The sequence below is a fragment of the Ochlerotatus camptorhynchus genome, unplaced genomic scaffold (genome assembly GCF_037179485.1).
Source record: "Ochlerotatus camptorhynchus isolate MF236.1 unplaced genomic scaffold, CSIRO-AGI_Acam_v1.1 ptg000043l, whole genome shotgun sequence".
In the NCBI taxonomy this organism is placed as follows: domain Eukaryota; kingdom Metazoa; phylum Arthropoda; class Insecta; order Diptera; family Culicidae; genus Ochlerotatus; species Ochlerotatus camptorhynchus.
The window spans coordinates 24,126-168,304 of NW_027040534.1; the positions used below are offsets into that span (position 1 = coordinate 24,126).

The 144,179-nt window shown below is 38.4% G+C and overlaps 1 protein-coding gene across 3 annotated transcripts; it reads right to left on the reverse strand.

Moving 5' to 3' along the window:
• Positions 1 to 4,277: 4,277 nt before the first annotated feature.
• On the reverse strand, positions 4,278 to 116,114 carry Duox (dual oxidase). 3 transcript variants are annotated; one of them, XM_065237472.1, is made up of 15 exons: positions 116,051 to 116,114; positions 66,738 to 66,935; positions 31,151 to 31,231; positions 13,130 to 13,684; positions 12,652 to 13,055; positions 12,279 to 12,556; positions 12,049 to 12,216; positions 11,023 to 11,992; positions 10,752 to 10,955; positions 10,380 to 10,689; positions 10,183 to 10,306; positions 6,334 to 6,584; positions 5,443 to 6,275; positions 5,247 to 5,375; positions 4,278 to 5,185 (listed from the first exon to the last, which is right to left on the reverse strand). In XM_065237472.1, the coding sequence occupies exons 2-15, from the start codon at positions 66,826 to 66,828 to the stop codon at positions 5,057 to 5,059; spliced, it is 4,527 nt and encodes a 1,508-aa protein (XP_065093544.1). In that variant the 5' UTR covers positions 66,829 to 66,935; positions 116,051 to 116,114; the 3' UTR covers positions 4,278 to 5,056. The 3 variants fall into 3 exon arrangements, with proteins under 3 accessions (XP_065093544.1, XP_065093533.1, XP_065093553.1); XM_065237461.1 differs by having other exon boundaries at positions 115,925 to 116,097; XM_065237481.1 differs by lacking the exon at positions 116,051 to 116,114 and adding an exon at positions 67,164 to 67,327.
• Positions 116,115 to 144,179: the final 28,065 nt, after the last annotated feature.

The window sequence follows — 144,179 nt, forward strand, 5'->3', positions numbered from 1 at the left end:
CGTATGCTGGTGTAGTGGTGGAAGGTGCGTCGTTTGTCATTAGCGATCAGGAAACGGACACGGGGTTGGAGATGTTGAATGAAGATAACGAAATGGACGTGACTACCCCGACGACCGACGAGAGTAGCGGAGAGCATGCAACGGGAAACGATGTTCAGAAACAGCAGCAGCGATCACAATTCGGGTTCAATGAAAATGAGGAACAAATTCGGGAAAGAAAGAAGTTGCGTGCACGGGAGAAGATCGCTTTGTCGCCGCTTCGATCGCCACCCAGAAAAATCATATGATAAAATATATTTGTATATATTTTTTTTTTGTATTTTGAGAACCGTAATTGGTATTCTATGTTACTCGGCTCCGCTGAGTTATTTTTATAACATTTGAGCCTGCGAAATAAACGAAATGAAAAAAAAAAATACCTCGCGTAACTGGTTCCAAACGTATGCAAGCCATTAGAAACCTACAGGGTTTGTTTGCGTTTGGAACCAATTTCATACAAGAATGATCAGTACGTTGATTTGAAAGCACAAGACCCCCCACCCCCCACCGTCCTCAGTTCTGAAGAGGCTGTGCTGCAAAAATCTGGATAAAGAAGGAAGTATGGTCAATCACCTGATGGAATTGGACGAGCTGTTCGATCGTCTCAAAGCTGCTGATCTGGAGTTGACAAAGGAGCGATGATTCTGCGTAGCCTACCGGAATCGTACGATGGCCTAGTGGTTGCTCTAGAGGTTCGACCAGACGACGACATCACAATCTAGCTGGTGAAGTAAAAGTTTTTTTTCCTTTATTTAACGTCGGTCTCTGTTCCGTAATCTAGTGCCAAGCACCGACGGACATCGATTGCCATCCATTGACGGCAATCGAATGTGCAGGAAGGCAGCTTCCACACCTGGGCACCCATTCAACACACATGGGCCGGGACCAACGGCTTTACTTCCCTTCCGAAGGAAGACGTGACCAGAGATTTTTTGTATGCCTCAGAAAAATCCCACCGGCCTCGGCTGGGATTGAACCCAGACCCATCGCGGTGTTAGAAAGCAGTCACGCTTACCACTACACCACCGGCGCCGGTTGAAGTAAAAGTTGACAGATGAGATCCAGAAGCAGAAAGATCAGTGTGGTGCGTCGGGCGAAAATAAGGTGCTGCGTACGTTTTCGTCAAAGAATGCCAAATAGAGGGTATCTTTTTAATGCAAACGACCAGGCAAAGATTGTCGTAAGTTTATGGCCAGCAAGCAAGTGGACGTCAGTGACAAGCATCATCGAGTTTCCCCGATTAAGAAGGAGCAAAAGGCGAATCAAGTTCAACGATCGAGTTCTCCGTTGTGTTTTCTAGCACGAAACAGTGAAGCATCCGGTAGTGTGGGTGGCGTCTTGTTCCGTAGCCGGTGGACAGATCAAGTTATGGTATGTCGACAGTGGAGCTTCATACCACATGACGCACAGCAAAGCATTTTTCACTTCGCTCAACGGAAATGAAAGGGTTCCTGTTACGTTGGCAAATGGTAAAAGGACGAGGGCGGAAGGCTGTGGTAGTGGATTGCTCCGTTGCATTCACGGCAATGGAAGGTCTGTTGAGGTGCAACTGGAGAAAGTCTTATGGGTACCGAAACTTGATAGCAACCTGTTGTCTGTGTGTACCATTGATTCTAAAAAAAAGGTCAGTGTTGTTCGATGGCAAGGGTCACCAGATCCTCGATCGAAGCAGGTGCGTGCTGTTGCCGAACGCTGTGCGGGAATGCATGTTCTGCGTCAGAAGGAGAGAACAATTGTTTCGAGTGTGGTGCAGCACACACTTGGCATCGCCGATTTGTTCATCGCGATTATGATGTTGTGAACCAGATTGTCAACAAAAGCTTGGGGGACGATATGAAAGTTGTCGACTGTGGTGAACGTTTGGTTTGCGAGTGCTGTCTGCAAGGCAACCTTGCTAGGAAATCATTTCCGAAAAAAGGCAGAGAGACGCTCTACTGAGATTCTCGATCTGGTCCATACTGACATCTGTGGTCCATTCGAGCATGTGACACCAGAGGGCAAGCGCTACACAGCAAAACATAAATTTTAATATAACATTCAAGAGGATGCACTTCAATCATGTCGAAAATCTCATGTAATTTTTATGGCCACAAAAATAAACAAATGCAGTAAAAGCAGCGTAATGTCAGTTCATACACTGTATTAATGATAATTTTGTCCTGTTTGGCATGTAATATTACACCATATTTTTGACACTACTAAAGTGCATCCACTTTAATGTGATATTAAAATTTATTTTTTGCTGTGTATTTTATGACTGTAATAGACGACTATAGTCGGTATGCGATGGTTTTGATTCTGGAGAAAAGTCTGAAGCTGGACCTAAAATCAGGGAATATGTGAGAATGATGGAGACGCAGTTCGGGAAGAAAACTCAGGTAATTCACTCCGATAATGGTGGCGAATATGTCAATATTGAAGATCTTTGGCTGCGAGGCGTATGTACAGTTCCCAGTGTCAAGCGGGGAAAGATGGCGGATAAATCTAGAAAGCTGTTATTCGTTCAGTACTGCAGCGAGAGTAAAGCGTATCGTTTTTTTTTTTTTTATACGATCACAAATAAGATCACTGTTAGCCGTGAAGTTTGCGAAGTTTCGACGGACAATTTGTTGGAAGTTGAATTCGGAAAGAAAACGGAGCCTGAAGAAGTTCAGTTTTGATAGCAGTTTCTACTTCGAGAAGAATCAAGAAGCTAACGGACCGTGTAGGTCGTCCAGAGTCAATAAAGGTGTCATACCGTTGCGATATCATGATTACATAGTCGTATTAATTGCGTATTCGAATGAACCAGCGACGTATCATGAAGCATTGGCGTGTTAAGGAGAACGAAACGTGGACGCTGGTGCAGATGCCGAAGGATCTAAAGCCCATATGATGCCGAGGGGTGTTTCGAAAGAAGAACAATGGAAGCTTCAAAGCAGGTCGCGCAGGGATTTGCGCAGCGTTTCGCTGTGGATAATGGTGAGGTGTTTGCTCCTGTTGCGATGCAGGCTACGTTCCGGGTGTTGCTCACGGTAGCAAGCCACAAGCGGATGCTCGTACAACACATAGACGTTAAAACTGCTTACCTCTACGGCCGACTAGATGAGGATATATACATGAGACAGCCGCAAGGTTTCGAAACACATGGAAACGAGGAGCTGATGTGTAAGCTGAAGCAGGCTACGAGATTTTGGGACTATACAATCAATATTAAAATCTCTAAAATAAAAATTTAAAAAAAAACTATACGATCAAGCAAACACTACTCAACGCTGGTTTCAAGCAGTCCAAAGCCGACGTGTGCCTATTTATGAAGGAGTTTTTGGCTGGTCAGTGGATCTACCTGCTGATTTATGTAGACTTCTGTACATCTCGACAAATACAAGCATTACAGCAAGTGTATCCATCCTGAGTCGAAAAATAAAGAATCCGACGAAGGTTGACTGGACGTAATTGAAGCGTATTGTACGCAACTTGTCTGGTTCAGACTGGTATTGGAAGGTTACAGAAACGCTTATTGGGCGAGTGATGCAAACGACAGTAAGTCAAACAGCGGATTCATTTTCAAACCTGGAAATGGCGTAATCAGCTGGGCGAGCCGCAAGCAGTCTTGTGTCTCGACTTCGACGATGGAGGCAGAATACGCCGGCTTAGCTGAAGCAGTCCAAGAAGAGGCGAGACGGAGATTGGTAGAAGATGTGAACGAACAGCAACCAACGAACCATATGGGAGGACAATCGGAGCTGTATGGATTTCACGTGCCTGTAGCGACAAAAAAGCCGCTCTTAACACATTGACACTAAATTTCACTACACCAAGGACCTTGTTGCATCTGGCACGCTGGAACTCAAGTACTGTGCAACGGAATACATGTTGGTTGACATCATGACAAAGCCTTTGGTGGCTAATAAGCTACAAAAGTTTGTCTACATGTTGGGGTTGACTCTGAAGACACAGAAGGAAAAGAATTAGCAGTCATGTTGAACATCAAGGAGGAGTATTGACGACAATACTGTCTACGGATGATGTACACCGTGATGTAATACTGGCAGCACTGCTGCGAAGATCATAATGAAAACAAACCTATCTTTTGTTAATCCAAGTTCAATAAAAAAAAAACGCAGTACAGAAACATAGTTTCTTTCGTGTTCAAATGTGTAAGTCATCATTTTCCAAATCAAAGAAACAAACTAAGCAGAAGGCACGTGATCGACTGGTAATGAAACAAAGTGAGTTTTTAAAATTTTTCGCTAGTATCTTATTTAATTCCGGTAATAAATACAGACTGCTGGCAAAGCTATTTACAACACATACAGTAAATATTATTGATAAGTTACAAAATTCCAAGAAAATAAAATGAACATTTTGGAAGTAGAACAACATTGGGATTATTAGTTACACCATATTCGAAAAATCAGCAGTGTTAAAGTTTCAATGAGTAATAGATAACAGTTCTTAACATATAAGGCTACCTTACAACAAAGTAAGTTCACGGATGGTTTCTTCTTTCGTTCTATGAAATCAGGCAGTTGATAATTACTGAAGGAAAAGCTTAGTGTTTCTACGTTACATATCGCTATGGTAAGTGTCTTATACTAATTCGATGCAGGAGGGTTAACGTTGCCACAACTAATGGGTATGTTTGTTCTTTCAGGCGAATTAACGGTAATATCACTCACGTTTAACTATCAATTAGTTCGATGCACTGGATCATAAATTTTCGCGATGGAAAGAAGCACTTTGCTTTTCGATGAATGTCGTTTCGCTTGAACAACAATATTAACAGACAAATAAATACGCTTCAAGTCATTTGAGGTACATGAAGCTTATAGGTCATATCCACGATGACATAGACATGAACACGAATACCTATCTAAAGCAACAGAAAACTATACAAGTTTATATCTTATCGCTAAGAGATGGACAATTTATACTAAGCTTAATGAATAACAACATAAAAATTGACAAAATAATAAAATCCTAAATGAGCAATCGAAGAGCGGTAGGTTTATTCGAAGAACATGCTCTGCTTGGCTTAGCCAAAGTTTTCGAAGTGGTGAATGAAATATGGCAACTTTCTACCCTTGTTGACTTCGTCGCACGCCGACATGACGCTCTTGGTCAGTGGCCGAGGCCCACATGAGAACACGCCTATTTTCGATACCTGCAGTTAATCAGTGAATTAGATATATTCCATTTAATGGAGTTAGTCTTAGAATACTCACATAGGAATGCTTCTTCTGTACAAATTTGAGAAAACTAGACATATCGGGACGGCCGAAATGGTTCACCGCCTTCAGACCGGTAAACATTGACGTCTTCGATAAACGCTGGAAGTGGTTCTCGCAAATGTACTGAAATTTAAGGAAAGTTACAAGTCAAGACGGCAAAGGCATGATCAAAAATAATCTTCCAACTTACCAACATCGTCGTTCGCAGATCGAACTTGTGGAAGAACTGTGTGATGAAAATGTGAATTTCCAGCACATTGGTAACGTCCTTCTTTTCAACATCCCGCAAGACGTCGATGAACCATTCAAAGTGCTTGTGAGAGGGACAGATCCACAGGAAGTATACCTTCTTGCAAGCTACGCCCGAATATCGATTGGTACTGGTTCCAAACACCAAATCGTTTAGAATCGAAGCATACGGAGTAACTCCGATACCACCTCCAACCATAACGGCGACCTCAAACTTGTACCAGTCCTGATTGCCACCGCCAAATGGTCCTTCGATCCGAATCTTCGGTTGATCGTCCGGGTTGTAGTTACATGGATCGAAGTAATTCCGCAACTTCCAGGTCCACGGACCTTGTGCTTTAATGTGACAGCTGAGGAAATTTTCGTGCGGAGCCGAGGTTAGCGTGAAGCTATGCATTTCTTCTGGCTTGATCTCAGTGCATGAAAGGCGTACCCACTGACCTGAAAGATACTTTAGATTTGGCGGACGGTAGAACTTGATCTTGATCACATCCGACGGAAGCAGATCCGTTTCGATGACGTCCAGCGCCATATACTTCGTACGCAAAGATACGATCTTATCTAAAGTGTAGACGATTCCTGGTCCAATGAAAAAGAGCCAGAACCGGGGAGCTCCTGTGAGACGAGCCAAACCGTGAACAAGGCACAGTGCATAGAGAACCACGTACAGTGAGTGGGCGTTCCAGAAGAACTTGTACGCCTTCTTCCGGATAGTTGAATGAGCGAATGCGAATATAATGCACATTATCACGAACAACATGACTCCGGTGACACCTAGAAGCAAGTTTTTATTAGCAGTGTCCGTGTGGGGAAATTTATTTATCGTACAAACCTGTGATTGTTTGGAACAGCCAGTATGTGATATCAGGTCGGTAGTCCGAGGTGAAGTGGACTTCCTTCGTTAGACATTTGAGATTTTCGATGGATTGTGTGGAAACATGGTAGAAGTTTACGATGTGACCAACGGTATGTAACAGTGAGAAGAACAGTGCCGTACAGGCAGCAATCTTGTGGAATTGAATGTGCGAATCCAGGGGAATGTATTGCTGAATCGGAAACTCCTTCAGTTTTGTGATGAGATTTCTGTAAAGAAATAGGATTCGGAATGATGATAATATTATTTCAGGAAGGGTGAGAATAAGTAGTCGGTAATATCCATGTAAGACATATCAAAAAGTTTTAGTACAAAACTAACCTAAATTTTCAATTTAAAAGTTGATTCATTGTGGAATTTCACTTAATGTGGTCAATCACAAAGTGGCGACCATTAATATATGCAGTTAGTCTAAGCTAAGATAAGGTACTGCCTTAACGACACGATGATGTAAGAAAAAAAATACACGGCAATAGCAATCGTAAGAGTTTATATAATCCTCAATAATTTTCCCCTAAAATTTTAAGAAAATCTAAAATAGCGTGAGTTCATCAGCGATTGTAGAAAATTGATATAGGAGAAATGGATTAATGTCGGCCTAAATGCCCCTAATTTGGGCCCATACAAAAATTCAGCAATCGATTAAATTTTCAATAGCGACCAGAAATATCCATAACTACCGTCCCAATAACGCGTTCATCTAGATAAAATTGATAAATAGCTGATTTTTAGCGATGGGCCCAATCTTAGATCCATAGTTCAACATTAGAGCCATTTCCCCTACATAATTAGGTATATTTACTGATATTGTTTTATTATGTTCTATGATTTATTCATGTATGCTTTTAACTGCCCTGTGCGGCATAACAGTCCCATTAGCATTTTTGGTGAAAATTTTCATAAGGCACCCCTGCGGTTTTCGTTGCATTCCTATTAGTAATAATGTGATTTTATGTGCCATAATACTAGTTTATGTACTGAATTACCAATGCTGTACGATAAATTCACGAATTGATCATGGGAAAACTGTGAAAACCCGCGTAGGGCCACTTTACCCCAGGGGTGCGTTTTGGCCTGTACTACCACTGTACAATGTACACGAAAAGTTGCCTACTTTGTACAGAACATGTCACGAAAAATACAAATGCTATGTTATCCCATCCATAAGAGCCCATTACGGAAAATACATCAACGGCGTTTTTCTCCGATTGCTGTTTTATCGGAAGTAGCCTAAGGATTGTTGTAGTAACTCTACCGGTATTACCGGTAATACCAGGGGATTTTCTGGTACTGAAATACCAGTACTGGCATGAGAAAAAAAAATGATGTTTTTGTTACTGGTCATTTAAAACAATATAATACAAATTTCAACATTCGATACTTAGGGGAACTGGATATAATGTCGGCCTAAATGCCCCTAATTTGGGCCCATACATAAATTCAGCAATCGACTAAATTTTCAATAGGAACCAAAAATAGCCATTAGCAACGCCTTAATGACGCGTTCATCTAGATAAAATTGATAAATAGTGGATTTTTAGCGATGGGCCAAATTTTCGATCCATAGGCCAACATTAGAGCCATTTCAATTGTCAAAAATTAATACATGTTAAAATTAGACCTTTTTAGCTGAATGATGTTTGTTCTACGCATATGTTCGTTTTTAAGGCTATTCTAAGTAAGGATAAATATCATACAATATTTTGATATACTGACCCCCGTTGTCCCACCCATAGGGTTCACCATACTGCAGAAGAATCAGAGAGAGCATTTCTATATGTCTGAAAATCTCTGAATAGGAAGCGAAATGTTGAATGTAAATGCTTCGCATTACGGAATTGAATATTAATAATAATGCTCGAAATAGTAGGGGATTGAATAAATACATTATTTCTTTATTATAGCTACTACAGGTAGGTTATTCGTGACTTGTCTTGCAAAAAATATTTGGAATGGAGGAATGGATGTTAAACACTGCACCAGGCCAATCTCCTCTGAATAAATGTTGCGATATCCATTTATTTTTTTAAAATCTCTTGGTACTGGTATTACTGGTACTGCATTTCTAAGTACCGAAATATCGGTACTCGAAAAAGGGCCCAGTACTGACAATCCAAATCGAAAGGGACAGCTAATATAAGAACTATCGATCCATTCCAAAACATAAGATACAATCCCTTACATCAAAGCAGTTACCACAAATCGTCGATTGAAGTGATTGTTTACAAAATCAGATACGTCGATTTGAATAGTTACGCTTGAAAACTTGATTACTTTTTCGAAGGGACGTATTAGCTTTTGTAAGCAATGCAGTTGATCGTCGATTTGGCGTAACTGGCAGTGGTGTTAGTATGCGTGGGCGAGCAATCGACGATTGTTTCGTCCAGGATAATGTTACCCTACGTTGTCTTTTAATTTGGTCTTCTTTCGGCTCAGGTTGACACACCGGTTACTATGCCCCGAGAGGCAACTTGCCTGCTCGGGGACTCAAAACGAACTATATATTTCACAATATTCTTTGGTTTAAATATACAAACATCACAATAAGGTATTTCATCACATCCAATTACAATCAAAACAATAACAAAAAAAAATGACCAAAACAAAAACATCCACGTCTATAGTGTGAAAATGGATGGCTGTACCATACTGCAATTCGCACTGAACAGATCGTTACCATGGCACGGGGGGGCTGTTATTATTTTCTCATTCTAAATTTAAATATAGTAGAGCCCGGTGCCGATGGTACGATCGAACATACTCCGACCCAAAACGAATGTTTTTAATAACCACGATGATGGCGGATAAGGTGACTCTTCGGTCCGACGGGAGGACGCTTCGGTCCGACGGGAGGACGCTTAGGTCCGACGGGAGGACGCTTCGGTCCGACGGGAGGACGCTTCGGTCTGGCAGTGGACGCAGCGGTCCGGCATTGGACGCAGGGGTCCGGCAGTGGACGCAGGGGTCCGGCAGTGGACGCAGGCGTCCGGCAAAATGACGGAGCGGTCCGATAAAATGACGCAGGTTATACAGCGGGGATGCGGGTGATCCAACAGGGACGTAGACGGTCCGACGTAGACGCTGGGGTTCAACAGACGACTCTAGGCATCCGACATGGACAATGGCAGCCCCGCAGTAATGCTGCTCTCCAAAAAGGGAAAGGATATCTAACGGAAATTATCTGCAATCCGACGGGAACAATGGCACTTTCCAATTAAATGCAAATGGCGCACTACTCCGGTATTCAACATGGAGCAATAACGAATCCTCCATCGGCGGTATCAGCGAGCCGTCTCCGAGCACCAATGTCAATCCTGGTCACGGCACCAATGTTTCGTCCAGGATAATGTTACCCTACGTTGTCTTTTAATTTGGTCTTCTTTCGGCTCAGGTTGACACACCGGTTACTATGCCCCGAGAGGCAACTTGCCTGCTCGGGGACTCAAAACGAACTATATATTTCACAATATTCTTTGGTTTAAATATACAAACATCACAATAAGGTATTTCATCACATCCAATTACAATCAAAACAATAACAACAAAAAATGACCAAAACAAAAACATCCACGTCTATAGTGTGAAAAGTGATGGCTGTACCATACTGCAATTCGCACTGAACAGATCGTTACCATGGCACGGGGGGGCTGTTATTATTTTCTCATTCTAAATTTAAATATAGTAGAGCCCGGTGCCGATGGTACGATCGAACAACGATCAAATGCATTGTTTACAAAAGCAGATACGTCCCTTCGAAAAAGTAATGGAGAAATATTTATGCTTCGTACAACAAAAACTACAACATACCTGGACATGGTGAGCAACAACAGTGAATAGCAGAAAGACAACGACGCAGCAGAGCCTCGAGTGATAGCTATTCCGACTCCCATAATGTGTCTCAAATCAGTATGTTCTGCCATGAATGAATAATCTGGGAATAGTAATAAAGAAACATGTTTCAAAAACTCAATAGTAACACTCTTTCTTAATTGGATTATGCTTACGAATGAATCGTTCAACAAACAGCACAATGGTGATCACATAGAACAGGAACAGATAAAAAATATTCTGGCGGTTCTCTTCCAAAAACGTAGTGTAACTATCCCATTTTTCTTGCATCCAGTTACGTCGCGCATCCGATTGAGGTTCAATGTGAAACGAAGTCATACGAGCCACGTTCGTTGAAGTGTCCAAGAAATTCTGCTTTGCACCTTTACAATCCAAACCTATCGCAACGAAATCTCCTTTGTATTCCTTCATCATTAACTTGAAATCCTGATACGTAAGATGGTTCTTGTGCTCCAACCCAACATCCTAAAATCAAATAAAAATCACCATTATCAACATCATAAACTCAATGACTCCAGCTAGAGTACCTGGAACATTCCATCGATCAGTTCCTTCACTTGTGTATCCGTGACACTAGTAGTTCTGGCAATCTCCACCAAAGAACGCATCATCTCACTCAGTTCTCCCTTATCAATCACTCCGTTCCTATCGTTGTCACACATGTCGAAAATGATTCTCAGCTTATCATCAGTTTTGCCTCGTGAGAACAACACCACAGTTTCCAAGAATTCCTAAAAACCAAACGATCAGCATACATTCGTAGAAAAACAAACTTGCACAATCATGAATCATGCTTGCCTGAAATGAAATCCTCCCATCCTGATCCTTGTCTACAATATTGAACATCTTCCGAACGAACATATCGTCCGGTTTCATTCCCAATGCGGCAGCAAATTCAGGTTTCGACAAGCTGGTTCTCATAACGGTCATCACTTCCCCATCCACGGAGGCATCCGACCTTCGTCGACGTTCGCCTGGTCGCAATCCGAAAGTCAACGCGTACGCCTCCCGGAAGAAGTGTTCCAAGCGTTTTTGACGACGTTCACGTGTTTCCGCCTTAACCAACATTATGTCACGAGGTACCTCAACAAATGTCATGTCTTTCTTGTGTATCAATAGGAAATCTTCCAATTTCTTGACAAATTTCCTTCGTGCGGAGTTCGACTCCAACTCTAGGACAAGATCATGATCATTCGGCACTCGCAGCAAGATGTAGGGTTTCTTCTTTTTGTAATTTTCCTGTGACTGTTCCACTGTAACGACATCTATGTTTTTCAAGCTGAACGTTCTAAGCTTTTCCCCTTTACGGTCAACCGTGTAGATCGATGCTTCAGGCCCAAACTTAACCGTAACCAATCGTTTGTGGTTCGCGTGTAGCCATTCGCGAGCCATCATCTTTTCAACGGAGGCTTTGCTGATACCGGCAGTCTTCAACGCCTCTTGCTTGATCTTCAATTTCCGTCGACGACTGTTTTGCAACTTGACCACACAGTAACCCGCTCCAGCGCAGAGAATGGGCACAAATCCAAGGAACACACAAGAATAGATGTAAGCCAGTTCTGAACCGGAGAAATAATCATAGCCTTCCAGATAGTTGCATGGTTCCAACAGAGTAGCATTCAACTGTTCCGGCTGAGGGCAAGGATCACCTCCGTTCCAATGGAATACATCTTTCTGAATCTCATCCGCCTCGATGTCGGTACTGTTGACAATGATGTCCCACATTGTGATTTTCCGTAGCTCAGAAATTTCCTCTTTAGTGAAAATTCTATAAATGTTTGTTATTAGAAATTTTAATTTTTAAGAAATAGCATGAATAATTACCCATTATCTTCATTTTCAAACCAAAACCGATCGGCATCTCGTATCCTTGTAAACTGATCAATTATGACGGCAGAGAATAACTCCCCGGGTTTTCCATCCGACTCCAACATACCTCCAACGTATACGTCTACGTTGTCCAGCCGGTTATCGTACGTTTCAATGAGCAAACTATAGCAAAATATATAATAGAATCAAAAACTAGAAGCCACAGGTACCGTGCTCACACTTACTCCAACAATTCCGGCTGCCGTTCGAACACATCCGGATTGATTTCGCGCCATGTTTTCTTCTTTGGTAGTTTGTATGCAACTCTAGCTGTATTGTAATCTGGCAAACCGTTATCCCTTCCACGCATGATGTTCAGCGCTCCCAGATCCCGGCGTGAGAACTCCATCGGACCGAACAGCTTATCACGCACATCAGAGCACAGAAGCGGATCTTCACGCTCGGCAATCTGCGATGCCATGCCCATGAGGAACTCTTCGACAGGGGTATCATCCAAAACGTCCTGAAGCGAATTATAAGTAATTGAATACACTCAGCTCTATAGTTAAAAATACATCTTTCATTTTCCCCTAATCTTGTATTAATTTCAGAACTTACGTTCGAATTCCACCATGTTGAACACAACCTTAGCGCCGGGTAGTCCATGTTGGTCTTCCGGAAGTCACACCGCCCATTCCTTCGGAACAAACCGGGAGGAATAAGCGAATGTCCAAATCGGAACGCAGCAGCCTGGAACATATGGCTAACGCCTGGGTGAGTATCAGCTTTGTATCCCATGTAAGGTGACAGTTCAGCATCCAAAAATGCCGGTAGATATTCATAGGTTATCACATTCTGCAGACTAGCAACTACAACCCTTCGAGCACGCTGGAAAATTTCCTCGTCAGTCCAATCTCGGTGCTGTTTTCGGACACGTTTTGCAACCACATTGTGCCACCGCAGAAGTAGAATGGCAAACGTGAGCAAAGCAGGATTTTGATTGGTCCGCGGATCGCCCAAAACTAAAATTGAAAATATGCATTCAATCATACAGAGCATAAATGCTGGTTGCCTACCAAGAGGCGTTTTCACTTACGATACAATCTCTCTGGGCTGAGCATTCGCATAACGTGCGGCACTGGATTGTTGAACAGCGGCACTCGCATCGTATTCTTCACCGGCATCGTTCCATCCTTATCTGTCAGCAGCAAACCGTCCTGAAATGTCCGCATAGCATTCAACCACGCTTCAGACGTACTGTAGATGAAACTACCGTCAATCCAAGCGGTCATCTGATTGATCTGCTCCCTGGGAGCATTAGGACTTTGACCGGTGTTTCTGTCGTAAGCCGCCCGGTGAAACGGAATATAGCGATCACCTCGGCACTCGCGATCGTACATTTCGTCACACTTTTCAATCTCTATTCGATGCATTTCGATTGGGCAGCCCGATTCAGAGGCCATCACAACCTCATTGGTAACGACCTGACCGAAGAAGGCCAGAATGGCAGTGCGATTGTACATTGAAGGCAGCCCATCTTTGCCTCTCATGAACAACCTACTAAGCTTACGTGGAGAAGGTCGGTTAGACCCTGCTAGGACGTACACACCATCAGAGTACGCGGGAAGTGCTTTCCTCGTTAGATGATTATCTGTAACAAAAGAAACAACAATAAATGGTTAAATTAATTCATATCCCAAACAATCCATTCCAAATTGAGGATCCCACAGTGCTACCAATATAATGAATTACACACGTCAGCACATATTTAGTACGAGGTGACCGTACACCTAAAGTTAACATCAAAGAAGACAAGAAAAAACGGAAGCTGCCCAATGTCAGCAGCAAACTCATAAATAATAATTGTCCTCTCCTTACTAACCAGAGCCTAAATAGCCCATTAGTCGAACGACCACAACGCAACCAGCACACTGAGAAACACGTGCATTCGGTAATGCATAAAATCGCAAAACTTATGATTCGCGATAATAACGCAGCAGCTTGACCGCAAGAGGGCGCAAATTATGCGCATATAATTGCTGCTACCGCTGATCTTATATGTAAAGCGGCACGGAGCCAATTTTTCAGCACTCAATGATGAGGCAAATCTGCCAAGCATCACGATTGACATGAGTTTTTTGAGCATTGTGACTGCCGTGCTGCTTCGGTAGCTTATGATCTGACGAGAGGCATTATGCGGTGCAAACACAATCATTGATTGTTATTGCAAATTGATTTCTGAAAACTTTAGACTTTTTAATCGTTTGCATCTTATTGTAGGTCGAGGCGATTTCTGTTTTTGTCCCAATATGTCTAATAAAATTGCATGAGCTTGGACATTCTCTTACCATGACATATGTATGAGAGAAGTTTGATTTACAACGCATGCCTTAACTAAAGTAGGGTTAATGATGGCTTCGGCAATACCTTTCCCTATTTTCGTCTGGTGGTAAATGAAGCCATGAGCGCTAGTTTTCTGCATGAGGATACATCATGTTTCAATAGCACAAATTTGTTTACCCCTATGCCGATAATAGGTAAAGGTAGGGTAGATAACTATTTCGGCATTAGCGTCCATTTCCGTTATGTCGCACATAAACATTTAATATATCAACGATGTCAACGTGAACGAATAATCATACGTCATACGATAATTTAGCTCAAAAGCTATAAAACAATGTCTATAAAAGAAACCGTAATAGGGTAAACTACCCCATTTTCGGCCTATTAAGCACAACCCGCACTTAGTCTTTCTTAATCTAGCGCAGTTTAGCACCAAACGGAATGTTATTATTACTGATGGCTTCCAAATTTATTTACCTTTCCGTACGTACCGTAAGATTTGATAAAGAGAAGCTAATCGTTGAGATATTGTCTAAAGTTTAACACTGCTTCTTGACGCCAAACTCGGCCTACGGATTCTAAACTCGGCCTAACGCATTGAAACGCCAATGAATTCCCTTCGGCCTATCGGATGAAGATAAAAATTGATTCGGTCGGAGCGCTTCTTTTGTTTTTGGGAATAATGGGTGCAAACCTTCATATCACGCGTTCTCATTGACTTATTTCGGTAGCTTATTTACTAAAGTATCGTACCAAACGCATAATTGACTTGTTAACTCTGAAATCATGGATTTATTTGATGTTTTCTGCTCGATAGTCCCAAAATGGGCGATTAGGCCGAAGTAGTTCTCTACCCTATACATAAATTATTAAATTATCAAAGACAAAAGAAGCGCTTCTAAAGAATCCATTTTTATCAGCCTTTATCCGTATGCCGAAGGTAATCCAATGACTGTTCAATGTGTTTGGACGGATTTAAAACTCCTAGGGTAATTTGCGAATTAGGACTTCATAAAGAAATATTCTATTGCGATTGATAAAACATTTCCAGAGCTTATTTGCAAATTATATTCGTTAAAACTTTTCATATAATAAATCTTTTGAATATGCCTTAGAGCCAGAGCTAGCAAATATTCACGGTCGTCATGTGAAAATGAGAAAACAGGGTCTCTCACTATCACGAGACGAAACTACCTATGATGAGCTTTCTTGTCATTTTCCACCGATCAAGCTCTCACGAGAATAATTCTTTTTCGGTTTGGACATCAACATTTCTAAGCCGGCGCCGGTGGTGTAGTGGTAAGTGTGACTGCTTTCTAACACCCCAATGGGTCTAGGTTCAATCCCAGCCGAGGTCGGTGGGATTTTTTTGAGGCATAAAAATCTCTGGTCACGTCTTCCTTCGGAAGGGAAGTAAAGCCGTTGGTCCCGGCCCATGTGTGTTGAATGGGTGCGATATCCTATGCAGGTGTGGAAGCTGCCTTCCTGCACATTCGATTGCGGTCAATGGATGGCAATCGATGTCCGTCGGTGATTGGCACTAGATTGCGGAACAGAGACCGACGTTAAATAAAGGAATGAACAATCAACATTTCTAACTAATTTAGATGAATGTAATCGGTAGAGTGACTATATTTTTAAGATTTCCTCGATACAAGTAACTTTAATAGCAATAACTGAGCTAGTAATCACAATGATCACAACACTGTCACGTTCTGCCATGACAAAACAAAATTAATGAGATTTTGAAAAAAATCTCTTTCATCGTTTTCTTATCCGATGATAGTGACAGAAATATCTCTGTAAATATCACGTGAGATAGAAAATGACATTTGCCAGCCCTGCTTAGAGCCCAATGGTTGCACGTACTATTTGCATTGAAATTGTATTATTGCACACTCTATATCTATTTTTTGCGCACCCATAAAATATGACACAACTAATGCATCTTAGAATGCAATTTTTCAGCAAGCCAAATCCTTCACTCGTTTTGAGAGATGATTGAACGTAACTGTCAGGTATATTGTACGCACGGTATCAGTTATTTGATTTATTTTATTGAACCAGTTATTTTGTTTATTTTAATGAACCGGATATTTTTTTATTTTATTGAACCGGTAAACCATAGAAGGAAAATATACGCAGCAGCTGTTTTATATAAACCGTTGCATTCTTTTATGCGTTATCTCCATAGACAATAACCCAGGACCACGCGTCTTATTACGATCCAATTATTGAACATCAATGTTTTTCCTTTACATTTGACATGGTTGATGGATGTAGTGCAATAGATAATAGAATAATGAACATTTTTCTGTTAAGTTTACTTAAGTTAATTGAATTTTAAGCTAGTAATAGCTTAAAATACAACAACTGTACATTATTAGCAGAAGAATTAAGATTTCATCTGAAATCATGTGTACAATGCCAACAATATTTAAAACAAATTTAATCACACTATTTCTAATACTGAATATCAAAAGAACATTTTTATCATTCAGCAATTGATCAATGATCATCATGTCACCATGATCGGTAAATTTGGGAGTTTTCTCAAACTGATTCATTCTGTTTGTTGTTCAAACCCGTTAAAAAAGAGAGGTTGAAGGCAGGTTATGCTGAATATGACGGAAATTAGATCTTAACCTAATGTTATGTTGGTTTGTTTTATTAAGGGATTCGAAGGACAAGGTGGATAGAGTCCATAAATGGTCGTTGTCATGGCTGATTTTTCATGTAAAATCAGCCATGATAGCGACCATTTAAGGATTCTTAAGCAGGGTTATGATTTATCAGGATTTATCCTGCTATGTTTTCTCCTTTCTAATAAAATGATAAAAGCATTTACTCTGAATTTTATAGTTTTTTTTATAAATCTAATTAAATGTGACTTTAACTAATTAAATGTGATTGACCTTAGCAGCTGAATGGAATTGAAGATGAAGTGAAAGTTAAAAAAGAATTGTAGCAACATTAATTTTAACTCGGAAAATCTAAAAAAAAGGCATCCTCCTAACCGTTTCTGATTCATAATTTATTACTCCTTAAAAAATACAACATCAATATGTGCAATATTCATCCTGATTGAATACACGTATAGAAACGATATTGGCGTAAATTATGCCATTCGATAATGATCCATGTGCACTCAATCAACATGGTTGAATATAAAAAACAGCATGATTTGACACCAAAAAAAAGAACCAAACGTCAAAGAGCGTTCATTACTAATAACCCAACCGCAAAGGATTGCAATCTCAGATTGGTGCTCTTGGTGGCTGAGATTTTAAGTCTCGCATGCGCAGGTAGGTACGTACCAAATAAAGAGAACCATACCACGCGATTACCAGCCTGCCATCGACTCTGCAGTTCAATAGCACTTAAATTTGCCGTAAAAATTTTAATTGGATATAAGCGGTAGTGATTTGATGCCGGTTCCCGTTGAGGGATCGGTCAACGGCATCAGAATTTTCGGAGATTTGTCAGGGTGATAGTTTCGAACAAGGAAGCAAAATATCGCGGGCGTGCCTGAACTGCAAACGCCAAAAGTGTTTGATTGATTTTGAAAAACACGCCATAAAGCCACAAGTTGGCTTTTTTCAGATATCTGGCTGTTGTTGAATGTTGTCAAGCCGAACTAAATCATAGTCATGCTATTTCATAGTTCGTTGTCATTTGATTAATAAGGTGATGGGTAATAAGGCGCCAATGGTGATTTTCAGCTTAATAACGTTCAGTTACCGGGTGAGCCTTCCCATGAGCCATAACTTTGATCTGTCGGTTACGAATTTGTGTGTGTGCTTGCCATACGATATCATGCAAAGGAAGGCTTCCTATTTTTCATCTGTATGACTAATACGTCTCAAATGGAACCCGGAATCTGCCTTCAGCTTAGTGTTTGTTAACTGTTTTGTACAGTTGCTCATTTACAGCATTATGCATAGCCATTAAGCATTAGCCATAAAGATGCTTAACTTGCAAACGGTGTTCTCAGCTGCCAGCTACTGGTTGTAGGCTACGGACTAAGTGGCCAATGTGATGAATCAGGTTATAATGCTTAGTCGCGAATACTTGAATAAGCGAACACAGACGAGCAGCGGAGTTATTTACGATGTGGTGGGATTCAACAGTAGAATTTTTTGAATGTCTTCAAAATTACACAATATCCGAAAGCAGCTTTGTCAATCTAGTTAGTACTGATATAAGCACTAAAGCCTAACACGCCACTTCCTTTCCGACCAAAAAACAAATAAACTCAGGTATTTTTTACATGGGGGATAAAACAAACGTTGGAAAAAAACCAATCAAGATTTTGATTCTTCTTATGCTAAAATATTTAAAAAAATTGGATTTTAATGGCATTCGTAATTACAGCATGCCATGGTCCATATGCATACTTTAAAAATGTATGCTTTTACACCAAAAATTGATTTTATTTAAAATGATTTGTGCCATTCGATTACCTATGGCTTGAAACGGACAATGTTATTCGAATCAAGTCGATATCGTTACCGAGAAATTATTAAAAACGTACCGTGTAAATTGCAACTCAGCGGCACCAACCGTGAAAAAACCATTTTAAAAAACCGTGTAAACAAGACTTGACTGTTCCCAAAAATATAGAGCTACGAAATAGAAGAAATACGGCCATGTAATTGCCTGAGGAACCTGGACCTGGTGCTGAAATCAAAGTGGTCAGCGGATCGGAGTAGATGTGCAAGAGCGGGTTCCCAGTCAGATCAACCAACAAAATCACAACAACGCCTGTTTCCTGCCTCGCCCTCGCCTGCCTCGCATGTTTTGGCAGTCATAAACACTTATGGCTGTAAGCACCATCGAGGGTAATACGCCAATCTAGAATCATCCACGATATCGCTAAGCATCATACCGTATTATCACAGACAAACAGACGTAACTCTTCATTGTGTATCTTCGTTCACGCATTTAACGGTTGATTTGAATATTATCAGTTCCGCGAACTACTCGCCGCAGCGCTGGCATCGGATCACTTTGACGTTTCTATACATTCTATAGAACTTTTATGCAATATTGTTTGCGATAATGTTTCCGTAAATAATGTATATAATATTATACTATTATATAACGTAATAGATAATGTGTAATGTAATGTAAACAATGTTGTTTTCCGCGAGAAGCCTGAAAGATGTCGCTACTGAGGTCCTATGTTTTGAGATACTATGTTTTCAAGAAAAACCTTTTCAAAGAGTTACGTCTGTTTGTCTGTGGTATTATTTTCAATTTTAATCCTGGATTTAACTTTAATACCCCGATTGCGAAGATTTTCGAAAAGCACGCAACCAAAAGAAACTGCTCTCATACACACATTTGCATGAGCAATAAATGTCATGTTTATATTATTTATTAAACAGCGCAGCATTGAAATAGTTGCTAAAAACTGAAACAGATTCGCCTGTGGCTGTTCGGCCAACGGAAAAAAAAAAACAGGCCAAGGAGCGGAACAAGGAAACCAACCAGCTGCAAAAGGCAACTTTGATCTTCCAAGTGTGACAGAAGCTGACCAGTACCTTCATATTAAGCGGACGGTTTCGTCAGAGAAGTTGATCAAGTTTGCCCTCCGGATCAATGCATCGAATTGGGTTGGTCAGATCTGAACGCCAATAGCCACAACCTGCAGAACCAGAACAGTCTGAACAATATGCACCGGAACACGATTGCAGCTGGGATGGTGGTTCATGGACTGGAATAGGAGTGTCAGACAGACTTCGGCTCAGAATCAAACTTGAGAGTTGATTGAGCATCCGTCCGGGGAACTACACCATGTGCAGGTTTGGTTCCACAAGCGGTCAAGGAGGCCTCGCAGAACGACGTATAGGTGATGTCTACAGACAGTTCCAGTTTCAGCGAAGCAGGGGGGAGTTGAATTTTGAATGAATTTTAAATTTTGAAAGAAGATCAGACAGATATTTTGGGTGGACTTCTTAGTAGTTCTAGATGAACTTCAGGTTCCAAGGAGAAATTTGGAAAGCTCCGAGCGGACTTAACATAAGTTCCGGATGGAAATGCTGAAAAATTCTAATAATTTCTGAGAAAACTTCCCTGAAGTTCAGGGAACATCAATGAAGTTTCCTTGAAACTTCCCATAAATTAACTTGAAACTTCCAAAAAATGTTTAAGAGTCCTCTAGAATAAAAAGTTCCTAGAGCTTGTTTCAATTTTAGTGAACTCCCCTGCAGTTCCATGAACTTTTATTCTCATAAATTCTCGGAAGTTTCGTTTGCTTTTCGGCATTTTTGAGAACTTTTTAGAAGTTCCGTGAAATTTTCGGAAGAGGAATAGTTCAGTGAACTTCTATAAAGAAGTTCAGAGAAGTTCAGAGAACACCTGACGAGAAGCTCAAAGGAATTCCGAGCATAACTTCATAGAACTTCTGACGAGCAAGTCAGGAAAGTTCCAAAGAGAAGATTAGAGTACATCCGAAAATAATTTTGAGAACGTTCGACGTGAAATTCAGAAAACTTCTGATAAGAAGTTCTGATAAGTTTTGATTGATCGTTATTACATGTTCCAATTGTTGTTACAGCTATTTTATTATCGCTTTAACTTACAGTATGTCTGCAGAATGTGAGGTTATGTGATTACAGCTTATAAAAATCATTCGCATAGGTACTGCATGACTGCCGGAGTGATTCGTGATTTAGGCGTAATTTTTCCGTTTTAGTAGAACACCCAACGAAAGACACCGAATCGGTGAAGTGCCAAAATACCCAGAAAACTTTATCCTGGTATTTGATCGATAACAGGTCTTTGGAATAATTCCTGATCAACCGACTATCTTGATAGAATATCTTTGATTCATGATGTTATCTATCGAATAATTAGAAATCTGCAGAATAATACCGAATCGACTGGAAGAATTGCCAAACTATCATGAGAACATTATGCTGGTATTTGATCACTTCAAAGTCTTTGGAATAATTCCTAATCATCCTGCTATTTTATCAGAATATCTTAGACGCACGATTTGAGCTATTGAACAATTTGAGATCTTCAGAATAGTTACATACTTATCAACCAGAAGAGTGCTAATATACCCAGAGAACATTATGCTGGTATTTGATGAATTGAAGGTCTTTGGAATAATTACATCTGTGGACTTCAAAACATTCTTGTAAGCTTCAGAAGAGTTCAAAACAATTCACTTTAATTTTGTATATTTCACATTTCACAACGTCAAATACAACAGGGAAAGGTTTTGCAGCTGAGTTATTGATGAAAGAGAGAGTCGATGAAGATAATCGATCAATGCAGATATGACCTTTTGAAATGTTTATCTAGAATTGAGCTTTCACATTAACCTGGTTGCCAAATATGCCATTATTTACAACCCAACAAAATCAGTTCAATGACTGCACGCTAACTTGAAAGTACTCATTAATAAGTAAAAAAAGACCCATTTTGAAGAAAAGTGGCTTAACTCATTAATGATTAAACAATTTTACCCATTAATGAGTATCTGTTACCCATTAATGATTAACAATTACTCATTAATGGGTAACAGATACTCATTAATGGGTAAAAAATTTACTCATTTAATGAGTTAAGCCACTTTTCTTCAAAATGGGTCTTTTTCAACCATTAATGGGTACTTTCAAGTTAGCGTGTGGTACACTCGGCACTGCCAACACAATGAGAAAAAAATTGTCGCATAGTATGTGTGTAGATTGACCACCCCTTAACTTATGCAAGAGCATCGCGAGCTATCAGAATCGAGGGGCGTATAGCACCGATCGCATGATGGCATAATCCACACACTTTTTTTTTCCTCTGTTCGGGACCTAACACTACTGCGACCAGTAAATTGATCTATTGTAGTATATCCCGTGTCCTTAGTTTAGTGCATGTCGTATTACTCCATCACTATTGAGAAATTATGAAGTATTCGATTTTTTTTACAGTTGTCACTCTTGCATTTATCGCAAGGATCCGACTCTAATTGAAAGGTCCCGCTATTTATACCCTTCGGAGTGTTGAAATACCCTCCGGCGCGCCCCTTTGTCAATCAAAATTGGATTCCTTAGCAACAAAATTAAGCTATGACACCGATAATGACCATGCATCAGAACCCTAGTTTTAACCACTTCAAACTAGGGAACAACGAATAGAAGATTAGGAATCACATAGATTAAGACAACTAACTCATTTTTTTCCTTCTTTCGAGATCATCCTCGGTAGACAAAGCCGAGTCTTGTCACTATCAACAAGGCATAAAAAGTAACAAGGACTAAGATGTGTTCCTTGGATTACTGAAAAATCCTGTTCCCCTAGTTTGAAGTAGTCAGGACTAGGAATCGGTGGTAGATCTTACATCCCGTAACGTACCACGAAAAGGTGATCTACCCACATTACGGGGCAATCCACACACTTAGAAAAATTCATGTAAATTTAGGTACTCTGAGACTGACAAATACGAGCGTCTATTTTGACATAAAATTGAGTCATAACAGACGCGAAATTCAACTCAATCAAACGTACTTTCGAACTTTTGAGTGTCGGAGCACTTAATTTTACATGACATGTTTGTTTACGTCTCATCCTTTATGTCAAACATGGATTCCGTCACGTAAGATTAGGTATTTCTAAGTGTGCACTCCTTACTAGTCGTTACCAATAATGCTCGGGAGCCAATGAAGGGCCCATTTGGCACACATTTTCAGCTGATGTGAGTCATTCATCCAGAGCAAAAAGATTTTGTAACGCGTACTATGATTAAAATCGACACTGCAACTTGCATGAATGTTAACTTCCGCACCGTTCGAAAAAGTAGTGTAAATTTCTGTTCAATATGATGCACATAAATGGAGCGTCACATATCATATACGTTTACATTATATATCATGTAAAGTTCTGACACATTTCATGCAATGTAGCAAATATTGTATACAAAAGCCCATCTTTGTAAACAACATTGCACAGTGGTCCAGAATGCAGATTGCAGAATGCATTGTCATAAAAATGAGGGCCTAACTATAAGGAACAACTTTGTAGAAGAGTCTTTTAGTCTAAAGTTTCAATTTCAGGCTCAAAACATATCATTCCACCTAAATCTGCATTCTGTACCACTGTGCATTGTTAGCAAGTTGCTCGGTTGCGTGAAATGAAATACAAGTATACGTGAATGAATGTTTACATCACAATAAAAATTCGGAATTTTTATCTGTGCAATTAATTACACTAAATCTAAAAGAAGTGAATTAACGGCTAAGCTTAACGTTTTACAGCCATGGTATATTAGCACCGACAAACCGACATGACACTTCATTCCCGAAAATCGTAAACGGCCCATTTAAATGTGCAGTGATCCGAACTGTCAATACCACAGGATTTATTGATCTAGATAAAATGATTTGTCCAGAATAGATCAGACACGAACCAATTCATAACTTTAGCATGCGGGTTCATGGCTTAGCTAAATATTTCCCGCGAGCACGAAGCCAGATGTCAGTGGTGTGCTTTGGTCAGATTTTTTATTGTTTTTGCTATGGTCATTCATGTCGGTTTGTCGGTGATATTAGCACAGAGGTAACTCTAAGACCAGAAGGTCCTAAAGAAACGTGCTCAACTTTTTGGCTCAGCTCTGGTACTATCTTCGGTCCCAAGCTAATCGATGCACCCCTCGAAACGTAGGAAAATCCACGAACCCCTCATTTTATCTGTCAAACTTGCATAGCAATTCAAAACAAACTTAATGTAGTACTGGAATTTATACTAGAATAGGGTACGTTAATCGATTTGCTTGGGACCAATAGGCTAGTCAAGTAGTGAGCCAATTTCAAATCGATAGTTTCGTATTGATTGTTGATATTAGCTCGTAAGTTGAAGTTTTTTTTTATTTTTATTTTTTTTTTTTTTATTTTTTTTTTTTTTTTTTTTTTTTAACTCTTTATTTGTTCCAAATTCAAAATAAATTACATTTCATTTTTAACCTAGGTGCTCCAGTTACTACAGTAACTTACCAGCCTTAATTGTTATGATATATATCTAAGTGTTTTTACATTGTTCCTGTCTTGGCAATTCAGTATTTTAAACAGGTTTTTTAAACCTGCATGTCAGTATAACAATTGATAGCTTAAAACTAAATAACTAAAACTAAATCTTATCTAAGTATAAAGGGAATTAATCGTTGCAATTGAGGATTGTAACGATTTTTGCCGGAAATTAATAATTATTTTGTTGGACATTTGTGCTAAAGTCTCAACATTCGAAATTCTATGTACTTCGGTAGTACTGTACCAGGGAGGCAACTTCAAAATCATCTTCAGAATTTTGTTCTGAATCCTTTGAAGTGCTTTTTTCCTGGTAGTGCAACAACTAGACCATATTGGCACAGCGTAAAGCATGGCCGGTCTAAAAACTTGTTTAAATATTAGAAGTTTATTCGTCAGGCAAAGTTTGGATTTCCTGTTTATAAGAGGATACAAACATTTTATATATTTGTTACATTTGGCTTGAATGCCCTCAATGTGATCTTTAAAAGTTAATTTTTGGTCAAGTATTAATCCAAGATATTTCACTTGGTTTGACCAGGAAATTGGAACTCCGTTCATAGTGACTATGTGACTACTACTAGGTTTCAAAAACGAAGCTCTAGGCTTGTGTGGAAATATTATAAGTTGAGTTTTGGAAGCGTTGGGAGAAATCTTCCATTTTTGTAAATAAGAAGAGAAAATATCTAAACTTTTCTGCAGTCTGCTGCAAATAACACGAAGACTTTTTCCTTTAGCGGAAATGCCTGTGTCATCAGCGAACAAAGATTTATGGCAACCCTGAGGCAAATCAGGGAGGTCCGAAGTGAAAATGTTATACAATATAGGCCCAAGAATGCTACCCTGAGGAACTCCGGCTCTAACAGGTAGTCGATTAGATTTGGAATTTTGATAATTTACCTGCAGAGTTCTGTCAGTTAAATAATTTTGAACTAATTTCATAATATAAAGTGGAAAATTAAACTTTTTCAATTTAGCAATCAAACCTTCATGCCAAACACTGTCGAATGCTTTTTCTATGTCTAGAAGAGCAACTCCAGTTGAGTGGCCTTCAGATTTGTTTGAACGAATTAAATTGGTAACTCTCAAGAGTTGATGAGTAGTTGAATGCCCATGGCGAAATCCAAACTGCTCATCTGCAAAAATTGAGTTCGTATTGATGTGAAGCATCATTCTATTCAAAATTATTTTTTCAAAAAGTTTACTTATTGAAGAAAGCAAACTTATTGGACGGTAGCTAGAAGCTTCAGCTGGATTTTTATCCGGCTTCAAAATTGGAACAACTTTTGCATTTTTCCATTTATCAGGAAAGTATGCCAAATGGAAACATCTGTTAAATAATTTTACCAGGAAAGACAAGGTACTCTCTGGGAGTTTTTTGATGAGGATATAGAAAATACCATCATCACCTGGAGCTTTCATATTTTGAAATTTTTTGGTTATAGACCTTACTTCGTCCAAATCAGTCCCCCAGGAATCATCAAAAATATTTTCCCGAGAGAAAATATTCAGATAATCCCGAGCAACCTGATTCTCAATAGGACTAGTAAGACCCAAACTGAAATTATGGGAACTCTCGAATTGCTTAGCAAGTTTCTGAGCTTTTTCCAAATTTGTGATCAAAATTTTACCACCTTCTTTAAGCGCTGGAATTGGCTTTTGAGGTTTTTTCAAAAATTTTGTGAGTTTCCAAAAGGGTTTGGAACTCGGGTCTAATTTAGAAACATTATTTTCAAAAGTTTTGTTCCTCAGGGCAGAGAATCGCTTTTTAATTTGTTTTTGCAAATCCCGCCAGATAACTTTCATGGCAGGATCGCGTGTTCTTTGAAATTGTCTCCTACGGACATTTTTAAGACGGATCAAGAGCTGAAGATCATCGTCTATTATAATTGAATCGAATTTAACCTCGCATTTTGGTACTGAGGCAGCTCTTGCTTCAACTATAGAAGTAGTCAGAGATTCAAGAGCATAATTAATTTCATCTTTGGTTTGCAAAGGAATGTTTGGATCGAAGTTATATTCCATAAATGTTCGATATTGCTCCCAATCAGCCCTATGGTAATTGAAAGTAAAGCTGTTGGGATTAGAAATTATTTCTTGGGATATTTCAAAAGTTACTGGAAGATGATCAGAACCGAAGTCAGCATGGGTAACCAATTGGCTACAAAGATGACATGAATCAGTTAAGACCAAATCAATAGTTGAGGGATTTCTTGCAGAAGAAAAGCATGTTGGGCTGTTTGGATATTGAATAGTGTAATAACCTGCAGAACAATCATCAAACAGAATATTACCATTGGAATTGCTTTGAGCATTATTCCATGAGCGGTGTTTTGCATTAAAATCACCAATAATGAAGAATTTAGACCTATGACGGGTAAGTTTCTGGAGGTCACCCTTGAGAAAATTCTTTTGCTGGCCTACGCATTGGAATGGCAAATAGGCAGCTATAAACGTAAGTTGTCCAAATTTTGTTTCAACAGAAACTCCCAAAGTTTCAAAAACTTTGGTTTCAAATGAAGAAAGAATTTTATGCTTGATTCGTCTATGAATAATGATGGCAACGCCACCACAGGGTCCATCAAGACGATCATTTCTATAAATCAAGTAATTTGCGTCCTTTTTAACCTTATGGTCAGGTTTAAGGAACGTTTCAGTTATAACGGCAATATGCACGTTATGAACTCTCAAAAAATTAAATAGCTCGTCTTCATTATCTTTAAGAGATCGAGCATTCCAATTTAAAATGTTTAATGCTTTAAAATCCATTACTGAATTTTAAAGTCATGACAATATTATTAGCAAATTTTACTCCAGTTTGAATAGCATCAAACATGGAGTTAGATTTAAGCATATCAGAAATCATGTCAATTAATGAATTCTGTAAAAATTCCATTTTAGGGGCAGTAATGCTTCCTAAGTCAAAATTGTCAAAATTTCCGTTAGAACGTTGGTTAGTATTTTGATTTCTACCCGCTGCAATAGCAGCATAGGTAGCTCCATTAACTCGCTGAACATTGTTAGCAGCGAGGGGAGTAGGTACAGATGAAACATTTGAAGCAGGGGTGATATTTGTACCTACGGGTACGAATGTAGAATTTGTTCCTCGCTGACCGTTGTTAACAGCAGAGGAATTTGTACCTGGTCGGAAACGTGGAGCGTTTCCTACCTGTCGGTTAGAACGAGATTGTAGGATCGCTTTGCGAGTCTTACATTCCCAAAAATTGGATTTGTGGTTTTCACCACAATTTGAACATTTAAATTTCTTAGGATCTTCCTTCACAGGACAGCCGTCCTTTGCGTGAGAGGAATCACCACAATTCATGCATTTAGCTGGCATGTAGCAATTTTTAGTTCCGTGACCCCATCCCTGGCACTTACGGCACTGAGTGAGGTTTTGGAAATTTCCTCCAGTCTTCCTGAAGTGTTCCCACTTCACTCGGACATGGAGCATAAGGCTAGCTTTTTCTAAGGCCTTAAGGTTGTTTAGTTCACTAGACTTGAAGTGAACTAAATAAAAATCATTAGAAATCCCGTTGCGCGAATCGCCAGGACGGGATTTCATTTTCATTTTGATTACTTGGAGTGGCACAACTCCAAGTAATTTTACCAGTTCATCTTTGATCTGATCCAGGGATTCACCACTGGGCAGTCCTTTCATGACAACCTTGAACACACGTTCAGTTTTGGTGTCGTAAGTAAAAAATTTGTGCTTCTTCTCAGTAAGATACTTGAGAAGACATTTAAATCCGTCCAAGGTTTCAGCCAATACACGGCATTCACCCCGACGTCCAATTTGTAGTGAAAACTTAACTTTCACGAAATTCAAAAGTTCCATGCGAAGAGCATGGAAATCGGTAGTGGTTATCACAATAGGGGGAATCTTTTCCTTCTTGGCATTAAGCCGGGAAAGTTTACTAGAATTTTTCTTGGATGATGGATCATTTTCATCATCCGTGAGCAAATCAAATTGATTACTCAAATTAATTTCATCAGAAGGGGGGTCAAGAGTTTGCCCCTTTCTTTTGCGTTTAGGCGCCATGGCGGCAGTAAATTTTTTATTCAAATCGACTTCCAAGCAGATTACTATAAGAATCTGAAGGATCGAAGAGGAATTTTCCAAATCGATATCCAAGAAGGATTACCTCGGGTAGGGTCCAAACAAGGATCGAAGAGGAATAAGAGGAGTTGAACAAGGTAGAAAATTTTTACAGGTTGAGCACTGAAAAGTGCGATTATGCGATTATCCAAATCGACTTCCAAGCAGATTACTATAAGAATCTGAAGGATCGAAGAGGAATTTTCCAAATCGATATCCAAGAAGGATTACCTCGGGTAGGGTCCAAACAAGGATCGAAGAGGAATAAGAGGAGTTGAACAAGGTAGAAAATTTTTACAGGTTGAGCACTGAAAAGTGCTGTTTAAATTTGTTGTAGCTTTAGGTAGTAGTAACACTTCCTTAAGCAAAAAGCAAATAGATCCGCACGGCAAGAGAGCACGATGCGGACTGTAAGTTGAAGTTTATAGTTACCTAGCCCATATACCGTGTAAATATGTAAATTTCTGCGATATATAGCGCATGCTGTAAATTTACACGATATTTCATGTAACATTAAACGCTGTCCAGACTGGAGAGTTATAACATGTTATAACGGTTGTCAAATAATTGCAACACAGAAACCACCATCAAGATAGCGCTATAACATGTTATAACTCTGTAGTCTGAACGTACTATTAGGCGCAATATCGAATAAATCAGCCATGTTGTATGCAAGGTTGTAAACAATCTCGGTGTTTATGCGATTAACATTAAAGAAGTGGAGATATTACGCTACAGATATTACGCTACAGATAAAATTCAGATTTTTTTTTCTGTGTAGCAATCAACGTTTTCCTGTAGAAAATGATTTAGCATAGGTTTCCCGCGAAACAAGTGAAAACTTGCATGTATATTTTGGTGCAAGTCAGTTAGCTCATATTTATATAATTTTAATAGATCAATTTAGTAACATACTATTTTCAAAGAATTTACTCTGGAGACCTTGCAGAAGCCATAAAAAATTTGACTGAAATATTTTTTTTAGCTTTTTGGATGAGTTTTTTCCGTTTAATGTTGAATTTGAGTCAAAAAGTCATTTGTGGTAGGGGGATGGGGGCAAGAAGACCATGCGGGGCGAGTTGGGCCACCGTTCGTTTGGGCATAATACCTATTAACTCAATCTATTTTTTTTATAAACTTTATAAATAAAAAAAAATAAACTTTTGAAAATGTTTCTAATATGCATCTCCATGAAAACCGTAGCAAAATTCAATTACATGTCTAAGATAATAATGGAATTGTAACATTAACTTAAAATTTCTAGAATATTATGAGATATGCAGTTAAAAAACAAGCATTGCATTCACTATATTACATTTTACTGAACCGCTGGTTCTACTGCGAGCAATACACGTAACTGTTGCTAAAAGAACTTATGTTTCTATTTCACATGATTCCTGAATGTTACACACTTAGAAACAATCATATAAATTTAGGTCCTCCGAGACTGACATATACGAGCGTCAATTTTGTCATAAATTTGAGTCATAAAAAACGCTCAATTCAACTCAATCAAACGTAGTTTTCGTCGAGTAACGAACTTTTTAGTTTCGGAGCACTTAATTTTACATGAAATAATTGTTTACGTCTGATCCTTTATGTCAAAGATGGATTCCGTCACGTGTAAAATTAGTTATTTCTAAGTGTGTATTTTCTAGTGAAAACCTGTCAAAACGTTAACTTTAGGGTGCTTATATTGCCCGGTATGGTTGTTGATCGGAGTAAAAAACTGAAATTTTTCAAACATAATAATTTATTGAGTCTATCATATTTTATCCATATTTTGAACATTGTATATTATCAAACATATTCCAAAGCATGAGCATGATCACAGCTATCATACATTTATGAATGTTTTTCATGTGTTATGATGTGCTTTTCTTAGGGGACCATATTGCCCCTTTCTACCCTATATAGGAAGTGATATCGCCACAAACAACAGCAGTAACATCTGGTGGAAAATTAATGCAACAGCTTGTCTAAATGGTTAATAATTATTTTGAATAAAATGTTAAACAATAAAAGCATTGAAAATGTACTGCCCATAAAAACATAACTAACCCATATGAATAGAAAATTATGTAGAAATGGAACATTTATGCGTTTATGAGCAGAGTACATCGTTGATATTATATATTATATTTCACTTCAGCACTATTCACACAATTGAAAATTTCTTACATCCAATTCTTAAAATATGGCTCAAAAAGCCTCTACATGCGTCACTACCAAGAGATCGTCAGTTGCAATCACCCCACATGATGAAGTGGGCATACCAAATCTTACAGAGCTAATAAAATGTGACAGGCCTCTTTCGGACGCGCCCCTGAGGCTAAAGGTAAACTTTCCTCTTAGTCCCTCTTTCTCAACTGAGGAATTGTTGAATAAACCGACAAGCGGACATTTCTTAATTTGGACCTCCATTCCTTTTGGAATTGTGACTGCCAGCCAGTCATTATATGTCCAAACGAAAATAAATCACGACTTTTCATTCGACAAATCACCTGACCCCGAGCTTAAACTGACCAACCGGACCATGATCGGTATCATTACAAGACGTGACGGAGCTACTTTTAATGAGTGTTTTACCGCAGTTCTTATTCTATGAAAGCAGGATTTCTCTGGTCACAAAACACGATTCCAAACTTACCGACTGCTCCCCAGTCCGGGTGGGCTAAATTATTGTACCAGCCATCATACCGCTGCTTCTCCACATGACTCATCAGTCGATCTGCGAAAGAAAAAAAATAGACACACATAACGATCGTTAGAAAGATTAGACAAAACTAATGGCATATGGTGACTTGAAATGAGGTGTCGAAAGATGATTTCCATAAGGACACTAGTGGCCTCGCATGCGAGAACAAAAAATTGCTCGTTATTCAGATCGTGTATGAAAGATCGCCCCAAAAACGGTCGAACTTAAAATAGATTGACCCTCCTCGGGTTCAGTTCAGATCGAGTGATAACTGAATGGCAAGGTTGCTGTTAAACAAATTTCGCGATCATTAATCATGGGCGCATAAAAAGCTTTATTTGTTTCACTTGGAGCTACTTCTACTGTTAAAACCACCAACAGGTGGGTACTAATTTTTATTTCAGCTAACCGTCATCCATTACCGTAAGCCCTGAACGTAGTAGCAGACTTTCAGAAAATTAGGATAAATTGATTCAAAGCTAAGATAATTCCCCAAGAGCAATGAATGGATGGCGAAGGCTGTAAAAAAATAAGGAATCAGAATCCGGATTTTACGATTCTACAATGTTGATGGAGTCATAAATAACTGTTCATAACAGCAGTGTCTGGTGCAATATTTTTACGGATATTACTTGAATAATATGTTTGCCAGGAAAAAGTCCTATACTTATTAAGGGGATTTTTTACGCTTTACGAGTTTGCTTTATGACTTTATTATGAGCTGCTAGTAAAAAAACTGAAGCGTCAAAACAGGTAATTGATTCGATGAGCTTTCGTTTTCAACCAGCAAAATGTAAACATCAATAACAAAATTGAATGAATTGAAAGTGAGCTCCTGTTGCAATGAAAAGGTTATTTTTAATTTAGTAACATCAGCTCTAATAGCATCTAAATAAGTGTATTGTCTTCACTACTAAAAGGTATATGCAATCAACTGCCGTTGAATATAGCGTTTCTTGTTTTTCCCCGTAGGGTGTTAGTATCGGTTAAGAGTGTGATTATAAGTGCGGAAGTGCTAATAAAAGAGCATTTTTGCATTAAATTGATAAGATGCCTCATAGCCTAGTCAGTAAAGGCACGGTATTACCAAACCGGAGGCGGGTTCGAATCTCGGTCCGGTCGGGTTGGAAATTTTCTCGACTCGTATCATTGTGCTTGCCACAAATTCATGGCATCAAAAGCACTCAATTAATAACTGTGGAAATGCATTTAGAACACAATAAGCAGCTAGATATGCGAAAAAGAAGAATGATTAGGTGAATGAAATATTTTGAAGTAATGAAATTAGGTTGTAAGCAGAATTCTTAAATAAAACAGCAAAAAGGTTAACTTCCACAAAGCCGGCGCCGGTGGTGTAGTTGTAAGCGTGACTGCTTTCTAACACCCCAATGGGTCTGGGTTCAATCCCAGCCGAGGTCGGTGGGATTTTTCTGAGGCATAAAAATCTCTGGTCACGTCTTCCTTCGGAAGGGAAGTAAAGCCGTTGGTCCCGGCCCATGTGTGTTGAATGGGTGCGATATCCTACGCAGGTGTGGAAGCTGCCTTCCTGCAAATTCGATTGCCGTCAATGGATGGCAAACGATGTCCGTCGGTGATTGGCACTAGATTGCGGAACAGAGACCGACGTTAAATAAAGGAGAGAAGTTAACTTCCATTTAATTCCACTTTATTAATGTTCGTATCCATGACAGATACGTATTTCGACTACAATGTGCAGTCTTCATCAGTGTCATTCCCACTAAATAACTTATCAAAATCTAACCCTATTAAATACTAATTTCACAGGTATACAAATGAAACTACAATGTGTAGAATCGGAACCTACCCAAATAAAAACCAAAAATTTAAGTAAACTAAACGAGAAAAATCTATACAGCTCTCTAATAAGGAATGTGATCTTGAAATTTTAACCTAAGGCATGACACGACTCAAACTTTTGACCCACTATACTACCCATAAATGCATAAAAATCCCATGTGATTGTTTGGCAAAAATGAGTTATCTTTTGGAATCGATTAATAACTACCTGAATTTTAATATGTGCTGTTAATATTTGCTATTTTTACACATGAGACTCTTGTGCAGTAAAGGCAATTGCAGCTTCCTGATGGCATAACAAAAGTGAGAAACTTTGAAAATCATTTTCAAGAAAAACGAAATCATGCCCTGAAATAAAATTACCCCTTCACTATTGTAATTTTTTTATATGCGCTCCCAAATTTGATGCAAATGTTATACTGTATCATCCAAAAACACACGTTTGCCTATCATTCTTCAAAAACACCACCAATATTTGTGATTTTTGGGGTAAATTCTGGCTCTAAAAGACCTTTATAACAAATGCCAAAACAATGAGTTTAATTTTGCAGAGGCGTCGAAAACCTCAAAACGAACTTTTGCCGCGATCCTTACTCTAAACTGATTTGCTACCCTTGATTTGTATGTGGGCATAATCTAAACTACGTCTACGTCACTGTACACTAGACTGTTTCAGCGTTATATGGAAAATGTCAAGTTCTGGAATTTCAAACGCTACCCCCTGGAATGGTAGTTTGGGGGTTCAGGTCAGAAATACTCTGCCAAAATTTGAAGTTATTTTGTTCACGGGAACCTCTCGCTTAAAGGGTTTTATGTTGGTATGGGGAAAATTGACAAAATGTATGGGGGAATAAGCCACTTTCACATTCGCGGTTCTATGTGGCGCTGTTGTGGGTCGATTTTCTTCATGAACAAAATGTAGAACCTTTGGAGCCTATTGGGAACAACTTGGCTCAAGACCATATGTGAATCCGAGTTAACTCCGAGAAGTTATTTGAGTTTCGAATCAACACCACCTGCCTTACTATTGGTGAGGGCCCAACGCAGTTTTTATTTTTACAATCAGGCATACGAATAATAATGTTTGCATCGGTATAACTTTTTTGTTTCACAATGCAATTGGCTGAACTTTTCACAGTAAGTATTTTTTTTTTTTTGAAATTATGGTCTACTGAAAGTTGGAACAGATTGGCTAGGTGGTTCTGGTTTTATTCCGGGTTTCTGAGAGGCCATCGGGGGGATACCAGTCGCCTAGAACAAGGTGATGCTGAAAATCAACAACAACAGACATCTATGGGTATAGCCCAAAACGCAAACCGGTTGGACATGAGTGTTTCCGATTTGAATGAAACATTGCTCATATGTTTGCTGCTACCAATGGCTGCATTTTTCATTTTAATATGATTTTTTCTACTCAGTAACTTTTAATAAGAACTGATTATAAAAATTGATTATATTTTTTCAACAAATCATAACATTACAACTATTGATCTGATTAAAATGACATGAAGTAGGTAGTTGAATTACCATTAAGGAAAAAATACACTTAAATAAAAAAAACTTAGTAAATTAATATAAAAAAGCGTACACAATAAGATTATTTTACCGAAGTCTGTGAATTTTTACCGAAATCTCAACAGCTGAACGTTCGGTAAACAGTTCGGTGATTTTTCACAGTTTTCCTGTAATTTTTCAACGAATATCTGTGAAAAATCACCGAATCAAATGCCCTGAAACCGCACCGAATGCGACCTATGGATCTAAGATTGGGCCCATCGCTAAAAATCTGCAATTTATCAATTTTATCTAGATGAACGCGTCCCCCTTATAACTTTTTCCTAAGTCCAGTCGTTCTCAAGTTAATGCGAATTAATAATAATAGTAATAATAATTTTCAACATATTATACCATTTTCAAATGGTCCACCAACGAGATGTTTTTTTTTCCATGATTTTAAATAAAAAAACAAATAATTCATTCTCAGACATGGTAACTGTCATACTTACCCGTTTTTATTTAGATGCAGCGGAACCATTGATAGCAGCGAATATGTGAGCAATGTTTCATTCAAATCGGAAGGGTGACATGCTCTGCGTGTGGTCATCAGATGATCCGCCGAAAGATTTGGAACATCCGTAAAATTTATTTTTATATAAATATGATCAAAGCAGGCCTTAACTTTTTCTGCAACTATATGGAATGAAGAAAAATTGTGATTTTGGCTCCCAGTGGTCACCAGATGGTCCACCAGAAGATTCAGGTCTGTTCAATCCCAGCCGAGATCGTTCGGATTTTTCACAGACGAAACAATCTCTACCCACGTAAAGGAAGTAAATCAGTTGTTCCCGGGCCATATGTTGATGGGTTCAATAGGTTTCAGGTGTGGTAGTTGCCTCCCTGGCACTTGATTACCATCAATGATTATTTTTATTTAATTATTGTTTTTTTTTTCATTTATTTTTACCGAACTGGACTACCAAATATTCTTTCTGTTTTCGCGTCCAAAAACGATATTTTTGGTAATATGTTCAAATCTCCATACATATTTTTATTTTTAATTCCTTTTTGTCCATAGGAAGGTGGCACCATTCTGTCAGTAGTGGTGAGAATAAAACTGACAACTTACATTAATTCATTGACAATCGACAATCGTCGGTGTCTGGCACTCGATTGCGGTAAAGAGACCGACGATGAATAAAGAGAAAAAAACGAAATGACGTCTGAAACAAAGTCTTAAATACATACAAATGGCTAAGTGCATAAATGTGAAGTAAAAGAGGGCAAGTCACAACTTGTGCTTAATACGTCATCATAAAGAAACATTCTGGTGAAATGTCCAAACATACTTTTTAATTATATTCTATGGGCCACAATTTTAACAACTGTCATCAAGTTAAGTGTCTATGTAGATTGTTCTTATACAGACATGTAAATAGCTCAATATTTCAATAAAATTTAATAGCTTATCATTTGCGAAGCATCAGTTCCGTTTGACCCATAACACAATTTCATGTGGACACCTTATCCATGTGCTGGTGTAATATTGGACTAAAGTCAGAGTTTTATTGATACCTACACCTCACAAGACTAAAGCTCAATTACCAAACGTCCATCTTCTTCTTTGGCTCCCCCTGGAACTTTTCGTCAACTCTCAACTTAGTGTTCTTTGAGCACTTCCACAGTTTTTAATTGCAAACTTTCTAAGCCTGTACTATTTTTGTATTAGTATTGTTGCAATCATACTTTATTGCTCACGGAATTCCTTATTATTTTAACTTGAAAAATGCTTAGACCGGACAGGGAATCGAACCCAGCTGCCTCCAGCATGGTCTTACTTTATAGCTGCGCCTTTACCCTCTGAGCTAAAGGAGGCCCCAACAAACGTCCATGTAGTATCCAATTTGTGGTACGTCATGCGTGCTTGCACTTTTTTCCATGCACGAACTCTGCGGTGTGCCAAAGTTGAGACCTGTAGGCACACCACATGTGACCGAAAATCAAGTTCGACAACACCGATCGTGATCGTGATCATGCTGTCTCAGACGTTGTAAGTTCACTTCACTCCAGTAGTAGTCCACACAAAGTCTGACCGATGTTTACTCCGCAAATTGAAACTGAATAGCAGCGAGCAGGATTTTGCGAATCATGATTTGAATGCGTGTTCTTGTTGCCAAGAGCTGGGACTATTATTTATGCTTCGCGCACAGGTCGCCTGTTCACGCGTGCCTATTAGCCGGCTATGTGCGGTTGGCGAGTTATTCGCTCGGTTAGGCGGTTAATTTAGATTGGAAATTTTGCACTATACCTGGAGGTCACACATTCACTGGAACTGGAGAATTAATCGAAAAATAGGGAGGTACATTCGCAATTCAATAAATTTAATAATTATTTCGATCGAAATTGCTAACAACACAAACTTATAATTCACCATTGGTACTTTTGTATGCTTTGTTGAGTGTTGTGTTGATTTTCATTCAAGATGGTCCACAATTTCATAACGATGATTCAAAACAAAATACGGTGGTACCCCTAGCGTCCACAGTCCAATATACATGCACTATTTGTAACAACCGAGCGTGAGAGTTCAGCTCAACTACATCCATCGGATAGCTAAGGAACGTCCATTTTTTTTGTTCATTCAGTTTTAAAAAGGGCGACCTTGTCGAAATGCTACACTGTCAAGTTTGCCCTCAACGAATGCCTCCTGCATTCACTGCTGCACTCCTTCCATCACCAGCTGTATAGCAGCTACTGAACCGTACTCGAATAGTGCCAACTGATCGGCAAGTGGTGATTCAATTCTACGAAAGGCAATAGCAAAAAACACAAAACTGGGAGCAGCCAATTTTCCACTGAATTTGCATGGAATTTTCTCGCACCTAAAACAGAAGCCCTGACGGATCATTTTGCAGGGTGCCGGTGTGTGTCGGATTCAGCATTGACTCCTAATCTTTTCCATCTCTAGATGGTTGCTGACATTTATTGACGTACATTCTTTTTATGCACTCATTTATGCATTAATGATGCATGAACTAAAAAAGTAAGTCTTCTAACGTATCGAAGTAAATCCTTCGGAAGGTCTCCAGAAATCCCATGGTAATGGCAACCGAAGTCAGCAATTTTGAGAACACCGGATGGTGCTCAGAACATGACTTTGATAGTTGCTAAAACCCGAGATTTACTACCACTGAATGTGTCCACAAAAAATAACAGTATTTTTTCTACAGTGTAGTCACAGTGATGCATGGAATCAACGTGAAAGATTTCCAAACATATCTAGTTATTTGCATTCGCCTTGACCTAACCCCTGATATAAAAAAAAATATCGAATTATTTGATTCATTTGGTGATGCTGCTGCTGATGGCAAGTCCGTCTTATAGTCCCATAATCAGCAAGCCGAGGAAATCCCGTTTTAAGTTTACTTCGTACTATTCCTTCTTATATGATGGGACAACCTGTTTGGTTCTTTTTACATTTTTTTCAGAACAAGGTTGTTACGGGGTTAGAACACTGCAGCGGGTTTAAAAAATGGCTTTTCGAAACCACTGCACATTTCAAAAACTCAAATTCGGGAAAATGTTATTTAAAATATTTTCAATAAAATGCTGAGAACCGCATTCTTTTAAAGTGTTTCTGTTCGCAAAAAAAATGCGGAATTTACCTTTTTTCGTCTTCTACACTGGCCTAACCCCTTAAGTTCATCCAGTATTATGGAAATATGTGCTACCGTTTCCATTAAGTTTTGACAAAAACGCAAGCCGAAGCGACTTGCAATGACTTGGCCCCTCTCAAATTTCGTAATCCAATTGTGAGGCCATAAATGGATTCGAAATTGTGTACATTAGGGTGTCCCAAAATTGCACTATGTCTGGAAATCTGGAGGCTCACCCTACAAATGATAGCTAAGGGTGTTACAAACAAACGTTTGTATGGTGGCAACTCTGGGAAATGTTGTTTAGAGGTCGCCCCGACGAGATTTTTGAAAAAAGTCCATTTTTCATAGCTATTATCCAATAAATATTTTTAGTTCTTTAAATTTCAGTGAAATCTCACCCTTTTATATTTTTCGCAGATTCCCAAGGGTCAAAACTATAAGATAAAAAATTACTCCGGCATGTTTTGTGTCCAATTTGTTAGTTACAATTTTTCAAATTCTCTAAAATGATGTTTTTTGTTGTACATCACTGCATTCAATCATCAAAAGTGGGTATCAAACAAAGCGCTATTATCAATAAAATGCAACAGAAATATAGGAAGTTTTATAATCAAAAACTTTGCCCAAGACATTTTAACCTCATTTTCAACCGTTAAAAAGTTATTCGTGATTTACTGTGGAAAGAAAAGTTCAGAATTTCAATACTTGCAGTATGTCCACCAGCAAATCAAACTATCATTGAAATCAATAAATACAAATCACCTACTTTGTTGCAAATCACTTGATAACATTTGTTTCAAAGTTTTTAGAATTCAATAAGAGGATATATGAGGGGAGAGGGATCACACAATTTATTAGTTTCCATTTGATTGCCGTAGCAAGCAGAACCAAAAAAGAAAATCATGTCACCAAAAACCAACCTCAAGTCGGATCTCATCACCGGTATTGCGAGGAAGCATTTGCCCAGAAACCGTTTGCCGTCAGAGTTGGCCGTCATCAGGTACTTTCGATTCAAGCATGAAACTCAACAACTTTCAATCGGAAAAAGCATTCAAGTTGTGGCTACCGAAGCTGCTTGCATATCAATGGTACACTGCTTGAGAAGCTTTTCGGAAACTCAACCGGAACTTTGTTTGTCACCTGCTGGCTCCCAAATTCTGCACGGACAGTATCGTTTCGTAGCTCTTCATCGATGTGGTTCACGCTTATGTTGAAGAAGTAATTCAACACATCTTCAAAGCTGGCAATAGCTCTGATTTTTCTTCTTGAAGACCTTACTTTGGCGTTGCCATGTCATTACGAGCTTGGCAACCCTCCTAACAACGTTCCGCTTGAGCTGGTGCGAAAGTCCGGCTTGATTCCAAATCTCCACAGCTTCGGGAATGCTTTGTCCGATTGAAAGTTGATGGGTTTCATGCTTGAATCGAAAGTACCTGATGATGTCCAACACCGACGACAAACGGTTTCTGGGCAAATGCTTCCTCGCAATACCGGTGATGAGATCCGACTTGAGGTTGGTTTTTGGCGACATAATTTTTTTTTTTGGTTCTGCTTGCTACGGCAATCAAATGGAAACTAATAAATTGTGTGATCCCTCTCCGCTCATATATCCTCTTATTGAATTCTAAAAACTTCGAAACAAATGTTATCAAATGATTTGCTACAAAGTAGGTGATTTGTATTTATCGATTTCAATGATAGTTTGATTTGCTGGTGGACATACTGCAAGTATTGAAATTCTGAACTTTTCTTTCCACAGTAAATCACGAATAACTTTTTAACGGTTGAAAATGAGGTTAAAGTGTCTTCGGCAAAGTTTTTGATTATAAAACTTCCTATATTTCAGTTGCATTTTATTGATAATAGCGCTATGTTTGATACCCACTTTTGATGATTGAATGCAGTGATGTACAACAAAAAACATCATTTTAGAGAATTTGAAAAATTGTAACTAACAAATTGGACACAGAACATGCCGGAGCAATTTTTTTCTCTTATAGTTTTGACCCTTGGGAATCTGCGAAAAATATAAAAGGGTGAGATTTCACTGAAATTTAAAGAACTAAAAATATTTATTGGATAATAGCTATGAAAAATGGACTTTTTTCAAAAATCTCGTCGGGGCGACCTCTAAACAACATTTCCCAGAGTTGCCGCCATACAAACGTTTGTTTGTAACACTCTTAGCTATCATTTGTAGGGTGAGCCTCCAGATTTCCAGACATAGTGCAATTTTGGGACACCCTAGTGTACATTCAACCTTTTATCCTTTTGAACTTGTATCCGTTCGACCATGTTTCCATCCGTCCTTTCGTCCATTCAAACTTGTGTCTATTCAACCTTTTGTCTCCCTGCTCATCATTCAACTTTTTGTCCATTAGACCATGTATCCGTGCAACTTTTTGTCCTTTCAACCTTTTGTCCATTTGAACTTTTGTGACCCTTCTCATCATTCGACCTTTTGCCTATTTGACCTTTTGTCCATGCGACCTTTTGCCCATTTGACCATTTTTCCCCTTTTCATCATTCGACATTTTTTCCATTCGATCTTTTGTACCTTCAACCTTTTGTTATTTCGATCTTTTGTAATTCGACCTGATGTCTTTCGACCTGTTGTCATAAAACAAAATGAATGCGTGCTCTTTTGCAATCCCATTATACCCATGAAACTAATGGATATGCAATCATCAATAATTTTTGTTCAATGAAAATACAAATTTGGAAGAAAAAAAAATACAGTGTGACATAATTTTGTCAGCATGCCCTCTGCCGACAGCCAGATATAATCAAAGGTCAACTAACGCCATTAACAAAAATATTTAATCTTCTTCTCAAGTATACTGACAAAGCTTTCCAATTAATCTACTATGATCGACTAAGAGATGAACTAGCCTACGGCTAAAAATCTCTATAATAAAGCATTAAAAAAACTATGATCGACTACAAGCTTCAAAATGCAAATCGATCCCGAAATGCACTGTGTCATCATATGGTCGAATATCAATTGGTAAACCGCACGAAATGAATATTCGATGACTTGCTAGAAATCATTTCCTTAAACGATGCTGATTACAATATTTATGAAGCACCACTATGTTAATGGCAAGTACGTGCTCAGAGCACCTGTTGAATTATCCCAGCTTTGGGAACTCATTGAGTAAGCTGAGAATATCGAGCGTTGAAAGTGATTCATTGTTCTAACTTGAGTATAATTCAGTTTCAAAAAAGTGACAAAAAATGATAATGATCTGTTGTATAGTATGCTTGGAATGAATAAGACTTTTCGATTAACTTACCGTCCTGTCTGCCCCCTGTCGTGGGTATGAGATTTTTTTTGCGATTTAGTGATCATTTCCTCTACACTAAAGAGCAATCAATTCTGATTCCCTATTGTACCGAAGCCCACCTACAAACTCGTTGGAACCGGCTCAAGTGGAACCTCTGATCGCTTTTAACAGATTTCGACAGCGATGAACAAGATTGCTGTTTCGTGTTTTTCGGTCAATATTCCTTTTCCATCTCTTTTCGATTCCGCATATCATTCCATGCCACACTTGTGTCAAATGTAAAACCGACAGCCCAAGTGTTGGAAGTTGAGCACTTTTACATTAAAGGCTTGCTTCTCCGGTAGCCTGCCACAAAGGACAAGATTGGCTCTGTCAAGTCATGGAGTATTTTTTTGTTTTCGGTGTCTGTGATTAAAAGCTGTACCTCGCCACCACAGGCATTCAGACCGCACCAGGCATCACGCACGATGGAATGTAGAGGTCAGTCGAGGCCGAAAAAATGATTTTTATTTTATTTGTATTTGGATCGCTCGGACTACATCCGGTTACAGCAGTGCCAGTGGTGCTTGATGAGCTCCGTGTACATCCGAGGCACATTTTATGTTGAGGTAGTTTGATTGAACAATTTTTCAGTCGTGACAGCTCACAAGGCAATTAAGCAACATACCATCATGGGCTTCCTTGGATTTTAGAGAATAATTTGGACAGTAACATATTTCATAAAGTAAGAAAAGCTACGGCGCCAGACCGTTGGTTGACCAGTAAGCGGACTGCTTTCTCACAACACTGGGTCAGAATTCAACCCCAGCCGAGATCGTTGGGATTTGCTGAGGCGAAAAAAACCTGATCAAGTTTTCCTTCGGAAAGGAAGTAAGGCTGTTGGTCCCAGACCATATTTTTAACGATATCTAGACTCCAAATGTGACCTTACAGACCAGAGACTGCCGGAAAATAAACAAGAGTAAAAAAAAGGAAATGCATATTTCAAAGACTATTTGATAGCACTGGTTTCTGAGATTATTCGATTACACTGTGGAATATGACTTTCTAGGACAGGACAATGAAACCATATTTGACTTTCTTATGGTTTCCTAAATAGGGTTGTACCGATACTGGTAATACCGTGTCATATGTCATATGTCACTAGTAACAAATCACTAGTAACAAATCACTAGTAACAAATCACATATAACATGTTACATGTAACAAAATCGGGTTAATTTTAAATTACATTAGTTGGATCAGCACTGGTGCATTGTTTTCGTGCATTTAAAATGCTGTGTCCAAAACATGATAAATACCTGTACGTCTAATTTATGGATCATACCTATTTTTTAATACACAAACGTGATTTTCTATGGATCAATTTCGTAGGTATATTGTTGAACGTTTAATGGATAATTTGCAATGTGTTTACGGGTAATACGTACAATTACAATGCTCATTCTTCAGAAATTAAGCGGTACATTTTTTATAATTGTGTTGATTAATTTGACATAAAATGTGGATCATATTGATGTTTTTTATACAACATTCACAATTGTTTAACAATTTTATCGGGGTTTCATGAATCATTTGGGTGTTTTTAAAGAGCATTTTTTTCTATGTTTTTTATTGATCATTTATAAGTCTGTATATAGGTCATTCCGCGCCAAGTAACCGAGGCACGTTAAATTGACCTCCTCTAATTTGGACCAATTATCTTAGACCAACTTTTATACAACTATATTTTTGTGACAATCCCCTCAGCATAAGGTTTTTTTAAAACTAATGATGATATTTTGTATTCGTAAGTGCAAACAAGAGGTAGTAAGGAATGTGTTGAATACAAAAAACCTGCCAATATTGCTTTCAAAGCGTCACGATCAGCTATTTTTAGATCGCTGTTCGCTTAGTATGAAGAATGAAGAATTGATGAGAGAAAATGATAAAATTGCTTATTGCGACTCTTATAAAGCAAAATTGGCAGGCCTGTAGATTTGAGGACATACAGTGCGGTTCGATATAATAGCAGCTCATGATGAATTTTCATAAAAAAAATATACAACTTTGACTTAATGAAGTAATGAAATCGGGTTGTTAGCGGAATGCTTAAATAAAACAGCAAAAAAGGTTATCTTGCATTTAATTCCATTCCATTTAATTTTGGTATCCATGACAGATACGTATTTCGACTACAATGAGCAGTCTTCATCAGTTTCATTTTTATACCTGTGATCTTGACTTTTTTACCTATGGGATGAGTACTTAAGGGGGTTAGATTTTGATAAGTTCTTTAGTGGGAATGAACTAAAGAACTTATCAAAATCTAACCCCCTTAAGTACTCATCCCATAGGTAAAAAAGTCAAGATCACAGGTATAAAAATGAAACTACAATGTGTTGAATCGGAACCTTCATACGTCTGATGTCTCGCCTCATGTCCAATCACTATTCGTTAAACGCTCACTTGTTCCGTGTTGGGCTGGGAGATAGCAATCTCTGTGAATGTGGACAAGGTTACCAAGACGCCGGTCACATTATTTGGTCTTGTGCTGAGCATCGTGGAGTCAGATCTGAGCTGTACGAATCCCTTCGGACTTGAGGTAGACAACCTAATGTTCCAGTTCGGGATGTTTTGGCTGGGTGTGATCTGGATTGTAAGTTTGATTAACCTTGTGTTTAGTTTGTTTTTTGTACGTGTGGGTTTTTTTTTAATGTTTGTTTTCAAGATGAATAGAAATAAGTTCACGTTTTAGGATTAATTAAATATTGTATCGTAAATCACATTTCAAACCTCCTAGCAATTCCAAATCCCTTTTCCCATCCAAAATATTGTAAATCTCCACTAACCTCGAGATAACCGCGAGTATTCGGTCCAGTTCCTTTAACTTTAAATATAAGACAGTAATAATGTATAACAAAAATGATAACTCGGCTCTGTAAAGTTTGTTCGATTGAGCCCGTACAAATAAAGTAATAAAGATCGACGGAAAACAAATCAAGGAAAAAAAGTTCATATCAGAAGATTCTCTGTTTCATTGCTTGGTGAACAACCGTGAACAATAAACTATTCAACTCCCACCAGAAGTCCCAGATGGTGCCAGGAAAATACAGTGATGTAAAGCGTCTAGTTCGGGAGAAATTTCCAGCTGCCTTGAACATATTCTATCAAGGGAACACAAATATGTGTTTCCTTTGTAAGACGGAGGAGAATCGGATGCATTCCTGTCCCAAGCGGAAGGATCGGAAGCAGCCTGTACAACAATGAACGAAGAAAACCAACTGTTGGAAGAATAGTTGCGGATGTCGACTGAATTAATCGAATTCATTTAAGTTTATTACCGAGGGTAATAGGGAGGTTATAAATTCCTAGAGGGATTATTTACTCAACTTACTTTTAGCAATTAAACTTCTTTTCCACATAATACTCCGAATGCGTCTTGAGCATCCCTAGCTATGCGCAACTTTAGCTGGTATATAAATTAAGCATTATAAGCAAACGGGGGATCCTAGGTTTAATTTTTTTTCTTACCGTTCACTTGTGTAATATGTAGATCTAGTAGTAGTTTGTAGTATTTATAGTATAGCACTAATTTCTCCTTAGTTTCTAGCCGTAGTTGTAACCTATTTGTAAGAACACTAATCTGTAAGCAAATAAGATATTTTTTCAAACACTACACCTCACCTTATGTTGAATTTAGTATTTCGGTAAGGATTTAAGCACTAGATAGGTTAACATAGGTTTTAGCACTAGATTATAAGACAAAGTTAGGTTTTAATAATAGACTAACTTCACTATAGCATGTAACTAGTATCTTATTTTGTCTCATTGGTTCATGTTTCGCATATCATCATCGGGTGAAAGATTGCGATCATGGCGTATCGATCATGACAAGATCGATGACAACGGCCGTTGTTCACTCCCTTCGATCCGCAGACCTACGAGGGGTTCACCGAATCGACGGGCGTGCTAAAACCAACAATGGAATGAGGAAGATACCAGTACGTACGCTGGTTTCGTGACTGGAGGTGCATCGCCAATAGCAATGGGCGATTTAGGATCGAAACACAAAAGTTCGATTCTTTTGGTTCGATTAATCGATTTTTTGAATCGATCTCAAACACGACAAAAATCGACTGGATCGATCCTTTTCATTCGATTTTTGTATCGATCCAAAAAAATTCAGTGCATTTGCATTTGCAATTCAATATTGATTTTTTTGTCTTCACCTTTGCACATCACTTGCTTTGAACATAAATTCTGCAAACAACCAGTGTGACAGTTCAGTAGACAAGAACGAGAATCGTCATAGGGGCATATCGGCAGAATAACAAAATTTTCTTGCATCAGCCTGTTTTCCCACGTTATGTCGATCCTTTTCAAGCATGGGAGAAAATCTATTGTAAATATCCCCATGTATACCCCATTGCTCGAGACTATTTATAAAGTGTTCCGTCAGAGAGGCTATTGTCTTAAACTGGTGAAACCACGCAAAATCTGTATCGGCTCAATGCAAAACGCATGGCTCAATTAGCTTTTTGGGATCCCACTCGAATGAGTTTTGGGATATCTGAATTAAGTACTTTCCGTACTTACCTGCTTTTACACTCCGACCATCTAATCGTTTTGTTTCATATGTTAATTTTTCGTTTTTTAAATAATAAATAATAACCTAATAAATCAAAATCACTCACCTAATCAAGTATGCTGAGCAAAAACTTCCACATTTCAAATGAAATCAAAATAGTAATTTACTACATTCTCATCACGTAGGTATATTAAACTCACAACTTTTACTGCGTACGTACTACACAATTTATTTCTAAATGATATCAACCATCACACTTAATGACTATTATAAGTGAAATTCAATAACAAGATAGCTTATGTAACGAAATATCGACTTTAGATTGAACTTGGCGTTAATCTTCACCAACTTAAAATGAATCGATCCAAAAGATCGATTCAAAAAGATCGATTCAAAATGATTGGTTAAATCGGTGAACCGATTATTTTCAAAACAAATAATCGATTCGCTTAGATGATCGATTCTTGCCTCAAGATCGCCCAATGCTAATCGCCAAACGAGGATGCGGCTTAGGTACTGGAAGAAGAGGTAGTGAGTGGAGAGGAGACCAGTGCTGCTGAGGAATAGCAGCCACCTGTTTTCAAGTGTAAAAATGATGCGTATTACTACTACAAATGACCATGAGAGAGCAGATAAAGGACGAAGAAGAAAAAAAATGGAAGAAGCAAGGGAGTTGAGAGCACGGATGAAAGCGGACGCTAAACTCAAGTCGCCTCCAAGGAAAAGTACGAATAACTCATAAACTATTTTTTTTCCTTTGGTTTGTATTCCGTCGATCTTATTTTCCGTGCTGAGCACCAATGCTACCGACGCCAGGGAGGCAGCTCCCACACCTGGGTCCTACCTATCGACTCATCAACTCATGAACCGGGGACCAACGGCTATACTTCCCTTCCAAAGGACATCTCGGTGGCACCGACTGGGATTGAACCCAGGCCTGCTGAGGTGAGAGGTAATCACGCTTACCACTACACCACCGGCGCCGCTGACTCATAAACTATGTCCCTCTTAATATTTTAATGTAATTCTGAAATTATTAAATAGTTCTTGGCTCCGTGGAGTCCTTTTGTACATTTGAGCCTAAAACAATAAACTATCGGATTTTTTTTATTTATCTTCCATCCACATATTTATGTACATAAAAATAAACGAAACTGGGACATAACGTATCTTTAAGGTATCGAGATATTCGTTCCTGCTCGGGTAAGGAATAGTATCAGTCAAAGAAAATTATTATCACATTCAGCTTTTATATCTTATCAAGATATTGGTATGTTGCCTAAATTAATCAATTTAATGGCATATTCATAGCTTATTCTGCTATCAGATCAAAGTTAGCTCCAGAATTAATGTTAAAAAATATGAAAACAATAGCAATATGGTTTTATATGACCGTTACTCGTAAGAAATCAATACATTCATAAAGCTGTATTTATTATCATTAAATGGGGTTAACTGAACGAAATCTATTCAAATTCGCAGTATATTTTCTAAATTTTAACTGAAATTTAAACTTTTACCGAACAGTTCCGTATCTCAGAAATTACACAGTGCAGGGTTGAATTAGTGTGTAAGCATGTGACATTATTTTTGTGCAAGGACCATTTGTTGTAAATAACTTAAGGAATATTTGTCTAGAACATTTGAAAACTGTATCTCGATGTTTCACGCTTAAACCCGAGCAGGAAAAAATAACTAATTAATACCTAATTCTGACTAAATACCAAAATTTGGTATTGACCAGCATGACATAAGACGACATACGAGACATAATACCAAAGAATAATACCAAAAAATTACATGCAAAATACGTTGTAAATGGTAAGACAATTCTAGATAAGCATTTCAAAAGATCCTTTCTGTATTGACCAATTCTCATTCTCATCACTAACTTTCTCTTTTACTTCACCTAAATGAATTTGTCAATGAAACCATCCCCCTTGCGCTCACAGACGTGTCAGCCTCCATACCTGTAAAAATATAATGCTATAATAGCCAAACATTCCTCAGCAGTCCAAATAATTCAATCAAATCTAGGCTAAAAGCAATCCAGAATTAAAATTGAACCAAAATAGTTTCTGTCGTTTAGTATGATATGCTCCTCCCTTGAGATGGAAATTGATTTCAAACTAATAAGGGTGGCAACCGAAACTATCTAATCAATCGAACTGCCTATAGCTGAAGCGCCCATTATACAGCGAGGCTGTCGGTCATCATCGTGAACTCCGGACACGCGACTAGATCTCCCAAGCAATTAATACTAGGTTCTGCAAATTGATCGATACGGACAACAAAGATAATGAGCTTTTTTCAATCTCTGACATTTTGATGACTTTTATTTCTGAATCTTTAAAACGAAATTGACACAGATACAAAAAAGTTTCAATTGTAAGGCATCATAGATTGAGCCTGGTGGCATGAGGGTAAAAGATGAATCTTAGTCCATCGAATCACTGAAATTGATATGTTATTTAATTTTCTTACTAACAGTTTTTTTTTGTTTTATGGCTTGTCAAACATGTATCAAAATATTTTTAATAGGGCACTGTAGGTTATAATCATGATTTGTTTTTCACAAAACTCAAAATTTCACAAATCAATAAAGTACCTGATTGAAGTAATTGTATTTAAGATGTTGATTACTAAAAAAATCCCATTATTCTCTCCGTGCAACATTACAAGCTGTCATTTGTAGCACAAGTCTACCGTACGATATGTTACAATATATGCCTACAGCAGATTAACCTCAACTAAGGCACTAATGGACAGTTGATCAAGCACGGAGATTGAACGAATCAAATTTTGCCATGCTATGTCGTCCAAAGTCAGAAACTGAATTATGGAATTGAATTTGCAGCGCGCCCTCTCAACCTTTTGAAGCGAAGCCATGGCGCAGTGATGACCAGCGGCTATCTAGCTGGCAAAAAGATACAAGCCGGCAATCGGTGCTTTTATGTTTCAATTAATTAGCGAATCAAAATGTGCGGCCGCCACATCACGTATAAATACAGTGTATCGCAAAATTGAGCGTACACCCTAGTGGAACATTTTTGAAACATTCTGAAGAGATGTATATTTTTTTAATCTTGGCTGGTGGTCAAACAGTTGTTTATTGATTTATCGTTTTAGTTTTGGACTGTTTTTGGAATAACCTGTATACAATTAGATTTATTTTAGTAAAACAGCAAAATTTCTAAAATTTTAGTTCATTATATTTCAAGATATTATGGTTTTTCAAAGAAAAGGCGTTTCTCTCAAATAGCTCTTAATTTTAATAAACGCAACCAAATAAGCCCAACACTGTACAAATGATAAATTTATGATGATTCAGCAGCCAGAAATTCAGAAACGTATCTTTTTAATTGTGCTTTAAAGCTGTTTTTTTTTCTAAAATTTAAGGACATCTGTTAGATAAATTTTGAGATACACTGTATATTTTTTTTTTTGCTGCAGCTATGTAGCAGAGCAAGTTCGATACACTTGGGTTTTATGAGGTTTGGCATGTCAACCGTTTGTGAATGTCAGTGCGCATAGCTATAGGCACAGCAAGTTGCGTTCGTTAAAATAGTTGGGATCTGAATATTTGTCATATTTTTGCGACCGCTCTATGTGGGGGTCAAGCAATATTTGCAGTTAATTAAATTTGATTTTTCTGCTCAATTTAGTTTATCGTACGTACTGGCAAATAATTGTTCGAATTGAGTGAATGGTATACAGTCAGGGCAATTAAAGTTGGTTTGTTAATGTTACAAAATCTTTGCATTCATATACCATTGGAACGTCGAGACCAAGAGTGACGCGAATTAAGAATGCTGACTTCGTAAGTTTTTTTTTGCAATATATGGGCTAAATCAACCAACGCACAAAATTTTCAAATCCAACGTGATGTTTGTACTGTCACTGTCAAACGCTGCAGGTCTTCATTAAACGATGCCAGTGGTATATAATTCATACTTGGTGACCTCACAACTCGATTTCGAGTGTTGAGCAACGTCGTGGCAATGTCATCACAAGCCGATTTTAACATAAACTTAACAATTTTCGGAGACTGTGGATAACCAATTTTCATCAAAATCGATATTGATCCGTTATGGGTAGTGAAGGTGCAGATAAAATTATAACAAAGCTTCCAGCTTACACTTTGCACACCAAAACTTACACAATACACCTGTCGGTCAGAACTAATGAATGAATGTGGACGTTGCAACGGAGATCGGATGCTACTGATTTATGATTAACCTACTTCAGGTGCGAGAATCAGTGGTTGGTGATTCGATCAGCACTATTCGATGTTCTATCAGTCGACAATGTAGTAACCCACTGCAAATACCAGCCACCATCATCTTCGCCTGCCCCAGGCAAACTACTTGCCACTGAATGATTTATAACTGTGTAGTGTGCTTGTAGACTCCCTACCGACCGCTGCAAAAATCTTTGATGGATGACGCATTTAATTGCGATGAGAATCTTTTCGGAATATAAACACGCTGAGCTATTCGATGAATGCGGGGTTTCATTGCATTGCAGTGTGACATAAAAAATGTGCACACATGTATATAAACCTGCACAGTTCGAAAAAGTTGTGTAAATTTATGTTACATTTTATTCACATAAATGGAGCGTACAAGTTTACATTACAGATCATGTGAAGTTCTGAAACATTTCATGAAATAATCCAAATATTGTATACAATCCACATCCATCTTTGTAAGCAAAATTTCTTGTAAGTAGCTAGTTTGCGTGAAAAGAAATACAAATTTACACGCATAGAGATTTACATCATCAATAATATTCATATTTTTTACTGTGATAAGTATGTGAATTGTTTGTAGGTAGCGCAATGTTCCGGTTAGTATTAGTTTAGTACATGACCGTTCAGCAATATGGTGGATTAACTCCAAACGATTTAGTACCTAGGTACTTGTTTGAACCGGATGTGATTGATGGGTCCAAGCCTAGTACACTGTACATTAGATGACTCTGTTTGGTTTCCGATGTAATTATAATGCAGTCTTGAGAGCCATTTATCATGCAGTTTTGAGGTCGATTGGAAGGGCCTTTGAGGTCTAATGATGGTGTTAACAGTGTTTGCATATTTGTGTGGAACAGCTAATGATGAATTTAAGGGACAGCTGATATAAGTGATATACAAAATAACAACTTCGTGAGGTGTCCCATGATCTTGAACATAAACAAGTTTCGGCATATAAATTACAATTTTACGGCAACTTACAATGAAAAATAAATGATCGGTGACGAATACGTAATGTCGCAGAATTTATCAAATAATTCAAGGATTAATGGTTTAAATATTAAATTCAGTAATAAAGTGAAAGTTCTAAAGCACAATCTTAATGGACGATAGATACAAACAGCTACAAAAGGCATAATCGATTTTTTTTTTCACAGAGCAGACAGAATGAAAACCCATTTGGCCAAATTTGGTACTATAGGTGTCCCAGAAAGTATAAGCACACTTTCAACTCGCCGCCATTTCTACCCCGATGAAGGTTATCAGCTGTTCATCGATGTGTGTTGTTGTTTACTTATTGCTCAACAAGTTTGTGTGCGCAAAGTTGATTTTGTTTACAAAATCATCAAAATGCGAGGCATGCCCTGAAAAAGCGCTAACACTACATTATTCCTAACCTATCAGTAAGAAAGAATCGAGGAATTAAGTATCGAAGCAGTCCAAACCGCCATCCGGAAGTTCGATGAAGAAGTTACCTTCGAGGACACATCGAAATCTGACCGTAAACCAAACCGAAAAGTGAACCAGAAGATCACCAAGCTTTAGTAAATAAGAAAACTGCCTCTGTTCGAGATTTGGCCAAAAAAACTGAGAACATCGAAGTGTAACGTCCAACGTGCCAAGACAAAAAAAGGGCTGAAAACGTTCAAGAAGCAGAAGAAGCCAAAACGAAGTCAGAAACAAGTCACATCTGTCAAACCGAGGGCTCGGAAGCTGTATGATAGCCTGCTGTTTGGCTATCTAATCTCAATGACATTTATATAAGGTCTGGGCCAACAGGCAGCTTGCTGGTGTTAGAAGCAAAAATGTTGTAAACATTGCTGAACATCTCCGAACAGATAGAAATACGTCACTGCCAACATACTGAGAACAGATAGAAATACGTCACTGCCAACAGCTGTTTCGTGCAAAAAGATAAACATTGTAATAAAATACGAACACCACTAAACATTTGCACATTTCACTAACACCAATAAGCCCTTTGGCCCAGACCTTATATAAACGTCATTGATCTAATCTAACTAATTGACGTGTGTTCTCGTGGACGATGCAACATACGTTAAATTTGATAACAAGGCGCTTCCGGAAGACAAATACTACACAGTTCATGATGATCAGGAAGTTTACAATGCTGATAAGTCAATTTTTACTGAAAAATTTGTTGAGACAGTCATTTGCATCGAATTCACTACTCGAAAGCAAACAAAGTTCAACGCGTGCCAAAAGAGATGAATCCTCCGAATTGTCCGGAGGCCCGGTCAATGGAAACTTTTTGGACGCTTTCCAAGGGATGCCTACGGAGACACTTTAAGGCACCGAATTCAATCGAAGAATTTGAAAAAGACTGGACAAAAGTGGCCAAAATCATTGCCAAGGAATCTATGCTAAAGCTCATGGGTAGCTTCAGATCAAATGTTCGGAGCTTGGCATACGATTAAAGGAACTGCGGATTATTTTGATCCAATTTAAAGAGAATACTATAGAGAACATATATATGAAATAAAAAAATGAATTCATCTACATAACGTTGATTTATTCCAATAATAAAATGTGTTTATACTCTCTGGGACACCCTACATAACACTAATGAGCTGCATTTTAAAGCAAACGAATTGCAATGAATGGAAGAAATTTGTATTATTTAACAATAATTATAGAATTATAGTAAAATTTTAATTTTAATTTAGTATCTGTCAAAAGATAAGCAATTATAACGGTATTTAAAGGAAATAAACCAACCCACTCAAAGCTCTTCGTAAAATTTCAGTTTTAGGTGCTGTTCTGAAAGAAACCACTCACAGAGAGAATTATTACAAATGTCAACCAATCACATTGACATTCCGTAAAACGGGGTGATGTTGATCATAGAGGTGAAACATTTTCGTTTCACAACAATCATTTTTTTTTTATGATATTGTTATGAGAAAGATTGTTCAGTATTTCATTAAGTACACCCAACCGGGGATGTAAGATTCGCTTCGCGTGGGATTCATCATCGGAGGATGTAAATGGAGACGGCATGAACCGATGATACGATATACCGAGCTACACTCAAAAAATTCCACACGTTTGATCGAAGTGCTTAAACACTTGATTTTTTAAATGCACAATCACATTTACTTTAAGTGTATTTCACTTTGGTTCAATGTGTTTTACACGTTAATTTATAATGTTTCAAATTTTGAAATATTGAAAATCTTTCACTATCTTTTCAAATGTATTTCACACTGAATCACACTACTGTTCAAAACAGATGGATTTAAAGTGTTTTGCTTTTCAATGCGATGTGAATTGCTTGCTCAGAAAGGTAAACATCGAAAACAAGACTTGTGACTTTATCCTATCAACCCACCTCATATATGAGAACAACCGCCGCACAGTGAGATCGAACGAAGACTCCGGCAGCAGCACACCCCAACAGTCCATGATCGAATCCCAAATCAGACCCATTAAAAAGATATGTGAAAGCTATATATTTGTCGATTCATTTTTAGAGTCGGTAAAGTTGAAGTCGATAAAGTAGAATATTGTAGAATATTGAACTATGGTGTGCAAAGCTATTGATATCACCAAATGAGGCACATAGAATCCATGTGTGTCGCAATTCAAATCCATAGTGTTCAGGCATGATTCATAGCATAAGATTCACACATGAAATGGATGTGTTTTACAATAAGTGCAAAATTAGGTGTGAGACACATGATGATGACGTGTGGAATTGTTTGAGTGTAGTGAGTGAAATTAATCATGTCGAATAAAAAAAAAATGTTGTCAACTGGGGGAACACGAACCACGAACGTTGCGATTATCAGACCTGTGCTTTTTCCACTGCTCTCTTCATGCTTTAGGATATGATTAGGCTAAAAGCAAACAAAAAGCGCTCATTTATCGCATACTCGACTTCGTTTGCTTTTTCTGCTGGAGAGAATCGAAGCAAGTGGGTGCATCGTTCGACCATGTTATACATAAAAATCAAGGCAAATGCTTGCTCATGTAGGTGAAAGCATATACAGAACACGGAATAAAAAAGATTAAGATTCATTACATCGTCTGCAAGGTCAACTTCTAACACTAACTGTGATGTTCATGAACAGAGGATGATAGGAAATGGAACCAACAGTTATTGTAATATTTTTTTGGTTTGCGTGTAGTTCTTTTTTAATATTCAATTATTTGTTAGGCTCAAATTTCGTTAAACTTCACGGAACCGAGGTCTATCAAAATACAATAAATCATAGTTCATTTGCAATGTTTTCACTACCGCATGATGCATTGTACCGCTCTAAATGTACAATTTTGTGGAAATGATGATTTTTTTTCCTTGATTTGTTTTCCGTCGATCTTGTTTTCCGTGCTGAGCACCAATGCTACTGAAGCCAGGGAGGCAGCTCCCACACCTGGACCCTACCTATCGACCCATCAACTCATGGACTAGGGACCAACGGCTTTACTTTCTTCCGAAGGAAGGCGTGATCAGAGATATTATGCCTCAGAACATCCCGGCGGCGCCGACTGGAATTGAACCCAGGCCTACTACCAGTTGATTTGTTATATGCAGTTAGAGATCCAGGGCCAAACTGCGGGATGCTCACTATGCCCCACCTGTTCACTATGCCCCTTCTCCCCCTAGGTATAATAAAAATGGTGTTATGTTCAAAATTATATTAAATGTCTACATTTAGGTCTATTTTTCACTATTATGTGACAAAATACACTCAAGTCTTTTCATACACGGTTTTTTTTACGCGTTTGTTTTACACGGTTTTTTTTAACAGGGTTGTTGTCGCTGAGTCGCAATTAACACGGTACGTTTTTAACGATTTCTCGATAACGATACAACCAATCGACTTTACTCGACTCACGTTATCCGTTTCACAATCACAATTTTTGGTGTAAATACAGTTTTTTTTTCATACGGACCATAGCAAGCTGTGATTTCGATTGGTATCAAAATCATTTTTTTTAAATATTGTAGCATGTGCAAATCAAAATGTTGGTAGGATTTTTTTTACACGGTTTGCTTTTTAAAACGGTACATATCTCCCGTGTAAAAAATAAGTCCTGAGTGTATGCAGTTTTCTCGGAAACCACAACTTTTATAGACATTTTCATATTCTTCTTCGGCGAACAGAAATAAAGCAAACATACTTACTTCTGCATCATCAACTTCACCCCAGAATTGAAAATATGCATTGTTAATCTCATTTTAATTCTAAAAACTTAGCTGGATATGCAATTTAAGAACTCAACTCAAAAATTATATATTCTGATCATCGCATTGGCAGGTCTATTCTGATCATCGCATTGGATTCTCGATTGTGATGGAACGAGGTGTGGAAATAATGATAATCCTCCAGCAGCATCATGAATCTAACAAGTTAGAAACCGGTTTGGAGCAAATAGGGTAACATAATCACTACTTAGCGAGCAACGACATTTTTGTGAGAATTAATCTGCACACATCAATGAGTTTTACAAAAGGTCATTCACCGTTTATTGTTTGCGCTGTGTGAATCAATATTTAATTCCGATAAGTGAGTGCATCTTGTTTCATTTCCATTGTGTTAGAATGATACACCGAAACTTTTTTCACCCTTATGAATAAATAGACTCTAAACGTTAAACGGATTTACCTACATCGAGAATGAAAAATCCAATCTACATCCAATGTTTCATGTAAATCGGAATATTTATAGCTTCAATTCAAATCCGATTCAATCAAACATTCTGTCCCATCCTCACGAACTTGCAAATCATTGCTGAATGTTTCATCTCTGCTATCTTCCACAATCGCGGAGAAGCCGTCATGAAACAGTTCCGATTATATAATTGCAACACGTTTATATTTGTTCACATAAAACCTCGATCACGCTCGGATTACCACTGGGGATCAAGTTTGTCCTCTTCCATGCGCTGCCAACTATAGGAAGGATTGCACTCTACTAGCGCGACCTGTTCAGTGACTACTAATTGCTCGAGAGCCTACGAATTCAACACGTGCTTCAGACCGGCTAATTACAATCCAAACCGGATCCGAATTCAAACGATACAAGCTTTGTCCGCTTTCAACGGAGAATGAATCTGTTTGGCACATTTAATGAGATATTTTGTAGCATTTCAATGAAGCATCCTCCAAATCTTCTCCTTAGCAGAGCAATTTAAAATATCTCACATTTATAAATTCATCACCGCTCGATAGCTTCCAAGAGGCTTCGAAGGTCGTCTGCTAAAAATAAACAGAATCATCCAAATGAAACCTCCTAATCCTCCTTCTGTGGGCGAACACCGCAAAACCGCCACTTTATTAATTTATACGAATGATTTTATTATATCTTCGTGTGAACAAAAGCACATCCATTGAATGGCTTGGAGATAGACCGACGGGAAACGGTACTAAGTTTGCTGTTAAACTCTGTTGTCTAATGGGTAATTTAGCGCACACACACACAAAAATACAAATAAATAACATGACCAAACACACACAAAAAAAAACATAATCAACAGAATGAAGTGAACGAATTGACTTGAAAAAGTTCCTTTCGTGGTCAAGTGCACACTCCAATCGTTATTGGATGGTTTATTGTCCTTGAGCAGTTAATTGTTTTATAGACTTGAAGTAGTCGCAATGATTTTGTTGTTGTGTAACAATTATTAGCCGAGGCAATTTGATTTAGGTTGCACAAGGTTGTCAATCTTTTACTAATTTAGATGACGTTTCAATATGTTGCAATATAAATACATTAAATGATGTCTGCTTTAGTTATCCTTAATAGATCTAACAATCGGATCATCCTTTTTTGTCATCTGCCTTGCATAGCATAGTATTTGTTTGACAACATACATTTTTTTGAAATTTTATTGATGTGTATATAGGTATTTTTTTTTTCCTCTGTTCGGGACCTAACACTTCTGCGACCAGTAAATTGATCTATTGGTGTATATCCCGTGTCCTTAGTTTAGTGCATGTCTTATTACTCCATCACTATTGGAAAAAGATGAAATATTCTATTTTTGACGTAGAACTACGTCTTTGTCGACTATACTGGGGTGCAAATCAAAAAATATGTGTGCTGAAGGAGTGTTAGGTTTTGAACGCTTGTAACTTTGTCATTTATAGATGAAATTTAAATCCAAATACGCCAATCGATAGGATATTACATTACGAACCTGTTGAAATAAATGTTTTTCTAATTTTTCTGTAACTAAACTTTTGAAAATGTACAAATGATAATTTTATCACTGTTTTCAAGAAAGAAGCCTTTTTTCCAAACCCAGTCATCATAAACGAATAACACTTGGTTGCACATCATTCTGCTTGAACCTGAAAAGATATAAATCAGCGCTGCTCTCCTGCCTCTGCTCATTACCGCTTCAGACGGCGTGGCACTAGGTCCTGCAACAAGCAGGACTAAGTCAGCGGCTAAAGGTGGATCACGGCGTGTCCACCAAATGAGGAATGAGACTTGAAAAAACATGCATGCAAAATCCCCTCCCCCTTAACAACCTCTCCCCCTCCCCCCTTCACAACAACCTCTCTCCCCCTCAACAACCTCTCCTCCCCCCCCCCCCTCAACAACCTCTCCCCCGCCCCCCAACAATAACCCGAAAAAGACATGGACGATTTTAAACAAACCACAATTATTAGTAATAACAGAAGTTTTTGCCTTAATTTCTTCCCGCACCAAAACTTTCAAATTTGAGAAAAAAAATTGCTTGAAAGACATATTCGATGATATAATGTTGGTGAATTACACACAACTGACTGTAAAACATATCTGGTACCTCTATACATGAAATTATATTAACATCCAAATATGTAAAAAAGGAGGGACTTCGGATGTTAACCTAATACATATATCATGCATCATAGATAGAGATAGATAGATAGGTTCTACGTCATACTGCGGTCGTGCTTAGGACACAACCCTTTAATTTTTTTTACAGTTGCCACTCTTGCATTTATCGCAAGGATCCGACTCTAATTGAAAAGTCCCGCTATTTATACCCTTCGGAGTGTTGAAACACCCTCCAAAGGCGCGCCCCTTTGTCAGTCAAAATTGGATTCCTTAGCAACAAAATTAAGGTATGACACCGATAATGACCATGCATCAGAATCCTAGTTTTAACCACTTCAAACTAGGGAACAACGAATAGAAGATTAGGAATCACATAGATGAAGACAACTAACTCATTTTTTCCTTGTGTCAAGATCATCTGCGGTAGACAAAGCCGAGCCTTGTCACTATTAACAAGGCATAAAAAGTAGCAAGGACTAAGATGTGTTCCTTGGATTACTGAAAAATCCTGTTCCCCTAGTTTGAAGTAGTCAGGACTAGGAATCAGTGGTAGATCTTACATCCCGTAAAGTACCACGAAAAGGTGATAAACCCAAGCTACGGGGCGTATACAGGTATACCTCGATATAATGTAACTGTCACTATTGACTTCCATCGTCGATTTCCCGCAAATTATCATTCAAAAAAGTAATATCACCATTGGACAGGTGAGATAATCCTCCATTTATTGGTAATATTAATTTGTATGATTCAATTGTTATTAGCGAGATATTGACAATGGAAGTCAAGAATGATAGGTACGTTATATTGAGGTATACCTGTATTGGGCTTACGTTTTAGCAGAGGCAAACAAAAGATCGAATCTGTCAACCCACACCTGATTTTAATTCATGTAGGGGAAATGTATGTAATTTCGGTCAAAATGTCCCTAATTTGGGCCCATACATAAAATCAGCAATCGACTAAATGTTCAATAGCGACCAAAAATATCCACTAGCACCGTCTCAATGACAAGTTCATCTAGATAAAATTGAGATTTTTAGCGATGGGCCCAATCTTAGATCCATAGATCAACATTAGAGCCATTTCCCTTATGTAATTGAATTACCACAGCAGTTTCCGTAAGTCCCCATTATGAATAGCTACAGCAAGTTGGTTGTGACAATTGGGCTACAAAGAATATTGTAATTTGAAAGAGGTTGTTTTTAAAATACACATACATCCATCGACCACATTGCAAAAATTAGGTAACTACGGTGGGCTGGGCACGTCGTAAGAATGCTGCACGACGACCTAGTGAAAATGGTTCGAGTAGAATTGAGACGACTTCTTCGGACAGCAGAGGACAACAAGGCATTAGCCTGATTGAACTTGAAAAACCCACTTATAATTATTCTACAGTAAGGCAAGTGTACCAATTTTTACCCTTGTAGTCCTGTAATTTCCCCTATCGTATAGTAACCCTGTAATTTGCCATATATTAAAAACTATTCAGAAAAATTATATCGTACATTGTAAAAACATACAGTGGATCTCAAAATTGATCGTACAGCAGTACTTAAATTTTAGAAAAACGGCTCTAAAAGCGCAAGTTAAAAAGACACGTCACTGAATTTTTGGCAGCATTTATCAATTATTGGCTCAGTATTGGGCATATTTGTTTGAGTTTGCAAAAAGTTAGAGCAATTTAATAAAAGTGCCTTTTTCTTGAAATCTTATATTTTTTTGACATAAAATGAACAAAACTTCTTCAAATTTTTCGCATTTTAAGTCGTAATAAAGATCGTTCATCTGTCACTAATTTTACTAAATTTAGTCCATTAGGTAAAATGTTGAAAATCGACCGTTTTACTAAAATAAATCTAACTTCATACAGGCTCCTCAAAAAAAGACCAAAATTATAGCAATAAATCAATAAACATCTGTTCAATCACCAACCACGATAAAAAAAACGTCTATTCACCACGTTCATAAAAAATTTCTGGGGCGTACGATCAATTTTGAGATACACTGTATCTACTAGGGTGTGTCATCATGATCATCTTTTCAGAACAGTATATTTTTGGTTCCATTTGGAGTCCCAAACAACTGTGCAAAATTTCTGGACGATTGGTTTTAGCCCGGTTTCGCGTGTTTCGTTTGAAATTTGTATGGAAAACAGTATGCGAAAACCTGCTTTTTTTCATTTTCATTCCTAGGGACAACAATTTTACTTGAGCCATGCAACTCATCATGTAAAAATGTAATCCATGGTGCATTAATCTTTACAATTTTTTTTTCCAAAGATGCATATTTCGAAGTTACAAATCAATCTACGGTGGCTCATTAGATTGTAAATATTTTAAATCAAAATGATGCGCCCTATTGGAGCACTAGTGCCAAAACTGCTATACTTTCCCTATAAAAATTCCTAATTTTAATTGTGATGTAAACATTCATTCACGTAGATTTGTATTTAATTTCACGCAGCCGAGCAACTTGTAAACAATGTTGTTTACAACAATGGGCTTTTGCATACAATATTTGCTACATTGCATGAAATGTCTCAGAACTTTACATGATATAGAATATAAACTTATATGATATGTCACGCTCCATTTATGTGCATCATATTGGAAATTTACACTACTTTTTCGAACTGTTATTTATATATATTTACTTGAACAGTCGTAATGACAGAAAAAATATACTCACTGGAAAGTAAATTTATTAACGTGATTTTTAGTCAAAAGCAAGTCCATTATGGTTCACTAGAAAGTGTTTATTGATTACCATTGGGCTAAGAAAACTTTACATACATACACAACACACATTGCTACTCTCACAACTAAATTTAATGCACGCGTGATGAATTATAGCAATTATATTCTGAATATTTCATCACAGGTCCTTCTTTGGAGCATGTCCAAGGTTATTAATTAATAACTTTCTACGCTAAAAAATGCACAAACTGAATATTGTGTGGCAAGCACAATAATACTATATGAACAGGGAACCAAAAAAATTCAAACCATAAAGTTTTACCTGACCAGGAATCGAACCCGTCCCTTCCTGCTTTGTCATGTTCTTTAACTGACTAGGCTACCGGAGGCCTCCTAAGAAATTCTTCCATCCATATAATTAACTATTCAAAACATCTATCATCAAACATTTTTCCATTCTTCACCCTCAATTTAGCCAAAATTCGTTACTAATTTGAAAAGATCCTGCAACAATGAGCATGTGATTCCTTTCTGGGGAATTCTTTTCGCTCGTTCCAATGTAAATATTTCTCCACAAGGCGTCAAAATTATTCACGCCCCTTTCGTCATCACCGGGTCTGGCATAAAACATCCAAACGATCTTTTATCTGCGGTCCTACGTCTGCTTCTATCATGTTAGACATCTCGCAAACTATTGAATTAAATGTTACTGGTGTTATCCCCTGTTATCATCTTTTCATCATTTTCCCAAAGAGATGAATTGCAAAGTGATGTTAATATGACGTAGGCTATTTTTGTTGTATTCGTTTTTCAGAATTAGAACTCATCAGAATTGCCAACGAATGGAGCTGCTTCGTACGATTGTTGGAGGCACGGCATCAGCCGATGAGAATTAGAATCTAAAGATGGAAGTAATTTATCCACCGCAACAGATGAGGCGCGAACGAACAGCATCACGTTCGACACGTTTCAGCAAAGCATTTTGCGCAGGGCTTCGGAGCGTGAATTTATGGTCATGCTAGGGACGGACGACACTGTTGCTGCCTTCTTTGTAAGATTTAATTGACTCATGCTTCCAAGCCAACGCCAAAGCTGCCAGCTCATTACGGAATTCTTGACCGAGGGTTCTACCGTGGCGGTCCGTAAACAATGAACTGTGCCGATGTGGTGTGAGTTGCGGAAGGAAATATGCGTAATTTTAAATTTCATGGATTAAATAATCGGCGTATGTAGATAATGATCAGTTTCTTGAAAATTAAGTTAAAATATGCAAAGTTTAGAGATGTTCAGATTTTCGTAATGTTCTGTCGGTCAAAATTGTTGTAAAAAAAGTACCTTCCCTACCACATTATCAATTTTTTTTCCTCAAATCTCTGCTAGTGCTTTTCATACAGTTTATAATAAAAAAAAACCAATCATTTCTAATCTCCAAATAATGATAGTAAAATCAAAAATGGAATAAAGCATTCGATTTTATTTTTAGATAACGATTAATTTTGAATTAGGCAAAATAAAATGCACTTGTCAGTTTTTTTTCTTTGCCATATCGCTGTTAATGTAGAACGAAATCTTGCTGGGCTCTTTTCGTATTTGGTAGTGGATTGGGCGAAGAAGTTATCAAACATGTATTGAATCTCCTTATCGAAGGATTTGTTTATCAATTGGCTACGTCGTTGATGCTTTCGTAAACATATGTATGACGTGCCATGTGGCTCAAGAAAAAGTCTACCGCTACCGTCCGTATTTTTATTTCAAAATTAAATGGTTGATTATTTTTATTAAGGAGAGTTTCAGCCAAACGTTAAAGCCAAGGTTAAAATCTAATTTAAAAATCGAAGTAAAATAGATCCAATTGACCCAGTTTACTTTATTTATCACTCTTACTCACTTTAAACCCTATTTGGATGTTTAAAGCTTTTTTATTTGATTATAAAACAAAAATACGAACAGTTGCGAAATTACCAGTAAACAACCCTAGTCCCAAGCTTCACAATTGTCCGGAAAGTCTGAGGAAAGTATTAAATAGGGTTTGAACTTATTAATTAAAGCCATTGGAGGCAGGTTATTAAAATCGGGTAAGGGCATCGTTGTGTCAAATTGGTCGTAACACGTTTCGAGTATGAGAGAGTGATTGCAGTTTGCTCAAAAGTGCCTGAGCAAAATGCAAGTACTTTCGATGATTACCCGTTGTTGCAATACCCATGTAGCAATTCTGACTTTGTGAGGGTTGCATACACCAGGTCGTAAACTCGTAGAATGCTCTGAAACCTTCATAAAGTATACAATGCTGTTTGGGTAGTGACGATATGATTTTGAGTTAACGTTAAGATTAAGTCAAAACATTAAGAAATATAACGCATCACTTTGATAAATGCATCACTTCGCAACCGACGAACCATTCTGATAGCCTATGAGTACCCAAATGACCATACAGTCGTAATATAGCTTTATATATACTTAGTTTGCTCGAGTATGGCCAGTTGGGGAATCCGATAAAAATTATCACTTCTTGAAACTAATCCCGGTCGTATTTCTTTCTTTATTTCTTTCTTTCTGTTTGCACTTTCCATATAACACCATCACATACTAATCTTCACATTGATTCAATGATGCACGGAGCAGTGCTGTAAATTCTCAAAATCAATTGAACATTTTTGATGGAAATGGGAAAAGCAGCTATCCGCTATCAAAGGGGACCTCCTTCGAATGGGTGATATCAGTTCCTTAGTCAATTGACGAAGGCATGGATCATTCTCATTTGAAAAACGCTTGAGATCATTCAATTGAGTGTAACCTACACATAAACGGAGCTCTGGTCGACATTCCGGCGAAAAAGCTAAGCCTACCCGACACCAACCTGAGTTCTACCAAACTCCGACCCGACATGTTGATCCGACATTGACCCGACATTGACCCGACATAAACCCAAAATTGACCCGATCTTAAATTTGCCTTACATTGATCCAATATCGGGTCGACTTGTTTGTGCGGGACCATTTTGCTGGGTTTCTTCCATACTCCACTATCGTATATCAAATGATAGTGAGTGACTCAATTGACAGTGACGATGAGCTTCGAATGAGAAAGGGGCTCTTCAAATTATGGTCATGTGAGAATTCGTTTTCACAGAATTGATTGAATGGTTGTATTGGTTCATCTTCAATCGAATGATATGAAAATTAATAGCACTGGCACGGAGTGCACATTCCGAGTGCTCGGTAGTGCTAAAGAAGAGTAACATTGTACACGAGTTTCCTTTTAGAAGATCATGGGAATACAGTAAGGTAAGAAGAAAACAGAAGAGAACGAAGATCCGTGTACGGCGTTCGTTGCGAGTGATGAAGACGAAGTGTTTGGCGGAAGACAACAGACAAAAGCTAAAGGCTAAAGCTACTGGAGAAAATCGCGGAATAGAGAAGTTCGAAAAAGTTGATGATCACAGTGAAACAGACCAGTTTTGGTGAAATCATTCCATTTTTATCTATAAATTAGGAATTTGGGAAACGTTGGAGGCATTTGGTGAGATCCTTCAATTGTACTACATTATTTATACCAATCATTACATCAAATATGATTGTTAAATTAACTCTCACATAACTCGGAGCGTTTGGTACGGTATGTCCACGCATCCTTCCACCCCTGTTGATTCACGAAATGCATCGCTGTTTAAATACCTATATTTATTTAAACTCGTATCAGTTCATTGAATCATCTTTGCGGCAAATGCAACGCAGTAGGCCTGGCCGTTTTGATGTTTGTGTCATATCTCAGATATGCTGCAAACATCAATGTTGATAGGAAAAATGACTAGGCGTTATCTAACTTAATCATTTTCCAGGATATTTTCTCGTACTGGCCGCGTTTGTATTTGATTAGATTAGATTCGATTAGATTAGAGACAGGTTACCAAAAACAGACGCTAACAGTATTGCCATAAATAGGGTATACGTCCCTAACCTCGGTCTAATATGCAGCCATAGATTACGTTTTTAATCATAACTCATCAATTAATTTACCTGCAAACGATATTCTACTGCTAAATGGTATGCTTAGATATGCTTATCATGTCGTTTGCTATCAGGAACCGCAAAAAGTTGAAAAACTTACTTTTTTTAAGACAAAAACTCACCAGGGAAATGTATGTAATATCGGTCTATTGTCCCCAAATTGGGTCTATTTATGGATGCAACTTCGTCCTATCCTGTTTGATTCTCAAAAAAAACGCTCTTGGTAACGTTTTCTTATGTATTTTTTTTATCACTATCACTGTTAACTTAATACTCTTCATTCCTCAAAACATTTCTTAGAGAAAATTTTACGAAAACTACATTAAATCACTCAAGTTAAAAATTAAAAATTAAAAATTTCGCTTATCGTCTTTCGACCGCAGAATATCTAAATCAAAACATTGTGATGTTCATTATACAGATTTGGCAGAAAAAATCTCCCTTCCTGTTCGTTCCTTATCATCCAAATGCAAACCACATTGTTGACGTTACTCTTATTGCTATATGCTGTCAAATGAATTTCATGGGCCAAAGTTAGGAACATAGAAAAGAAATGTGTCCCTAAAGTTGGGTCCATGATTTACTTGTGAAAACGTTGTTAAACAATTAAAATAAACATAAAATATTCAAACAGTAACTGTGAGTTTTACGTCTAGTGTGTATTATCAGGTAATTCCATTCAATAAATGCCATAATCAGGCCATTTGATGATCGTCAGTGCAACCTTCCCATCTTAACCTTAGAAGTCATGGCGGCTAAAAACTCCGAACAGAGTGATATTCTCAACCAGTTTTATTACTTACGAGAGCTGAAAATGTATTGAAATGTTGTGATATAAATTGATTTGTGTGTGGTACACATTTATCAATCATCAGTGATCAATATTTTCCTTATTTTTTGTGTAATATTCCTTAATTAATTATTTATTTGCGTGATAGGCCGAATGAAAGGACTAGACCCACATTACATACCGTAACCCTATATTAATAACGTAGTTGTCTTGTGGACGCCGTGGCGCTCGTTGTAGCTAGATTTCCATGTCGTGCATAATGTTGCATGGCGTGCAACATATTTCATATCATGCAACATGTTTAATGCCACGCATCATTTTCCTTGTCACACAATATTTTCCTCATCGTGCAATATGATTCACACCATTTAGAGTATTTCAAGCTGAACAATGCATTAGGTCCTAAGTAATATTGACAGATTCTCTTCATCGACTTTCTCTTTGTTCCCCCACGGCCATGTAATGACATTCCCAGGTATTTTCAGCACACAGATCAATAAAAGAAGCTTTTATCTAGCATCTAATTCGACAAAAACAACCAGAAACGGTTATTTGCTCTAGTTATTTACGAAAGAGAAAGTTGACGAAGAGAATCGATCGATGTTACTTGGGACCTAATGCAATGTTCAGCTTGATTTCACTTCAACCACACATGAAAAAAAATGAATTTTACTGGTGATGCCGGTAAACTTCTTTTTCACGTGAACTAGTAACTTTCAAAGAAATGTTGCTTACAACATTGGACAGTTGCATACAATATATTGAATATTACACGACATGTCTCATAATGTAAACTTGTATGATATATGACGCTCCATTTGTGTGCATCATAGTACCGAAAAAATAAACTACTTTTTTAACTGAGCACCTCAAGATCTGTGATCTGTGGTCGTTGCGTCTTCTTGCCTTCGTTACACACGGAGATTGGGCTAATGTAATAAACATCAATAATGATTACGATAATTAATTGGTTGACTTTTTCCTACCCTCTGCACAAAACTCGCCAGAAATATAAAACAAGACGGTATCATCCTCCGATTTCATCGCTTAAACAAATTATTAACGACTCATTTCATGGGCACAATATTGATAATAAATGCATAAATATGAATGTTTATAAAAAAAACTCATGTCCATAATAAAAAAAAATCGCAGACTTACCTCCGCCGCCATCATTACTATGAGCCAGCAGCAGGGACGTCACAAGGCACAGTACCAGCACAGCCACGAAGGGCCTATGCAAGACACTCATATTTTCTCCACACAACAATTAATTCTTCACTTGTGTATCATGTAGTTCTCATTTAGATAAAATTATTACCACCTTAACGAACACTTTAAAATAGCACTAGCAGCAACCTATAATAATAAAAGCATCGAAAAAAGCAAACGGTAACATAAATATTTTTCTTTATCGATTTCAACACTTAAAACTTTTTATTTTCATCCTCGATCGCTGGGGTGCTGGGGCAGATTCCTTTCACTTTCTTGCCACGTAATCTACCGAAGCCAGGATCAGTAGTTTAACGTTCAACACCGAATGGCTTTATGACTGCTGTTTCTGTAGTACTACGGCGCAACCGTTACCGGAATTCACAGTCTGCTTCAATATTTGGCACTTTGAAACGGTCACTTAGCACCCGGAATCGACAATAATGTTTTTTTTTTTCTATAAATTTCAACAACAAGTTCTGGTTGATTTGTTATAGGACAAAAAGTAAACCCGGCATGACTTGCTTTGATCGGGACAGAGCAAAGTCACTCACACGAGAGCCACACACACTTGCGCGATTGAAATTTGATCGTTTTACCAGTAAATAGCTAATAATAGAGCCTCCCAGTCGAAGATCACTGCGCGTACCTCTACTAGCTAACAAGCATTGTTGATCGATACTCCAAAATAAAAAACAAAAAACAAAACTTAAAAGTTGTCACTCTGTTTCGCAGCTATCAGAAGGTTACTAAAAAATTGCATATTTATAATGTTGTTTGTCGAGCAATAGTGCAGAAATATCCTCAAAAAGCTTGCTGCTTCTCGTATTGGAATTGCTCCAATACGCTTGATTTTTTCTGTAACCTTTCTGGAAATATTAACTCGTGGGAAGTAAACAGTGTATGTAGGTAGCATTTAACGTGAGTTAAGAGTTTCAAGGCTAAAAGTTGGCAAGGAAAGCACCATTGACTTAAAAATTCACTTGAGGTAAGGAGGGATCTAAATATATTTTTAATAAACCCACAGTACTATACAACGTACATTACAGGTTTCAACATGCTTGAACTGCGTCACGCAAATGCTTCCCCAAACTGTGTAGGTAAATGCTGACAACGCACTTTCGATATCAATGCAACATTATGCAATTTGCTTTTTATTTTACAAGCCGAATCAAACCGGTTACAAAAATAGCTCGTTATCAGTGCAGGTTTTTGTCGGTCAAGAAGAATCTGAAATGAAAAGAGGAAAGAAAAGAAATTAGGTCGAAAATTAAAGTGTCTGATCGTATAAGAGCAGTGAACATCGATGTGTCTGTTTGGTTTGATGATTTGATTTGAAGTAATTGCCCAATCGTTTTGGCGGAATTTTTGTGTCTGATAGGGAAGCAAATCAGTGGAAATTATACGATTACAACTTGATTATATGTAACGCAGTATGGCATTTTTGGCAGATTTCCGTTATAATTTATCCACATACTCCTCAAACTAAATTTGACAGACACATGGTATTCCTCTTGAATCTTTATCAGCTAAAACAGGGTACATTTATGAATGTCGATCTTTTTTTGCCCTTTAGGTCTATTTTTCGGAGGGAACATTCATTAAGTACGTCACGCAAAATTGAGGTAAAATTAACAGCCTTGCTCTCCCCCTAAGTGCGAACAAAGTACACATAATGTGTCTTATGCATTGCTTGTTAATTATTTCTTAACCAAAATCCCCCGTCCTCTTTAGAAAGGGACGTGGGATTCCAAGTAACATTGCAAGATTTATCGAGGTTTTAAAGCATTCTACATGTCTACATAACGATCTACAGAACCCTCATGAAACCAAAATTGTTACTTGGGATGTACTTATTGCCTGCCTTCTACACACTACTAAAAAGTCATGTAAAGTTGAAAGAAACGTGAAAATCAATTCAATCAAACGTTCTCTTCGTCGACTAGCTGATGTTTCGTTTTGAGAACAGTTAATTTTACATGAAATGTTTGTTTACGTTCTATGATTTACGTCCAATATGGATTACGTCTCGTGTAAAAGTAGTTATTTCTAAGTGTGTATGTAAAAACATTCGCTAACGAAACCCAGGATCTTCACGAGGCGAGGAAGATCAAATGACAAACAAATAAATGTATCTTATACTAGCTGACCCGGCAAATGACGTACAACCTAGTTGTTTGATATATATATAGACCACACACTTAGAAAATTCATGTAAACCAGGGTTGCTTCCACTCACTTGCTATAAAAAAATGTTTTCCGGAATTATGAAATCATTAGATGTTATAATGGTTATTAGTACTTGAAGGTTAAAAGAAGGTATGTATTTGACACATAGCTCACTCTGAGTGAACGCTCACAAATCATAAGATCGCTGATTGTGACGCTCTGAAATCGAAATTGACAGGTTTTATGAGTCAAACACACGCTTTTCACTTTCTTCTTGTTACTTGCAAGTACAACATATCATTATATCATCTAATGATTTCATTATTCCGGAAAACAATTTTTTTATAGCAAGTGAGTGGAAGCAACCCTGATGTAAACTTAGGTGCTCTGAGACTGACATATACGAGCGTCAATTTTGACATAAAATTTAGTCATAATAGACGCGACATTCAGCTCAATCAAACGTACTTTCGAACTTTTCAGTCTCGGACCATTTCATTTTACACGACATGTTTGTTTACGTCTCATCCTTTATGTCAAAGATGGATTCTGTCACGTGTAAGATTAGGTATTTCTAAGTGTGCAGTAGGGGCCCAAGAACAACACAATAACACACCTCTTTCTTCCTACATGCCGCACCTGGTTTCCTTCCTGCTCCGTGCTTGTGATCCAATGTCAACCGGTCCTTGAAACTGTTTATTACTCTTGATATGGTTGAATTATTGACATAGAGTATTTTTCCTAAAGCACGATGGGACAGCTCCGGATTTTCCATGTGGACGTACAATTTTTTTTCAATTTTTTTCACTTGACTCACTTCCATCTTAGCCGCATCGAAACAGACCAGGCCAGTGAAAAGGCCTATACCAACAGCAGCGTTTGACAATAGGCAGCATGTCCCGGGCTCAAATCATTTATTTTGCTGTGCTGGGCCCGCTGTCACGGTATAACATGTTGCCTACGCACCTGCCACTGGGCTGAAACAGACAATAACGCAGCTAACAGGATGTAAACAATACACTTCAAAGAGTAGGAATAAAGATACAGCCAGTTGTAAGTGTTGCAATAATTTCGTGTTCGCGCTTTAAGCTCTTATTCAGCTTTCAATGTTTGTTGGGGTATTAGGCCCGCTTGCAAATGCTCATTACAGCTGAAATGCTATTTTTCGGATTTATGAAGCTATGAGATATTTTAATGATAATTCTTAGTTACAATATGCAAGAACAGAAAGTAAAGTGTGTGTATGATACATAAAACATGTCAATTTAGCTTTCAGAGGGTCACAATAGCGATTAGCTGTAACGATGAGCAACGCGATGAGCGAGCAATCAGCGATCATAAAATCGCTAGTTGTGACCTACTGAAAGCAAAATTGACAAATTTTATATGTCAAATACAAGCCTAACCACCTATTCTTGCATCTTACAAATAAAAATAATCATTATAGTATTCCATTGTTTCATAATACCGAAAAATAGCATTTTAGCTGTAATGAGCAATTGCAAGCTTGGTATTAGGATTTCGGTATGCAGGATTATTTTCATCTGCCGGTGGTGATTTTGCTGATGTATCCTTGGACTTGTAATGTTACACATGTTTAAACAGCAGTCGTTTCATCCATCGAAACGAAAAGTAAACTTATAATGCTACTATATTAACAGCATTTTTTTTAAAAAAAACTGTAGGTAGGGTTTTTGATCTTTTTTCCGTCCTACTAAGCACATCCCGCACTTTACCTCTCTTTTTTGAATGGCTTTGAAAAAAAACAACGTTTAATGTTTTCATCAAGGATAACTTCTAAATTTATTCACCTTTCCATTGGATTTAATAAAGAGTCAAACAATGTTGAGATATTATTAAAAATCTATCACTGCTTCTTGATTCTAAATTCGTCCCACGAGTTTCAATTCGGTCCTAACGCATTGAAACGCCATTAAATTTTCTTTGTCCTACGGATGATGGTAGAAAAAGTGGATTCGCTAGGAGCACTGTAATAGGCTTCATGTTGTGGCTTATGAACTAACGGATCGGAACAAACGTATTATTGATTTGTGCACGATTAAATCATTGATATTATTGATAATTTCTGCTCGATAGAACGGAAAATGGGCGATTACGACGAAGTAGCGCTCTTCCCTATCCGATGTGTTTTCATGTAGTTTAAAAAAATCGGTATTTTTTCCACCTCCGTTTCAGTTGAACGTTACGTTAATAACTTTCAAATTCAAATGAATTACCATCAAATGAACAACTCGGTCAAAAATTATATCTGGAAGGGTTTTTACTACGTAAAAAAACTAGGAAAACCTGGAATTCTCAGAAACTTTATTACTTCCCAGGAAATATAAAAATTCTCTAACCAAACAATGTTTTAAGAAAAGAAGCAATCTTCTCAGGAATGTCATAATATTGTATAATGCAATCATCTTTATTTTCTTTGTGTTTTACTCATTGAAATTACAAATTCTGAAAGTGGTTCGGTAGCTAAATGTGAAAAAAAAGACTAAAGATAACCATACTTGAAGATTTTAATAAGAATCTGAAAGGAATGATAACTAAATCAAGATGTTGGATATTGGAAATTTTCTTAGATTTGGAGTCCGGGATCTAGGAAAATTTCCAATGTCCAAATCATAAAAAAATACAAGAGTAAGATCCTTGCAAAATATTCAAGGCTGATGCACTTTGATGAATGTATTGCATGTATTATGAGCATTTCTAAGGAACTCCAGGGATAACTCCAAGAAAGTTCAGAGGATTGCTCTCAAGGTCGTTCGGATGTAACTTGCATTTTACAGGGTCATTCCAAGAAAAAATCATAGAGAATTCTAATTTCATGAAAATTCTGAAGATAATGCACAGGACAAATCAAAGGACAGTTCCAATGGAATGCTGAGAATAAATTCAATTCATTTCTGGAACGAAAATGTCACGTAAATTTTGGAACCCTGAGACCGACACATGCAAGCGGTTCAAATGACATAATACTAATACTGCAAGAAACGAAAAATGCAATTCAATCAAACGCGTTTTTTATCGACTTGTCTTTGTTTTGGTTTCGTTTTTTAAATTAAATGTTTGTTTTCGATCTATGATTCCACGATCAAGAATGTAAAAATAGTTGTAAAAAAGGAATTAAAAGCAAAATTCCATGCGAATATGCTAAAGACGACTACAATTGTGAGACGAATTCTAGAAGAACTTCAAAAGAATTCAGAGGAAAACTTCATACGAGTTGAGACAAGAATTCCAAACTAGTCACTGAGAAAAAATCTAAAGAATTTGTGAGGCGAGCTGCAAAATAATTGAATTTCGAGGAAAGCTCTAGCGAAACTTGTAGGTAAATTCACAGGACATATAAATTCTTAGGAATTCCAAGGCTAGTGAAGAGAATTCAAAACGTATTCTGGAAAGAATTTATAGAATATTATAGAGCAAATAAGATGGGACTACTAGAGAGGGTACTAAGCTGAACAATGAGTAAAATCTGATATTGAGGAATTTAAAAATCTAAAAGCAACCGTGTGAATAATGATTTACATATGGTTTCCAGTTAAAACACACTCATATATATTTTAATAGTCTCAGCTATCCCAGCTTGTTCAAAATCAAGGTTAATGTTCCAATTTTAAATTTTATAAAGATTTTCAAAACTTTAACAAACAGTTTCGCAATTAAAAAAAGAAGAACTAGTGGGTAAAATCTGACATCAAGATAGGCAATATCACTTAATATGGGCTGTGTTGTGAATGGGGTATTGCTCCTACTGGTTTTATTCGTAAATATCATGTTTGGTCAAACATTATTTTGCAGACATTTTCTGAACATTCATATCAAACTTTCTTGGCAGACTTAAAAAAAATCATCAGGCATCTCTGTGATAGGTAGACTAGGCTTCACTCTTGGCGTGACTCTTATACACCGACTCAATTTGATACCATTGCTAACGTAAAACTATTGCAATTATTAAAATATGTTTCCCATTATGGCAATCACATCGCAACTTTATCAAATCACTTTAATTCACACTGTTTAAGAAAACTGTCTGATTTTCACTTTTATCTTCCATTAATCACATAAGCACATCAAATCCGAGATGTATCCACTTTCTTTACAATACCGATGTTTTTGAAATTCGCTGTATGTACTTGCCGCTGTTGGTGTGCTTATCGAAAGCCAATCTGCAATTGAAAAACAATCCACAACCCACTCCATCGACCCGCAGTATGCATCAGGAAGCGCGGGTAAGCCTAAGGCATACTAAATTTTATCGCAATTCGCCCGGAGGCTTTCGATGTGAAATTGTCGGTTCATGCCGCAATCGATTTACAGTTGACTTGAAGAGTCATCTGCGCTCATTGGGATGATTCGGAAATGTGTATTGTATACGCTTTTTGCAGGGGGTGGAACATATGATGAAGCAATGGGGGTTGTATATGAGACTCGCAAGAAACGCGACGATCAACCGACGGCGTTCCATTCAAGGTCGTTTTCTTTTTGTGCCGTCGTCGATGATGAGAGGTTGGTAATGTTTTTTGTATTTTTTTTTTGTCATGTCTTGTTTCGTGCAAGCACTGTAAGATGATGGTAATCAAGAAGAAGACACTGATCGTCTGAACACGGTGGGCTTTATCTGTGCAGTGAATCTGCCTGTTATTAGCGTAAATAATAGCTATATAGTTAGTCCGATCTTGTAATTGCACAGACCGAGCGAGGAATGTTCTTTTCGGACACCTGAAATTATGGACCATATCTTGAAGTGGTAACTGGCGTTCATTTGTTAAAGCGTACTGCTGACAGGTATTGACAGTAGGGGAGAATGGTATACAACGCACCCCCTGGGCAGAACGCACCAACTGACTTTCATTTGTGTTTTTCATGGCTTTTACGTAACTTTTTTGATATCTTATCAAGCAGCACTTCTAGCATAGCATCTGAACTCAAAATCCTGCATGATAAATCCTTGAAGTGGATTAAAAATTCCAAGAAAAACTCAAAATAAAATGAGAAAGTGCGTCTTACCCCGGGGGTGCGTTATGTACTGTCCTCCCCTACATAATATGGTAAACGCTCCGAACCTACCTGTATGAGTTCCGGGTTTGGTTATAATTCAACAAAAAGTATACTTCAATCGATCTCAAAGAACTTGTCATTACATTTAAGGTTAATTAATTAAATGTTCTACATCTACGATGAATAATAAAAATTATCCACAACAGATTTTCAATTCTGCAATAAAAAGTATTATAAACGGCATTAGGTCGCAAATCTCATAAATTAAGGAATTTAATGCCTTGTACAAACCGTGAATTATAGACATACTCGTGCTTTGCAAAAAAATGCTTCGGCTATTCGAGTTTAATCGGTTCCACCTCCTGCTGTTGAATCTCACCCGTTAGGCCTCAAGCAAGAGATATCGATTTCCTCCGAGGGAGCGAAAAAAACGCCTGTCCGCTTGCTGTGACTAGCAGCAAACCCCATTTTGACTCAAAGATATATAGTTTTGAGATCGTCACATTATTCTCCGCACTTAGAAGCTTTGAAAAGCCGAATTCGAGGTCACGGTCATGTCAGACCCACTGCCACCGCCATCACCGCTCCATGTCAGCAGCGATTGGCCACGGTTAAGCTCTCCCACTCACTAGCCATGTCCGTCCTATCGTTCACAGCAACGCAACGGATAGTTGGCTAATTCATAACAACCAGGCGAGACACCGCTTAGACATCGGAGCACCACCGACGGTTGGACGGTGGCTACACAAAGACTAGAGAGTGGCAGTCAATTGACCGCTCAGTGACTGACCCGCGAATGGCAGGTGTTATTAACGATAAAACATCCACTAAAGTGCTTCTATCGAGAGAGAGGTACGCGCCGCCATTGGCATTGCTTAATCAAAGTTCAATAGTGACGATTTACATAATATTGCCATAGAATGTGCGGGTTGCTTGATTTCATTGGCTAATGCCATTGCACTCAAACCAGACATTGATAAAAATTTGAATCCAGTTTACAGGACAGATGGATAAACATTTTAAATCAGCAAATTCTCACCTGAGACTCACAAAACAATTTTTTTTTCCCGCTGTTTTATGATGGCCCGATTAATACAAACGACTATTTTTGGTTGCTATTAGTGAAATTGACTCCAATATAGAGACAGCAAAGCAGATATAAGGGACATCAACTCTATAAAGAAGTAGACAAATTATAAAAATTATCTGAATAAACTGATGTGCTAATATGTCATATGTAGCCCACTAGACTGGCCCACATATATAAAAGTTCAAATTTTCCACGGGCCAACCTTTAAATGTGTATCTTTAGGTGATAATCATGATGGTCCCACCTTTTACCCCAAAGGTTTGAGCTGGACGATTTATCATACTATAATTAAATGTGACATTTTAACCAGGTGAGCAATCAAAATCGAACTGCATACAGTTTCAGATATAAATTCCCTCTAGAGTTTACAGTTGTTTCACAGCGATATAAATGTGGAAAAGCTCAGGCGTCCACCTCTTAGTTCACCTTTTTGTCCACCTAAAATATTCATAAGTATTACAAGCGATCAAAAGTTCATGTAACGGCGCCGGTGGTGTAGTGGTAAGCGTGATTACCTCTCACCCCAGCAGGCCTGGGTTCAATCCCAGTTGGCGCCGCCGGGATGTTCTGAGGCATAACATCTCTGATCACGCCTTCCTTCGGATGGGAAGTAAAGCCGTTGGTCCCCGGTTCATGAGTTGATGGGTCGATAGGTAGGGTCCAGGTGTGGGAGCTGCCTTCCTGGCACGTCGGTAGCATTGGTGCTCAGCACGGAAAACAAGATCGACGGAAAAAACAAACCAAAGGAAAAAAAAAGTTCATGAACAATCAACAAAGCAACCCTGCAATCTGATGCTATCATAATTTTCAGCAATGTCAGGAATGCTCACGAACTCCCGAAATTTGCCAGAAAACTTACTACTAACTCAATCTTCCAAATAAGCTTCAAAATAGCATTTTTTTTTTTATCAAATTTTAAATTTGGTCCTCTTTATCCGTAATACGCGCGTGAGGCTCAAACCTTTGTAGACTACTTTTTTTTTAAATGTACTACTATTAAATCAAATATTAATAATCCATCATCACCATCGTGGCGAACAATAAATAAGAAAAAACAATAAACTTCGTCAAGATACATAATTTGTCAATTCACAAAAAAAAAATAACTGGATAACTGTTCAAAACAGTGTTCACTCGGCGGTCGACAGAAGCAGACCACTCTCGATGTGTCTCACGCGATCGTCTGTTTACTCGACAGCAACCATTGTGTGGTCCTCCTCATTATTCTTCATCAGCAGTTCTTTCAGTCGATGCGTCGTCAACTTTGGAACGTAACCGTTTCGTGATGAATGTGTGAGTGCTGACCACGTTTTGCGTCCATTGCTGCAATAGAAGTGCTCTGACCCCCGTTGACGAATCTGCCATACTATGATACCATTGGAAGCGGCTCCCGTTCTGGTGTAGGAGGCTTATTGGATAGCGGAAGATAAAACGTTTATTGTGTTGTACCTTTTGATTATCTTTAAGATGTATTGTAAGATAGTTAATTCGGTTGAGCCTTATCAAATAAATTAATAAACAAGAAGAAAAAAAATGTTCAAAAGACAGTTTGAACGTGTGAAATGCAGTGTCTTTTAAATTCTGTAAGTGTTGCTGAACGTTTGATATGTCTGGGCATCGAATTGGAAACATTTATTCCGTTAAAATGGTCGGTAAATGCTGGGTAATGCGCAACACAGATCCCATTGAGATCACTAGCCTCTTCCCAGCAACTCCTATCCCTACCTCCCCGTGGTACCGGCCGGGAACTATGAGTAACCTTAGGGAAGATCGGGTAACCAACCCCGGTGGGAGCTTTGGTCATAGGCTGACAGGGAAGAGGTGGTTTTCTTCGGCAAGCCTGAGCGTCTGTTCTCCAGGAGAAGCGGCTCACAACAGCGTCTGTTCTCCATGTTAGGGGCGGCTGATCTATGTCCGAGTGCCAGTGAAGGACTCTAAGCACAACTGTGCACCCTGGTCATCCGGAAAGTTAGGGGGTTGGTGTCAGGCCCTGCGAGCCAGCCGTAAAAAAGCATTGCAACGGAAAATCAGCAACAGAGGAATACGAACCGAGACCAACGGCAACGACCCCAGTGACGAAATAGGACTTGCGGTTGGAAACTCGGCACGTGGAACTGTCGATCTCTCAATTTCATCGGGAGCACCCGAAAACTCGCCAATCTACTGAAGAACCGCGGATTCGGCATCGTAGCGCTGCAGGAGGTGTGTTGGACAGGATCCATGGTGCGAACGTTTAGAGGTAATCATACCATCTACCAGAGTTGCGGCAACACACGCGAGCTGGGCACAGCTTTCATCGTGATGGGTGAAATGCAGAAGCGCGTGATCGGTTGGTGGCCGATCGACGAAAAAAATTTCAGGTTGGTCGGCCCTTTCTTCAACTTTAGCATAATCAACGTGCACAGCCCTCACTCCTGAAGCACTGATGATGACAAGGACGCATTTTACGCGCAGCTCAACGGCGAGTACGATCGCTGCCCAAGCCACGACGTCAAGATCATCATAGGAGACCTAAACGCTCAGGTAGGCCAGGAGGAGGAATTTAGACCGACGATTGGAAAGTTCAGCGCCCACCAGCTGACGAACGGGAACGGCCTACGACTCATCGATTTCGCTGCCTCCAAGAACATGGCCATTCTTAGCACCTTTTTCCAACACAGCCTCCCTTATCGTTACACCTGGAGATCACCACAGCAGACGGAATCGCAAATCGACCACGTTTTGATGGATCGACGGAACTTCTCCGACATAATCGACGTCAGGACCTATCGTGGCGCTAACATCGACTCTGACCACTACCTGGTGATGGTCAAACTGCGCCCAAAACTTTCCGTCATCAACAATGTACGGTACCGACGCCCGCCACGGTACAACCAGGGTGAGCTCGATGTGCCCCCTCTAGAGGACTGCTCGAGTACAGTAAAAGCAACCATCACCGAAGCAGCCGAGAGCACCATCGGGTATGTGGAAAGAAGTTGACGGAATGAATGGTTCGACGTGGAGTGCAGAGCGATTTTGGAGGAGAAGAACGCAGCGCAGGCGGTAATGCTGCAGTATGGAACCCGACAGAACGTGGAACGGTATAAACAGAAGCGGAAACAGCAGACCCGCATCTTTCGGGAGAAAAAATGCCGCCTGGAAGAAGTGGAGTGTGAGGAAATGGAACTGCTGTGCCGTTCCCAAGAAACACGGAAGTTCTACCAGAAGTCCAACGCATCCCGCAACGGCTTCGTGCCGCGAGCCGAAATGTGCAAGGATAAGGAAGCAGCACTTCGATGTGCACCTGAATAGCGAGGAGAACGTAGGCACGGAAGACCAGCGCAATGGAGGAATTGACTACGTCAGTGCAGCAGAGGACGGAACTGACCCAACTCCCACGCTGATAGAAGTTAAGGATGCCATTTAGCAGCTCACAAATAACAAAGCAGCTGGTAAGGATGGTATCGCAGCCGAACTCATCAAGATGGGCCCAGAAAAGTTGGCCACCTGCCTGCAGCGGATGATAGTCAGGATCTGGGAAACAGGAAGCAGGGAAAAAGAGGAGGTAATCTGCCCCATTCACAAGAAAGGAGACAATTTGGAATGTGAGAACTTCAGAGCGATCACCATTTTGAATGCCGCCTACAAAGTGCTATCCCAGATCATCTTCCATCGTCTATCACCTAAAATGACCGAGTTCGTGGGAAGTTATCAAGCCGGCTTCATCGACGGCGGATCGACAGAGGACCAGATCTTCACCGTACGGCAAATCCTCCAGAAATTCTGTGAATACCAGGTCCCAACGCATCATTTGTTCATCGACTTTAAGGCGGCATACGACAGTATCGACCGCACAGCGCTATGGAAAATCATGGACGAGAACGGCTTTCCTGGGAAGCTGATCAGACTGATCCAAGCAACGATGGACGTTGTGCAAAACTGCGTAAGGGTTTCGGGTGAACTATCCAGTTCATTCGAATCTCGCCGGGGACTGCGAAAAGGTGACAGACTCTCATGACTACTCTTCAACATCGCTCTATAAGGTGTAATGCGACGAGCCGGGCTCAACAGCCGGGGTACGATTTTCACGAAATCCGGTCAATTTGTGTGCTTTGCGGACGACATGGACATTACATTATCGCAAGAACATTTGAAACGGTGGCAGAACTATACACCCGCCTGAAACACGAAGCAGCAAAGGTCGGACTGGTGGTGAGTGCGTCAAAAACAAAGTACATGCTAGTAGGCGGAACCGAACATGACATGATTCGTCTAGGAAGTAATGTCACGATAGACGGGGATACTTTCGAGGTAGTGGAGGAATTCGTTTACCTTGCATCCTTACTGACGGCTGACAACAATGAAATACGAAGGCGCATCATCAGTGGAAGTCCAGAAGAAACTACGGGCTCCAGAAGAAACTACGGTCAAAAAAGATTCACCCCCGCACCAAAAGTACCATGTATAGAACGCTAATAAGACCGGTGGTCCTCTATGGACACGAGGCATGTACTATGCTCGAGGAGGACCTGCAAGCACTCGGAGTTTTCGAGCGACGTGTGCTAAGGACGATCTTCGGCGGTGTGCAGGAGAACGGTGAGTGCCGGTGAAGAATGAACCACGAGCTCACTGCACTCTACGGCGAACCCAGCATCCAGAAGGTGGCCATAGTCGGACAACAAAGTTGGTGTTCGCTACTGATCCGGTTGGCACAAGAAGGCGTGGAGCGCAGAGAGCACGATGGGCGGACCAGGTAGAGTGTGATCTAGCGAGCATTGAGCATGACCGAGGATGGAGAGCGGCAGCCGCAAACCGAGTATTGTGGCGTACTATTGTTGATAATGTCTTATCTCAAATGTGATTTTGTACAAATAAATGTTTGTATGTATGTATATATTCCTTTAAAATATAATGAATTTTGTGAAGCATAAGTCAAGAAATGTGGAGTTCTTATTTCAATCGCGCTTCTAGTATTATAGGGGAAATGCAGGTAATGTCGGCCTAAGTGAACCTATGAAAATCACTTCCTCTTTCAATTCGATCACACAAATTTCGAGGCAGCAAACCGTTAACTACTTTAAAAATAAACACCATAGTCAAAACAACAATTCTTTGCTTCACCGACAACCATTGTAAGGCATCTAGCATCAAAGTTGAGGAAGTGAATCTATTACATCTCAAAATTAAACGCATTATTTTAATCTGCAAGCGTTGTAATCTAGATATTTGCGTTTCATTAGCCAGAAATAAAATGGAAGGGCGAAAGTCAAGATGAGAAGAGAAGATTGATTTGTATAGCTGTATTTTACTGGCAATAGTTAAATCGTTTTTCAGTCGATATAGAATTCCATATTCCTTGGTAATTTGCTTTATGACATTGTCAATGTGAGAGTTGAACTTAAGTTTGTCATCAATAATCACGCCAAGATATTTAATCTCCCGAACGCGATCAATAGTCTCATAATCAATTAAAACAGGTGAGAAAACCATTCCCTGAATGTTATAGCTCATTCCTACACTCTATCGATCATAGAACAGTTTCCTTGTTGTAAAACAATTTAAAACTTGTAGTTCAGTTAAGGGCCACGCACATAAGATCCGTTTGCGTTGCGTTGACGTAAATTTAACAGTTAGACAATAGTTGAAGATGCTTATTTCAAATAACAGACTATAGTGGTAATTTTTATACGATAGATGGAGTAGAAGAAAGCATAGAGTTGATAGTTCCGTTAGAGTACGGCAGTGTGAAGATTGCATATAGATATTAGAATAGCGAGCTAGGACAACTTTTAAGGAAGGTACAAATCGGTTTTTTCATCTCTCTTTACCAAACTCCCCCTTTGGAGAGGGATGGTGAGGGGTGTCCCCCCCACCCCCCCCCCCCGCCACCACTGGCACGCAGTTGGTACTTGAACGGTCGGTTTTCATCTCTTTTTGTCTCTGTTATTTGAAATAAGCATCTTCAACTATGTAAATCGTTGACTTCACTAGAAGTAATACTAAAAACATATAGTCAAAGTTAGACAATAGATTTAGCTGTCACTTTGCCGCAATGCGTCCGATCCGGATCTAATGTGCGTGGGCCTTTAATGAGTAACAACTTTGCTGAAGATTGCAACATGAATCCAGTTAGTTTTATTGAGATACGGATATGTTTTAAATGTATATGAGCATTTTGTATATGAAAATTTCAATCAAACCTCCTATATGAACATTAAACCAAAAGCGGCAACCCGTGTAACGTCAAAAAGAGCTGGAACATTTAGAGAGTGGTTATCGCACCTTAAGACATGTTGGTCAATGGAAAATATGAACTTTTATTTTTAGTGCTAATCTAGTTGATACGTTGCATAAGCTGCCTGTATTTTGTCGCAATATACGATCAGAATGCACATAATTAATTAATATATCCATAATACTAACTCGAATCATAATGTTGTACTTAGCAAAGTTGTTCCTTATAGTTTAAGCTACGTGTACTGAAATTCTGAGGTTAATCGAATTTGCTGAACCAGTTCTATGCACGAAAGAGTGAGGGAATGTTATTTCTCCAAACATTTCAACAAATATTCCCAAATTAATTTTGCATCAAAATCGTAATTTTCAGAGAGTACTTTTCTCACCTAATGGCACAAATTTAGGGGTGGCCCGTTGATAAAAATGATAAAAGTTTTCCCCCATATAAATGTGGGCCAGTCTAGTAGCCCACCTCTGTCGTACAAGATAAAAATGGTGAAAATCCTATTAATCATAACTGCGTTAGTCATAATATAGCGAACAGGAGGCATAATATAATATAGGCCGATAGGAATAGAATCTCATGCTATTTTGCGTGATTTTTTTTACAACTAAATATTTACCAAGCAACACAAACAAACCTAGTTTAAAAATAGCAGTCGAGTCTACAACTCAAGTTTAAACAAAAAATGGTCTCCATAATAAAAAAAAACACTGAATACCGCGCAATTTCTCAGCTGTATTTCAACCAATTGAGTTAATTTTATAGTATATGGTTGACACTAATCACACACACACAAAATCAGCTCAATTGGTTGGAGAACGACCGAGAAATAGCGGTGGGTAGACTGCACCACCCACCGCGATATTCGGAGGATTCCTGTATATGCATGTGCAATTAAATATTAATAAATTTCGTGCTTTGACAAGTGACAAATATGATGCTCAGAGCCTTCTGGAACTTGTTTATTACCTTTGTGTTGGCTCCACCGGGATCCAATTCAAACAGGACAAGCCAATGCAGAGTTCTCAGCTTATTGCTGCATTACAGCAGCGGTATGACCTTTAACATTGTGCTGCCATCTGATCAAGATTTATGTTGCATTGGAAAGGATTCTGATGTGAAAGGACCCGTCCAATTAATATCGAGTAAGGCCAATAAATTTTACTAAAAAGAACAGAATGAGGTCATGATTGCACGCGAAAATAAGGGGACCAGAAGCGATCAACTTTGCCGCTGCTGTATTTTTGTTCAGGTCAACGAGTTTCTAGGTGATATGTCAAGTGCTTGGCCAACTCAGTCAACTTGCAGAGCTACATAAGTCAACGAGTTAAATGACGGCACAAAAGCCGCTTTCGTATGTGACTAATAACAATAAAATGTTTTACTATATTGATTCAAGCGTTTGATATGCTTTTCACCTTGACGGTTATGATTAATCGAAAAATGTGTGTACGTACATACACCGTGAACGCAACGCACTGTACACTTACATTCTTGGAAAAGTGGATTTCAGCTTGACTATGGCAAAATTCCTCACTCACCTCAGAGTGTGTCGTAGAAGAGCAAAGTTTAGTAAAACACTTGTCACGGACTGCTTTGATCGTGGGTTGGTGTCAGTCATTGTCAAGCGGTGACTATTTAATACCGTCGGGGTAAGGTGTGTGTAGATTTAAAGCTTACGATTTCTTCTAGCTCATTTCCGTCCTATAATCATGCATCTTTGGCGGCTAAATTACTTTTAGATTTGAAGTGATTACTGGCGAAGATGGAAGCCTATAATTAGTTAGCCCGTTTTTAAATTAAATATAATTGGCAGATAGCCCACATGAAAGGAAGTGTGATGGCGTCATTTTTGATCAGTTTTGAGAAGTCCATCTAACACTTCAGACATCCATAAACAAATTGTTGACACGCTCTGATATCCATTTGCAGGCACTAGTCTAGTTATCAAGAAAATCTGTGTTGTCATAGTCATGATTGAACTACCGTTGTTCTCCTTTAATCTAGTACATTAATCGAAGTAGTAGTAGTTGTGCAAATTAGCAATAATATGTGACCATGGAGGTGTCATTATTCTATTTTAAACTGAATTCTTTTACAACAGCCTGCCAAACCAGAAAAAGGAAACCCTCCTATAGTTGCGGTACGTTAGAAGCGTTAGGTTCCCATAGTTGTACATTGAGACTCAATACACAACTATAGGAACCTAATGCTTCTAACGTACCGCAACCATAGAAGCAACATTCCATGTTTTATTAAATATTTCATCTATTTTGCAACATATCCAGAATCTTGAAAATGTTTCAAAGTTCAAAATTTGTTTATGTCTTGGACAGAGATCCTGAAAGAAAAAATGTATGAGCCCTAGAATGTAGCAGATTGTATCGAAGAACATCGAAGAACATGTATCGAGACAGAAGTCACTTCCTAATTCTCAGGAAGTTTTTATTCTCAACATGTTCAAGAAGTTTCATTCAAGTGCTCCAAGAAGTGTCATCCAACTTCCACAGCAATTGTTTTCCAACCTCCCCTGATTTATGCTGACTTTCTTCAGGAGTTTCTACTAACTACCTACGGAATTTTCTTTTGATTTCGTTTGAAAGATTTTTTAGACATCCCGAGAAGTTTGACCTTAATTCGGTTAAAACTTCGTAAAAACATGCTGGTCGAACTTGAACAGGTGGAGGTTCGTGTTGTGCTCAGCTGCCAGCTACCGGCCGGGACTAATGGCCATTACGGCCATACGGTCAATCTGGTTTTAATGATTAGTCACGAATACTTGAATAAGCGACCCCGGACAAGCAGCGGGATCTGATAGTGGGTCCTGCTAAATGTCTACAACAAAAAACACTTCTTCTTCTTCTTCGCATTTCAAGCTTATTGCATATCGCATATTAGCTTATTGCGTGCTCTCAACTTAGTGTTCTAGATGCACTTCCACAGTTATTAATTGAGAGCTTTCGATGCCTGTACCATTTTTGCATTGATATGATTGTGTGGCAAGTCCAATCATACTTCTATGCCCAGGGAAGTCGAGAAATTTTCCAACCCGAAAAATTCCTAGACCGGACCGGGAATCGAACCCAGCCGCCTCCAGCATAGTCTTGCTTTGTAGCTGCGCCTTTACCGACTGAGCTAAGGGAAGCGCCAAAAAACACTGTTTGGGACATAAAACCACTGTAACCCTCCCCTTGTAGTTAAGTGTATGTCGTATCACTCCATCACTATTGAAAAATGATGAAGTATTCGGTTTTGAAACAGATACCATTGTTACTTTCATTGCAAGGAATCGATTCTAATTGACAGCTACCGCTGTTTATGCCCTTCGAAGAGTGAGAGCACCCTCCAAATGCGCGCCGCTTTTTCAGTCAAAATTGGATTCCTTAGCATCGAAATTTAGTAATAACACCGATAATGACCATGCATCAGAACCCTAGGTTTAACCACTTCAAACAACAACGATTAGAAGATTAGGAATCATGTAGATGAACACTAACTAACTCATTTCACTATTAACAGGACATAACAAGGACTAAGATGTGTTCCTTTGATTACTAAAACAACCTGCTCGCCTAGTTTGAAGTAGTCAGGACTAGGAATCGATTGTAGATCTTACATCACGTAACGTATCACGTAAAGGTGATCTGCCCACGTAACGGGGTATCAAAGAGAGTTAATGTCGCTCTTGAACTCATCACCCGGTAATACTTCTGGCCAAACGGTCAACAACATGAAACTACGAAGTGGAAGAAGTAAGGCCATGCGATTGCCTGAGGAGGGCGCAACTGGAGCTGGTCCTGGAATGGGGTGAAGTGTGAGTGACTGGGATTAGATGTGCAAGAGCGGGCCCCCAGTCAAGATCAACCAGAAGAGCAACCGCAACACAGAGAAAACAGCAATCAAAACCGCCCAAGTAACATTGCAAGTTTTATCGAGGTTTTAAAGCATGCTACAAGTCTAAATCGTGGTCTACAGAACCCTCATAAAACCAAAATTGTTACTTGAGCGTGTAATATATAATTGTTGTGGCTGGTCGCCGCCTTACGTGTACTAAAAGGAGCCGGATGATGCGGACATCGGAAATGAATAGATTCGTTATCCGGGCCTACTATCTCTACATGCCAGTCGAAACGGACGTGAGTGGGCAACCTCGTATCGTCGAGATGTTTTACGAAGCGTATCCACAGTTTGCCGGCAGGGTGGACCAAAATGCAATGAACGCAAGGCGGAGAACAATTTTCCGCAATAATATACTCTCTCAAGCAGAAACCGATGAGGTTCGACCAGAACAGGATTTTAATTTGTCAGAAAAACCACACCGAGATAAGCAGCTTTTACGCGATTCTGTCTACCACATGGACGATGCAGGAGTACATTTCCGCTACACGGACCCATTGTCGTGCCGCAGAATATCGAAGTTGCAGTATTCCCGTTAGTTGATTTTGAATATGAACAATGAACATTCTTCCGCTGCATCTGGAGACGGACCTGCACTTCATAGAATGTTGTGCAGCGATTGCTAGGAGTCTAGGTTACCGTGTTATGCCAATATAAGAGTCATCCACGCAAGTTCCAGAAAGAAGTGAGCCAGCATAGAAAAGAAGGTTGGAGCCGCAGATCCAGACTAAACGAGTCACAATTGATATCATATCACTCACGTTCAAAATTGGCGAAAGATTGTCAAGACAGGTAGTTGTTATCATGGGAGCTACTGAGCTACAGAAGGTTGTTCTGGTTTTATTACGATGATTTTTAAGTCTTCCTCTGGAAGGTTCTTCTGACATCCCTGCAACGTCTTATGGAAATAAAGTACGGTCCCCCAGAAGTGCTTATGGCTTCATGATGTACATATTTTGCACAGCCGAGTGCTCGGCAATCGGTTTTACTGAGATCTCAACAAAAGTGACGTTTGGTTGTTGAGTCTCGGAAAATTCTTGGCTGAATCTTAGCAAATAACGTCATGTTTGCTGAGATCTCACTAAATTTGATTACTGAGCACTTGGCTTTACGAATCTCAGCAAAAAATTGTCGAGATTCAGCGAAAAAACTAAGTGTGTAGTCTCTATCAACTTCATGTGGGTGTTTACTTTAAACTTGCTCTGAAAGTTTTTCTGGCTGACACCGAAAAATTCTTACGATTTCTCCTGGAAGTGTTTTCCATGTTCCCCCGAAGGCCTGCTAACTTTCGCTAAACATTATCTGACAATTTCTTCCGACTTTTCTTGGATGTTTGTTTCCCGACAGAGTTAGTCGGTTAGCTTCCTCTGAAAGTTTCATCAAACTTTCTGCAGAAGATTTTTTGCAACCTCTACAAAAAGTTTCCATCCATTTCTCTTTATTTAATGATAATTCGACACAAGGTAAATTTCCTAGTTGGCGAGGAGAATGAAAATGTTTATGTAGCATGCCTTTTATTAATCTGTTTTCCAGGAAATTGAACAAGTAAAGTAATTGGTAAACGGATATGAATATTTGGCAAAAAAAGTGAATTTATTTTCCAGGATGTCAACAAAAATAGTTTATACGTCAGTAGTTAATGGGAAAATATGTGTTATGTCATCCCACCATGCCGATCATGCTATGTGATCAACCACGTATGTTGCAAACAAACATTCAAACAATTATATATTTTTTGCTTGCCTTCACTAGTCACCCGTTATTAACTCGTACGTGAAATAAAATACGATTTTGTCATGATGAAGACAATTTGGATTCCAAGTTGATTCCAATAGCAACGTACACATTTGCTAAAGTGTAAACTTTCACAGTGAGTTAGGAATACATTCGGATACAGTGAGATAAAATAAGCAAAGTTTCTAATTATAATCATATAATCTGTTGACATAAACCGACAGTTCAAACTCTTCCGGCCTCAAGTTGAACATTTTTTCTGACATTCTGGAGCCTTTATGTCTTGTTAAGCTTTCAAAAATAAACAACTCTTCTGAAGATATCAAAATTTTACAGTGGAAGGCTCCATTTTGATAAAAAAAAAAGAACTGAATTTATAATAGGACACTCTCCAATTCGATTCATAGCCCCAAAATATACAACTATGCAAAAATTGGTAAAGATTAATGGAGGTTTTGAAGTCGTGTCAATGGTTTGAAATATGTATGGGAATTACTATGGAAGAATTTAAAAAATCACTTCTATCGTTCTTCTACACGGTAAGAAAAAAAAATACCCAACGCCAGTTCACTTTTACCCACTTTTGTCTAGTTTGTCTCATTTTCTCCTTCTAATGTTGTCAAAAAAGAAGGAGCAAAACCACCCAACAGGGGTAGTAAAGTGTGGAAACCCAACGTTGGGTATAATAATATTTACCTACTGTTGGGTACAACTAACTTACTTTTGGTTAAAAAGCTAGTGGAAAATTCCATACGAACTGCACACAAGTAAATGAAAATTACTTTGACCCGCTTTACCTACTTTTGGGTTCCTGCACTATAGTGCCGAGATGAGTGAAAAGAACTTAATTTTGGGTACTTTTTTCTAACCGTGTACTTATCCATATGCCAATTAGATCGCAACAACAACCGGCTTGTTGATCATTGTCATGACAACCACATATTCATTTCAACGTTTGATCAACTACAACCAAAGTTAGAGCAATGTAAGTGAAAACCAGAAATTTCCCATACTAATTAATACAAATCATTGGCACGACCTCTAAACCTTCATCAATCTTTACCATTTTTACACAGGCCCATATTTTGGGGTTATGAATCGAACTGTAGGGTGATATATCAGAAATTTATAACTTTTTTTAATGTAGCGCCCTACTCTACAGTCTAATGTTTCCGATTTATTCAGAAAATAAAAAATGAATAATAGAAAAACTTTTTTCTCATTCTGTTTCGATATTTTTATCAATCATGTCAGTTTATATGTTTCCTAGATCAACCATTTTTTCTATAAACACTGAACTTTTGCTAAGGAATAAACTGGCTTTGACCACCTAGTTTGGAAAATGTTAAAAAAAAACATATAAAACAACAGAACAACAGAAAAATCCAATAGATACCTTTGTGAATGTTTTATATGAGTTAGAAGAAATTATATTAGTGACTTTTGAAAGAGATGAACTAGCCTCTGGCTGAAAGTCTCGCTAGATAACCTAACCTAACCTAACCTAGTGACTTTTGACGGCATTTATTTCATTCTGCCCGAACTTTCGTTTTTGAGAGTTAAAATATTGAATATTTTCTATTTTCGATCATTTTTCTGTAAATTAGATAGACATGTGTTATATTTATTAACAATGTTGTATTGAATGTTAAGATTGGGTAAGAATATGTTCTTTGACTATATGTTTAGTATTACTTCTGCGTTTTGCATATAGAGAGTAGACAGCGAGCTAGGACTATTTTTAAGGAAGGTACGAATCGGTTTTAAGATCTCTCTTTACCAAACTCTTTGGACACTGCCGTACTCTAAACGGAACTATCAATTCTATACTTTCATCTCTTACTCATCTATCGTATAAAAATTACCAATAGAATATGTTTTCAGGAACGCCCTAAGGCAGGATTGGGGGTTTTGAAATATGTGACAACCAATTTATAATTAGAACGGCGCTTGTGGGGTAGTGGAAAGCGTGATTCGTTCTCACATCAGCAGGCCTGGGTTCAATTTCAGTTGGCGCCGCCGGGATGTAGCTAGGGTCCAGGTATGGGAGCGGCCTCCCTGGTGTCGGTAGCATTGGTGCTCTGCACGGAAAACAAGATCGACGGAAAACAAATCAAGGAAAAAAAGGCCAACTTTGTTAGAAATGCTTTGTTCAAAAGATACAAAACTGCTTAAACATGAATCCACTGAACTTAAATTCATCCTTTATAAAGTAGGCCTTGGATAGCTGAGCAACTTAGCTGAAGACATCAAATTGCTATAACGTCACCCCGAGGAGTTATTAATTTTGTCCAGCTGAATTACATATCTAGCCCACATTACAGTGTCAAGTAGCACCTAAGATAGGAACTACAATTTTATCGGTTGTTGAATAATGTCTTGACATTGAGCTGAAGTACCTAATGATCGTAGAACCACAAAGATTTACTGTTTGCGACTGACTTTGAATCACTTATCTTGGTCACTTTGCACTTCTCCCAATTAATCAGCCACAGCTAAATCGTCATCAAGTGGTTGTGACGACGGCAGACGCAGAATGTTTCGGTCGTTGATGTTAAAGACCCACGCAGCATTGAAATTAATTGAACATCTAGGTGCTGCCCAATTTTTTCCCCGCTCTTTCAGTTGGTATTCGCAGGCCTCTATGTCAGCCGCTGTGAAGCATTGAAGCACGTCGGTGCCCCACTTGGAAACGTTTTTTGGAGCGAAAGTCGTTTTCGGCGGCCACTTTTCAACTGGAACTATTTCGACCGCCAAAAGGCTTGCCAAAAAATTTATGAGCCACATCCAATAGCAACTCACCGACCAAAAGGCGACAAGCTAATATACAATTGTGTGTGATGTTAGGTTTCCGTAAATAGCTAACCAATACACTAGCAAACACTTCACTGCAGCTTCTATAAATGCAATGCAACTACACTCTCATTGGAGCAACAGATATAAATAATTCAAACACCTTTTTTCAGCTTGTTTGTTATTTGATATGTGAGACTCCGCTCAATACATCCTTACATCATATTTCGTTTCTTGAACTAGCCTTTCTCCGCATGCCAACAACAACCTGAAAGGCCTTGGCCGAGGTTCAAGTGTTTTTATTAGGCTATTGAGCATGAGTGGATCCCGGGCTATGATTGTTCAGTACAACCATGGTTGAAGCTCTCTTGACTCTTTGTGGTGATGGCGTCTCTATTAAAAGGTAGCTTACCGAATTTCCTAATTGATTCCAATTGTCAGTCAATCAATGATTCGAACACGTTTTACTGAAGCAATTAATGATCACTCAATGATCTGCCATGTTCAGTGCCATCGCTGCATTGTGCATCGGTGTCGTCACTGTTTAATTATTTTCTAAATCCGGTATCAATGGCTTGCAGTATCCCTTTCCCAGTTCTACCATGTTATCGATTCTTCATCTTCTTCAGGGCTCCATTCAACAGGCATTTATATATAAAGTTGTTTACCTACACACACGATTTACATGTCAATTGAATAATTAATAAATTTTTCATCGCGTCATCCCTGTCGCCGAAAGGGGTCTCTATCAATTGAATAGCCGGTACCTGGTGCGGTGGAGAATCGTGAAGGATCGGGCGTGTGCTAGTGTGATTTCAATCGATCCCTTCACTCCACACACCACCCAGCACCTCTGTCGTCATTCACACAATGCAGTAATCTGGCAAGACACATAAATTATTGCATATTATTCGCGGCTGCCAAAGCTGATGCCTCAAAGTTGGGCTTACGGACAGAGCTAGCCAAGCGACCAAATGTGAGGTTACAGACGATCACCGGCAAAGAGCCTGATGACCGATCAATGCCTTATGTTCCCTTATGTGGCAAGATCGAGTGATGATAGGAAAGTGTTGCACAATTGATCGTGGATTGAATACGCCTGTAAATCGACGGCTGTCAAGTTCCATGGTGTGAGGAGAAACTGTTGTTGATTATTTGAGGAATGATAAACGTTCAACCGTTATCCGGTTATTTCGTTAATACTGCGAGATTATGTTTCATATATTCTGCGGATATGGATTCAACAGTTTGGTGTGGCTTTTATGTTAGTAACTTACACTATACACTTAATCGCATATTCAATCTTTAACGGATTACACTGGGCAACACTATAAAATTGCAACACATTCCGCTTTTTTCCATGTTTTCCAAGGACGACAAAGTACGAAAAAGTCATGTAAATTTAGGTGCCCTGAGGCCAACACATGCAAACGTCTTTCAAGACATAAGCATCAGGTGCAAGAGACGAGAATTTTAATTCATTCAAACGTACTTTTCGTCGAATTGCATACATTTTGATCTCATTTAGTTTTATATAACATTTTTGTTTACGTTTCATGATTTACGTCGAAGATGAATTACGTTGCACACAAAAATATTAATTTTTAAGTGAGCAGTATTTTAGAGAATCATTTACTGATATCTATTATTTTCATTGCCGTAAAGGTGTATAAACATAAATTCTGTTCTATGGTCAATTATGTCATTATTATTATTTACTGTAAGGTCATCATTTAATAACCGAACGTCTGTTCAAATTAATTGAAAGAACTGTTATATATTATAATGCGTGGAACATCTGTCAAAACATCAAAAGCGTGTTAATTGTTCATGCAAGCGACATTTATCGCCTTTACCCTATGTTTCTGATATAGTTTCTGTTTTTACTAATAGATGTCACAATTCGTTTGAACATGGTATTGTAAATAAATTCATAAGCCGTATAGAATCATCTGCCTCCGCCAAGGCAGGACGGCTAGAAATATCAACATTAAATAATTATATTTTTTTTCCTAGATTTGTTTTCCGTCAATCTTGTTTTCCGTACTGAGTACCAGTGCTACCGACACTAGGGAGGTAGCTCCCACTTCTGGACCCTACCTATCGACCCATCAACTCATGAACCAGGGACTAACGGCTTTACTCAGAAACTCCCGGCGGCGCCAACTGGGATTGAACCCAGGTCTGCTGGGGTGAGAGGTAATCACGGAGCGTTTGGTACGGTATGTCCACGCATCCTTCCAACCTAACGCGTTCATCATTTCATTTTCCAGGATCATTTTGTAATAATTGTTGTATCTTTAGATGAAATGAAAATGTATGAAAATTATTATTTATTAACATTCAACTTGTGAATGTTAGGAAAGAGTACGCGTACCCCAGGATGGAAACGGTAGGTGTACAATATTTAACATTTAATAAATTAGGAGGGGTAACTTTCTTTTACCTTTAACTTGGCTTAAAAATATTGATAAATAGAAAAGAGTAATTGAATACCATCGTATAACTGAACACAAATGGTTGACAGTTATGGGGTGACACCCAAGCCATCCGTCCCGGGTATCCACGCCTCGGTGGAGGACAGTACCTAATCAGAAAATTCCAGTTAAAAAAAAACCTATTTTCAGTAGTTAGACTGAGGCAAATTTAATTCAAATTTTATGACGCCCCTCCTATCTTTAAAAAAGATATAAAATATTGAAGGGGCAAAATAACAAAGTATCAAACTAATCTGAATCTATTTGTTTTATAATTAATTGTCTAGATAGGAGAAATGGATGAAATGTCGGCCTAAATGCCCCTAATTTGGCCCCATACATAAATTCAGCAATCGACTAAATTTTCAATAGCGACCAAAAATATCCATTAGTTCCGTCCCAATGACGCGTTCATCTAGATAAAATTGATAAATAGCAAATTTTTAGCGATGCGCCCAATCTTAGATCCATAGGCCAACATTAGAGCTATTTCCCCTATTCCGAAAGATATTGATTTTTGCCGTTCCTTGTTATTTATTGTATGCCCCCTTATTTGAGTGATGTTGGGCATACAATGAAATTAGTATTATCACCGGCCTTATTAAAAAAAACATTTGGTTGGGTAGACCTCTAATTCACCGTAATCGCCTATTTGCGATCTATCGAGTGTAAAACAACAATAATATCAATGATTTCAACGTGCTCAAATCAATTATACGTTTGCTTCGCTACTACAGTTCAAATGCTACACAGCAAAGCCTATAAAAGCCCAAAGTATGAATATTTACACTTATTCTGTAATGGTTGTTTGACGACTGGGATGATGAATTTACATCGAGTGTTTTCGGCTCTGGCAGGCTCAAAAATAGCAAAACCGGGTATTGCGTCTTTATCCGACGATTTCGACGACATGTTGGAAATAAACTTTTTTTTTATTTAATTTTAGCTTGTTTAATAGCAATTTCAAAAAAAAAGTTAATGACAAAGTCCATGAATAGCTTTTTTAGGTTTTCGCCAACTTTTTTTGACCTGAATATGCATCAAAAGCGTATTAAAAAAAATAAAAAATAGCCTTGACTAAATGGTTTATTCCATAGTTCCCTCAGACGGTTAAGAATTTCCAGGGTTTCGCTTTATTGTTTTGCCATTTTTTCTCTTTAAAACTCCCCAAAATGCTGAAAATATCTAAAAATTGTTTTAAAAATCTTTATATAATTCCAAAAGCTATAGTCGTTTAACGCCACATTTGAAAAGGACGAAATGGTTTTTTTAAACAATGGATTTAGCCGTCGATTTCTCGCGAATGAAAGCTCGCACATTCAAATTAACGATACCAAAAGGTAGATGAATGTTTCCTCAACCAGCATAGTTAATTTGCCGGAATGAGCTTCTTTTTGCGAGAAATCGACGGTTAGAGTAATTGTTTACAAAAATAGCCCTAATGAAATGATACACTGATGCATACTTTTTATACTGAACTATTTTATGTTGGGAATTTTTGTTTCTGACATATGTCATGATCATTTCAAACATTAACGGCTCAAATATATCAACTCCCACATAGGGCCAGATATTCCACATTTGTAGCGAACATGTCCATGAAAAGTCGATGTTGCAATGTTATTTTAGTAGCAGTTTTGAATATTTATTTTTAGATTAGAAGATAAACCAATTGTAAAAAAATCTGGGGAAGACTGGAACATATTAAAAAGATCTAGAAATAAACGTGATCGGTCTTTGTAACTGCCAAGACGATTGAAAATCTGAAAAATCGAAATAAATTTGGAATAATGGCAACGCTGGTTGTCACAATGATCAGTTCCAGTTTCATTATCGAATGTTTTGTGAAAGCTTTTATTTGTGATATTGATATTTTCAAATGACATTTAGATCCATCAGAAATAATGTTTATTCTTCTATAAAAGGGAACGTTTCGGAAATAAAATCCCACCGTAATTTTTTTTATGGTTAAACAACGTCTCCAGCATTATCTATACCAGTTATGGGCATGAGGGTAAACAAAGTCCATGAGCGCTCATTTTTCGCATGACGATAAATCACGTTTCAGAGCATCGTTTCACTGAATTTGAGCACTCCAAGACTTTGTTAACTCCCTACCATTTTTCACATCGCTTCAGGCTTCTGCATTTTACGAGGTGGAAATGTAACCCTAATTAACGTTATTCGAAACTAGCCTGGAAGTTAGAAGTATCTAGACGTCTTTCAAACCAGACATGACTCACTTCATGAGTCGGATTTTAGTTTTAGAAATACCCATACTACCGGAAGTGTTTACAAAACCGTGAATCCATGCGAAGCCAGCAGGAAAAAAATATCCTTCTGCAACCCATGACTAACCTCCGACTCTTCAAAAATTGGAGCCATAACCAGACGGACAAGTCCATGGCCGCAATGACGACTAACTGTCAAGAACAAGTTCAAATTGGCTTACCAAGCTCACAGCCCTTCCCTTTCAGCGGTCTTCCTCATGACTAGATCGAAAACCCCATTTGAATATAATTGTTTTGCTCATAAAGGGATTAAATTTGGCCATCATACATGTTTCGTGTCAGCCGGCCTTGTTACCAATTCGAAATCATTAATTCAATTAAGTCGAATGAACGAACCGATCGAACGAAGGAAACAACGAATCCGTATACCAGATCGTGGTGAGAGGAATGTGAGATCGAACGAGGTAGAGAGCAAAAACGCAAAACTCAAGAATCGTGCCGAGTAGAATGCAAATCAATCATAATTCATCGTCAAATTAGCGGAGTCCCCTCTGAGCCGCTCGAATCGGTTCTAATCAATTTATTACTTTGTTTGAGCGGTGTGATTGAGTGACGTAGAGTGCCAATAGGTATGGGCAATCCGGTAAGGGGCGGTTAATGAAATAAATTAGGGAAAACTCGATGGTCATACACAGAGCCTCTACGCCTTTTGTTTCGCTAATAATGGGCAGAAAGCATGAGTTTCATTTAAACGAGCCGTTTGCGATGATTACTTTCAGGAGATTTCAGCACCTCGAGGGTCACGAAGCGAATTTAGAGTGATTGATATTCACACTCAAAGCTATCTGATAATTGCATACTTAAGCAACGATTTGAAAGTCATGGTGCTTAAATGGATACTCATGGTTGTGATCGAATCGTTAATTTTCATAAAATCGTTTCTTAATGTTTTATTGATTGGTGAACTCTTCACCCATCAATACCGGTAGCACTAATGCAAGGCGTTTCCCATGCCAATATGGTACCGATAGCTGCGGTAGATTTCTCACTCCCAGATAGCCAAATAAGATAATTGTTTAATCAGAAACCTTTTATCATCTCTCCATATCTCTACACACTTAAATTTTTTTGCCGAGATTCCAACAACCGAGTAGTTCTGTAATTTATATTGCTGAGACTCAGTAAAACAATTGCCGAGACTCAGCTAACAAATTACATTTTGCTGAGATATCAGCTAACAAACAGATATTTTTCAGGGATATCAGCAAAAGTAAATGCCGAGGTAATCGGCTGTTGGAGATTTTACCGAGCTAAATTAAGTGTGTATATGGGTAATTCCATCATCGGTGTCCGAACAAATTGCATCGACCATCTTCGATTTGAACCAAACTGATCGGACTACATATTTTTTGCCAAAAACTATTTAAAAAAAGAAAATTTTGTGCTATCACAAGTTGGCAGCACTGTAGTAATAACGCTCATTTATGGATTAGATTGTACTAAAGCCCGATTCAAAGTAAATTTTGACGCATTCAAGTGAGCATAACTCAAGAATTAAACAACATACATGGTTGATCGAACGATATATAACAAGTTATTACATTTCACCGTTTCGAACGAACTGTCGCACTTTACTTGTGATCGATGCCATCATGATCTGCACAGTCGCTGGTGACACTGTACCGGCGAACTTATTCCACTTTAAACGCATTTGTTGTGCATTTGTCACTTCTTTACCGCATCCTCGAAGTTTTCGCTTGACAATTGCCCAATATTTTTCGATCGGTCTGAACTCAGGGCAATTCGGAGGATTAATCTCTTTGGCGACGAATTAACATTGTTTGCAGCATACCATTCTAGTACCTCCTTAGAGTAGTGGCAGCTGGCTAGATCCGGCCAAAACATAACGTTGGTCTTGTGTTGCCGAATGAAGGGTAAAATCCGCTTTTTCAGACACTCTTTAATGTAAACCTTCGACGTCATTGTGTGAGATGTGATGAAAACCTTGGTTTTAAGGCCACAACTGCAGATTCCTGGCCAAATCATTAGTTTTCGAGCAAACTTATCAGAAAAAAAATTTATACCTGGAAGGGACATCCCCACGACCAGTTGTCAGGTACAATTTTCGTCCGGGGATTTGTTTATAATTCATTTTGACATTTGTTTCGTCATCCATTAAAATGCAGCCATCAAATTTCGTCAAAACTCGTTTGTATAGTAATCGTGCTCACTTTTTGCGCACTAAATTTTGTTTCAGGGAGCGATTCGGATGTTTACTGGCACAAAAAGACTTATATCCTTCTCTTGAAACGATGTTACGCACGGTGGAAAAATTGGAACCCTATTTCTTTGCCAAATCACGTATGGAGACACCTGGGTTGCTTTTCACGTACCTTAACACCTTTCTCCTTAGTTCTTTGTCCCTAGTGCCACTTTAATGATAGATGCGCATTGCTCTAACCACACTCAGAGAGAGTATCCTTGTGAGGTTTGATTACAAGACTCACCGTTGACTTTGGAAATTTTAAGACTTTTGCTAGATGTTTGTGCACAATTAATTTTCTTTTCTCAGGTTCCATGATCCGTAATTTCGGGATGCGTCGATCAATCGAGAAAAACTTTTCACTAATTTCTTCGTCAATGAAACATCAACAAATGCCTGTCAAACGTTTTGTGTTCCAACCACCAGGGGCACGGTGGTGTATTAAACCGTGCGTCCAGATTTACTTTGAATCGATCTTTAAAAGATAGAAGGTTCAGGTTTTTACATAAAGAACTTAATTGGTTTTGTACATGTTCTTTATAGTATACTCTTGCAATTGGATGAATTTAATAGTTTTATTTCGATTTCAACCGCTTATATGTAGTGTTTTAAAGACAATCATTGGGCCAGGGCTAAAAAGTCTTTAATAAGCCAGGCCTTCGGACAGCTAGGAAGCTTCATCTAGCTGGGCATTTATGATTTTTGGTGGTTTTCCTCACAAAATTCCATCATATAACTTTCGAGCCTTCAGTTTGTCGGATTCAGCCTGTTTTTGACTCCATTTCAGTTTATTCTGTTTCACGTCGTTAGATAATTCCTTAGTATTCACAGTTTGTAGCCAATCTCAAACATAGGCAATCTTGTACCTATTATAAAAAGTAAGAGTGATCTTTCAGCCCAGCTCTCGGTCCACAGGTTTTTGGCCAGATTTCGGTATGTCCTGCAAGGTAATCTCCTCGTAAGACTTCCGGGGGTTGTTTGGGCTGCATTTATGCTTACTTTTTCCAGTTTCGCCAATACCTGAGTGACAGGTTGAGAATGGAGTACCATTTGTGCAAGATTTGATTTGCGCGCTTTCGGAAAAATGTGGAATTTTAATGATTTCGCAAAAAAAATGACCTTCCACACACCGACTTGTTGAACAATATTTAAACAACAACACACATCGTTGAACAGCTGTTAAAGTGTGTTGTTACTTTCTTGGACACCCTATATTAACACTCTGTTGATGTGACTGCCTACACTACACAAAACAAGTCTGAAACCAACTGACGCGTAACGATGAAAATTATCTTCATACTTCCATAGAAGCTGCTTACGACACAGTTCAGTGAATTATTCATACGAAATTCCGCCTCATTAAAGGGGATTTTTCTATCATCTATTATTGCCTCTTCAACAAGGTAAACCTATTAGAATTGGGAAAGCTCATGAAAATGCAGCGATATGTGCTCAACGTTCTTTGTTTTCATAGTAAGTCTTCCTCAAATTACTTGTATGTATTAAAGGCACAGGTGCTGAATTCATTATTTGACTTCCTTATGGTTGTTCATCGATGGTTGTGAATTTAGATGGGAATATGAGCAATTTAAATAAACGCTGATATCACAAACAAATTGTTGATTTCCAAATGAATTCCACTACACAACATCAAGTTGCCCAATCTACTTCCACCGCACAAGAATCCTCAATGCATACATCATATCGTCGATCGCACGACACGAACCTGACCATCATCGCCAAAACTGGTAACCCATCGATCCCTCTCAAGCCACAACGACGATCGAGCGTATGGAATGCAGCATGTGGCTGTACGAATTCACTTTCAAAACAACATTCACACAGCAATTGCGCTGGCACACATCGAATTGTATCTACACATTCAAGCATAGATATCTACCAACATTGCCACCCCTCATGGGGTAGCTCTGCTGTAAAACACTCACACAATCGTGCAAAAGCTCCAAACCAACCGGTATCATATTTCCATCCTATGCTACCGCCCCATCATCGTCGATCGTACGGTGGAAATGTGGGATAGGTTCGTGCAAAACCGCATACAGTCATCTTACCAGTACAGCAACAAAATCGACCTGATGATTGCACGTCTAGGTGGGTAGGTATGTAGGTAGGCATGTGCAGCTCAATTCAGCAAATGCATGCAGTGAAACGCGAATGAAAATAAAAGTGTGACACATTTTCGCTTTCAAAGAGACTCCGACGATCCGGCTCAGCTGAGACGAGGAGGAAAATATGTATTCCAGTTTTGTTTATTGGACACTCTCCGAGGAGTAGAAAATAACGAAAGAGATTCTCTTTTAAGGTTGAGGGCACTGAGAGATCGTGAGAGATTGAGCGGAAAATTAGCATTCATACCAATACCAACGAAGCACAATGAGAAGACGTATCGGAGCCACGCAACATGCAACAGCAAACGGTCAATTTTATCAACCGGATGTTCCGTTGGCTATGTACTGCTGACCCAGAAAGTGTTATCACCATCAACAGAGCTCGGAAAGAATACTTGTTGCAGGTTCGACCAGAACAAGTCTTGTCGAGACGAACCAGCGTTTAGCTGAGAGTCTCAGAAGTAAAAAAAAAACATGCAAACAACCAGGACAAGTCTGAATGTGTATAACAGATGCTACTTATGTAATCAAAACAAACAGCTTGATTTTCAAATGAACGTTAAGATTTGTAACTGTCAAGCTTAATTTTGTATGTCTCATAAATTTTATTTAAAAGGTGCAAAAAATTGTTAAAATTAATCTAATTGTGGTATATTGAAATGAAAATGTATAATTGTCTTTTAGACAGCCATTTCTATCTATTTTGGGTCAACTTTTTGATAGGTGTGTTTCAAATGTGTATGGCTCGTATATCTTCATAGAATTCAGCAAGAGTACACTTTATACACGGGATTGACTTTTGTGTGACGTTATTGATTGTTGTACTGTGCACGTGTGTAATTGCCTTTGAATGTGTGCCATTTCACATTTCACACCATTAGCTACCGGATACTTATGACGAACAGAAACTTCTCCCAAATTTCCATTCCCTATGTGCATTTCGAACGCATGACGAATGCAAGTGGTTGGGAATTGGAGCTATTAAAAATTCACACGCTTATCGGACCCTGCATCATGCTGCATTGGTTTCCCGAACAACTGCATGTTTCATTAGAGTATCGATAGGAATGTTCCGTTATTGGGAAATATCGTTATTGCACATTTTGCACAAATGTAGACTCCTGTGCTGAAAATGATCCGTCAGATATTTGTTTGCTCAGGCCAGTAATATATTTTTTGTTGTAATGTAGCACTACATTTTACTAAAGAATATAATATAGACTAGCGTTAACCCTTCGTCTGTGTAAAAACAAAAATGATAATGTTGTCTGTACCTTGGGGTCAATTTGACCCCAAATTAAAATTGTCATATATCAGCGAAAGTTCAACAGATTTTTGAAATATAAAATTTTCTGTAAAGTAAATTTAATGTAGTTTGAGTTAAAGTTATCAAAATTTATTTTAGGGGGCGAATGTCTCATAGTGCGGGTTCATTTTAAAAATATACCCTGAAGTGGCATATTTTGATGTTAGAGATGTTTATATCACGAAATCCCAACCTTCTGCAAAAATATTCAGAAATACAAGGTCTTTAAAACTATGGATAGCGTTATTCAGACAAAAACTATATTATGCAATAGAGTTCAGCTCATATTTCACTCACCAGGCGGCGCAAGTGTGACATTCATTTTGAAAAATGTGAAAAAATTAAAATCTTGGCAGGTTTTTCTACACGGTTAATTTTACTTATTTAATTCACTCATAAGGCACCGCTAGTATGACATTCATTTTGAATGCATTGTCCTAACTTAGCATATGAACTGGATAGAATGATTCCGTCTACGGTAAAGTTTTTCAAATGGACAAGACCTATCCTAAGGTAAGGAGTTTGATTCAGAAATCATCCACCAGGCAGCGCTAATGAGGCATTCATTTTAAATTGTTTGCCCTAACTTAGCATATGGACTATAGATAGAAGGTTCCCGTCTTGGGGACCATTCAATAATTACGTAAGCATTTAGGAGGGAAGGGGGGGTTTTCAAATTTCTTACGATCTCTTATGATGGGGGGAGGGGGGGTTCATACAAATCTTACGTAAGAAAAAGATTGTTAGTGCAGCTTTCCAAATAACAATTCTAGTATTTCCTAGAATTGCGTTTAATGTTCAATTTGCTGGTCCGTACTTCTGACAGTAATCACCATTACCCGAGCAGGAGAAAATAACTAATGAATACCTAATTCTGATCTGGTACCAAAATTTGGTATTGACCAGCATGACATAAGTGGAAAAATACCAAAGAATAATACCAACAATGGTGGGGTTGTGTACAAGACACGACCGCAGGGTTGACGTAGACTACGTTAAGCTGTGTAGTGAAATTCTCGTGCATTTTTTCTAGATATTGATTTAAAATACAGTAGAAGTAACCTATGATTTCGGTCCTATGTATATATTTTGGATTTCCTACTCAGTAAAACTTGGTTAAATTCAGGACCTCATAAAAATGCGAATGTATATTCATACATAAATTGAGGTACCGTCTGATAATTTATCCTTTTTATCTCCACAGAAACACCCGTGTTCTTATGCAAAATAATGAATGTGCGTTCACAAAACGCACGAAATCTTAAAAAACCATATTAAGATATAATGAGATATAATCGTCTTTTCAAGTCGGGTCGGGGATAAGATATAATCTCATTATACAGGTATTCCACTAAGACGCCCACATTCATCAGGATTCATATTAAGATTTTTTTAATTCCATCAATAGATTAAAGATGTACCGAGAATTAAATGGAGGGATTTCAAGCTTAAATGTTCTGATCGCGAAATATTGACTACCAATACCGAAATTTCGCATGAAGGTCCAACCTAAAGAGCCTGAATTTATAAAGAGGCAACTAATTTTACTTCCAAGGCTGTGTCGCAATGGGTGAGTTGAATTTAACTTGTGGTTAAAAGTGACAGATGAGTTATCGAATAACCCTGCTATACGAGCGTGGTTATTTCGGACTGACTAGAAGTTAAATTTTGGTACCCGTGGCTGAGTTCTGTTTGAAAACTGATCAATTTCCGGCATTTTCGAACATTGAAAATTACTTACGAAATGTCATGTTTAACCACGAGTTAAATTTAACTCGGCAATTGGTACACAGCCCAAGAAGTATTTCTCGATTACTTTTTCGAAGGAACGTATCAGCACAAACGAAGTGACAGACGGAGCGGCTCGAAAACTTTGGTGACTAACCTGCTATTGCAATTTTTCAGTGTACCACATGGTAACACCACTACTACTGGATTGTACCACATGGCAACACTACTACTAGATTGAACTAGCATTTTCACCAAATGTCCTAGAATGTTTTGGTTCTATCTCTTTCACTCTACTCAAAACATAAATGCAAAAAAAAATGACAAAATGATACACTCTTTGCAAACTGTCAAAGAATCATTGTACACAAAATCAACTTTGTGCAAAACCAAAACAAAAATACTATCCCATCTGGTGGATGATGGCACAAGCTTCTAAGAAAATTCTATTACAGCGAACCACATTATTTTAATTGATTTCTTCGCCAGTTAGTCGTCTGTCACTTCGTTTGTGGTATCAGCTTTTGTAAACAACGCATTTGATTGTCGATTTGGCGCAACTGGTAGCTCGCCCACGCATTCTAGTACTACCATCAGATAGGGGAAAATTTTCTTAAACTGTTACCGGTGTTAGTATGTGGGGCGAGCTATTAGTTATGCCAATCCGACGATAAAATGCGTTGTTTACAAAAGCTTATAAAGGGTGATACGGTCAAAATTTGGTCAATATCAACTTGACGTATTTCTTTCAATTTTGCATTTAAAAAACCTGAACACCCCTCATTTTGAAGGTGTGTGTGTAGAATGTTGCTCCTATTTTGATTTTGGAATTCACTCTTCAGTTGTCAAAATGCCGTCCAAGCAAGAAGAGCAGCGTATCAAAATTTTGCTCGCGCATCGCGAAAATCCGAGCTACTCGCACGCAAAGTTGGCAAAATCGCTAAAAGTTGCCAAATCAACCGTTACAAATGTAATTAAAGTGTTTGGGGAACGTTTGTCGACAGCCAGGAAGTCTGGATCGGGGGGAAATCGAAAACCGGAAGCCGCTGAGACGACAAAGAGAGTTGCCGGTAGTTTCAAGCGAAACCCTAACCTCTCTCTCCGAGATGCCGCAAATAAGCTGGGTGTATCGTCTACAACCGTGCATCGAGCCAAAAAACGAGCCGGACTATCGACTTACAAGAAGGTAGTGACTCCAAATCGCGATGATAAACAAAATACGACGGCCAAAGCGCGATCCCGGAGGCTGTACACGACGATGCTGACGAAGTTTGACTGCGTGGTAATGGACGACGAAACCTACGTCAAAGCCGACTACAAGCAGCTTCCGGGACAGGAGTTTTATACGGCAAAAGGAAGGGGAAAGGTAGCAGATGTTTTCAAGCACATGAAACTGTCAAAGTTCGCAAAGAAATATCTGGTTTGGCAAGCCATCTGTACCTGTGGCTTGAAAAGCAGCATTTTCATAGCTTCCGGGACTGTCAACCAAGAAATTTACGTGAAAGAGTGTTTGAATAAACGTCTGCTGCCTTTCCTGAAGAAACACGGTTGTTCCGTACTGTTTTGGCCGGATTTGGCATCTGGCCATTACGGTAAAAAGGCCATGGAGTGGTACGCCGCCAACAACGTGCAGGTGGTTCCCAAGGACAAGAACCCTCCCAACACGCCAGAGCTCCGCCCAATTGAGAAATACTGGGCTATTGTCAAGCGGAACCTAAAGAAGACCAAAAAAACTGCTAAGGGCGAGCAGCAGTTCAAGGCAAACTGGCTTTCTGCGGCGAAGAAGGTGGACAAGGTGGCTGTACAAAATCTGATGGCAGGGGACCAAATTTTTGACTGTATCACCCTTTATGTCCTTCCGAAAAGTAATCGAGATTTGTAGTTATCATTCAGGCAAGGAGCGCTTGCGCCATCGAGGCGACGTCGCTACCAGCAGCCAATGATCTCGACGGGAATGACGCGCACAGTTCGAGGTGCAAAACTCTAACTCTGCGCGCTTGACAGGAACCGCCTTCCTACTGCTGCTACTGCTGCTGCTACCTGCTTACCCGCCGTCCGAAACGAAAATGAGTTGAGGCACATTAGCAGCGCTGTTTTATAACTTTTCTGATTCAAGCAGCACGATGTGCAACCAAATTGTACTTGATTATGAGGACTGGGTTTGGGGAGAACGGTTATTTCATGAAAACAGTGATAAAATTATCACTTTTTATTTGTCCATTTTTAAAACAGATTTTTATGAAAAATTGAAAAAAAAAGTTTATTGCAACAGCTTACGAAAGGTATTTCCTATCGATTGGTGTGTTCGGATTTTAATTTCATCTAAAAATGACAAAGCTTATAGCACCTTTTCGTGACGGTCGCAATTTTAGATTTTCGATTTACCCCCAGTACCTTCCCGTAAGACGTAGTCTACGTCAAAAAAAAAAACAAAATATATTTATTTTCTCACCGCAAGAAGCAATATTTGAAGAGACATCGAAGATACCTATAGGTATCTTCGATGTCTCTTCAAATATTGCTTCATAGATGTAAAATTTGAATATCCTAACTTTCGCCATCAGCTTAAGCGGAATTAAGCTTACCGCCACCGCCGAAAAATTCACGTTTATATTTTTCTAAAAATATTGGAAAAAGATACCAAAAATCTGTAAAAACATCAGTTTTTCTCCGCAAAATTCGAAGGAAATTGACGCATCACAAATTTTTTTCTGTATCTAAAAAAGTTGGATATAAAATATCGAAAAATCAGATTTTTTTAATTTGTTTTATATTCAACTTTTTTAAATAATGAGATAAAAAAATGTTTTATGTGTAAATTTTCTTTGAAATCTACGAAAAAAAAAACCGGATGTTTTTGAATTTTTGATATTTTTTTGAAAAAATTTTAGAAAAAATAAAATGCGCGTTAAGGTCGATTTCTATGGACCCGGCGGTAATCTTCCCGTTAATGCATCGTTTATTAATAATGTCATCCACTCTTCCAGTTTACCAATGCTCTAAACAATACTTCAATAATGAATACCAATACGTCAAGGACTATTACTATAATAAATCGTTTTTTTTACCTGGTATTTGATTTTCTAAAACCTTGCTCGAAACTGACTGATATCATAACAGTATGGCGATTGTTTTTTTGGTTACGTCGAGAGTTGCAAGTTGTTTTGGTGTGATAGAAATTGATCGATTTAAGTACATAGTTTTGTAATTTCCGTAATTTTTAAAACGTTTTTGTCTTGTTATCGTTTTTTAAACGGTATGTCTAAACGAGGGGACCTACACATCAAGCTGCAGCGGGCTTTTAAGGAAGCTCATTCGGAATTTTCAGCAGCTGTTGCACAACAAAAAGCGAATGATGTTTGGCGAGAAATCAAAGAAGCCAATAAATCGTTTGACGACTTGCAAAATGCAGTCAGTATCAAAATTCAAAAAATTAAAGCAATGAAACTGAGAAAACGCAGCAGTTATGCGTTATTTTTCAGTAAAGTAAGTAACAACACATATATTTTAACATATCTCATTTACCTTATACTGTACGTTTATTTTAAATCAGGCTGCTTCAACTGATCGGTGAAGTTCTTTTTGCCTTTTAAATGGTTGTTTGAATAAAAAAGTGTTATTTTGATCACCAAAAAGCCGATTCTTTCGAAATACCGATTTAAGAAAAAAAAAAAGTTGGTAAGATCTTACAGGGGGGGTGGGGTGGTATTGAAAAATCTTACTATGTCTTACAAGGGGGGAGGGGGGGTCTGAAATATTGGAAATCATGCTTACGTAATTATTGAATGGCCCCTTGGATAAATTTGTTCAGATGGACAAGACCTATTTTGTGGCAAAGGGGTTGGTTCAGAATTCATTCACAAGGCAGCACTAGTGTGACATTCATTTTGAAAAATGTGAAAATTTAAATCTTGGTTGGTTTTTCTACACGGTACATATCCGCCTGGTAAAAAAGACCTGAGTGTATTAAAAATATGTTTACTGTTAAAGCTAATTAATACACTTTATTAATGTTAACATCAACTTAAAATTGAATTCATTATAGGCCGTTCATAATGCACTCATATTGGATTATTTTTAACCCTTCTTCCTCCACGTAGAATACAGTAGACTTTTATGAAACTCCTCCCCCACCCACTAAAGTCTAGTCTGAACATGATTTTTGATCAGATCATATTGTATTTAGTGTTGAGAAAATATAAAAAAAATCAAATCTCAATCTCTCCGATGATCACGCTTGATTATCTTGGAAAAATATCAAGAAACAAACATCAGCAGTGAATGATATTACAAGTTGTGATATTGTTGCTCAAAATATCAAGCCAACAAAACTCACCAGCTACGATTATCACCAAGCTGTGGTGAGTTTGAGTTCCAAAATTTTTAATTTACAACCGAACGCGACCAGGAGCTTGCATCACTGCTGGCATACGTAACGAAAATTCATTATTTTATTCATGTCTTTCACTTATAAATTCTTGCCAAGACATCAGCCTCATACATTCCATAAGACAAACCTCATAGGTCCTGTTAGAATGCATAAACGGTATGTGTTTCATTTGACACATGATCTTTATTAACTTTTTGCAAGGCATTTGCTTATTAGTTGACTTATACATTTTTATGAATACTCAGTAATAGAAATTTGTCAAAAGATATAAGGGGATTTCTTCGTTAGGCAAACATAAGAGCGATGATTGCTTGAAGATGATTTTAGGAGTATTAGACTTTTGATATGTCATCAGGAAGCTGGAGTTGTCTAAAGAGGAGCAAAAGTTCGAGTCGTGTCCCAAACCCATGTAATCATTCACAAATGTCTAAAAATCAGTTATTTACTCTAATCAATCATAAATGGAGTAGAATGTGAAAAAAATTTGAAAAAATTGCGAACTTATTGCATTTATTGAGGAAAAACCCTATTTTTGAGTGGATTGCGTTGATCGCCAAGTTCTGACAATATCATAAACATGTGGTTTATTTATATCCTTCAAATTTATTCCATCGGGTATTTAATGATTTTTAGTGGCAAAACTTCTGAAAAACTGCCGTTAACCTGCGAACTTTTGCCCTTTTGCTGAAACGAACCGGTGGGGCGTTATAATAATCGTTCTAGCTACTGAAAACTCATCACAGTTCTGCAACAGAAAGTTGTATGGAATTCGTTCGGTTCCAAATGCTTGGAGTTTTGAGATTTTTTTTTTTTTTTTTAAATAAGGTTGAACTTTTGCCCCATTTTACTCTATGGGACTTATTTGACCCCATATTAATCTATAACATTTCCTATTGCTTCCCAACGGTCATCTATTGACTATGAAATCATAATTGATAAATTCTACTGATTTTTACTGATTAAATAGATTATTTACTGATTAAATAGATTATTAAAGGTGTTTACATAAAAATAATGCATATACGGGAGCATGGGGCAACATTAAAGACAAAACACGAGCATACCGTAGCGTGCGCAGGTGAAACGAATTTATGTTTCCATTAAGAAAATATATGACATAGGGCTCTTATGTTGACCTATGGATCTAAGAATGGGCCCATCGCTAAAAATCTGCTATTAATCAATTTTATCTAGATGAACGCGTCATTGGGACGGTACTAATGGATATTTTTGGTCGCTCTTGCAAATTTAGTGAATTGCTGAATATATGTATGGGCCCAAATAAGGGGCATTTAGGCCGACATTACATCCTTTTCCCCTACTTGATATTTCTGCGGCAGCAGATTGTAATCCTTCCTAAAATCCTCACAGATACCAATGATATATAATTTGTTCAGCATTTTGGAAGAATGTTTCATAAGTGTTTTTATGAGCATGGTCGGGTGGAAAATACACTGAATCGAACACGTGTGTTTCACCTGCTGTGTGAGATTTCACCCAACATTTCTGAGTTAAAATTGGCCGAAAGAGCTATGACGACTCCGCCGCCTGACTTCTTCTGAGACGCACGAAAATTCCTGTCGTCTCTGAATACATTAAATGCACTTCCAAAGATTTCTTCACTTCGAACGCTTGCATCCCAGCTTGTTTCAGTTGCCAGAATTACCAAAAAGGATGAGCATAATAAATTTTTATATATTTGCTTCATTTTTGCTGGGCTTTTCATGCGATTAAAATATTTACAGTAAACTAAGATTTCAGTTGCATTCTGTTTATGTGAAGAAATTGTTGGAAGTGCGTCGGTTGACAAAATATTTTCTTTATTATTATTTACCAGAATCTCAGTCGCATTCTGATGAGAAGGCGAAAGGATTTCTGGAAGACTAGTTCTACTTACATTATAGTTTTCTTCTGCGAGGAGAGAGTCGTCTTTCATTCCTTCCGTAGAGTTCGTCAATGTTAATGACAATTTTGAGTGCTGTAGAATTTCCGTGCGGCCTCCCTAATTTGCTGCAGTCGTTGTGTACGTTCGCTGGATAAGAACGCTCGGTATGACTTCAGGTCTTCTAAGGCGTCATTTCGTGAAATTCCAAGTTCTTCGTGCACGTGCAAGAAAATTTCCTGTAGAAAATTGATGTCTGTTGGTAGGCCCTCAGCTGCTAGCATTAAAGCTGCGCTGATTTTGCTGTTTCCGCGAATACAGGGGGCAGGTGGCTGGTCATGCAGGAACGAAAGATAGGACCGCACAATGTCCATAATTTTTGGGTCCCGTAGACGTGCCTTCAGAAAGCGTCGGTCGCCAGTTGTAGACTGTTCCGTGAGTCTGACTATATGCCGACGCATTGTGTCCAGGATTGGAGGGTGTTCATGTCCGGTTGGCTTTTCGGCGCGATAAGGGTGAATAGTTTCCCCTTTTTCGAAGTTAATGAATTTTAGTTCATTGTCACAAATCCCCCATCATACCATCGGTAGCTGAAAGCCAATCTCCACTAAGCCCTCGCTTACTACAATAGATCCAATTATTGGACGTAGTAGTTTTAAGTCCTGAACTGAGGAAAAAAAATTCCTCGCCTACCCAAGCGATACTTTGACCTCAAACCAAACTGACGCACTCTAATGTGCCTATTGGCACTGTCCATACGTCTTAAATGTCATTCCACATTTTAAAGACATTGTTTCCAGATGGAATGTGTAAAATCATAATTCCGTTTCATTGTGAAACTGCATGTATCATATACGATCAATAAATTTCAACAATTCGAAAGTCAACCTGCACTGAGCGGTTATAAATTATAGCCATCTACATGGCAAGGCGTCCGTCAGTCTACGCCTCCAGCACCTCATCAACGTCACATCATGTTTAATTGCGGAAGAACTCGAGGACGCAAGAGTCGTCCAGTTTCTTCACTGTGCAAACGCAACTACTGCCACTGCTGCCTGCGGGCATTCCGGCAGTATTTATCGCCAAAAATCGTAGCGGTACATAATACAAGTCGCATCTTCAAAAAGCCAATGAACTTCAGATGCATACGAAAAAAATCTCACCTTCCATATTTGTGCAGAAAGGATCATCTGTTTTAAAATAAATAAAACCTCATCAGATAGCAACCTGTTACCTGCAGGTATGCCAATGTAGATGAAAACCCACCATGCACAGGTACAGCGTACATGTGTGCAAGCAAATGCGACGGTTCCTCGTTTCTCGCGTATCTAAGTCTCCACGAGGGCACCACAGCTTCTCTCGCTCTCCGATTCTCCGATTCTTCAAACGACTTGGTGGGCAATGTGGCTTTTTCCACTGTCCATCGGACAAACCACGAACCTCAATTTCCCCATGCTCTCAGCATTGCTGTTGTTGGTGTTATTACTGCCAGTGCAGCTGGTAATTGTAAATCGCGTAGAGGTCTCGCGCTGAAGATCCGCAATGTTATACGACCACGACCAATATTAGCCCGCTGATGGTTTGGGTTGGCAATGAGGATGGCTCCAACACAATATTACTGAATTGTTTCATCATATTCTTCGCCGTCTACAGCAGAAAACTTCGGCAGACGGCCATACAAACAGGCGGAGGCTCTTTATGTCGTTTGGTTTGATTAAGATTTTCTTACTTTATGATCAAGACAGTTATCGTGGAAGTGGAAGTCATTCATGAAGTGGTGTTTAGTTCCAATTCTTGTGAGACGAACACTTACATTGAACTTTGTCGTTTTATGTAAAGTGGACATCACAAGTGCTTGCACTGTATTTATCAGATGATGAATAAAACGGGTACGGATTTATGATTTGAAACCAAACCATAATCGAAGAATAAAAGATTCTTGAATAATTAAAATTAATAACTTTTTCATGAGTTTTGAAACATTATACGGCGTTCAGACAGCTATTGATCCTAAGCAACACCCATCAACTCATGAACCGGGGATCAACGGCTTTACTTCCTTTCCTTCTGATCAGAGATTTTATGCCTAAGAAAATCCTGGCGGCGCCGACTGTGATTGAACCCAGGATTTTTGGGGTGAGAGTCAATCACGCATATCAGATGTCATAAACGTTTTATTAGGGTGCTTCATTTTGAAATAAAGTGTTAAATTTCTTATATGTCACGCTCCAGATCGATTCATAACCCCATAATATTGAACTTGTGCAAAACAGGGTAAAGATTGATTAAGGCTACGATGTTGCGCAAATGGTTTGAAATGTGTATGGGGATTACAATGAAATAATTTTAAAAACCACTTATATCGCCCCAACTTTCGTTCTACTGGCCCATATGTTGAAAATTGTACACGTTGTTTCTATTACAATGACCAAAAATCAGATCAATTTTACAGCATATCAAGAAAGATACAAATGCTAAAAAATACAAAATAGGGTAGATTGACAGATGAAAATGTGCAAGACAACAGCACCAATTTCATCGCAACAATAACAGACTACCACCAAAATTAGAGTAATGTCAGTCAAACTCAATAATTTCCCATAGTAATTCATCGAAATCTCGATGCAAACTTCAATCCATTAAGCCGACCTCTAAACCTTCATTTATTTTTACCATTGTTTGCATAAACTCATATTTTGGGATATTGAATCTAACTTGAGGGTGGCCTTTAAGAAATTCATATTTTTTATTTCAAAAAATTAGGCACTTTCAAATTTGACGCATGGGTGCTCCTATGATGATAGCCTATATTAATTAATTTTAAGGAGAAATCGATTTCACGCCACTTGAACTCGCTCTCAATTGTGTTAAGTACACCGGGCAAGCTGAAATGTGGGGTAAATTGAGACAATTGGCGTAACTATCAGCGAAAGTGAATCATCACTGCGATTATTTTTAGCAGTATAATATATACTGTATATTAGGGTGGGTCAAGTTTGTAAGGTTGATCACAACCCCATGCTCCCCAATGCTCGGTAACTTCCAACAACTACACTTACTAATGACCACGCAAAAGTACTGAATATCTTGAGTCCATGTAAAGATTAATTTTCAATGTCTATTGGTAATCAACTAGCTTGAAGATCAGATATTTTTCTTGTTCTAGGCCTATTATCTTATTTGAATACTCGGTAGCATCTCCTGTTATTACACAGTGAAAAAGAAGCGTGAATTTCAGTTAAGTATGGACAGATAAATGGAGCGACAAGAATCATATTTTTTTTTATTTTGAGTCATGAAATGTTTCAAATGTTGAATAAAATCGATCATTTTTGCATGCAATATTTCTGGAAAGTTCTTAGCTAGCGTGAATGGCATTACAAGTTTAAATGCACAAATGTTTACATCATACGCAGGGATGCAACGGCGCCGGTGGTGTAGTGGTAAGCGTGATTACCTCTCACCCCAGCAGGCCTGGGTTCAATCCCAGTCGGCGCCGCCGGGATGTTCTGAGGCATAACATCTCTGATCACGCCTTCCTTCGGATGGGAAGTAAAGCCGTTGGTCCCCGGTTCATGAGTTGATGGGTCGATAGGTAGGGTCCAGGTGTGGGAGCTGCCTTCCTGACACGTCGGTAGCATTGGTGCTCAGCACGGAAAACAAGCTCGACGGAAAAAACAAACCAAAGGAAAAAAAAATACGCAGGGATGCCAGATTTGAAGACATATATTAATTTTAAGACATTTGAAATTCAAATTCAAAAAATCAAAATGGTAATTATTAACAACCAAGTAGCCAGGTCGTAGCCAGGCGTAAAAATGATCATGTTTCAAGGAAAAGATATTTGCTGCGAAAAACCATTTTCATTGCTGAATTTAATTTGAAAATCGATTTTTTTTTAAATCTCTGATCACAAAAATTACCAGTGTCCTATAGTTTGAAAAATGTTTGTGTGTTCAAAATATTTAATTTTTTAAAAAGTGTTTATATCGTTAAATGCTAGCTTGTATCAGACATTTGATGTATTGTAAGTTGGCAATGTTGGAAAGTGTTTGCTTCTTCTTTCCTTTATTTAATGTCAGTCTCTGTTCCGCAATCTAGTGCCAATCACCGACGGACATCGATTGCCATCCATTGACGGCAATCGAATGCGTAGGAGATATCGCACCCATTCATAGTACATGGGCCGGGACCAACGGCTTTACTTCCCTTCCGAAGTAAGACGTGACCAGAGATTTTTATGCCTCAGAAAAATCCCACCGACCTCGGCTTGGATTGAACCCAGACCCATTGGGGTGAGAAAGCAGTCACGCTTACCACTACACTACTTTTCCGTCGGTCTTGTTTTCCGTGCTGAGCACCAATGCTACCGACGCCAGGGTGCCTCCCACACCTGGACCCTACCCAACTCATGAACACGGGACCAACGGCTTTACTTCCCTTCCGAAGGAAGACGTGATCAGAGATGTTTTATGTATCAGAACATCCCGGCGGCGCCGACTGGGATTGAACCCAGGCCTGCTGGGGTGAGAGGAAATAACGCTTACCACTGGCGCCGCTAATGTTGGAAAGTCCATTAAGAATATTTTTGCTAATCAATGCTAATCTTCGGGATAGAGGGTGTTCCACATCAAATTGCATCACGGAAAAAAAGCTGTAAAAAATTACCTATTGGGCATTTTCTCTTGGAAATTTGGGTAAAAGTAGTTTACAATGTATTGTTTACGCTGATAAAAATACAGTCAGTCAGTTTTTCGAAAGTTGTCACCCGAGTCACCCAAAAAGCAACGTCGCGAAATGATTTTGCGCAAGCACATGGAAAATCCTCAACTCTCTCATCGGGACATCGGAAAACAACTCGGAATCGTGCAGTCAACGGTGAGTCGTGTGATTAAACGTTACTACGAAACTCTGAGCATCGAACGGAAGGAAAAATGCGTTCAGAATGGATGTTATATTAGTGATCAGGATCACAAGCGTGTCGTGAATGCGTTTAAGCGGAATCCCAATGTTTCGATCAGGGATGTGGCCAATAAGTTGAATCTGTCCAAGTCTTTCGTTCAGAGAGCCAAGAACCGGGAGGGACTGCATACGTACAAAGTGCAGAAGGCTCCAAATCGTGACGAACGGCAAAATACGGTAGGAATGTCACGGGCCCGGAAGCTGTATACCCAGATGCTGACGAAGCCTCATTGTCTCATCATGGATGATGAGACTTACGTCAAGCCGGACCTCCGGGGCTACTGTTCTTCACCACCCGGCACATGTTTTATGTTCCGGAGGAAGTAAGGAAGCAGAAACTTTCAAAGTTTTCCAAGAAATACATGATTTGGCAAGCGATCTGCTCATGTTGCAAACGGAGTGCGCCGTTCGTGACAACCGGGACTGTAAACGGGGAGATCTACCTCAAGGAGTGTCTACAGAAGCGTCTGCTTCCTCTGTAGAAGCAACACGAGGGCTCTACGATCTTCTGACCGGATCTAGCTTCGTGCCACTATTCAAATGTTGTCCTGGTACGAAACCAACGGGGTCACTTTACGCATTTGCTTATTAAATTTGGGTAGGGGCAGGAGGGGCAAAGTGGGCATTCCGTTCTTTGGCTCTGGATCTCCAGCTGCATGAAACAAATCAACTGGTAGTAGGTTCAACGTCATTATGACATTGATCCTACCACCAACCAATTTGTTCCGAACGGCCGGAAGACCAAGCTGGGGTATGGGATGCTCACTATGCCCCACCTGTTCACTATGCCCCTCTTACCCCTACCCTGATTATCAATCAAATGCTAAATCCCTTGTGCGAAGTGAAAAGGACAAAATTATCATTAATACAGTGCATGCTGCTTTTAATGGCAATTAAAACACAAGACGTAATGATCAATTTTACCCCCAGTGATCAATTTTCTCCCGATTTACGGTATTTTGTCTGATACTGTAGTACTAACGAATAACACTACGGGTACTAAAATCAGGTTTTGAGAGCCTCGTAAAACCAGTTTCAACGAATCGAATCTTCGAAAATCCAGTAGCCCACATGTTTCATATACAATGTGAAAGGCACTGAAAATTAAAACTGCAAAAACTAAACACCGTTTTCATGCTAATCGACTGTGCGAATTTTTGTCAAGCTTAATTGGGCATTGCTTTCCACCATCAAGTACGATAGATGTCCTCCCGCCAGTGGTGGATAAACCAGTTTTACTGAATGGAGATCTTCAGATAGAAATGTAAAAATGTAGAAATAATATAACGAAAAAAGTGCACAATTATCGATATATTTAATGAAAAGTAAATATCTTCATACAATCTAACGCACATTATCCAACAGCCACATACGATCAAAGGCAGCTCGCTGGTGGTGAGTGCTGCTAATTGAGTGTTAGCTAATTCCAAATTTTACTTACATCGTGTCAATTTGTACCAAAAATCACAGAAAGGAACCAGATTATTACTTTTTCTGCCAAAAACAGTTTATAATCACATCAGACAAAACTATGCGATTATTATGTTTTAATTCTGAGTATTGGTAAAATCAAGAACTGGGTGAAAATAACGAATTTTTTTTTTTTTTTTTTTTTTTTCCTTTGGTTTGTTTTTTCCGTCGATCTTGTTTTCCGTGCTGAGCACCAATGCTACCGACGTGCCAGGAAGGCAGCTCCCACACCTGGACCCTACCTATCGACCCATCAACTCATGAACCGGGGACCAACGGCTTTACTTCCCATCCGAAGGAAGGCGTGATCAGAGATGTTATGCCTCAGAACATCCCGGCGGCGCCGACTGGGATTGAACCCAGGCCTGTTGGGGTGAGAGGTAATCACGCTTACCACTACACCACCGGCGCCGTTAACGAATTTTTTTTATCAGTTTAAAATAAACAAAGATCTATCGAGAAATGTTTTAAAGTTCTAAACTAAAAAAAAACATAGAAAAAAGAAACAATACTTACGTCAAGACTCATAAAAAATAGATTGCACTCCCCAAGTCTATTCACAGCGACGGACCAGAGAAGAGCAAACAGCAAGAGATCCAAAGATGTTTTGTACTTTATGGTGCATTCGTAGCTTTGGCCTCTAAAACACTCGAGAGCTAATATGAATTACTGCTGGTGCTGCTGCTGCTGTTTCTGTTTGTGCCACCGTGCTTGGGCCTGAATCTATGTACTTGCTATTGGCGAGCTGCGGTGATGATTGGCTTCTCGGATGGCTCTTGATTAATTTGATTAAATGTAGGTATATGTGTGCGCCCACCGTGCACCGTTGTATTTGCGGGCTTAATTTGCTTAATTATGCTCGAGCGTTTCCATTCACTGATATTGTGGGTTAATGAGTGAGCAGGTGACCATGTCTTTGAAATTCATTACACTCCTAGGCAAGAAACAATTTCAACTTTACGTGTCACTCACAGTCAGCCAGTCGTTGCGAACAATTACGAAATTGATCAACGACTACGATTGTGTGTTTTTCTGGTTCGCTTGGATCCGTTTCCTTTCCACACTGATGAACACAGAGATATTTTTTTCGTGCACTTGAATTCTTTTTTGCTTCGCTTCAGTACAATTAATTCCCGTCACTTGAAAATTAAAACAAGTTTCACTTGAATTACAAGTCGCGTAGTGCAACCACACGATCCCCTGGAAGCAAATATGTGCGAAAACCCCCAAAATATAACACTGAAATCACGCATACTCTCACTCACGATCTTCTGACTGAGGTTACTTGCGATTTCTTTTCGGTACAAAACGTAAAGGAAAAAATAATATACTAAACGTAAAGCGACCAAATCGGAGACCCCCTAAGATCTACTTCACTCTACCGCTGTGTGTCGTGGCTCGACGTGGGACAAAACGAGACAGAAACCGCGCGACAACCCCCTGCACTCTACTTTCCACCCAAAAAAATAGGAGCAATGCGAGAGAAGACTCGCGAATAACCACTAAACCTTTGAAGAAACACAATGGATAAAAAGCACAACCGAACTCGCGAACACCTGGATGAAGACTGTCGCTCGGTGCCGACTCACCTGGTAAGTTGTAGTAGATGCTCTCCCATCACAGAAGCGTTGGATGGATCAATACATTTACCTCTCACGCAGAACAGCAACGAGCTCAGCTGTACAAGATACTGAGTCTGAGCATAGTGTTGCCGAAGAAATGTGAATATGACAGCGCACAGCAACAGCGGTTCTCAACACTTATACTGTGAACCGAGCTGCCAGAAACTACTTACCACGACCCACGGGTAGGAAGTTGGGTAAAATGGGAATGATTTCAAAATTTCTAAAAACATTTTTAATAGCGAAGTGAGTGGAAACAACCCTGTATTCAGCTTCATGGTCGATCCCAAATAACAATTTTGGTTTTATTAGGGTTCTGTAGATCATGATTTACACTTGTAGAGTGCTTTCAAACCTCGATAAAGCTAGCTAGCGTTGCTTGATATGGGACTATCAACAGTGCACGGTGGTCTAAATTAGTATTATTTTGAAGGATTTCAGGGTATTTATTTGCGGTCATTTTTGCGATGTTTGTTCATTCTTTTGCATTTTTTAGGGTTTTTTTAAAACTCTTTTTCAGGGCAGTATTGAGGTCATTTTAGTGTTGCGAGTTGACCCGGAGTCGATTTTATTTACCATTTTATCTTGAAACTGTATGTATGACCCCGGAACCGCTTGGACCCAGAAGGGTACGAACCTAAGCCCCAAGCTGCTGGTCTTAAGCCAACGGCAATTCCCGGGGTGGGCACTCAAGGTCTCTTTCGGTTCCGGGTCTCAGTGTGTTTGTTCTGTGTACCCGTTCCGATTACTCTCTCAGTGTTCTTAGACCATGTTCACACATTTAAGGTCACTTTTGGACTGATTTGGCGTTTTAGTTCATTTTTTTTTTCATTTTTAGCGTTTAAATTATTTGGCATTTATTTTTGATATGTTGGTATGTATAGCCATGTTAATGCCATTCTCTTTTTGGGCTTCATGTAGTTCGACAGTCAGTTTTAGCATTTTATGACCATTTTGGAATTTTAAGGTCATTTAAGACCTTACCATATGTGTATAAAATATTGGAGGGTGCAAGCTTATAAAATTTATCAAAGTAGCCCACAATCGACAAAAGAACCGCTGTACTAAGCTATAAGCAACCCAACAAACATTGAATGCTGAATAAGAGCTTATTAAGGCTACAATACGCTTCTTCAGCTAAAAAGATGCTTTTAATCAGCTGAAATTATTTGGGAATAGCTTCTGCACCAAATAAAAAATTCATGTAAATTTCTGCGATATATAGCGCAATCGTTAGTAACGCCAGATTTGTCGTAAATTTGCACGATATTTCATGTAAATTTAGACGCGATATCGCATAAATCAGCAATGTTGTAAACAATTTCGTTGTTTATGTGTACCATAGCTCAAAATTAAACGGGAGGAGATGTTACGCGACAATAAAAATTCAGAACTTTTTTTTTGTCTATAGCCATAAACATACTTTTTCATTCGCTGATCTTACATTTTTTTTAACGCTTAGTTCTGCTGTATCAAAAACCTTCATTTTCATTTTCTTATTAATTGTTGCAATTTCTTTGGACATTTTGAATTCTTTAAACGGTGCTTCGATAAATATACAGACCCTCAGACATAGTTTGGAGACTGTTCCATGTAATGCATGACTAAACCATTTATCTTTACATGGTATAATGTCATAAGAGTCATATTTAAGAAAGAGATAGGGAGCTATGGTGCACATTTCCCCAGATAATTTCTCATTGAATGTTTGATTCTAATTCTGGTTTCAGAACTGTATTAAGTTCCGTTATTAATCTTTGAAAAATCACAATAAATATAGAATGTGTAAAGCATAAACTTACACATTGCCTTTTTTCCTCTGCTGAGTTGATCCATTCACGAGAGTTACTGTTTGTTAGATGTTTGTGCTATTATGAAATTATCAATTGGCTGGCCAAGGCGGCCACGGTTTTAAGAAACAAAGCATTCATTTTACCATCAACGGCGAAATAAAAGGTATAAGCCTCTATTCTCTACATTAAGATATACACCGTATGAAAAAATAACGTAATTTTCTGCAATATATAGCGCACATGTCATTTACGCTAGATTTGGCGTAATTTTATTATATGATATTTCATGAAAAATTTAAGCACAATATCGCGTAAATCTGCAATATTGTATACAATCTTATAAGCAATTTCGTTATGTATGCCAACTATAGCTCAAAATTAAACGAGAGAAGATTTTACGCGACAGTTAAAATTCAGAACCTATTTCTGTGTAGTTGTTGAACTTTGTTGAAAATAAACTGTACACAGTTCGAAAAAAAAGTAGTGTAAGTTTCTGTTCAATGTGATGCACGTAAAAGGAGTGTCACATATCATATAAGCTTACATTATAAATCGTGTAAAGTTCTGAGACATTTCATGAAATCTTGCAAATATTGTTTCCAAAAGCCCATACAAGTTGCTCGTTTGCGTGAAATGAAATACAAGTTTACCTGAATGAATGTTTACATTACAATCAAAATTCAGAATTTTTTGCTGTGTGGGTAAATTCTTTGGACTTGTTAATTATCTGCCGGAAAAACTTGAGCGGCATACTAAATTTTGGATAGTTTATACCCCGTTCACATTACAGCGTATAAAACGTGATATACGCTGTCTTGCAATGAGTACTCCAACATCTAGTTTTCACTGGAAATCCTATGTATGAGTGCTCATTGCAAGACAACCTATATTACGTGATATAGGCTGTAATGTTAACGGGGTATTAGAGCAATTAAGATCGTGGACTTTTTGGAGCAAGTTTAAATTTCTTTTAGAGTGGCCCAGTATTGTAGGCGTACCAAATTTGTAGTAATTTTTTTCAAAGAGAAAGTTGATTAAGAAATCAATCAAAATCACTTGCACCCCTGCTTCCAAGTTTGGTTACAAGATTACAAGTCTGGAGAGCATTTTGTGTGGTCGTTGGGGGCTTGTGGTTCTGAATATGGACAAACAAGCACAGATAAATTCTATTCCAACTCTTTACTGATGTAAGCTTGATAGCCCTGAAAAGGGCCGTTTTATTGAAGAGGACATCCATGGCCACTTACGCTTGGCGTGTTTAGTGTAGGTGACAGCATCACGGATCTCATTTTTCAGGAACACCTTCAGAACACCTCGTAAATCAGACCGGAGATACGTCAGACACCGCCACGGCGAGCCAGACAACGGATGGTGGTTATCTCGAAGAATTTGCGTTTGTTTCTGAATATGGCGATGAGTGTACAAAATATTACGCAATTCCATCCTCCCTATTCGCACGCGCCCGAGGATCGAAGGCGAATGCCACTTCGACTTGTTTCGTCTACTTACTACTCTCTGACGACTGTGCTGGGGAAGCAGCATATGCATGTAGGTTAGACTGATGCAAAATTTGAAACAGTACTCAAACGGTTTCAAATCAGGTCCTGATTAGCCTTCCAAAATTTAAACTCATTTGGTAAGAAACTGACTTGGCACAAACTATTCGAAGTTTATATGGAAATTACTATAGGAAAACCAAACGTTTTGTTCATTGTCTTCTACCCATTTTCCATATTGCTTTTTCGAAAATTTCTAAAACTATTCTTAGGGGAAATTTTCTAAGCTACAACTTTGCCGAAAATCGTTTTTCAGCCAAATGTCAAATTAAATTGTTATTAATTGTTTAATAGATTGATAATCTTATGGCATGATCAAGCAGCTGTTCTGTTGGCAACACTGTATTCTACAGTGTGACATAGTAGCCATGATTTTTGTCCTCTATTCTACGCACCAGAAACACCAATGTTGTCTGCTGAACAGTTGAATGAGAATAATCATAAGACATCAGTGACTTGAATCATTAATAACTTTTGTTCCTTACATTTGATCGAAAAGTGGTCTTAAACAAAGTTGTAGCTGATTTTCAACAAGCTCAATTATCATATTTAAATGCATAGTGATGTGGTGAATTTTTAGATAGATATGAACAAAAACTTAAGTTTTCCCATAGTAATTTCCATATAAACTTGAAATGGTTTGTGCCAAGTCAGTTTCTTACTAAAGTAGTTCAAATTTTGGGATGCTAATTAGGACCCAATTTGGAACCGTTTAAGCACTATGGAGCGAAAATGTTAAATTTTGCATCAGTCTAATGTAGGTAATTGGTGGATTTGTTAGTTAATTCAACGCTTTTGGACAATGCTGGACATTTACCAGTTTTCAATAGTTTCTTGTTAAAAATCAACATTCGGAAGCATTATTATCGATACGTAGCCATATTTCTGATCGATTGGTGATAAAATTATTGAAATTGGACCAGGGGCAGTTGAGTTATTAACGTTCAAAATCTTTCATAATTTGTTACATGTTCTATTTTCAGTTTTCACAAAGTGTACCCCCATATAGAAATCAAAGACGTAGTCCTACGTCAAAAAAAATTGTGTTTCCTCGTGCTTTTTGGCTTGTACCAAGGCATAAAGAAATTCATTTTAATTATAATCATTTGTTGAAATGAAGATTCATCATGATTAATTTATCAGTGTTTGAATATTGTAAATTATTGTGAAAACTCCTAGAATTTAGTTTGAATAGTTGTTGCTGTAGCGTCGTGCTAGTCGGTCTGTGCTTCGGAAAAAAAATTCCGTATCTTTTTACGTTTTGGTGTTGGCGTTCTGCCCCTGGACAATAACCGGGAAAGATAGTTTTGCAGGTTAAACTAGGATGCTTCCGCGACGAAAAAAAAACTCCGAAATGTGCTTTACTCGCGCGTGGATGTGTCGTTTATCAAGTCGCTTTTTTTTGGTCACTTTTATCACGTGTTGTAATTTTAATTTTAATTTATGTACCTTTTCAAACTAGCTTTTGTTTTAAAAAGTAATATGACAATAGTGCGCGGTTCGAAAGGAAAATAGAAGGGGTTAGAATTGTGATAGAGTGTTTTCCCGATATACACTCAAAGATAAATTAAATCAAAAAAGCTTAAAAAGTATACAGATTCCCGCTTCACCTTATTGAGTCTGAGCCATGATTACGCCGAATTGAAAACTTCTCCGCGTGAGAGGGAGGTAATTAGTTTTAATAATTTAAATTTGTCGATCGATAGATTTTCTACAGTAAAAACGACAGACTTGCCTGAAGTCAATAATAGCAAGAGAAAGTGCGGTAGCAAAGATTTTATAATTTGTTGCCAAAATTTTAACAGGATGAAGGTCAATGAAATTTATAAACAGGTAGCCGCTTCTAGTTATCCTATCAATTTTGGCACCGAAACAAGTTGGGATGCCAGCTTAAATAGTAGAGAAGTTTTCGGAGATCGCTTTAATGTGTTTAGGGATGATCGTAACAAAACGTTATCCAACAAAAAGTCTGGTGGAGGTGTATTAATCGCAGTGTGTACCGACTATGAATCGGAAAAGATTGAATCAAGCAAGTGTAAGGAGTTTGATCATGTTTGGGTCAAATGTTTTATTGTAAATCAAATTCACATCTTTGCGACACTGTGTTTTCCTCCTGAAAGTGCCAAAAAAGAATCATATGAATTGTTTTTTAGTATTGCTGATACTATTATTTCTAAATGTGAGCCTGAAGCAAATGTTCATATTTACGGTGACTTTAATCAACGAGCAGCAAATTTTATTGTTGACGACAAAATTGAATCTGTTTTGATACCGATTGTTGGAGACAACGAAACGCTCCATTCTTTATTTGACAAAAGCGCAGAGATTGGACTTTATCAAGTCAATCATGTCAGAAATCATAACAATTTTTATTTAGATTTATTATTTACGAATATGACCGATGATTTCTGCGTGATTGAGGCTCCTGCACCTCTATAGAAAAATGATATATTTCATACTGCAATAGAATTCTCCGTATTTATACACGATGTTGGATGGCGATTTATTGGAAACCTATTTTGACTTTAGACATGCAAAATATGATGATGATGATGATGGTCCCACCTCTTACCCCTACAAAGGTTTGAGCTGGACGATTTATCTTTAAGATAATTGAATATGACATTTTAACCAGGTTGGCAAACAAAATCGAACTGGTTTCAGTTACAGATATAGATTCCCTCTAAAGTTTACAGTTGCTTCACAGCGATATAAATGTGGAAAAGCTTAGGCGTCCACCTCTTAGTTCGCCTTTTTGTCCACCTAAAATATTCATAAGTATTACAAGCAATCAAGAGTTAATGAACAATCAACAAAGCATCCTATTACACTAGTAACCCCGCAATCTGATGCTATCATAATTTTCAGCAATGTCAGGAATGCTCACGAACCCCCAACATTTGCCAGAAAACTTACTACTTACTCAAAGTATCTTCCAAATAAGCTTCAAAATTGCATTTTTTTTTTTATCAAATGTTAAATTCAGTCCTCTATATCCGTAATACGCGCGCGAGGCTCAAACCTTTGTAGACTACTTTTTTTTTAAATTAATCTACTATAAAATCATATATTAAAAATCCATCATCACCCTCGTGGCGAACAGAAATAGTATATGAGCTTATCAAAAACAATTTAAATTCTATTGACTGGCAAAGTTTGATTAGAAATTCGAGCCCAGAGCAGGCTGTAGATATGTTCCATGAAATTGTATACGATATATTAGAGACGACAGTACCGAAACACTAAGGAAAAAATCAAAGAAATCTAAAACTCCAGCATGGTACAAAAGCCTATAAAAGAGAACAAAATAATAGTTGCCTCACAATTTATTTGAACATATGCGATCATGTGAACTGTGAATTAAAAAAAAAACGCATACGAACGGTATAACACTCAGGTTGAAGACAACATTAAATCAGACCCAAAATCATTTTTTAACTTTGTTAGAGACAAACAGAAGTCAAATAATTATCCTTCGAAAATTTACCTAGACAACAAAACAGGAAAAACGACTAGCGAGATCAGTACATAACTTATTTGCTGAGTTTTTTCAGGATATTTACACAAGTCATGATGACCAAGACCGGGATTACCAGTATTTCTCATACCTTCCTGAGCCAATGAGAGATGTTACCCTCAACGAAATCTTACATTCTCTAAATACATTGGATGCATCAAAGGGTGCAGGACCAGATGGATTGCCACCAGTATTCTTGAAATCAGTATCGCAGGAGATAGTAAAGCCATTGTTCTGGCTGTTCAACTCTTCTCTTGAATCCGGTTTTCTACCGTCAATTTGGAATGAATCATATTTGATTCCAATTTTCAAAAGTGGAAAAAAAAATCAGACGCAAAAAATTATCGTGGAGTTGCTATATTTTCCTGCATTCCTAAACTCCTTGAATCTATAATAAATCAAAGTGTTTTTGCACAAGTTAAACATTTAATTACAGGCAAACAACATGGTTTTGTTAAAGGACGTTCAACGACTACTAATCTGTTAAATTTTGTAACATTTTCTATTAACGCAATGGATAAGGAACATTATGTTGAGGCACTATATACTGACTTCAGTAAAGCGTTTGATAGAGTTGATATCCCTCTTTTGCTGTTCAAATTATCTAAGTTAGGTTTTAGTCAACATTTATTAAAGTCGATTCAGTCATACTTGACCAGTAGGACACAAAGAGTTAGATTTGAAGGAGATTTGTCGTCAGTAGTCAATGTAACATCTGGTGTGCCACAAGGTTCCCATCTTGGACCATTACTGTTTATTCTATTTGTTAATGATGTAGAGCACATATTGAATATTCTGAATGTCTCAATATATGCAGACGACATGAAACTTTTCCTGGAAATTCGTCAAACGTCTGATCTTGTAGTATTTCAACAAGAAATTGATAACTTTTACACTTGGTGCTCAAAAAGTTTATTAAAGCTTAATGTGAAGAAATGTAATTCCATTTCATTTACAAGAAAGAAAATTATTAGACAAGAACATGTAACAATAGGACAAAACAGAGTTGAAAGGTGCAATCAAGTTAGAGAATTAGGTGTTATACTAGATTCAAAATTAAGCTTTGTTGAACATTATCTACAAGGCAAGCTACATGCTAGGGTTTATTAAAAGGTTAAGCTTTCATTTCAATGATCCATACACAATCAAAACATTATATGTTGCATATGTTAGGCCCCTCCTTGAGTACTATAGTATAGTCTGGGATCCATATCAAGATACTCATATAAACCGCATTGAATCAGTTCAAAAACAGTTTCTATTATTTGCTCTAAGAAAGTTAGGCTGGACGAGTTTACCCTTACCAAAATATAAATGTTTATGCTCCCACTCGTTCCTTAAGAAACAGAAATATGTTTTATATTCACAACCAAAGAACAAACTATGCCAGGAGCGCGCCTTTAAATAGAATGATGTCTTGTTATAATAAACATTATGAAACAATTGATTTGACAATGAACAAAAATGCTCTTAAAAAACGTTTCTTTTCGAGGTTAGTCAGAGATTGAAAATTAAAATAGATGTTAAGTGTTTTTGTAAATTAAACTGGTCTACATTTGATTGACGACGAATAAGTAAATAACTTCGGCAGTAGTCATGCATGATGAAATTGGAATTAATTTATCCAGTATTAAATTTAATTATTTTTGAATATTAATTAATAATTTAAATTCTATCTAAAATTATTAAAATAGAATAAAAATTGATTAAAATTTATTCAAAAAAGATAACATTCAATCTAATCAATCGTTATTAAACTGCGTTTCATATCCAATAATATTTTTTAAGAAAGAGAGCTTTAATTTTTAATCATTCGGTATGATTAAACTAAGTTTAATTTCAAATTGATTAAATTTCAAGCAAAATGGGAATAGTTTAATTTATCAGTGTAGGTTGTGACTAATTCTTCGGTGGAACTGCATGCCGAAGATTCGGAGGTTCCAATTGGCAAATCAAAGTTGGCATTCGTGGAGAAGAACTATGAAAGTGATGATGGTTTCAAAATTTTCCACGGGCAGGTATACGTGTGCAATCTTAAAATACTATTATTTTGCAAATGGAGCATTTTATTTAAATCTGGTGGCTGCTACAGTGGTAGATAAGCTGAAATCTATGTCTTAACATAAAAATATGAAATGAAATTATTTGTTTCTATAGTTTATAGTTTGAGTAGTTTTTAAGTTTTCTACTAACGTAGCACAAACCAGATTTAAATAAAATGCTCCATTTGCATAATAAAGGCATTTTAAGATTGCACTCGTATACCTCACCGTGTAAAATTTTGAAACCATCATCACTCTCATAGGAGTGTTCACTCGGCTGTCGACAAAAGCAGGCCACTCTCGATGTGTGCTACGCGATCGTCTGTTTTATCGGCAACAACCATTGTGTGGTCCTCCTCATTGTTCTTCATCAGCAGTTCTTTCGGTCGATGCGCCGTCGACTTTGGAAAGCAACCGTTTCGTGATGAGTGTGTGAGTGCTGACCACGTTTTGCGTCCATTGCTGCAATGGACGCGCTCTGACCCTCGTTGGCGTACAACAATTTGCCATACAATGAAACTACTGGAAGCGGCTCCAGTTCTGATGGAGGAGGCTTTTTGGATAGCGGAAGATAAAGTGTTTATTGTGTTGTACCTTTTGACTATAGTTTTAAAATGTATTGTATAGTGACCAAGAATCCTCGGCTCTGTAAAGTTAATTCGGTTGAGCCTTATCAAATAAATAAATAAACAATCACTCTCATAGTTCTTCTATTCTTCACGAGTGCCAACTTTGATTTGCCAATCAACTGCAGCAAAAGAACACGAAAAACGAAATCAGCATCGTCAACCAGCGGATTGAGTCGTGTCGGTTGATGAAATTGCAACATTTACCGGAGCCGGACAGTTTGATAGAATCATTCTGATTATAAGGTAGTTAAAAACGCTGTTCCTCTATTACTAAATACGCGCTGGATTAATAAACATCGTGTTTTTGAAACTGGAAGTGTGTTGGCATTACCATTATCCTATTGGTAACGGTAATGTTCACATGCGGGGCTTACTGTAAGTAAAAGTGACTTCGGAATGGACGTGAATTGCCAGACATTCTGAAATGGGTTGCTGGATCTGCAGTAGAGCTATTGCATTCTAACTCCCGGACTAAAGATGTTTTCAATTGTCACCTCAATGATAATTGCGCACAGATTTCTTCCATAATACAAATGCCGGCCAGTGGGAGTTAGTTTAAATACACTTATACACACATACACAATTAAAAATCACATTCGAATAAATGCTAAAATAATTTGCGAGAGCATGAACCGTGTCAAATTTTCTATTTAGTTATGTTCAAAAATATTGATATTAGTGAAGGCAACTATTCTGAAAAATAAAAATTATTATTTTATCACTAGGAGGCATCCCTCTATAAACTTTGTATTTCTCGTTATGTACTTACAAAGTTCTAACTGATATCTTAGATACCTATAAATATACTTACTAAATACCTAGTACAAGATTGCTTCTCTGACTGTCAGACGAATTTCTGTTGTTTGTTTATTCAATGATGTCAGCGATTTTATTTGCTAGGTTGGATTTGGTGCATTGCGAGCGTTTAAGAAGAGATTTCCAAATTCAGCGGAAAGGATAATTCTCGGGACAATTACTATGTATGGTCTTTCGTTTATTGGAATGTGACTTCTTCTCTGACAAACGAATTTAAAAAAAAAATCTAGTTTCTAGCTGCATTGATTCTCAACTTGAAGTACCCGTCTGTCTTATTTAGTTATATTTGAGACAGTATTTGAGCCACTTGTGTTTGCTCTTTTTTCTGGTAGGCGTTGGCCAGATTTGGATTTTTCAGATATAATCCTAAATAGGACCTAGATTATTTAATACTCTGCTCTGTGCTCTGTCACAATGTTTCATTGTGATTGATCAACACTCAAAGGGGTAAAATATCAAATTTGGGGTGAATTTGAAAGAAAGTGAACTTAGAGTGTAGAGCGCACTGCCCACTGGACGATTCTGAAGCCTGACCAAGTAAGTGGGTTACCGGTTTATTCGATTGTACGTCATTTCCAAGTTACAAATAGATACATTCATACCATTGGCATTTTGTATTTGAGATCAGACAGAGATAGGATGCGGAGGGCCCGCTTAGGGGGAGCGTAACCCATGTTATGGTTTGCATTTGTTAAATAGTCCCGATAGGCTTGAAATGACAGGTTTATAGTGAGAGAATCTACCATATAGTGCTCGTTCACAGATAAAAATCAGATTCACATCGTCAGGCCCTGTCCAAGAATAAGGGGATTTACGATGATTGGTCAAGTTTTATTTTGCATTTGCATATAATTGTTATTTTAAGTTTGCTTTTGTAATTATAAGATAAATAGTTTACCTCAATTGAAACATTGAGTTGTATAAACTTGACGAATCATACTTCTAATATAGTAGTAGTTACAGTGTCGCATGGTCTAACAACCACTGCCTGCAACTAACGTTGGAGCCGGCAGGGCTGATTATGGATCAAAACTATCATAATTCTAACACTAAAATGATCCCGAAACTAACGCTCATTTATTGCACTTTAAGTCATAAAGTAGTTTTATTAATTTTCGGAGAACATTGGCCAAAATTGGATTTTTTTTATATATAATCCTAAAAAGAACCTAGATTATTTAATAGTCTTGTAACCTCAAGGACACGTTCGTTTACAATTTGTATGGATAAAGTATGAAATTTGAGATGAACGTGAAACAAAGGGAGTGTAGAGTGCACTGCCCACCGGTTGATGCTGAAGTCTGGCCAAGTAAGTGGGTTAGGGTCTAATGATTTCTGAAAGGATAATACAGTGCAGGTGGATATTTTATTTTATACTACACACTTAGAAAAAATCATGTAAATTTAGGTGCTTTGAGAGTGACATATACGAGCGTCAATTTTGACATAAATTTGAGTTATAGACACAACATATAGCCCAATCAAACGTACTTTTCGTCGAGCAACGAATGTTTCAGTCTCGGAGCACTTAATATTACATGACATGTTTGTTTACGTCTCATCTTTTATGTCAAAGACGGATTCCGTCACGTGTAAGATTAGTTATTTCTAAGTGTGCACACTTAGAAATAACTAATTTTAAACGTGACGGAATCCATCTTTGACGTAAACAAATACGTCATGTAAAATTAAGTGCTCCGAGACTGAAAAGTTCGTTACTTGACGGAAAGTACGTTTGATTGAGTTGAACTTTGTGTCTGTTATGACTCAATTTTATATCAAAATTGACGCTCGTATATGTCACTCTCAGAGCACCTAAATTTACATGATTTTTTCTAAAGGTATAGGTTTTCTTTATTAACAGACTTTCAGCCCATGGCTGGTTCATCTCTGCTAGGATTCCCTTGAAAATGCTCTCATAAATTTCTTAAAATTTCCTTCCCTCAGGATTCTCATAGAACTCTCTTTAGATTTTTTTTTATGTTATTTTTTTTTAGTTTTCTATTAAGGAGATTTTTAGCCTATGGCTAGTTCATCTCCGGCAGAATTTCTTTGGAGTTCTCCGAAGAATTCATATAAGATTCTTCTTTTACTACTTCGCAGACCTTTAACTTGCAACAAGCAACAAACAAACACCATCATCAGGTAGAGGAATCTTTCCCCTACTAGCTGGTGTTGTTAGTTTCTGTGAGTGAGCTAGCAGTTGCCACAAATCGTCATTTGAAGTGATTGTTTACAAAATCAGATACGTCGATTTGAATACTTACGCTTGAATTGATTAATACACATCCTAACTCACCTCATACTGTCTTTCCCAAACATATTCTAAGTAACTTAGTAGAACATGCCAAATTTATAATGAATAGGGGAGACCTCCTTCCTGAAAATTTGGGTGGATTTAGTTCATAGTGCATTATTTACATCCTGCAAGTTTTAAAGTCCTGTGATCAAAACTGGCGGAAATGGAGTCGAAAGAACAGCTCGTGCGTGATAAAATCTTGCGCATTCATCACGAGAACAAGGATCTCTCGCATCGTTCCATCGCTAAAACGTTGGGAATCGCGAATTCCACGGTGTCGCGAGTGATTAAGCGGTTCGAGGAACGGTTGACCACCGATCGGAAGCCCAGAAGTGAAGAAAAAAGTATTCCGTACAACACCAAAAATCACAACCGCGTAGTTGGGGCCTTCAACCGAAATCCGAACGCCTCCGTTAGGGATGTGGCTAAGAAGCTGCACCTAAGCCGAAGTTTTGTCCAGAAAGCCAAAACTAAGGCTGGGCTTCGAACGTTCAAGGTACAAAAGGCCCCTAATCGCGACGAGAAGCAGAACAAGTCCGCCAAAACCCGTGCCAGGAAGTTGTACCTCAACATGCTGACGAAAGTTGAATGCTGCATCATGGACGACGAAACATATGTGAAGGCCGACTTCAAACAGATCCCCGGCAACCTGTTTTTCACGGCCAAGGATAAGTTCAGCGTTCCGGAGCATGTCCGCACTCAGAAGATGTCCAAATTTGCGAAGAAATTCCTGGTTTGGCAAGCCATCTGCACGTGCGGGAAGCGGAGTGCACCTTTCGTGACCCAGGACACGATGAACGGACAGGTGTACATAAAAGAGTGCCTCCAGAAGCGGCTGCTTCCTCTCCTGAAGGCCCACAACGTCCCAACAATCTTCTGGCCGGATTTGGCCTCATGCCACTACTCCAAGGACGTGCTGAAGTGGTATGCGGACAATAAGGTCAATTTCGTGCCGAAAATGTTCAACCCTCCCAACACTCCGGAGCTCCGCCCCATCGAGAAGTACTGGGCGATTATGAAGCAGCACCTTCTTAAACGACCTAAGGTAGTGAAGACAGTCGAGGAACTGAAGAAAGTATGGGTTTACATGCAAAAAACGGTTGATTCACAGGTTGTGCAGAATCTTATGGCCGGGGTTAAGGCCAAGGTGGGGCATTTGCGTATGGACTGTAAATAAAATACGAGTAAAATGGTAAAATGAAGTTTAATAGTTATTTCTCAATCCCTGAAAATTTGATGGCAATCGGATGAAAACTCGAATTTTGCGAATCAATTTTGTGTTTGGCAATTTCATCGTGTACACCCTTTATTTATTTTTTCCTTTGATTTGTTTTTTTCCGTCGATCTTGTTTTCCGTGCTGGGCACACCTGGACCCTACCTATCGACCCATCAACTCATGAACCGGGGACTTACTTCCCATCCGAAGGAAGGCGTGATCAGAGATGTTATGCCTCAGAACATCCCGGCGGCGCTGACTGGGATTGAACCCAGGCCTGCTGGGGTGAGAGGTAATCACGCTTACCACTACACCACCGGCGCCGTTTAATTTCACCATAAATCTAATCAAAATGTCAAGTCTTGCTTCGGGAGCTCATAAAAATCCTATATTTTGTTTGTGTGACTATAATTGAAAAATTAAAATAAATGACCTGACTTGGAGACGAATACACACGTGCATGCAGCAAAACGTGTCAATTCACCGATATACAGGATCATAATATATGCATGCTTTGACAATCTCCAGATAGTAATGACTAGTGATACGTGACAACATACAGACGAAGGGAAAGATACTTGACTACCATAATTAGTTAATTTTTTGTCTGAGCTGATAAATTTGGTTTTCATTTAACGTCCTCCCAAAGTTTGAACTCATTGCAACCTGAAACATCACTGTCCCTTTGATGTTTATAATTCTGCTTTTTTGTTTCATTAGTGCTCACGCATGGCAATCAATGTTCCTATGCTAACCAACATTCCCACAAATTTCACGACAATAGATTGAATTTTACGTAATAAATGATGCTTGCATGTGTCGGTCACAATATACTAAAAGTCACAGGAATGTTTCGTAGTGTACGGCCAATTAGAGTGCCCATGACCACATGGGCCACAACCAGATATTATCAGGTTTCTCCTTGAGAAGTGACCAGAACCTCATTTGGTCCACCTCGAATATTTTTTTTTCCTTTATTTAACGTCGGTCTCTGTTCCGCAATCTAGTGCCAATCACCGACGGACATCGATTGCCATCCATTGACGGCAACCGAATGTGCAGGAAGGCAGCTTCCACACCTGCATAGGATATCGCACCCATTCACAACACACATGGGCCGGGACCAACCGCTTTACTTCCCTTCCGAAGGAAGACGTGACCAGAGATTTTTATGCCTCAGAAAAATCCCACCGACCTCGGCTGGGATTGAACCCAGACCCATTGGGGTGTTAGAAAGCAGTCACCCTTACCACTACACCACCGGCGCCGGCTCACTTCGAATATGAAAAACTTGACATTCTTCGCATTTTTGCAAAAAATCGGCCATTTATTTCTTTTCAAAATGGTGTCTTTGTGCCACGAAAACTTTACTTCTTATCCAATGACGTCTGAGACAAAGCTGTGGGAAAAAGGCTATTCGGGAAAAATATACATAGGGGAAATGGATGTAATGTTGGCCTAAATGCCCCTAATTTCGGCCCATACATAAATTCAGCAGTCAACTAAATTTTCAACAGCGGCCAAAAATATCCATTAGTACCGTCCCAATGACGCGTTCATCTAGATAAAATTGATAAAAAGCATATTTTTAGCGATGGGCCCAATCTTAGATCCATAGGCCAACAATAGAGCCATTTCCCCTACATATATTTTTTTTTCTATATTTTGAGCTAAAAATTAAAAAAAAAAGTGTTAAAAACTCAAATATGTATAAAAAAGAATATGTATATTTTTATACTTTGACTATATGTTTTTAGTATTACTTCTACGTGAAGTCAACGATTTACATAGTTGAAGATGCTAATTTCAAATAACAGACTGTAGTGGTAATTTTTATACGATAGATGGAGTAGATGAAAGCATAGAGTTGATAGTTCCGTTAGAGTACGGCAGTGTGAAGATTGTATATAGATATTAGAATAGCGAACTAGGACAACTTTTAAGGAAGGTACAAATCGGTTTTTTCATCTCTCTTTACCAAACTCCCCCTTTGGAGAGGGATGGTGAGGGGTGTCCCCCCCCCCCGCCACCACTGGCAAAAAGAGATGAAAACCGACCCGTTCAAGTACCAACTGTGTGTTTGAAACATATTATAACACTTAATTATAACACTAAATATTATTTGCACCCATTATTATCAAAAACAAAAGAAGTGAATTCAATTCAGTGTGTAAGGCCGAGTTTAGAATCCGAGTTTGGAGTCAAGAAGCGCTATTAGATGTTTAACAATATCTCAACAATGTGTCACTCTTTATCAAGTCTTACGGTATGTACGGAAAGGTAAATAAATTTAGAAGCCATCTGGTGTGAAAAAAAATCCAGTTTGTGAAAAAATCCGTTCGAAAAATAGAGGCAAAGAGCGGGTTGTGCTTAGTGATGGTAATGATTATATGGAACTACCACTCACTGTAGCTTATGTCAGGTCAAAACAAGCATATCACAGCATAGTTTGGTCTCCCTTTTCAGTCATGCATGAAGAAAGAATAGAGTTATTTATAAACGGCATCTTCTTGCAGATAATTCAATGGAACTCTTATCAAAATTTAACTTTTACATACCATCGTGGCATTTGTGACGTAGACATTTATTTAGTTATCATTAGAAATACTCAGAGGGAGAGATAGGCGGAGAAAACAAAATACAATTCAGCAGCAGGGATTTGTTCCTAAATTATCTTGCAACCCTTGCTAGAAGCTAGCATTTCAAATGACTTTTATTTTTGATTCGATTTACGTGCAAAATAATAATTGATTGCATCGCAATATTTTGCACATTTATTGGTGTCATCCATTAACCAACGAAGATCAATTAATCAATACAGTTAGAATATTGTCTTTGGTTTCAAAAACTAGTTAAATTTGAGAAGCACACCAAGCATAAAGGTGATTGAATTGATGTCCGATTGCAATTCTCTAAAATTTATTCTAGTAAGAATAAGAAATCCTCGGAAAAATTCTAATTGGAACGTTCGATTGGCTCAGATTTTGACAGTTCATTTGGCGCAAAACATTCTCTCCGCCCATCTCTCCCTCTGAGTATTTCTTGTTATCATCGTACGTAAGTGGGCGAAGAGCCCATCCTCTATCCACGAAATTTTAAAGACAGGGAGATGGCATTTCTACTCTCCCCATCTATTTCTCTTCAATATGGTACCCTGGTGGTGACTTATCTTTATAATGAAGCAACTCCAATCAAAATAGGTCTTTTTAGCGACCATAACAAACGATGACATCGATATTTGGCCATCCAGCAGAATCCTGCCCGAACTTTTTCTTGTTTCCAATCTCAATTGAACCTCGGTGCCTTAGACCAAATTCGATGTGGTATATCTTATAGGGTAGACGCATCTATTTTGATCCTGATTCTATTTTGGCCATGTTTTGACAATATTTCATGATATTTACAAGTATTAGATCTTGAGTTGTGTTAAGATTGTTGATTCATACATATCATATCATATCATATCGTACAAAAAAGCATGAAAGTGGTGATTAAGGAATGTATATACAGTGTATCTCAAAATTGAGCGTACAGATTTCCTTAAATTTTAGAAAAACAGCTTTAAAAGCACAATTTAAAGAGATACGTTTCTGAATTTCTGGCTGATGAATCATCATAAATTTATCAATTATTGGTACAGTGTTAGGCTTATTTGTTTGCGTTTATTAAAAGTAAAAGCTATTTGAGAAAAACGCCTTTTCCTTGAAAAACCATAATATCTTGAAATATAATGAACTAACTTTTTTGAATTTTGCTCATTTTTAGTCATGAAAAGATCATTCATGTTCCACTAGTTTTACTGAAATTCGTCTACTAGGTAAAAAGTTGAAAAACGAGCGTTTTACTAAAATAAATCCAACTTCATACAGGTTCTTCCAATAAAGTCCAAAACTAAAGCGATAAATCAATAAACATGTGTTTAACCACCAGCCAAGATTTAAAAAATATATCAATTCACAATGTTTCAAAAAATGTTCCACTAGGGTGTTCGCTCAATTTTCCGATACACTGTATGTAACTGTATCCAGTTCCTTTTTGTGTACTAATCTGGTTAAGATGTCATACTTAATTATCTTAAAGATAAATCGACGAACTCAAACCATTGTAGGGGTAGATTATAATTTTTACTCAATTAAACAAGACGTTTAATCATTGTTGAAAAAATATCAAAAAATTAAACCTCAAAGAACAAGATCACTATCGATTTTCGTATAAAAAAATCAACAAGCAAACAACTGCGGTTGATATTGCAAGCTGTGATATCGCAGCTCAGAATATCAAACTAACAAAACTCACCAACTGCAAATCTCACCAAGCTGTGGTGAGAATGAGTTTCATAATTTTACACAGTAAGAAAAAAGTACCCAAAAGTAAGTTCTTTTCACTCATCTCGCACTATAGTGCAGGAACCCAAAATTAGGTTAAGCAGGTCAAAGTAGTTTTTATTTACTTTTGTGCAATTCATATGGAATTTTCCACTAGCTTTCTTCTCAAAAGTAAGTAAGTTGTTTCCAAAAATAGATAAATATGATTATACTCGACGTTAGGTTCCCACACTTTATTATCACTGTTGGGTGGTTTTGCTCTTCCGTTTTTGACAACATTAGAAGGACAAAAAGAGACAAACTAGTCAAAAGTAGGTAAAAGTGAACTGGCCGTTGGGTACTTTTTTCTTATCCTGTGGCTTTACACCCGAACCCACCGAAACTTCTACAACGGCTGGCAGCAGTCGCTTCGTGTCCGCCATCGGTGAAAAGGAAAAAGAGATAGCATTATTATACCTTCTCTTTCTAAGAAAAAGGGGTTGCAACGGAATAATTCAAACTTTCAACTTCAACTTTACACGTTGTGAATAGTCTAGCAATATCAAAGGAGCTTGTAAAATCAATAACAAGCATGATATTTTGCTCCAATATCACGCGTGATATCGAGAGCGCATGAGAGCTCTGAAAACTTGAAACAATAAATTATACAAGTTGACAACATAAAAATACAATTAAAATTTCTCACTTATACTGTCAGATAACAGAAGAATATTGCTCGGTTTACAAAGCACCAACTTTTTAAGGTTTCTATTTAGCGGCGCCGGTGGTGTAGTGGTAAGCGTGATTGCCTCTCACCCCAGCAGGCCTGGGTTCAATCCCAGTCGGCGCCGCCGGGATGTTCTGAGGCATAACATCTCTGATCACGCCTTCCTTCGGAATGGGAAGTAAAGCCGTTGGTCCCCGGTTCATGAGTTGATGGGTCGATAGGTAGGGTCCAGGTGTGGGAGCTGCCTCCCTGGCGTCGGTAGCATTGGTGCTCAGCACGGAAAACAAGATCGACGGAAAACAAACCAAAGGAAAAAAAAAGGTTTCTATTTAGTTCTTGTGTCCACCGCCATTGAATGCAATCGAATTTATCTTTTAAATAGAGCGTCATAGGAAGAGGGTTTCTTAGGTAAAGTTGTGTATTTCATAATACTGAGGAATGCTGTCCAAGCATCAATTCAAGACAAAAGATTTACAAAAAGCAGGCCCACATAAAAAAAATACCGTATTTAAAGGCGTTTTCACCATTTTTCACGTATATAGTCTAGGATCGCGATACTCTGGAATTGGCATAGGTCGAAGGAAACCAATGAAGTATATTGGTATTCCGTTGCTTGCAGCTGTAGAATCACGAGCTACTAACGTTTGTAGAGATTGTGATCAGAATTGAACTGTTTTCTGTAATGTTTATGTTCGGTGATTTTTTAACTAAGTACATATGTGTTTTTATCAAATGCAAGTCATCTCGTAAATTTTCAGTATGTATGTATGTGTATGTAAAGGATACCACTCATTGTTGCAAGGCACAGCCATTAGACAGTGGATCATCCTCCAAGTATGACTTGATCAAGTACGATACCTGGTTGTATTCAATTTACCATTGTAAGAAGGGCCAAAAACGGAGGGGCGGACCCGTAAGCAGATACACTTACGCGCAATCCGCGGGATCAGGAGAATCGCCTTCCAATGATAAAATCCTACAACCCGATGTAGAACAAGCCATCATACGAGGGAACGTCCCAATGAGTGGGGAGAAGAGCCCGCCGTCAATTCACGAAATGTTAATGACAGGGAGTTGGCAATTCCACTCTCCCCATCCAAATTGCTTCAATCCGGTGCCCTGGTGGTCCCATCCCTCCCCTTTGCATTTAATGTGTGTATATATATATATATTTATATCGGCATTACCCGTTAGATTTTGTCAACACAATTTTGCCTTCTTAGCTTTTCAAAATCTTTAATAAATGCAAATCTTATCATCTGACCTATTCCGCGAGTCGTGTGAATCTCCACCACCAATGAGTCAACAAAAGTCACGCTCTAGTGGGGTGACTCTCCGTGCAATCAAATGAAGAGTCACCTCACACGAGGCGACCCCCGTCACCCTCCTAGCGACAGAGAGCCATACTACTCGCAGAACAGGCCTGCAGGTGACGTTTAAAGCTCCACAATTTTACTGAAAATCTAAGAAAATTATTGAACAGAATTTAATAACATAACTACAGAGCACAAGCAGTTTAAATATACTGAGGACGTGTTACCAAAATCGAACGGATACTTTATATGTTTATTAATTTATCTTACCTTGATGGACCAACTACTTACCTGTCCTTAATGGCCATAAGCTCCAATCGGTATTTCCCGGTAAATCCGATCACGATCCTTTACAACATTTGGCCGACACCAACGCGCATCATCGCAACCACTCAGCACTTTCTTCCTCTTCACTAAATTGAAGGGCTTCTAGGGAAACTATTTTCTTGCGGACCGCGTTGCGGTCGGACTTCACTGTTCTTCTCCTTCTTTTTCTCTTTTAACCCCTACTACGAGAAGATGAAACACCTATGTGGCACTCACTCTCCTACTATCGGTTGTCGCTGCATTAAAACCGCTGCCGCAATCTTTCACCGTTTTCTTTTTGCTTCTCTTTCTACTCTCTTCGTCTAACAGAATTTCACCACCGCTTTACTCTGTATTCCTTTAGGGTGCTCACTCACACACTACTGTTTGCCGCTATATTTTTGGCACTATCAGCTTCTTCTTTTCTTCCCCTTTCCTGCCTTCTCGCACTCGAAATTATCGCTACCGTTCGGCGTGGAATCAACAATTTCCACTCTTAAACGCAACTCCCCTTGCGCTCCCCTCGCACACATATGCACACTGGGCCTCCCCGCATAGACCCTTCGCCCCTTCAGCAGCAATCCTGCCAAAAGTAGTCTCAATCACGCTTTTTTTTTCTTCTTCTATCACCGCCACCGATTGAAACCGTCACGCAAGTTATAGCGCATCACCTGCGGATGTTAACCGCCACCTTATCTTAGTATCACTCCACCAATCCGCCTCCTAATCCGTATTACCGGACCAGCCTTCCGTCGAACACTTTCCTCGAACCAGCAACAGCACTGAACGCAGCAGCAAACAGCACACACGTCCGACTCAGTCGGTAGTCACTCACGTATGATGTAACATTATTTCCTATCGCCGAAAAATCGAACCAATCATGTTTGACTATGTTCTCTGCGGATGCTGTCTTGCTCGTGTAGAGCACATAAAGGATCTCGGCGTTACCTTGGACTGCAGACTCACTTTCAGAATCCACTACAATGACATCATCTCCAGAGCTAATCGACAATTGGGCTTTATTTTAAAAATTGCCGACGAGTTTCGTGACCCGCTATGCCTCTGGTCACTTTACTGCTCGCTTGTGCGATCCTTATTGGAGTCAAGTTCAGTTGTTTGGTGACCTTTCCATGCTAGCTGGATCACTAGAATTGAAGTCATCTCGTAAATTTCCAGTAAGCCAGAACTGGAAACCAGAAGAATATGAGATTTACAAACTAACTACTGACATATGGATTGAACCCAAGTAGTGTTGCAAGTTTGATCAACGTTTTAAAGCTTTCAATAAGTTCAAATCATGGGCAACAAGGTTGTGATAAACCAACATTTCTATTTGGTAAATTGGATTTCTCAAATGTGGAAATAATCCTCAAGATGCTTATTTCAATGATGACCACCAACTGCTCAAGATAGATTAAAATGAGTTAAACATAAATTTTGGGATGCTATAAACCAGACTTTATTGGTTACTGGTCATTTTTATTTTATGTGTGCTAGAATTTGACCTTCTTGTCCCTAGTTCCCCACACTCAGTACACTCAAGAAAATGTCCTTTTTTTATCCAAAACTGCAAATCCCATACGGAAACCTATAAAATCATATGAACATACAACAGCTTGATAACTGGAATCCGTTTTCAATATCCAGGACCACATTGAGCTATTCCTGCTTGGTTCGAAGAGCGTCGTCTAAATAATGAATAATAAGATGTTTCAAGGTTTATCATTAAATAACAGTTTGGTTTATCGAAAATTTGCACATATTTTTGCAAATCTTATATATGAATACATGACTTTCTTGACGATATCGTTATAATTTTGTATGAACAATGTTCTTTTTACTACACAAAATCGTTTAATTATAGCTGATGGATGTAACAACTCAATTAATCCCCTAATGGCACGGTTTCCGATGCGTGTAATTGTTGTCCTAAGGTCTCTGAGCCATATGTGCTGACAACATTTATTACCCTGAACACAGTAGCAGCAGTACCGCCAACAGGTAAAATGAAACGTAACCATACGTACCCCCGAACGGTGTGCTGGGCATTTAAGCACGTTTAATAAAGTTAATTTTTCAACTCACCCATCAACATCCGCAGGACCCCAGTCAACTCCAATCAATTATTATATATTTGCTGGCAGATTTTAAGACTTCATTAAACTCAATACGACTAATGACTGGAATAATTCGAAAGGAGCGGCCTCTGTGACCAGCGGCCCATGTTCGACAGTGTTACTGGCTTTTTGAACAACGTTGTAACGAGGTGCGATATACAGACTATGCATATAGACTAGGCTAGTCCAAAAAATGTTATCCCATAACAGTTGAGCAGTGTTCACTCGGCTGTCGACAAAAGCAGGCCACTCTCGATGTGTGCTACGCGATCGTCTGTTTTCTCGGCAGCAACCATTGTGTGGTCCTCCTCATTGTTCTTTATCAGCAGTTCTTTCGGTCGATGCGTCGTCGATTTTGGAAAGCAACCGTTTCGTGATGAGTGTGTGAGTGCTGACCACGTTTTGCGTCCATTGCTACAATGGACGCGCTCTGACCCTCGTTGGCGTACAACAATTTGCCATACAATGAAACTACTGGAAGCGGATCCCGTTCTGAAGGAGGAGGCTTTTTGGATAGCGGAAGAAAGAGTGTTTATTGTGTTGTACCTGTTGACTATAGTTTTAAGATGTATTGTATAGTGACCAAGAATCCTCGGCTCTGTAAAGTTAATTCGGTTGAGCCTTATCAAATAAATAAATAAACAAAACAGTTGAGCAATTTTCACCATGAATTAAACACCTGAAATCAGAAATTATATTAATTTAGTAATTAATATTTCCCAGGGTACTTTGAATTTTTAGAAATCAAATCTAAACAACATCAATTTGAAGTGAATGAACCCTCTTAAAACATATATAAAAAATGATCTTATCTTTAAGAAATACTTTATATCAAATTGTTTTACAAAAACCAAGTATTTAATAATTTTGATTTCTGAACCACTCTAATAAATATATTCTCCACTGCAGTGCCATGTCAGCTGCGTTTGGTTTAAGCCTGGTGGACAGAGGCGATATTTTCCGCAGGACTAACACATTAAATAGTTGCATCTAGTTCAATGTAAACCTATCATTAGTTAAGTTTGAAGTTTGCGTGTGCGCACTGCCGCTCTATTGGAAGCGAAGAGAAACGTAAGGTGTGATCGATGAAAAATGTAAGATTGTCACAGCCGGTGGTTGCTTTCATTTTCGTTAGTCAACGCCTCTCATAGCGGTGGTCGGAGTTGACAAATTTGATGTATAATGATGCAAGTAGGTTAAGTCCGCACAATGTTAATTTAATTTCAACAATCTTCAATCAACACCAAAGGTTGCATAGTTAATAATGAGAGTTTAATTTGATTGGCTCTACATGATATATACCAAATAAAAAATGTTGGGTGATTGAAGGGGTCCCCAGGGGCCGTTTCAAATGCATGAACACAACTTTGTAATAGTTAGTTAACAATTTAGTAATTAATAAAAACTTAGAAATTAGAAATGAAATGCATTAAAATTTAAGGTGCGTTTATTCCTTTTTGACTCAGTGATGATGCCTTAACCACATACCAAACAACTATGGGAGCAGTGATGTGGTTGTGGGCAGCGTTGGAAATCCTCATTACAGCTAAAATACTACTTTTCGAAATCATGAAAACTATGAGATATTCCAATAATATTTTCTACATGTGAGATGCATGAAGAGGAGGTTAAATGTGTGTATGACACATCAATCTGTCAATTTTGCTTTCAGAGGGTCACAATTAACTATTTTAGCTGTAATGAGTAATCGCGATGAGTGAGTACTCTTCGTTATAAATAGCTAATCGATAATTGTGGCACTCTGGAAGCGAAATTGACAGGTTTATGTGTCATACACAAACTTTGCCTCCTCTTCTTGCATTTTACATATACAAATTATTATTATGACATCTCATAGTTTCATAATTTCGAAAAGTAGCATTTTTACTTTAATTCTGCATTTTCAAGCCTGGCTGTGGGTGGTCGCAGGTAGTCGAAGACCACATAAAAAAACATTTCTAACATTTTCACCAGGAAAACCGCAACCGAATTTGGAAGTAAGCAGTGAAATGCATTTGACACGGTGGACCATAATATCTTCCTTGTCAAGCTGGAGATACATGGCGTCTCGTCAACGGCTGTGGATTGGTTCAGATCTTAATTGGTGAATCGATGTGTACGAGTTAAAATTGGCGCGTCGGAATCGGATGTTTTCTCAAACAACTCGGGAGTTCCGCAAGGCAGTAACCTAGGACCGCTACTGTTTTCGATCTTTTTAAACGACGTCACCTTTCTGATACCATCAGGATGCCGCGTTTTCTATGCAGACGATACGAAAATCTACAAAATTATTAAAAGCCCCGTCCTTTTTTTCTCTCGGACTGTTGGGATCTCCAGAATATGTTAGGTATTTTTGCTGACTGGTGCTCAAGAAATTTGATGAGTCTAAACATATCATTTCATATCACCGAAAAATCGAACCAATCACGTTTGACTATGTTCACTACGGATGCTGTCTTGCTCGTGTAGAGCACATAAAGGATCTCGGCGTTACCTTGGACTGCAAACTCACATTCAGAATCTACTACAATGACATCATCTCCAGACCTAATCGACAATTGGGCTCTATTTTCAAAATTGCCGACAAGTTCCGTGACCCGCTATGCCTAAGGTCACTCTACTGCTCGCTTGTGCGATCCTTATTGGAGTCAAGTTTAGTTGTTTGGTGCCCTTTCCATGCAAACGTGAGATATGCTCTTCGTTTCCTCAACTGGTGTGACCCAACGAACTTACCACCGCACGAGGAGCGTTGCTGGGAATCGAATCATTAGGGGTGAGACGGACGGTCGCTCAAGCTATGTTCACTGGAAAGCTGCTTACAGGTGACATTGAATGTCCAACACTGCTGTCTCAGCTTAATATGTATGCCCCTGAGAGGCCTCTTCGTCAACGCGACTATCTGTTATTGGAACCACGGCGCCGAAATTATACAGAACACGAGCCAATTCGAGCCATCAGCCGGCAATTCAACAACTTCTTTTATATGTTCGACTTCAATGTATTAGCAGACGTGTTTCGTCATCGGTTACTAGGCCTTTTCCGTACCGTTGCACGTAACTATTTAGTTTAAGTTTTATTCATTTAGACAATAATTGTCAGTTGAATTTTTCAATATACCTTGCATCACGGACTAGCGGAAGTGCATTTTTAAAAGTGACACAGGAACAGCCTACGATATTTCATGATGTATATGTGAGCTTTACATACTCAGTTCAAGGTATTATAGAGTATGTAGAAATAAAAGGGAGCTATAATGGATGCTTCCTAAAATCTCAACTCCGGAATAGTTTGGAACGCATCAAATATCTTCACGGACTCATAAAGGTTTATAATAGAACAGTTTTCAAGGCTTCACTGAGATCTTACTTAGCTCCAGAATAATTTATATACCATTCCATGATGTGCATTAGGCTGCGTCAACTTAACAACCCCTTTCTCTCCACAGCTCTTTCGATCTGTATTGAGATTCCCAACAACTGTGCAAAATTTGAATGGATTTGATTGTGATCTAGATTTGCGAGATAACTGGTAACTTTGTATGGGAAAATCTTTGCATCTATTCAAATGCGTGTCAAAATTTGAAAAATATATCAATTATTACAAAACTTGGAACTTGGAATGGAAAGACTAATTGGGAAAATTAGGAAGATTCCAAAACATCTTTCGTAAATTGATTCGATTTTAGTGCAAAATGTTATTAAACTTTACTTTGAATGTTGTTTATTGGAAAATTTAGAAGTTACTGAGAAGTCAAAGAAAACATGATCGGAAGGACACGTGTGTATGAGAAAACTTGCAGGCAACTGGTATGGGTTTGAAGAGCATACAATATCTTACTCATATCATTCTTTGATGCGTATCTTGCCATGGAGTCTCCCTTGAGCTTCACGGATTCATAAAGATTTTCAGGACATATTTCAAGAGCTCATTGAGCCTATAGAACTTTAGATCTTAACTTTAGAATAATGGTGAAAGCAAGCATACAATCTCTTATTGGTACCATTCCATGATGTGCTCCAAAGGGCCAATTCGAGCAATCAGCCGGTAATTCAATAACTTCTTTTATATGTTCGACTTCAATGTATTAGCAGACGTGTTTCGTCATAGGTTACTAGGCCTTTTCCGTACCTTTGCACGTAACTTTTTAGTTTAAGTTTTATTCATTTAGACAATAATTTTCAGTTGAATTTTTCAATATACCTTGCATCACGGACTAGCGGAAGTGCATCTAGAATACTAAGTTGAGAGTACGCAATAAGCTAATATGCGATAAACAATAAGCTGGAAATACGAAGAAGAAGAAAAAAAAGATTGTACGGTTTTAATGTGTGTATTATTAAGTGCCTCGCTTGTAAATATGTGGTGTCAATAAGGCCGGCACAAATCTCAAATTTTTCTTAAAAATTTTTTCTTTTGTTAAAAAGTATTTGACAAGGACACAATCTTGCTTAGGTCATCTAGTTTTCCTAAAAGGGTAGAAAGTGAATCGACATTTTTTTAGCCTAAATTTTCCAAACGGTTCCGGGTCATTTGGTCTAATGCCATTTGGCCGAATGCCTTTTGGCCGAATACTGATTGGTTTGATTCGATGATCGATTGACGATTGTTAAACGAACATTTATGCGACTTTATTCCTTCGCATGCTTAGTTGCTGCAAATAATTTCGTTTATTTAGAAGGAGAAAGAATCTCCTATTTTCTTGTTTATCTAAATTGTATGACACGCTAAATTTACTGTGCCAAAAATAATTAGATCCAGTGTTGTAAATTCTCAAAATCAATTGATGAAAATGAGAAAAACCGCTATCCTCTATCAAAGGGGACCTCCTTCGAATGGGTGATATCAGTTGCTCAGTCATTTGACGAAGGCATGGATCATTCTCATTTGAGAATTTCATCAGGCATAACATTTGATAACGGCACAAAAGCTTTTGTTTGTGCCAACCCTACTAGCTCAAGGGGTACATCTATTCTCACACAGATGTCGCTACAGTAGTAGTCACAAGTGTCTCTTTCTGTTGTGTACTGTTTTGTATTGTATTTGAGAAATAAAATTATAGTTCGTATGCCTCCACCATGGCAGGACGGCCAATCCAACGGTCGTGTTTTACTTTATATAGTTCTCCTTAAACACAACGTAAATAGGGTCCAGCCGGTGCGCGATCAGCTTTTGTAAACAAAGTTTTTAAGGCCCTTTACACGCGAACTGAAGTACACTCACGCAAACCAACAACATCATCGGATAGGGGCAACTATCATCTTTCCGAAAGTGGTATTGGTTTGCGTGGGCGTACTTTGGTTCGCGTGTAAAGGGCCTTAGAAAGTTTGTTTAGAAATGCTTTTGTGCCGTTATCAAATGTTATGCGTGACATGATATCAT

Excerpts from the sequence above, each read along its gene's own strand:
- Duox (XM_065237472.1), bottom strand. The coding sequence starts at position 66,828 with ATGAGTGTCTTGCATAGGCCCTTCGTGGCTGTGCTGGTACTGTGCCTT. Across the intron at positions 31,232-66,737 it reads TAGTAATGATGGCGGCGGAG|ATCGACTGATGAGTCATGTG; the intron begins GTAAGTCTGCGA and ends TTTCTTTCGCAG. Across the intron at positions 10,956-11,022 it reads ATGGGAGGATTTCATTTCAG|GAATTCTTGGAAACTGTGGT; the intron begins GCAAGCATGATT and ends TTTGGTTTTTAG.